This window comes from Lytechinus variegatus, chromosome 4 (assembly GCF_018143015.1).
Source record: "Lytechinus variegatus isolate NC3 chromosome 4, Lvar_3.0, whole genome shotgun sequence".
Taxonomy (NCBI): Eukaryota; Metazoa; Echinodermata; class Echinoidea; order Temnopleuroida; family Toxopneustidae; genus Lytechinus; species Lytechinus variegatus.
In genome coordinates this window covers 43,712,709-43,835,355 of record NC_054743.1, presented here as the reverse complement: position 1 = coordinate 43,835,355, position 122,647 = coordinate 43,712,709, and the positions used below count along the sequence as shown (strand labels likewise).

The 122,647-nt window shown below is 36.7% G+C and overlaps 3 protein-coding genes across 4 annotated transcripts; 1 reads left to right on the top strand and 2 right to left on the bottom strand.

Annotated features, from left to right (window-relative positions):
* Nucleotides 1-6,483: 6,483 nt before the first annotated feature.
* LOC121414137 (polycomb protein Scm-like) lies at nt 6,484-47,777 on the bottom strand. Of its 2 annotated transcripts, none has more exons than XM_041607204.1 (12): nt 47,741-47,777; nt 34,277-34,408; nt 30,531-30,601; nt 27,287-27,521; nt 24,928-25,016; nt 24,078-24,321; nt 18,877-19,017; nt 13,018-13,221; nt 12,229-12,390; nt 10,849-11,001; nt 9,977-10,146; nt 6,484-8,719 (listed from the first exon to the last, which is right to left on the bottom strand). In XM_041607204.1, exons 2-12 carry the CDS (start codon nt 34,299-34,301, stop codon nt 8,603-8,605), a joined length of 1,611 nt encoding a protein of 536 aa, XP_041463138.1. In that variant the 5' UTR covers nt 34,302-34,408; nt 47,741-47,777; the 3' UTR covers nt 6,484-8,602. The 2 variants fall into 2 exon arrangements, with proteins under 2 accessions (XP_041463138.1, XP_041463139.1); XM_041607205.1 differs by having other exon boundaries at nt 24,087-24,321.
* Nucleotides 47,778-48,102: 325 nt separating this feature from the next.
* On the top strand, nt 48,103-80,109 carry LOC121414134 (ATP-dependent RNA helicase DDX18-like). Its single transcript, XM_041607203.1, has 15 exons — nt 48,103-48,254; nt 62,795-62,872; nt 63,448-63,561; nt 63,911-64,015; nt 66,983-67,102; nt 67,386-67,536; nt 68,090-68,190; nt 69,040-69,239; nt 69,645-69,759; nt 70,231-70,370; nt 71,542-71,703; nt 73,218-73,370; nt 74,245-74,415; nt 75,683-75,860; nt 78,578-80,109. The coding sequence occupies exons 1-15, from the start codon at nt 48,251-48,253 to the stop codon at nt 78,718-78,720; spliced, it is 1,935 nt and encodes a 644-aa protein (XP_041463137.1). The 5' UTR covers nt 48,103-48,250; the 3' UTR covers nt 78,721-80,109.
* A 4,764-nt stretch (nt 80,110-84,873) lies between these two features.
* Nucleotides 84,874-119,759, bottom strand: LOC121414133 (tubulin alpha-3 chain-like). Its single transcript, XM_041607201.1, has 4 exons — nt 119,563-119,759; nt 93,350-93,584; nt 88,199-88,347; nt 84,874-87,569 (listed from the first exon to the last, which is right to left on the bottom strand). The coding sequence occupies exons 1-4, from the start codon at nt 119,563-119,565 to the stop codon at nt 86,583-86,585; spliced, it is 1,374 nt and encodes a 457-aa protein (XP_041463135.1). The 5' UTR covers nt 119,566-119,759; the 3' UTR covers nt 84,874-86,582.
* Between the last annotated feature and the right edge of the window lie 2,888 nt (nt 119,760-122,647).

Genomic DNA, 122,647 nt, shown 5'->3' with positions numbered 1-122,647 from the left:
CATAACAATCACCACACTAGTATCTCTTCTTCTTTTCTTCCTTTTTTTGCTCCAATGACTAAAATATCTTTTCACCTAGTGCGACCCATAGACATAATTATGCTATCCTTTTTAAGGTCTATATAAAACCAACTGAAACAGTTCCTACATAATTATAGCCATATTCATATCCAGTGCAAAATGCATTTACTATCATACAGTAACCGTTGGAGACAGGTTCCATTATGCATAGTCATGACCAACATCAAATAGGGCAAGTTATTCTCACCGAGTGAATGTAGACGGGGTCTCCAAAATAGACTACCAACTAAAGCGGACACGTGAAAAGTAGGTCATGAAGCATGAAGCCTTGGAACAATGTAAATACCATGGAAATATTGATCGTGATTGGATGCCGAGCATTGTTGCCAAGGTAATTGCCAGATTTGCAACTATTTTATGAAACGGCCCCCTGGTGTACTGAATTTTGTCATCTTATCCAGTCTTTAATGAAATAACGTACTATTCAGGCGCGGGGGTTCTTGAAAACCAAACACATTGATTCCATAGGGGAAGTTCTTCTTGGTGATAAGCAGCAGACAATTAACAAATATAATTCAATGAATGTTTATTGACAGTCCTTCAGGAAAAATTCATACACTCTTAAAATCAATGGAATTAAAATGAATAAACAACGGTTGTGCGAATGACAAACCGAACATGGAAGAATGAAAACAAAAATCAATTAAAAGCTTACATTCACTTTCAGAGCTAAGAAATAATAAAACCAATGCCTAGGGGCCAAATCGGGGGAGGGGTGTAACTTCCATCAAGAGTGGGCCCCCAAGCCCCACGTATGCCAGTGAGGGGTGGGGTGGTAGTACTTAAAACTGGAGTTGTAAGTATATGCTAAATCTATTTCTACTGCCATACAAACTTGATTTTGATTGGCTGCTGAGCCCTGTTGCCATGGTAGTTACCACAGAGGCAATCATAACGGAAGTGATTAATTGATAAAATGAATTTTAGATCACTACAATAAACACATAGAAACAGCATTGTTTAATGAGTTCATCAATGTATAACTCTCATTGGCAAAACATTCTCTTAATAAACATGTATTTTTAAAAACAGTCCATCACAAAAACAAAACAAAACAAAATAAAACAAGAATACATTACCAATGTTCATTTTAAATGTCAAAAGTTGTAATGAATTCAAATATACAGTGATCAAATCTAAACGGCAATCAATGAAAATGGAAATATCTCAATGAAATTGAAAATTGTCAGAATGAAACATTATTGCCTAGAATACTAAAATACATTGAATGACTTGATATCAAATATTTCAATTGACAATAATAATACAATAAGAAAATACAACATTGCAATTCATAATACAGAAAATTACATCAAGGAGCAACAAAGCAGATAATTTTTCAAATTATTGGAGGGGTTGAAATATTTCCACTCTATTTCTCTGTTCTCCCAAAATATACCATCTATTCTTTTTAAAGAAACAATCCACATTGCTGCCAAAACAATTAAAATACGTTATTCCCCTCCACAAAAAATGGCAAATACTGTGAACAGAGTTACATTCTTGCATATTAAGTAGTACTATCTGAAAATTTGTATAAATAAAATAAGAAAATAAAATGTGAACATAGAAGCACAAGGAATTTTTTTTCAAATTCGAAGGTGGTACCATTGAAAAATATACAATATATTTATACTGTGATCTAAAATTGTCACTTACTACTAAAAAAAGGAAAATTTGACATAAAAGTTTTAGACATCTCCAAAATAGCTACCAATATCCAAGAACAATTCATATCCGAAGCAAAATTTAAATAAGGTTCATTTAATTAGTAACTATATTCATTAACAGGAAATATAAGAACATTATTGTTTACAAAAATTGGAAACAGAGAAAAAAATTGGGATTTCTTAAGTGAAGCAAAGTCAGAAGCAATTGTAACAGTGTCTACTCAAAGACACAAATATTCTTGTTTCTCCCACCTTTCATCAAAACCAGGGGAGGGGTTCCAAAGATTTAAGTAAAGTGCGCCTCTAAGTCACATTCAAATCTTTGTGAAACATCCCCCAGTTTAATGTCAGGCCTCCGGGTAGATGTACGCTTTAAACTATGACAGAATATTCCTAAATCTTTGATGATATGACAAGAATCCACATTCATTTTTAAGACACTTCTCTCAAAATAATTGCTAACTGTGATGACTAAAACCTTTCTTGAAGTCATGTTTCTGTGATCACTTTGAATTTTCATCATTTTACCAGCTATACTACCATTAGTATACTGTCCTAAAGAAACAGATTGATCATGATCAAGTGCTCTCTATATTAAAAGAATGGTACATTTCATCAGGTGATAGATTTTAAAAAAAAAGACAGTCACAAAATATACTGTACTGTAATAGATAAAATTTTCTGAGTACATAAAATAAGCGATTCATGAAATTAACAAAATATGAAGGTAATACTCAGGCAAAGTCATCAAAACGAGTTCCATGTTACATCCGATTAGGCATCTTTAATATAAAAAGTTCTTGTAAGGTCAGCTTTGCCTCATTTACGCTTTGGTATCCAAGCATATAAACAATGAAATATATGTTCTACATGTATATGGAGTGAAAAATTAACAAAGGCATTTCAAACTCATGTTATGTGTTTAGCAGTTTAACTGAGCCACAGCACATGAAGTCAAAAAATTTGATATCAATCACCAATTGATAAAAACAATCCAGTTAAAATTTGAGGATTTGAATTAATACTGAAAATCTCAAGCCTAAAATTGGGAATTCAAAGCCTGAAACAAGTTTTGGTAAATCTACAATTCAAATCATCGTCATATCAAATGAAAAATTATATCACAAAACACTAATTGTTAGAAGGATGCAATCTAAAATCTGATATATAATATGGCTGGGTAAAATTGATTACATGTATTAGAGTGTTGAAAGTAAACAATTCTGGTTTTGATATTTCGCTATACTTCTTGTTCTTTATTTTTTCGTAAATACTTTCCAAGCATAAAATGAGACAACACTTGAAGGGCTTTTTACAGTACAGAATAAAATGGCATTGGTAATAAAAAGTTACTAAATCTGATTAAGCAGTAAGATTCACATTAAAAAAAAAAAAGATCGACCAACAAAAAATGATATGACAGTCAATGTATGTTTGTTAGTTTTGCTTGTTCACATAAAAGTCAATTCAAATTCCAATCATTTAATCTTTTACCACCCCCCAAAAAAAGTACTAGTATTACAACAGGCTATAATAAACCACTGGGCATTCCATCATGTTTTCCATAACAATCATTAATTGCATGTTCAACCAACATTGAAATACGTCTGCAGATCAAAGGTTCAGGAATATAAATATTGCTCTACTTTATATAACTTCGCGGGAGTGGTTTACGGTACACTATGTGTAAAGTTCTGGGAGGACTAAGATTAAAAATTCAACTTATTAAACTTTTCCAAAAAGAATACTCTACTTCCCAACCTTCTCTTTCTCTCTTTTTTTCCATTTCACTTCAATTTTTCCATTTCACTTCAATTTTTATTTACTATTCATCTCAATCTTTCCAGGACTTTACACATGGTGTACCATAAACCACTTCTGCACACCATGCAAACCTTCACACATCTTTATATAACTTACACAGATATTGATTAACATTTCAAACAATGACAGTGAAACAAGGCAAGTTGAAACAATTCTAATCCAATCGACCAGTCACAAGCTTCATGTACGAGATGTCTGAATACAAGTTTATTTGGAAGTGAAGTTTGGTAAAACATCATACATAAGGAATGTTTTGATTGAAAGAGTACATTTATTACACAAAAAAGATGTATCCCTCCCGATGAATATGTTGGTACAGTCCTAAATTGCATGCAATAATAACCTTTGACCTAAGAGAGAGTATTCTCTGTAATCTTGAACCCATTGCATATCACTTCTGATAGGCGCTTTCATACCCATTCATTTACAAAACCGCCAGTAAAACAGAGAACTTATTCAATCCTAGAACAGATCGGACCTTGATGTATGGAAAGCTTTCTTTCAAAGGGGGCATGACTTCCAATCCCTAACCGAGTTCCAATCCACTCATCTGCGAACCACATCAAGGCCACTGAGTATAAGGGTTTGGGAGTCAGGTGCTGTCTATGTAACCTTTGGGAAAGAGAGCTTCCATATACTTCCAAGGTCCAGTCTGGACTAATTAAATCCTCAAAAAGGTATACCTGATAACTTGTTTTGTGTGTTCGCATCCACCTGAACCAAATAAGTATTAAGAGCCATGAACCTCATGAATTATGATATCTTCTTTCCCCACATCGAAAGTTCTTGCAGTTTGCCTTCATACAGCAAAACCCCGAAGATCTCTGGGGAAATTCCTGCAAAAGTCTCATAAATCTGAAAGCTCTCCAAACCAAGCCATTTTTACATTACAAAGTCATAGTAATTCAACCCTTGTTAACAGTAACAATGATAATGAAAAAGGATCTCCTAAATAGTTGACTAACCTATATATGTATTCTTTTAATTTGTCTCCTGTGAGTGGCATGACAAATGTATGATTTTAACCCTTTTTGAAAATATATGACAACAGATTTTGAACTCCAAGCAGTCCAGTTGTAAGAAGTATATTGTCAACATTTCTATAAAAGTAAGTACCTGAGAAAATTTTGATCTCCTATAGGTTCTAATATACATTAACAAATGTCAAAAATTAAGAAACAATGCCCGCAACACCAGAGAATCTGGTTTATCTTGCACAGGATTATCTACAAATTTATTCATACATTGTTAATAAAAAAAGGAACAAAGGATTTGGGATCTTGAGTGTTAAAATCAACTCCATTTCAGCAAAATAATACAAAAAAGAAAGAATATTTGGACCTTGAAAAAGATGACATGAACAAAAAAAAAATCATGCTTCTGAATTCTTCTTAGAGCAGCACAACGCAGAACTGCCTAAGTCTGTAAGTTCATCATCTTGTAGAAATATGCCATTCGATTTAATTTTTCCATGAAATCACTTTCATGAGTTCTAATAGGGCATGTATGTTAAACATGTTCTATTAAAAAGACCTTATCATATTCAAACAACATTATTAATGAATATGTTGGCTGCAAAAGATAATAAGTATAAATAACTCAATTTAAATAAAATCATGTACCTAATATGGTAGGTGTGAATTGTATTACGTAATGCTTAACACTTAATTTAAAGACTTGAAGTCTGGCAAATTTCATTTCACCTTTTAAAGGTGAACAGTTCATACATATATACAATAACTCAATGATTACATTCACATAATACTGTACAGAATAAAACATACATGTATACACAATGATACATTATCAGCTGCCTTTTATATTCCAAATTTACAGATATTCACTTTCACATTGTGTTATTTTTGTGTTCTCAAAGTTTGGAAATACATGGTATATTCGCTCCCCCTGGTTTGTTTTTTTTTTTAAATAACAGTTTTCTTAAATAAACATCTGAGAAAATACAATTTGCTTTCAATAATACTTCAACACAGACCTACCCACAATCTCGAAAAAATATGACTATACAGTTTCAGCTAGGAGTCTAGTCTGGTGGTTTGATTCAGTCATTCAAGTACAGAGATAATCTTTGACCAAAAAGAAAATGTGGTCAAATAACATTCTTACACTTACATGTATCAGATCTTTTTGGTCAGGTGTTTTGTGCCCAAAAACAAAACCTCTTAACAAAAATTTATGGATACAATAAAAAATAATTAATAAAAAATAAAAAAGAGTTTGCTTTAAAACATACATTTTTTTTAACTTCAAAATTGTGTATTGTCTATAGACATTGGCCTTTCAAATTCAAATTGATTATGTTATAATTGAACACAATTATCATTTTTTTATCAGAATTATATGCTGTTCAACCAATTAAAAAGATTTGGGTTGTATGACTGGTCATCAAGAGAGTTCAATTAATCTGAACATAATCAAATGGAGTTTTCAACTTTTAGTATACATACAGTATTCCTTGCTATGTCAGGAAAGCCTCTGGCAAGTCATAAGGTTATCAAGAATAGTGTAAGTTTAGAGAAATTACCCCTATGCTATGACTATTATAGAATGCACCTATTTGCATTCTCAGTACTGAAATACAATTATTTATCATCAAGAATATATACATGCATCTGACCCTCCACCACAAAACAAACAATACATTGCAATTTAGTCTATTTTAGTCTAAGGTTTTCATAGTGTAAAGAGCTGAGTTGAGAAAAAAATGTTTTCTTTACATTAAAGTGTGTTTATCCCATTTAATATATGGGATTTATAAATGAAAAAATGTATCTTTGGTTAAAAGGTAGCAAAACAAAGGTTGTATCTTTTGCTAGTGACCAGGGCCCCGTCTTACAAAGAGTTGCGATTGATCCGATCAATTGCAACTATGGACGGCCAGCAACGTCAACATCTATTATATATGTTCGTTCAAAATATTTTCTAGCTATGATGTATATTCATGCATTCTTTTTCTTGACAATTCACTGTGTTTCTCTTTGGTTACGAAGGACATTGTGCAAATTTCCTGTAGAAAAAATGATGACACTGATGGATTTCCATAGTTATGACTGATTGGATCAATCATAACTCTTTTTAAGACAGGGCCTAGCTTTCCCTCAGATAACATTTCATTTAGGCTTTGAACATGTGGAAAATTGAAAGGGTATAACATGCTGAGCAGGGTGGCATTTCATAATAATAAGTACGCACAACTGTACACAAGCTGATGACCCTTTCTTTGTGTAAGATTTAAATTCTTTTGATACAAATTTTATTGTCAAAATTGATTAGAATTAAAGAAAGTTTGCTCTCATTATAAGCAGGAAAAATTTGAACAATTCATATTTAATTTAGCAATAGAAAACGCCAATGTCGTCTTAACATAAAAACTTTGCGAATTGGCTCCTAGGAATTCCTATGAAATATGCAGCCAAAGCTGGTTCAGACTTCTGTATATTGTCACTCAATCTGTCATGAAGCAATAGAACAAAAAACTTAAACATTACATAAAATCTACAAGGGAATGATAATTAGGCTGTTCATGTACTCTTAGACATATACACATACACTTTTTGGCTGTACACAAACTGCCATTGGCACATCAGGAAAAAAAAACAAAAACATGTGCATGAAGCTTTAATCTACATCTCTGAATCATCCTTGAAATATTGTCTACATCTATAAATGGCTTTCTATTTCAGTTATCTTTACCAGGGTCCAGTAATTGTGAAATTTTGCATCAATAATAATCAAAATTTGTCATAAGCTAGTGCAATTTCTCAATCTGATTGGCAGAAAGTAAATTTGTTGTATAAATATCAAGATGATAATGATTCAGATAGTGATATGTATCGAGATTTTTCTTGAAAGTGTCCTCATCCACTCTGTATAAAGCATTTCCATAATTAAAAAAAAACAGGTACATGTATACAACATCAATATTATCAGCGGTTCGAGAAATTTGGTTCTTTACTTTAATTCGGCATCTGAATTCGAAATGTTGCTCAGAAGCCATAAAAATGTTGGTTTGAAGCCTCACTGTCTAATCCTCTCATTTGTTGCATATCATTATCATTCAACTTCTTTTTTTACTACTTCTTGAGGTATTCCTTTTCTCCAAATTTACCCTCACAAGGAAAAAATGTTTCCTTTCGGAGATAAAAACATAATGTAGCACCGATTGAGAGAGAGGACACTTTTCTAGAGTGACCCTTGTTCTCAAAATCCCTTGGATGGCCATTTTAGACAGTTGTAGCTGTATACCTCCGACCTCATTCTCCCTTTAATACACAAGGATACATCTTACCGCCTAGTTTATTTCTTCAGATTGTACATTATGTACCACCTCCTTGAGGAAGGACCTGTATATTCTGTCACATGTCTTTCATTATCATATCGTCGCACGCACCACGAACCGTCCTCTCTGCGCACTTCGATGCGGAAGTTAGTTTTGCAGAAAACGCATTTAAAGAAAGCTTTTTTAAAACCAGCAAATAAGTGCTCCTACATGGAGAGCCAATTATTTACCGGTGTCTTCGTTCAAAAGTTCAGGTTCTAAGGTTTCATCCTGTATCTTTATATTTTCTTGAAATTAATTATTTACGCCACAGTGGGCATCGTAACAGAGAGGGCGGTTCATGGAATAGATACAGTGCACTATCGCGCATCAAAGTGCGCAAAGAGGATGGTTCGTGGTGCGTGCGACGATATCCCTACTCAGTCCAGATATTTGGTAGCAAAACTCTTTCTCCTCAGCTTGACAGTGACAATGCATACAGACAAAGTCAATATCATGAAGGAGGTTGTGAAAAAGCTCTTTGGAAGGTTTGTGCCTTTGAAAGTTTACGAAGAGACATACATGTATGGCAATATACAGAGTTACAGACCTTGCGAATCAATCACAAATACCATCATAAAAAGTGCCTTCATCTCCGTCCATCTCTCTCTTTAATCATTTCATCGACCCATCACTTTGTGTGCCTCTTTCATAAATAGCACTCCCACAAGGGTGTATCTTACCACCATTTCTATTTCTTGAGTTTGTCTATGATATTACACAGCTTGAGAGCAGGACCCAGCTTCATTCCCATGTATTTCATCATCATGTCACTATTCAGTAGAAGGAATGCATTGCCATCGATTTCCTGCGATAGAAAAAAAATGATTTGTAAATATTCACAGGTGAGACCTCTGTACAAGAAGTGGATGAAATGTTCTCAAATATCCCATAATGAAATACACAAAATAAACTACTTATCAATATATACATTTTTAAAGACAATATTTGGTACAAAACTTACATAATTATATGCATAAATGCAGATACATATCAGATAAAGAGGAAAGGAGTATATGAAATATAGTTGTTGTCAATAACTAATGTTAATTATTTCAGAAAATTTAGCCTCTGCTAATCGAATTACAAGTAGAATAGGTACAGTTTAGGGAAGTTCTATCATATTAACAGGGCAATAACCCTCACAATTTAATCATCAAATGATGTTTCAGACATCAATGCCCAGCTTAGTTTTGAGGTCATGCATAGGCTATACCTTGTAGGTCAACATCCAAGGTAGGTTCAAAGAGTTCATTGCACCTGTCACAGGACATTAAAGCAATACAATGCCTGATATTATCAGGAATTGTCTTTATCATAAGGACAGATAATTCTGGATTTAAAGGGTTATTTTGAAGAGATGAGATTATAGCTTTCATATCATGAATTTCTCACAATTGTATGCATTATTGTACATTGTATGGTTTAATGTGCGCATCCACTGCAATGTATGCAGCTGAGTAAACTATATGTTGTATGTATTTACGTTCAAAATCATATTTATGTCAAACATTATAATCAATTTATTTTTTTAGGTCAATCATTGAACGTGGACAAAAAATTAGCCAAAATCTATTGATTTTTAATCCGAAATCATTAAATTTTCAATAACCAGAAGAGTCGTCCCTGGATCAGTCGTAAAATGACTTTAACAATAAAACCAACAGAAAAATACCAAATAAAACTAAATTTTGATTTGATAGTAAGATGAATGAATAAAAATAACAATTTTATATACTGCAAATTCGCAAATTGCCTCTAAGCGGTTAAGAGAAAGGAAAATGAAGTATAAAGGAAATAGAAATAGAAATACTTTGCACAACAAAATGTATCAAAACTAATATAACAATTTACAACTTTTCTCACCAGATCATGAATAAAGAAATACCATCAAATGGGCCAATAAACATATGATATGATCAATTTAGGATTTTAAAAGATGAATTTTAAGCATAACTTTAAATGTATTAACACAGTTAGCATTGAAAATTTGTAGTGGGAGAATGTTCCAAAGAAATGAAGAGCATAAGAGAAAGAACGCTGACCATATTGTTTGAATACTTACGTGTTGTCTAAACAACCCTGCATGTACGCCCATACTTGGGTCCATACTGACTACACATGCTATGACCTCCTCTATCGTCCAGTCATTAGGGTCACTGCCAGCAGAAGGTGCTATCCTTGTCGGTGGTATTCTTGTCTGTTCTAATCTGCTTTCAGTCGTCGAACTTGCAGCTGTTGTCAAGAAAATACAGACAAAATAAAATCAGACTTCAGTTGTGTAATGATACATATAAGTATTTAAAATAATCTTGTGTTTCCAGTAAACTGAAGACAACCAAGTGTCTGAAATACATGAAGAATTGACTTGGGTTCCTTCCTTCTAATCATTTGTCATAAAACCACTCTCAACTACATGTGAATGGGGGTGGGGTACAGACAATATAATAGGCTGTGAATAAAATTTGTCAGTAAACCTTTTCAAATTATTTTATAAAATGTCTACTTTGTTAAAGGGGAAGTTCACCCTGACAAAAAGTTCAATGTAAAAATAGCAGAAGAAATAATAACAAAATATTGGCAAAGGTTAGAGATAATTCCATCAAAGAATTAGAATTTAAATTATTTGATTGTGACGTCATATGCGAGCAGCATTCCCACATAGCGAATGGTAAAAAATCAACGAAATGTAATTTTCTCTGAAAATTGAAAACAGTTTTTTATTCTACCTTTTGTATATCAATAGACAAATCATTTCACACCCAATCATGAAAAGAAAAATATTAAAGTCATCAGGAACAATTAAAAAAGTAAAAGTCATGCATTTTATATTACATGACATGTGGGACACCTGCTCGTTTATGATGTCACAAATCCAAAACTTAAAATTCTTATAACTTAGTTGTTATTTAACTTAGTTTTTATTCTAGACCTTACCCTCTGTCGTTATTCTCCTCTGTATCTTATGACTAGATGGTTTTGTTTCTCTTTCTGAATTTGTTGATGCATCTGATATACTCCTCTTCAGACCCCCTCCCCCTGGTCTCATATTACTAGCTCCACTATTCACAGATCCTCTGTCATCAGAAGCTGGATGATATAAGATAAAGATAGCAAATACAATGAAATATGCTGCAAACATTCCTTATACTGTATCATAAACTACGAGTCTATGCATAAAGAGAAGTTTGTGGCATATATTGGAACATAAAGGCCCGAAATCACACAGGTGGTTTTTGAAACCCATGGTTGAGTCCATGGTTTATGCAGATTTTCTGTATGAATTACGCTTAATTTAGCGCATATCGGGCGCGTGTATGAAAAATGTCCAATGCTGATGCCCGCTTTTGTCACATTGCGCCAAATTGATGCCTGTTACCATGGTTAGATACGCTATTTTATTCATGAGTCCACTGTTTTGAAGAGTGGACTCATGAATAAAAACAATGGACTCATGAATAAAATAGCGTGGATACCACGGCAACAGGCGTCAATTTGGCGCAATGTGACAAAAGCGCACATCAGCATTGGACATTTTTGATACACGCGCCCGATGCGCGCTAATATAAGCGTAATTTATATAGGAAATCTGAATAAACCATGGACTCAAGTGTGGGTTTTCAGAACCACCTTTGTGAATTCGGGCCAATGTGAATTATGGATGCAGAGAGGGAGAGTTATTTGACCCCTTTCCCCTTCTCCAAGCCTGGCACATCTTTGGATAACAAGCTAATAAAATAAGAATGGGATCAGCATATTGCATCTCTGCTGAAATGACATTTTTCAGGAAATTTGAAAAAAATTAGTTTTCATATATTGTTACACTGTATAAAACACTGATAAGTTGACAAATAAGATAATATTTTCTAAACTACAATTTAATTAATTTAAATCCTAGTAGGTGTTTCATAGAGCTGTTTGTAATTTTCGAGCGACTTTACGAACGATTGGTGACCCTTACTTGTGAATTAAATCAACAACAATGAAAATCTGGTAGATGATGTGGAAGAGGTTCATTATGGTGAAGGATTGAGTAGAAGAAATAACCAGTTGTCACACGATGTTTCAAACATAGTAGGAAAATCTGGTGTTTATCACTTCGGGATCACCAGTCATTCATATACTCGCTCGTAAATTATGATCAGCTTTATGAAACACCCAACTGGAAAACAGACAGTCATGAAAATATATCAGTACTACTAATAATACAATGCATAATAAATTTGTAGAATAACAAAAGAATACATTCAACTTTGAAAACATATAACTATAAATCAATAATGAGGGGTTAACCTGGAAATCTGCCAGGATATTTACCTTGCTTTGCACACTTAGGGCAGGGACCTTGTAATGATTTATCACTGAAGAAGTTCTCACAGCACAGAAGGTTCTCACATAACCTGTGTAACATGGCCCAGAACTCTGGGGTGTCATCTGGGGCCTGGATAGTTGCTGAATGGCTCTCTCCACCATATGTACCTGGAACAGAATAATGGGTTTGTTTTGGATAGTAGGGTTAAAGCACAAATGTAATTTGAGTTGGGAGGGAATATTACACAGAATCTACTTCCTTCGAGAACAGTTCATAGTTTTACTTCACTAGTTAAACTATAACAAAAAATAAAAAAGAAAATGAAAAAATACCAGCAGCCTTGAAGGCGTGGTAGGTACGACCTGATGTCTTCTTTCATCAAAGGGTTGTACACTGCAGGTAGTGGAGAGTAGGAATGTTGGGTTGAGGGAGGAGGGTGCACAGAGTAAAGTGGAAGAAGGGAGCGTGGGTGACTTCTGAAAGGGCGCGGTGAATCAGGCCACTCCCGTTGTCAGGGACTAAACCAGATTTAAAACCTGGATCACTAATACATCACCTCGACCATCGCTTTCTAAATGCCTCTTTCAGTCCATCACTAATATAATTTACAGCTACATTGCCGCCATCCGCCTTCTCCAGAAAGGTGAGAACAAGCCTTTGCTGTATGGCACGGTCGAAACACAGTTCGAAGATCTACCTGAGAGCAGAACTTATACTGGTAGTTCCGACCTGACCACACATCAACATCATTATTACCATGATAATCATCATCCATATCTGAGTCAATAACTTACCATTAACCGTGACATTGCCGTCATCGGCCTCCTCCAGGAAGGTAAGAACAAGCCTTTGCTGTACAGCACAGTCCACACATAGCTGCAGGATCTCCCTGAGAGCAGAACTGATACTGGTAGGTCCGACCTGACACGGCATCTGCCAGAGCTTATGGGGGCTCAGGTAGGGACCGCTCACGCAGGAACTATTCAGGTGTACCAGCACTGGGAAACAGAGATGAATTGTTCATTAATACTAAAGTTTTGCAGTGAATGAATGAATGAATTTATTATCCAATGCAATAATACAAATTTTACAAGTTTACAGACAATAATTTATGAATACATAGAAAAGCAAGGATAATAGGAACCAGAAAATAGCATGGATGCTAGTCAAGTCTGGCCCCTTCTAGTCTAGATAGATAGAAACATGTTTTTAAGAATGAAAATCGTGAGTCTACTAGTACACGCTAGCAATGACTGCATAACAAATTAACAAAATTAGTTAACAGTATTTACATATATGAAAGATATCTAGATGATGAAAAATATAGATGGTATCAAAATTCATTTTTCCAACAGATGTTCGACAATAGCTTTACGAAAACTTGATCTTGATGGTTTCTTTCTAATTTTGGTTGGTAGCTCATTCCAAGAAGTTGTGCCTACATAGGATAAACACTCTTTTCCCAAGCTTGTCCTAACCTTTGGTACATACAGGTTATCGTCTTCCTTTTGCCTTGTATTATATCTATGTTTAATCAGTGAACAATATTGCAGCAGTGAATGTGGCAAATTTGTATTAATTAGATCGTACATAAAACTACAGATAGATAATCTATACAGTTGGTAAATGTCAAGTATCTTAAGAACCCTGAATAATGGTGCTGATCTTGTCATATATGTACTGAATGTTATCGCACGCACTGTCATTTTTTGAATTAATAATATAGAATCTAGAAAACGTTTTCTAGCTCCACCCCAGACTTCAATACCATATGTGATGTGGGGCTGTATGAATGTCTTGTACAGCAGAATCAAAATACTTCGTGGTACGAAGTGTCTCAGTCGATATAGAATACCAACCTTCTTGCGTATGCATAATTTAATTTTTGCAATATGATTTTTCCATGTCAAATGTTTATCAATGTCTACTCCAATAAATGTTGTAACATCTACTTCATGCACCTCTGTGTCCATGAGATGAATTTTCTCTCTTACCTTAATTGCCTGTCTCTTCCCTCTAATTAGCATATAATTTGTCTTTGACAAATTTATAGTAACTCTATTGACATTACACCAATTCAGAACTTTCTTTAATTCTAGGGTCACTTCTCCCAGATCTATCTCAAATTTTCCAGCTTGAAATGTATGAAACAAATTGGAATCATCAGCAAACAGTCTAAAAGTGAAATAGTTACTTGACCTTGGTAAATCATTAATATACAAAAGAAACCGAGTTGGTCCAAGAACAGACCCCTGAGGTACGCCGCAAGTTATTGGACTGTACTCAGAGAGTGCCCCATTATAAGTTATAAACTGAAATCTATCAGATAAGTAATCCATAAACCATTGAAGGGGCATACCTTCCAACCCATAGTGTTCTAATTTCTTGAACAAAATAGTATGATCTATCGTATCAAAAGCCTTTTTAAAATCAATGAAAATTCCAATTGTAACCATTCTATTGTCTATCGACTTGATAACATCATTAATCAGGTTAATTAAGGAAAGTTTTGTACTAAACTTTTTCCTAAAACCATACTGATGCTTATACAATGTTTCATTCATTTCCAAGAAGACAAGTAATCTATCATTTACCATTCTTTCTAAAATCTTTGCAAATAATGGAAGGACAGATATTGGACGATAATTACCAGGGTTATCCCTTTCACCCTTTTTGTAGATAGGTGTGACTTTGGCCACTTTCATTGAATTTGGAACTCTTCCTGTATGAAGTGAGTGATTAAAAATATGAGACAATGGTCTAGCAATAAAATCTGCTGCATCCCTTATTAACCTAGCTGGGATATTGTCATGACCACATGCTTTATTTACATTCAGAGACAATAATTGACATTGGACCTCATATTCTGTAACTGGTTTAAAAGCCATTTTACCTTTACTTTTATCACAAAGATAATCCCTAAAGCTACGACCAGCAGTGTCTTTCTGTATGTTACTTGCTAATTTCGGACCCACATTTACAAAAAAGTTATTAAAAACCTGTCCGATTTCCTCTGATGAAGAAACGTGAGTCCTCTCTCCATTGGTATCTGATTCTGAGCACAACTTTTCAACCTGTGTGACCTTTGATCTACTGTTACCACTATGGAGGAGGTCATTTATCACTTTCCAGGTCTGACCTGTGTCATTTTTATGAGTCATGAATAGGCAGCTGTAATATTCCCTTTTCACTTTTCTTAAAACATTTGTCAAGATGTTCCAAAACTTCTTATATTTTTCAACATGCTGTGGCTGGTGGTTAGATGTAATCATTTTAGAATAAAGCTTATGTTTTGTTTTGATTGATTTCAATATAGCTTTTGTTATCCATGGGTCCCTTGCCCTTTTCTTTACAACAGAACACTTCAAAATTGGGGCGTGTTTATTACAAATGGCTCCAAAAGTTTGTAAGAATACATCATAAGCATCATTTACATTTGTCTTATTTTCAATATCACTCCAGTCTTGAGCAGAGAGATCTTCACAAAAACTGACCTTATTATAATACCTAAAATTTCTCTTAAATATCTTCTGTTTGACCTTTTGCATCTTTAATTCATTTTCAAATATAACATAAATGGGAAAATGATCAGAAATATCGGTATTTATTGTACCTGAATAAACACATTTTGAAATGAAGTTTGAATACACATGATCAATCAAAGAACTTGACAAATTATTCACCCTTGTCGGAACCTTAATAAGTTGTTGAAATTGCATACATTGTAAAGCTGAAATAAAATCCTCTTCTGTATTTCCAGGGTTATTCATATTGATGTTAAAATCACCCATTAAAATGCACTTTGCTTTATCCACTTTTAAGGTTTCAAGTGCATCAAGTAAACTTTCCTGAAATTCTAATACATCTGTGTTTGGTTTTCTATAAAGTATGCCAATAAGATATGTCTGCTTTTCAAATGATGCTTCAATCCAAATGGATTCAGTATGTTTTACTTCAAAGCTGTGACTTAGTACTTTGTATGGTACAGATGAATGAATATATGCGCCAACACCTTGTTACACCCACAAATGTAATAATCGCCCACAAATGTAATAACGCCCACAAATGTAATAACACTTTACCCACAAATGTAATAACGCCCACAAATGTAATAACACTTTACCCACAAATGTAATAATTTTTGATCGCCCACAAATGTAATAACACTTTACCCACAAATGTAATAACGCCCACAAATGTAATAACACTACCCACAAATGTAATAATGACTTTACCTACAAATGTAATAAATTTGAAGTGATTTTTGGCGAATTCGTTCTAAACTAATATCCTATAGTAATGCGTTCATATAGCACAAAAGTTCAAAGTCTTTTTTCCAGACCCAGTTAATGAAATATTACAGTACAAGTCCAAGTCTTTTTTCAGACCCGGTTTTTCAAAATTATAATATACGTCCAAAGTCTTTTTACCAGACCCGGTTGTTTCAAAATTATAATATACGTCCAAAGTCTTTTTTCCAGACCCGGTTAATTTAAAAATTATAATGCAAGTCCAAAGTCTTTTTTTCAGACCCGGTCGTTTCAAAAGTTATAATATACGTCGGTGAGGGGTAAAGACAACACTCTTAGCCCAAGCATTTTAAGTGGGTTTAATTTTGAAGATTGGTCTCAGCTGTCATTTTTTTTTCAATATTTCTTTATCTTTTAAATAACCGGGTCCAGACGAAAGACTAAGCATAATACTCGTGTTATTCCACAAGAATAAGAATATGAGTCTTTTGTTTTTAAGATTGTTTAAATCATTTTTTAATCACCGGGTCTGGAATAAAGACAACGCTCTAAACGTGTGCTTTTCTACAAGCATGGTTTTTAGATTCGTTGTTGGGGGTTGAGTTTTATTGATTTTTTATTCCTGAAATAATTGTGTCTGGAGGAAAGTCGATATTCGACAATCGGTCTTCATGTTGTTCCACAGTAATTAGATTATTGGGTATTCGTTTTAGAATATTTGTAAAAACTATTTTATGTTTCAAATAGTAACCAAGTCTGGAGAAAGGATGTCTGCTTTACCCACGCGTTATTACAATGTTTTGTAGGGGTAGTAGTGGTATTTTAAAAAGACATATTTTTACTGGGTGAAACTTTGGAAATTAGGTCTTAGATTCGAACTTTTTCAGTAACTTTTTTTAATAGCCGGGTCTGGAGGAAAGAGTACGTTTAAAAACTCGTGTTATTCCACGAGAATAAGAATATAAGGTCTTATGTTAGAAGATTTTTTTTCGTAACTGTTTTAGGTCTGGAATAAAGACAACACTCTAAACCTCTTTTAAAACAGGTTCCTAGGTTGAAGGTTTGTTTGATCTTAAACTTTGATTTTTTAATTCTTACTATTAGCGTTTTTTTAAAGAAAAAAATGGTCGGGCTGAAAGACTACGCTATATATCCAGCATTAATAAGATTATGGGGTCTTTATACTGTTTTTAAACTGTTATTCATAATGTTTAAATAACAGGTAACCGGGTCTGGAGAAAAGACTACGCTTGATTCTCAATTTACCCTTAGTGCATATATTCACAATATACACCGTATAAGTTGAAACAACAACAAAGACATTAATTCCACCAGTTTTAATTAACTGGGTCTGGAGAAAAGACTAAGCTTGATTCCCATTTTTTCCACAGGAATATCATTATCGTATCTTAGTTTGGACTTATATTATAAATTTTGAAATAACTGGGTCAGGAAAAAGACTTTGGATTTATATTATAATTTTTGAAACAACCGGGTCTGGAAAAAAAGACTTTGGATTTATATTATAATTTTTGAAACAACCGGGTCTGGAAAAAAGACTTTGGATTTATATTATAATTTTTGAAACAACCGGGTCTGGAAAAAAAGACTTTGGACTTATATCACAATTTTTTTAAACAACCGGGTCTGGAAAAAAAGACTTTGGACTTTTATTATATTTTTTAAACAACCGGGTCTGGAAAAAAGACTTTGGATCTATATTATAATTTTTGAAACAACCGGGTCTGGAAGAAAGACTTTGGACTTGTACTTTGATGTTTTATTAACCCGGTCTGAAAAAAGACTTTGCACTTTTGTGCTATATGGACGCATTACTATAGGATTTTAGTTTAGAACGGATTCGCCAAAAATCCCTTCAAATTTATTACATTTGTGGGTAAAGTCATTATTACATTTGTGGGCGATCAAAAATTATTACATTTGTGGGTAAAGTGTTATTACATTTGTGGGCGTTATTACATTTGTGGGTAAAGTGTTATTACATTTGTGGGCGTTATTACATTTGTGGGTGCAACACACCCCCCCCTCTTTGGGGCGCTTTTCGACACTGAACTTGTGGTGCTGTATGGATATAAGGGGACATTGCTGGACATTTGCAATCAATCATTGATCAAAGATAGGCCACATAACTATTGACAACATCTATCTTAAAATTCACTGTAATAGACAACTGTGACTTATTTGTTTCTCATGACAGAGTACAGAATCAGTCTACAACATGCAAAAGATAGGAGATATCAAAGCTCAAGTAATATTATTCTCATGTTGTCTTGGAGACACGCCCACAAGAGGAAGGAGCTAATACTTATTCATGTACTTGGCTCCCCCATCTTGTACAATGGCCTGTACCTGTAACATGCAAGGTTAATGACCAGTCATTACCTGAAGGCTCTTCCGCTGGTTCAGCCGATGGCAAGCAACTTGTGTCAGGCTCCACTTTCGTTGACAGGGCACCCCCTCCAGGGGACATTTGAGATGATGATGTTGATGAGCTGCTCACTCTTCTGACTTTGGTACTGGCTCCTAGTGACATACGAGCAAGATAGATTGAATATATACGTAATAGCCAACATCACCACCACCACAAATGAAACAGCTATTACTATCACCCCTCCCCATCTCCCACCTTCCTCACGAATACTATCACACCCAAAACTGACATATCACAACAATCAATCCAAGATACCACAATCAATGATCAAACAAGCAACTGAAGGACACCACCATCAATTATTGCCATGGCCATCATCAGGCACCTATCCATGGAGGATTAGTCTATTGTTACTGGGGGTGCTGAGCACTGTCACAGCACCCCCAGTAACAATAGATAATCCTCTGTGGCCAGGTCCATGGCCATCATCGCCAATACACCCCCCAAAACACATCCCTAGAGTATTATTCGCATAAGAAATCAACCTCTCAAATATCATCACCATACCTACACCTCAACCATCCCCCCACCACCATCATCATTACATTATCGAGATCCCCACCCCCATTTCACCTGGCAGTAGAGGTTAGTGTCATGTGGCTTTACAGGGGCCTCCTTAAAATATATCTTTTCAGTTTTATCCAAACAAGTCTTACTCCAAAGTGACTTGCTAAGAGGGTGCGCGCGCGCGTGAGAGAGAGGTCGTATTTTTTGGTCCTCCGAGGAGCAAAAATCTCCTCTAAATTTCTTTATTTTTTGGTTTACTATTATTTCCAAATTTTGGCTTAGTATTATTTATTTTCTTTCTACTCACTTTTGGATTGATTTTCATTACCATATTGTCGAGGATTGACAAGATTTAAACCGATTTAATTTTGATTTCACATTGGCTTTTACAACATGACTGTGCAAGCCATCACTATGCAGGACTAGACATCTCCAGGCGGCCGGACGCGGGGTGGATGCCAGCACCGACGCGGCGTGGTGGCCCATCAAACTTTATTGCCCATTGCGTGCTGTACGATTGACATTCCAACATGGTTAAGCTTGCAATTACTGTAAGTAGTTTTTCCATTATTATCTTTGTCTTCACAACATTTGGACCCAGATTAAAGGGTAGGATAATAAGATATGCCGATCACCTGAAAATATTGGAAGCCAACAAAGACAAAGTCAAACATGGTATTTGTAATGATAGTGGTGGGTTGCAAGTACCGGTAGATCTGCTTGTACAAAGGCATATCCACAATCTTGCAGGTACGAATATTGGTTCTGTAGATTTGTGGAGACCCATTAGTAAACTTAAATGTAAACCACAAAGGATAACGATGTTGTATATTTGCTTCTTAGTCATGTTACAAGCAGGTGACTGTCAACCAAACCCAGGTCCCACTAGTCCAGTAGGGTCTGGGGTAAAGTTCCCTTGCATGATCTGTAATGTAGCTTGTCTTTGGGGTGAAAGAGCAATATGCTGTGATAGTTGCAATGAATGGTATCATGTCGATTGTATGAATATGGGGACCGAGTGCTATGAAACATTAGCACAACATAGTAATCTTTCATGGATATGTTGTAACTGTGGATTACCAAATTTTGCATCTAGCCTTTTTTCCTTTGAAACGAGAACGGTGGATACTTTTAATAGTTTCTCAAGTTTAAACCTAAATGATGATGATGATCGCAATATGAAGTCGCCATTAGCAACTTCATCACCTCAACATGCCGAACAAGGAAGGTTAAACTTTAAAGGGGTATCTAATGACATACCCAATACTAGATCTACTATTGATGATACTTCATCTACCAATAGTATAAGTACTAGTACTAGTGATGGCAAGCAAGAAAGCCCGCATGCAAGTTTCAATCCAAGCACTAAGGTTCATAAACAGAACCAGCAAAACAAAAGTTCAATGAAAGTGCTTGTAGTAAACTTCCAAAGCATACGAGGTAAAACTGCAGAACTCCATACATGTTTACAGCTTGAAAGTCCAGATTTGATCATCGGCACAGAAACATGGCTGAACGATTCAATTGGTAGTTATGAAATTTTTCCAAACACTTATAGTGTGTTTAGGAAGGACAGGCAACCAAATGCCAAAGGCACTTCGCATGGAGGAGTGCTGATAGCCGTTAAATCAAACATCATTTGTATCCCAAGGTTAGATCTAGAAACTTCAAACGAAAGTGTCTGGATTGAAATCAAAATTCAAGGATCCAAACCTATCCTTGTTGGTTCGTATTATCGCCCACCCAACACAAATAGAGATTACTTGAAGGGTCTGAGTGATTCCTTAAATATGATTAATCCTGACTTGTTCAGCAACATATGGTTAGGAGGTGATTTCAATCTTGGAGATGTAGATTGGGAAAATCAAACAGTACATACTGGTGGGCAAGTAACAATGGGCAAGGATCTCATTGACATAGCAAATGATAATGGGCTAGAACAGGTAGTGAGGGAACCCACTAGAGGTGAAAATATATTAGATCTATTCTTCACCAAAAACCCAACTCTAGTTGCTAAATCTTGTACAATCCCAGGCATTAGCGACCATGACGGAATACCAATGATACTTGTTGATACCTGCCCTTCTGTTACATCTCAGAAACCAAGAAAGGTATACTTGTATGGTAAAGCTAATATAACTGGTCTGAAAGAAGAAGTAGCAGAGATAGGGATGGATTTTCAAGGCAGTTCTAGTGACACTAGTGATGTAAATGCTTTGTGGATTGATTTGAAGGATAGATTACATAAGGCAGTTAACAACAATGTCCCCTCAAAAGTAATCGGGAAACAAAGAATTGCTCCTTGGATTAATTCATCCATTAAACGATTTCTTAGACGTAAACAAAGGGCATACAATAAAGCTAAGAAAAGCAAGAAGCCCGAAGATTGGGACAGATTTAAAGAGATAAGAAAACAGAGTAAGAAGGAAACCCGGAAAGCGCATCGGAGATATGTAATCGAAAAATGCACAGACTCTGCTAAAAAGTTTTGGAACTTCATAAAAACTCTTAGAAATGATGCATCAGGGTTTCCAGCCCTGAGGAACATTGAAACTGGTATGCTTGTAACAGATAACAAGCAAAAGGCCGAACTCTTGAATAAACAATACAAGCAACAATTCACCAAAGAGAGACTGATAGATTTCCCCACAGAAGGTGAAAGAAATATCCCAACCATGCCAGATATTAGAATAACTGTGGAAGGGGTTATCAAGCAACTCAAGAACCTCAATCCACATAAGGCAGCAGGACCAGATGATATATCCCCCTGGGTCCTCCAGACTGTAGCTCACGAAATAAGCCCAGCTCTTGCCATTGTCTTTCAACGATCATTTGAAACAGGAATAGTTCCCGAAGACTGGTTGTGTTCTAATATAACACCTATCTTTAAGAAAGGTGATAAGTCTCTTCCAGCAAATTACCGATCAATAAATCTTACATCAGTATGTAGTAAGGTATTCGAACATATCCTGTATTCTCAGATTATGTCTCACCTAGATACCCACAATATCCTGTTTGATCATCAGCATGGGTTTCGCAAGAATTACTCTTGTGAAACTCAACTGATATCAACAGTGCAGGATATTGCAAGTGAGTTAGATCAAAGACGCCAAGTGGATGTCATTATAATGGATTTCCAGAAAGCTTTTGACAAAGTCCCACATAGACGATTATTGCTTAAACTCTGGCGTTATGGTATAAGAGGTAAGACTCACAAATGGATTGAAGAATTTCTCACCAAACGTAAACAACGTGTAGTAGTAGAGGGTGAACATTCTGAATGGGTCAGGGTAGATTCTAGTGTGCCACAGGGTACAGTATCAGGCCCGTTAGACTTTCTGCTTTATATCAACGACCTCCCTGAAGGCTTAGAATCTCGCTGTCGTCTGTTTGCAGATGATTGCATATTATACAAAACAGTAACCTGCCCTAAAGATTCCGAGAGGTTACAGAGTGACCTTGATAAACTAACATCTTGGCAGAACAAATGGCAGATGGACTTTAATGCTCAAAAATGCTATGTCATGCGAATCTCTCATGCTAGAACCCCCCTGAAGTATAATTACACCTTGAATAACACCGTACTGGAAGAAACCAAAACCCATAAATACCTGGGTGTAGATATAAGTAATGATCTTTCATGGAATTTTCATGTAGACAGAGTCTGCTCCAAGGCAAACAGAATACTTGGTTTCCTGAGAAGGAACTTGCATTCTTGTCCATCACATGTCAAGGAAATGTCGTACAAGACAATGGTCAGACCAATACTTGACTATTGTTCATCAGTATGGGATCCGCATACTCAAACACTCATCAATAAATTAGAGCAAATCCAGAATAGGGCAGTTCGTTTTATCACCGGAAAGTATGAAAGAAAATGTAGTGTAACTGATATGAAGAAGACACTCAAAATAGAGTCTCTCCAACAGAGACGGAAAGCAAACCGAATGTCAATCTTCCAGCAGGCATTGTCGGGCCAGCTCGCCGTGCCGCTGCGATCCACCCTGCGCCCGGCCCAAAGGAACCTGCGTAATACCTCAACCACAAATAGCTTTATTCCGATTGCAACTAACAAAAACTGCTATAAGTTTTCTTTTATACCACGTTCTGTTGTTGACTGGAACAACTTGCCAAACTCAATCAAATCAATTCTCGACAAAGACAAATTCAAAGTAACAATCCAGAAGTACCTTAACCAAAATTAATACTAAGCATCGCCTCTCACCTCCGCGTAACGACCATCAGCGCACCCTAACCCTGCCCGTTTGACCCCTTTTAGGGGAGTTGGGCAGTATCCTGGAAGTAAGTAAGTAAGTAAGTAACTACACCACAGGTTTACTAACGGTGCTATCCAGAGGCTTTGCACCCTCCTAAAGGAAGGACATCCATTTGAGTTTTATTCACACCACGGGAGCATTTAATCAACATCGTCATTGATTTTTACTATTGTTATAAGCTAGTGTAAATCCATGCATCTGATTGGCTACGAGCAATTTATCCATGGAAATCACTGGCCAAACTTTTCATGAAACTCTCCTCGGCAATCCCCGTTTTCTAATATCACCATCACCACTAACCCTCCGCCATGACCATCCCCGCCACCACAGTCTCTTCTACCAAATCTGTTTCATCATGGCTGTCGCACCTGTTTTACCTGGCGGCTGCAGGTAGTGTCCCGTAGCTTTACACCATCCTACAGGAAAGATGTCCCTTGAGTTGATTTCACACCAGTAATCGAAGGCGCCCCTCCAACCATCAAACTGGACAAAGATGGTATTGTCCTTGACCTGCCCCACCGTGGCGGGGCAGATGAGGTGGGGATTCTTACGGTCTACGGCCTCCAGCTTCATGCCCACTTTGAACTCGTTGCCCTTGGGATCGGGTGGTTCCTGAGAGATGGGAAGAAAATTACATTGAAAGATCTCAAGGATCACTTCTGCTTCCCAATATTTTCCCCACCACATATATGTTTTGCCATCTAAATGCAAGATAAATAACATTAAAACTATCTATTACAGTATTTTTTTATTATCATCATTATATCACAAAACCAAAAGGGTCATTATCAATCATTGGTGAATAAATGACCTCTAAACTGCAAAGTACATTAATAATAACTTCTCATCCTTTACAAATAAAATATAATTGTTTAAAGGGAGGTGGGATGGAAATGTTCTTGCTTTATGTTTAAACAGAAAAATCCCTATATAAAAATTTGATTGGAAAGTTTCAATTTGTGGGAATAGTGAACCTACACATATTTTCAAGGACGCCACTTAGGCTGGATTTAAAAAAGTCTGAAAATCACCAAGAATAACCCGTTTCCTACTTAAAAAATGTTTTCTACGGTCAGAATAAGGTTAGAAACGTCTGAATTCAGACTTTATATCAAAAAGTGCCATCTCTGTATATTCACTGTTCAGTATAAATTTGTCAAAAAGCTCAAATAGCAGATACAAAATATTGATGTATGTTTGTAGAGTCAGAGTACTTACTGGTTTAAATGCTTGCGTTGGTGCAATGCTGGCATTGTTGAGTGTTCTTAATAGAAACATTGGCCAAGAAGAGGCATTCATTCTGAAACCTGCAAATGGATCATAAAAACTATATATTTACCAAGGGCATTTGAAACTATCATTATAGAGCAAAATGACTACATAGTACCGTAGATTAAATGTACAAACTATAATTATACTTTCCCCTTTCTCAATTTGCTCTGATCTTCTCATCCCTCTTCCTGATCAAGCCGACATAATTATTTCTAAAAAGTTTTTGCTTAATTCATAATAAAGAATGTTCACCCTATCCTCGTCCTGTACCTACTCATTTGTTACGAATCTAGCTCGCCTCTACATACATTGTACTCCTTAATATCCATATTAATTAATATTCATACATGTATTTTTAAGATTATCAAGACATTAACATTCAGGCATAGTGTAAATTCCTGGGACACAACAGAGCCTAAAATTCAAGACAAGACTCTTTATATATATATAAAAAAATGATAATAATTTTTGAAGGGGTACAAGCAGAAGTGTTAGATCGTTTGATGAAAGGAATTATTGGAAGTTTAATTGAACAAATTATGTTTCTAAATCCAAACAGTTACAATGGTAACATCACTTTTCTGTAAATCAACATCAAGGAAAGTTGTCAGATCTGAGAAATTGTCTAAAAAAACGTTGATGGAACACTCCCCTGAGCTGACTAAGGCTTAGAAGCGCAGCCATTGTCAACACACAATTGCTTTCACTTTCATTCTTTTGTCTCCTCAGAACTGGGTACAAATATTGCACTTTGGAAACGAAAATGCATTTTAAAGCCACATAAAGCTTGGTCAATGATAATGTAGCTGATCTACAAGATTGATCGTACACAACAAAGAATTAATCAATCAGATAAATAGTCCCAACATCATTCCTTACGCTTTATACTACTGGGCCCGGACCCTCTGAGACAAGTGTCAGTGACAGGCCTAAATTACTTTACATATGTGCAATAGAGTTTGATATGGTGGTGGAAAAAAGAAAAAGCTAAGCAAACAAGTGGAATGCCTCTGGCCGTCTCACCTGCATCACGCGGTTAAATATAGCAGCAGTGCTGACTTTGCATACTACTCTGACTCGCACAAGATGTTCAGTGATACATGGTTACTCTTATGTCCTCTTTTTATGAACTAGACCAATAAACTTACAGAGATATGATGGTTATTCAACAAAAAACCCCAACATGGCCAAAGTTCATTGACCTTACATGACCTTTGACCTTGATCATGTGACCTGAAACTCGAACAGGATGTTCAGTGATACTTGATTACTCTTATGTACAAGTTTCATGAATCAGATCCATAAACTTTCAAAGTTATGATGGTAATTCAACAGATACACCCAATTCGGCTAAAGTTCATTGACCTTTGACCTTGGACATGTGACCTGAAACACGCACAGGATGTTCAGTGATACTTGATTACTCTAATGTCCAAGTTTAACGAACTAGACCAATAAACTTTCAAAGTTATGATGGTAATTCAACAGATATCCCCGATTCGGCCAAAGTTCATTGACCCTAAATGACCTTTGACCTTAATCATGAGACCTGAAACTTGCACAAAATGTTCAGTGATGCTTGATTACTATTATGTCCAAGTTTCATGAATCAGATCCATAAACTTTCAAAGTTATGATGGGAATTCAACAGATATCCCCAATTCGGCCAAAGTTCATTGACCCTAAATGACCTTTGACCTTGATCATGTGACCTGAAACTTGCACAAAATGTTCAGTGATGCTTGATTACTATTATGTCCAAGTTTCATGAATCAGATCCATAAACTTTCAAAGTTATGATGGGAATTCAACAGATATCCCCAATTCGTCCAAAGTTCATTGACCCTAAATGACCTTTGACCTTGGTCATGTGACGTGAAACTCATGCAGGATGTTCATTGATACTTGATTAACCTTATGTCCAAGTTTCATGAACTAGGTCCATATATTTTCTAAGTTATGATGACATTTCAAAAACTTAACCTCAGGTTAAGATTGCGATGTTGATTCCTCCAACATGGTCTAAGTTCATTGACCCTAAATGACCTTTGACCTTGGTCATGTGACATGAAACTCTAATAGGATGTTCAGTAATACTTGATTAACCTTATGGCCAAGTTTTATTAACTAGGTCCATATACTTTCTAAGTTATGATGTCATTTCAAAAACTTAACCTCAGGTTAAGATTTGATGTTGACGCCGCCGCCGCCGCCGCCGTCGCCGCCGTCGCCGTCGGAAAAGCGGCGCCTATAGTCTCACTTGCTTCGCAGGTGAGACAAAAACCAAAAAAAACTATCCACATACCAAGAGGAGGTTGGAGCATGCCACCATTTTTCTCACAATGCCCGATCGGTCTGATGTCAGATGAGTCCACCAACCTCCAAAAGTCATTCTTGTTGTCGCTTCCATCCAGTCGGAGTCTCAACCGTGGCCCGATGAGACCGACTATGGTTGCAATGCAGGTCGAGGTCACATTGCGAGGATCGAGGGCTTCAAGTTTCATCCATAGGCCAAACTCGTTTGGTGGTGGTATTGGAGCCTGTTGTAATACCAATAATTACATGATGACAAACATGACCTGGGAGCAATTTCATAAAGCTATACCTGGAGTACCCCTTTAAAGATTGATTGTATTGTGTATTTAGCAGGCCTCTACAAAAATTTTTTTCGTCACTTGCCCTGTTGGGCAAGTGATGAAAAAATTTGCTTGCCCAATAGAAAAAACTGCTTGCCCAATTTTTCAAATAATTTTTTCATTATGACGGCACTACTCTTATTTTTATTAAGGTATACAAAATAACAATTGAGAATCATGTCCAGTATAAAAGAACACACATTGAAAAGGATATTTTCAGCAACGTAGGCCTGAGTCTTTACGTTTATTTTGGAGAAAAAAAATTCGATATTTGGGTATTTAAGGTTTTAAAAAACCCTTCAACAAAAGTTGCTAAAGTTTCATATTTTGCATCTTTAAATCCATGAAATGGCTACCTGCGTAACATATTTCCTTAGAATTGCTTTCATTTACCGTAGTTGGAAACTATAAAGAAAGCCAGTGAAAAATGTTCAGCTCTTTATTGACTCGGAAAAAATTATTTTATCATCAAAAGTGGAGTGGCTAAAATTTCACATTTTGCATCTTTAAATCCATGAAATGGTCATTTATTTTCCATATTTCCTTGATTTAAAAAAAAAAATTAGTTGGAAACCATCAAGTCTTTTCTTCATCATTTTATGATGTTCCATTCGGTCAATAATTTTTATCTACATGTTTTCACATGCTTCTTTTTTTTCTATTTTGAGGAATACCTGTTCACTTATTAATGAATTATTTAGTAACATTGTTTAATATTGTATGATTTTTAAGTAATTTTTTTCACTATGCTTAGAATCTTGGGTGTGTGTGTGTGCGTGTGTGAGGGTGTGTTTGTGCGGGTGTGAGTGTGAGTTGAACTTTGATATAAATGAATTCAATATCTAATTTCTACTTCGCCTATTCCAGTACAATAACCTGTACTCGGCCATGTAATAAAGGCCCACATACCCTAACTTTTCCTGAAGTTCTTTGAAAACGCAGACTTCTACGAAAATTGCATTTCTCTATGGGGGAGTCTAAATTTGGTGAGAATGTATTCATTAATAACTTAAATATACATGACAATGAAGAAATCATCAAACTTTATTGGAAGTTTTGAATAATATACCCGAAATGTAAACTCTGTCTGAAACAGAAAATCACCATCATTGAGGCCTTTACTGAGCGAATTGTCCCCCAGAGCTCTGGCAGAGAGACAGAGCTCAGACTGGCTAGCTAGTATGCGCACGTGTGTGAGCCTCCCGCCGGCCTTGTAAAATAGATGGAGCTTTGTTTGATGATTTATTGTCTGATATTTACCTCATCCCCTCAAAAAGGGAAACAAATGAATTTTAAGTCATAATCAACAAATACGGCAAGTTATTTTGGATGTTAATAGGCCGTTTTGAAAAGCAAAGCCGAATGACATGACAACTCACCAATGCGAGACTCTGTGATTTATTTCCTGTGTAATTCTAATTATTTTATCACAGAATTGTGATATCGGAAGGGGGGAAATGTGCATTAGAAATTGCACATGGTGGTAGTCATAATGGACCCCTATACTACATTCAACTGTTTCCCGGCCATTGCGTTGATTTTTTTCATACCTGGTACCATGTATGGAAATACGTGGTACAGAAAAAATAACGCAATTTCGGAATTTGAAACTGCGCTACTCGCTATTTTTTAAGGTTTATTAATGATTTTGAGTGTGGATTTTGGATGATTTATGGGAAAAACAAGGTACGGTACAGAAAAAAATCGCAACAACCACTTGCCCGATCGGGCAATTGACTTTGCGAGGTGCTTGCCCGCACGTCATTTTCACTTGCCCCGGGCAAGCGGGCAAGCGGGTTTGTCGCGCCCTGGTATTTAGTATGATCAATCGCAGATATCAGCCCTACAATCAATTGCTAAGCTTTATGTAATGAGCCCCAGTAATTTAATTGGCCAAACATGTAGATTTTTTTATTCATGAGCAGTATGTAAATGGTCATGATTTTGAGAAGAGGAAGAGGTTATCTTTAACCTATATTAAAAACGCCCCCCAGCTCTATGTATGCCTCAAGCATTTCAAAGGTACATTGTGTGTGTAATTCTTACTAATCAATGTCACTATAATCTTAATATATGATATTGCTCTTTAAGGCATTCTGACAGCAAGCCCTACATACATAGTATTCCATATTTTTCAGTTTTGAATGTAGAAATTAATTTCAATGAAATGTTCATTAAAATCATGTTGCGCTTGTCCAAGCAACAAATTTACATGAAAACTCTAACAATTCCTGCACACAAACAAAATATGAAACAGAATTGATGACATGGGAGAATACCCCAGGATTGGGGGTGACAAAACTAATTATCTATGTTGAGACATATCAATCAAATAAACACATTCAATAAAATTAAAGTTTACCAACATCTTTTTTAATTTCCAAGGTCAAAGATTCCTTTCAAAATTATACAATAATAAGATTGAATATAGATATGAGAAAAACAATATAAACAGAATTTAAACAATAGAACAATAAAAATGCCGCGATGAGTCGATGACAGATCTGCCTTTATGCTGAGTTTACAAATACTATTTTCTTTCATAGATGTATGCATATCATGATATTTACTAAATTTTCGTGGGTGTCTTCTTAGTTCCCAAGAAAGGATCATTATTTGTTCCTAAAGTCATTCATAAATTTTTAATACCTTTTTCTAAGACCCACCAGTGGGTCTTAGAAAAAGCTATCAAAACTTTAGTGGGTCTTAGAAAAAGCTATCAAAAATTTATGAACAAATAATGATCCTTCCTTGGGAACTATTAAAAAGGACACCCATGAAAATCTAGGAAATGTCAATTTAGATACAAGGGTCACAATTTTTTATTTGTAAAGTCACTTGTACATGTAAGTTACAAACAGCTTGAAACAACCACCAGGTAATAAATCTGATATAAATATAATTTCTTCATACCTGTTTGAAACATTCTGCTGGAGCACACGTTGCACCTGATTCTTTCAAATAGACATCCCAATCATAGGTCACTGTTAAAATGAATGAATGAATTAATTAATGAATCTTTATTTTGTTTCAAATCCGATAACAAACAACAACAACAGTAAATCAATGTGATACAAGCAAATAGCAAAGAACAAAAAGTAAATATTACAGGATACATGTACATAATACATGTACAGTGTACAGTGTACATGCAGTACTTTTTATATAATATACATGTACATGTAAGTAACACCCATGAGGATAGATGAATAGACAGAGATATTAACCATTAATTTGTATTAAGAATAATATGGTTAAAAATGTATCTGTGGTCTTGTGATGATGATGCTTCAACATTTTTTAAAATTATTTTTTAAGGAAATATCGAGAAAAAAAGCTGAGGTACAGTAATTTCACAAATATCAATGAAATCAAATATTCAATCTTTCAAGTGTGATTTCATTGAAAAAGCAATCAAAATTATTTTTTGCAAGATGCACAGATACTTTAATGAGAGTATGGATAAAGAATACACATGTACAAAAAGTAGGTTCTGCACAAATGTATTTTATGAATACTTTTCACTCATGTAGAGTAATTCTACTCAATACAGTTCACTGGCCTTGGTTTAAAGATGCATACTACAGTGTATATCCCTGTTTATTCTCAGAATGAAATCAGACCACAATATTACAATAGAGGTATGACCACATAATTTGATGAATTATATTCAATGCTGGCTAGCAATATGTACTGTATACATGTAATACACAGGCAAACAGCATGTGTATGTACATGGCTTTAATACAAGGGATATTTTTTAAGTAAACACTACATGTACATATGTATAATCATTCTAACTTCCTTCATGAATTCTTGGGACAGCAAATCATGTGTAATGTATTCTAACTGTTGAGTGTTGACCTCAATGTGGCACTTGCATACCATATTTTCCCTTTATAGGAAAAAAATCATAATGGTATGAATTTAAACCTGGAGGGGAAAAGGCAAGGATATGTTCAAAATAGAATATACAGTGCATATCAAAAAAAGGTTTACACTTTGAAAAAGCCCTGGGAATTAAAAAATATACAATATGTGGGTAATTTTTTACACACAGCTCAGTGTTAAGCAAATATCGTCTTGATAGCCTCGGTTTGTGGGGGAGTGGGTGGGGCGCAATGCACTCTTCGAAGTGTTTTGGGCAAGGAAAAAAGTTTAAAAAGGTAAGATATCTTCAAATCAATTTTACTAGCTAAATTCCACGTGTTCTACATGATTAAGGTCTACTTTTATTCGCATAGCTATTTCAAAGTTCTGTGCAAATCATTTTTCAGTAACTTTTCAACTAACTTTTCAAAAGTAAGTGGTGCTCACTCAAGCGGAAATATTTTTCGATAGTTATATCGTCATTTGCTTACATGGATCTGTACCAATGTTAAAATGTGGAAAAATCTTCAGGATATCAAAAATGTATAATTTTACAGGATTTTTTCAAAGTGTAAACTTTTTTTTGATACGCACTGTAGTTTATTTAGCTGGGGAGGTTGCATTTTTGATGTGCATGCATAAAAATGATGGTACATGTATGCATGTTTCCAGAGTACAGGAATTTTAAACCTTGAATTTATTGAAAGAACTTTACTGCCCAGTACAGTAGTGAACATAATTTATAAAGGACATGAAATACTACATTACATACTGTAGGCCTATAACATGTTCTGTTGGATAGATTTGGAACTTTTTTTTACATGAAAATCAATTTTGATCCAGTGCACAATCAAAATAAATATCTTGGGAATTTATTCTTTCTGATACCGGTATTCAAAACCATTTCTCAAGTAACTGCTGGTAACTTCAGCATGATCTTTGTTGATTTGTGAGATTTAAAATGTAAGAGCTCAAAGAGTCATTTCAGAGAAAATTAAAACATAGTCACAAAATGGCACTTCATATACATGTATGCATTTTAGATACAAAATCTCAACTCAGCCAGTTGGGAAAAAACTCCAATGGCCACTAAAATTTTGTAATATTCAAATATCTAGGTGAAAATCTATATTATTGACCCTAAACCAATAGTTCACATTTGATTTGCACATTGTAGTTTTTCAGCAAACCTCCATGAAAATAAGAAAATGCATGACAGCTATGTACATGTACACACTTTTGACATATCGGTAAAAAGAATTTGAGATAAGAGTGAAAAGATAGAAAATGATTTCCTGTTTGGGGATATATCAGTGCTCAGTGCAGACTTAAACCATCCAGGTGAATCGTAACATGACTCAACTATGAGTCATATTCATGTCATATAAAAGCATGCATGTCTAAGATAAATTACAAGCATTTTGGGAGAAATACAGTATTTTCATCAGAATGAAAAAGGGTCCTATTACTCCTTGTAATCTTTCCCATTAGTTAAGTTAAAAATAAAATATCCTACATGTAGGCCTATGTGAGACTGTGTAATTAGTTAGGAACTTAGGATGCAAAGAAATGGCACAAGGAAAATTTGGGTCCATTTTCAATGACAGTTGTTCCATTAAAGTGATCAGTCACAAATTTAAAAAAATCATTCAAGTGAGGTTCAATGTTGTACTTCAGGGAATAATTTTCCTTTTTCTGGTATCGCATTGCAATTTGCTCCACATTTTTGAAAGTCTGCTATGCATTTTGTATAGCATATTTTACATAGGACTGTACATTTCTTAGTTGAGAGCTTTTCTCCATAACCAAAAATGCTATTCAAATTTAAAAGCAAAATTATTACCTGTACGTCATGCATGTATAAGTTATCTTTATCAAATGCAAGTGAAGAAAATCATTTAAATCTGATTATATTTTAAACTTACTCTTTATTTCTACACTAGATAAATTAATAATGGCTACATGTATGTGACATCCACTGTACAAACATGTACCAGTACAGTGAAATTAATAAATTTTCAATTGCATTGAAAACAAGATGGTCAGAAAAGTCTACCCTACATGTATCTCCAAACAAGACAAAATTTTAGGCAAAAGAATGGTTATTCTTTCTGAGGACATTCTATCCCTTCTACCTCTAGGGACACCTGAACAAATGGAATAAGATTCGGTATAAGTACCACTGAATTATTAATGCAAGCACATGACTGTGTGATCCCCCAGTGGATATCAAATATTCAACGGCTGTGTGGTGACCAGCACTTCGCTTTGCATAACACAGGGAAGATGCTGTTTCAGTGGACAATTTATTATGCATTACATTATGTAAAGAAACTAAGTAAAGTGAATTTACATGTATTCATCATGCAATGTATAATTTCCACAGAAAATTCTAGACATGTATCTCATATAGATTTATGTGAAATTTCATATTGTCAACAAAACAAAATTATGGTTTATGTTCGCACACTTTGTTTATCTATGAATGATCAGAAATGTAAGCTACATACTGTATACTGTATGTAATGATTCTGTATTTATTTTTGGTAGGAAATCAATAAAAAAAGTTGTATTTGTATTAGAGTTATATATAATTCTAATCCTATATGTACATGCAAATTATTTTAAATGCGATAACCTTTATTTATCATCTCATTTTCCCAATGTTTACATACATGTAGCAGTTACATGATCTTTATTTTGCGTTTTTAATGAACAAATATTTGTGGCTAATATTTATGTAAAAAAAGGTTACATCAAACGTTAGAAATATATATGTTAATAATTACCTGGAATTTTACTTGCTTTTGCCATGGCGGATCGATGTGGTGAGAGTGTACTGTTTACTCAGTGGTTCTCTGCTATTTATAACATCTTCTAAAAACCCTTGCCCTCGATCAATTTCAAGTTACGTCAAAGCTCTGCAGACAAAATCAATGGGAGAGTGGTATTAGTGAACAACATGAAAAATAAAAAAGAAAAAATTATATGAAAGAATAACATGTATGTCAAAATTTACAAAATTAAATATGATAATGAATAAATCTATAGGTGGGGGAAGGGGTGGGGTAACATGGATTGTTCTCACTGTGACAGGGTTATAAATATTTTATGTTTATGCTACATGTATATTACTTTTTAAATTTAAAAAGTAATATAGCATAAACATAAAGTCTTCTACAGTACAGCTGTAGTGCCCCGCTAAATCAAGGGTTTGTGATGCTCGCTCCAAAAGAAAAAAACTGCTGATAATTTATCTTTTTTTAATCACATTTCAAAGTGCTATCAATTATGTCACATCACTTATATGGCTGTTTTTCAATCTAGAGAAATGTTGAGTGGGCGCTTCCTTCAAAGTCCATGTTAAGACATGAGGATCCGATGGTATGTTTGTACAATTACCCCAAGAATTGTAATTATTGTCCCCAACTCCCCCCCCCCCCCTCATCAGTAGAGCTTGGTGATACCATAGCTACAGTACATATACAATTTTCATTATTCATCTAGAAAATAAGTATCAGTATCAATGGTGCAATTTGCAAAATTCAAAGAAAACATCACAGGAAAAATAGTTATTATTATCCCGTCGCTTCAGAATCAATTCGACAAGAGTTCAAAACACATCAAATGATAAATCATTGACGCTAATAATCAAAATGAAGAGTAGCAGCTAGGGAATGAATAATATCTAGTGAGCTTCCATCAACATTCTCCATGTAAGCAATAGAAATTTGAGACAATGATATTTTATATACAACCATCACTGTTGAGACTGTATGGAGGTAGAGTCCCAGTGTGATTATGAGTCAAATCTCATGTTTTAAAGATCACTCATCGCCAGGCAATCATGAGTCATCCTGCAATATCCAGCAAGGATGGGGTATGCTACATGACTACATGTAATCAACACTCTCTTTGTAAAGTGATTTTAAAATGACCTGCGTGACCATGTACTAGGTCCCCTGCATGGAAAGCTGCCGAGTTGTACTGTGCTATAATATAGTCAGGTCCAGATTTGAGAAAAGTAGACTGCCTTAGGCAAATCGTGTTAATGCTGAATTGAGAAGTGTTTTAACATAATTTGAGGGCGCTGAGCCCAAATTTGCTGTTTGCCAACCTTGATTTTGATGTTAAAATCCTCAAATTGGCAAAAACAAAATGGCCGCCATTCTACACCCATTTTACTCTATTCTGACCCCCAAAACTTGTAGCAAAAATGCTTGTCAACGGTTTTTGGTACTATTTGATCTAAAAAATAACATACTAAAAATCCACCAAAATCCGTATCCGGGAAAGTGGTTATTTTCAAGATGGCGTCTAAGATGGCCGCCATTAACTGAAAATTAAAATAACCGGCACTTTATCTACCCTAGACACCTTTTCCGGTGCATACATGTATTCAATGGTGGAAGGCGAAAAAGGAAAGAGTAACATAAACATACAAGGGTACCTGAAAATCCAAGTTTGCGCAAAAATGGCTGCTATATGGCCTAAAAATTCATAATTCATCTTTTACGTATTTTAGTGTCTTTTATTTGGGTTGTATTCATTGGTGATTTTAAGGGTCACGAAGTAAACCAGGAAAAGTTACAAGGACAGTCAACAGTCCACTATATCCAAAAATCCAAGATGGCTTTCAAAATTGGAGTCTAAAATAGCTGTTGTTATCTAAAAACCCCCAAACCTGACAAAGTTTGTTTAATACCAGCCTTGGGCATATGATGTTGGTGTCTAACCCATGGTTTAATGGGTCAAGAAATACGTTGGGACAAGTAAAAAATCCAGGATGGTTTGCAAAAATGGAGTATAAAATGTCTGTCGTTAATTACAAACCGACAGTTTGTTTAATAACCGCCTGGAGAATATGATTTTTTAGTACATCGCATGGTTTAAAAGGTCAAGTATTAGATTGGGACAAGTTACAAGGACAGTTAGTGGTTCCATTATATCAAATTCAAAAGTAAAAAAATAAATAAATATGCTTACATGTATACTATATTTTACAAAACGTTTTTTTAAAAACTGGCTTGTAGTTTATGTGGTAAAGAACGTGTGTGCCAAATTTTGGCGCAAACGGCGCCCGAGATCAGAAGAGGGGCCATCTTACCCCCCCACTCCTTAATACATCTCAAATAGCCAAGTCCTTTTAGGGTTAACCCACTGATCTCTCCCCTACCTGGATGGGAACAATAACGCTGATTGGCCTATTCCGTGTTGAAGCACCGGAAGTTGGTACCTCCGCACGCCGAGTTCCCCCAAAAAAGCTAAAATCGGAGTAGAGTCTGGTACACGGCAATAGTGTCAATTCTTAATTATACTTACCAAATCACCTCTTATAACAGCACTTTTCAATGTGAATTTATACCTGATACAAAGTTTAAGATGTCGTCCTGTGCCACGTATAATTGCACTTATTGTGACGACCGTGGAAACAGAGAAAATGGGATTACTTTTCACAGATAAGACAAGCTGGTGAACTGCATAGTTGTAGACTTTATGTAGTCCCATGTGCTCAAATACATGTGTGGTAATTCTAAATTACCAGAGCAAGTTTCCAAAAGTTTAAAACTCCGGGGGGGGGGGGGGTTATCGATTGTTGTGATTTCTCTGGAAGCGTGATGAATTCAAACCATGATTCAAATAAATATTCAGTTTATTAATATTCACAAATGTCACCAAGTTTTATGAGTTTATCAATCATGTTTGGACAGAAGAATATCACGACTGAGACACGAAAATACTGACCGTGTATAGCATGTATTGTGAAACTTAAGTTAAGAATGAAAATCTGCCGTTTCGGAGGAGTTGAAAAAAAATATTTTTTGCAAAGCATAGATCCTGACTGAAATAGACTGATTTTGGGGACAAGGACTGGATCTACAAGGTACAGGTATTCTGAATATTATTTATCTTTTATTTGTGAAAGGACAATAAAATTTACAAGCTATAGGTACATGTACGGTATAGGACTAGGACTTTAGGGGGCTATGATGTAACTTGTGGCATGTGAATTTGTGATATTTCTCTGTGCCACTAGATCCAACAATAGATCAAATTATTTTTTCCAAGAACTCTTTTTTTTAAGTACGTAAAAAAGACATTAAGCTACAGAGACGGATTTACAGACTTCAGAAATTTCACAGAACTTATTTTGAGATGCCGAATGTCTTCAAAGAAAAAATGTCTTGGTGGAGCAAAAAATTTCTGGTTATCAACCAGAAATTTAGGGGGTGACGCAATAAAAATAATCTGACAAGCAAAAAAAGGTTATCAACCCAAAATTTAGGAAGGGATGCAAAACAAAAGAAATAATCTGACAAGCATCAAAAAAGGGTTATCAACCAGAATTTCAGGGCGGACCACAACGATTTTAGGGGGGATGCAGGAAAAAAATTGACAAGCAAAAAGAACCAAAAAAAAAGTTGTCAACATAAATTTTGGGGGGTCTGTCTCCCACCTAAAATTTAGGGGTACAGGACCCCCCCCCCCCCCGCTGCCTACAAGGTATATGAACAAACTGGGTAGAGGATAATTGAAGAGGGTCGATCGATGTGACAGAAGGAAAGAGAGAGAGAAGGTCAAGTCCACCTCAGAAAAATGTTGATTTGAATCAATAGAGAAAAATCAGACAAGCACAATGCTGAAAATTTCATTAAAATCGGATGTAAAATAAAAAGCTATGACATTTCAAAGTTTCGCTTATTAAAAAAAAAATAATAGTGATATGAACGAGCCAGTTACATCCAAATGAGAGAGTCAATGATTTTACTCACTATTTCTTTTGTGAAGTTATAGTTTGAATTATACAATATTTCAATTTTTACGAATTTGACGTTTAGGACCTCCTTGCCGGAAGCACAAAATGTTAAAATAATGGAATACCAACCGAGATGTGCATATAACTGTTTTGTGAAATGAAGCGAAACTTTAAAATGCCATAACTTTCATATTACATCCGATTTTGATGAAATTTTCAGGGTTATGCTTGTTGAATTTTTTTCTTTTTATTCAAATCAAGTTTTTGTTGGGTGGACTTGTTCTTTAAAGGGCGAGTCCACCTCATGAAAATGATTATTTGAATAGAGAGAAAAACACACAATAATCAGAAATAAAATATGAAAGTTATATTTTTAAAGTTTCACTTAAGCGATGAATTTTTCGCTGTTACACTTGTTTGATTTTTTTTTTTTGGGGGGGTGGGGTAGACTTAAATTAAAGGGGGTGGGGGTTCAAGCCCAGTGTTATAAGCCTTCATAACCTAGAAAGTCCTCGCCATATCGATCCTAAGATGGTTATTTGGAAAACCTCCAAAATACCCCTAGACAAGTCAAGGATTTCATCCATTCTTCCGTAGGTGAGAAAAACACCAACCCTTCAAAATTATGTTTCCGAATTGTATACTGGGAAAGTACCATGGTTTCAAGAAAATTGCGAATTCTGGCACCTTAAATATATGAAGTTTTGTATGAAAAGCAATGAGTGCTTCAGTGTGCAGACAGCTAGCGTATCGCTCGCAATGCACATGCTAATGGAGCGATCGCGTTCCTTTTGGGGGAACTGGTATGGCGGACAATAGAACTCGCTGGCTTCAAACAAAGGACCCTCCCCGCATATCCAGGTAGGGGAGAGATCAGTGGGTTAACCATGTACTAATTTTTTTTCCTTTTTAACACAAGTCAAAATTTTCTGCCTAGTCTTGCAATGGAAATGCTAGCTTAGTCCGGGCCTAGTGGTAGCCATTCATGAGTGCTTATCTCTGATTGGACAACAGCGCTGGCTCCGTTGCCAGTAGGGCATACATCGAGCAATGTCCTTGGCTTGGCCGGATTTCTTTTTCCACTCTTAACCCCGGACTTTCACTCTTAGCACCGCAATTGTTCGGTTTTTCTGCTATTTTGTACCATAGGTTGGGTTGACCCACTTTGCAAAATTCCTGTGTAAAAAGGAAATGAGCTAAGCTTAAACCCAATAGGTGGGGCTAAATTGCCGTTAAGCCCAAATACATGTATGGTGTAAATTTTTTTTGCTAACTAGTGGATAGCAAGGCGGTTCAGCTGATCTCTCCTGATATTGCGATCAATAAAATGCAATATGATCTTATGACCACTTGATGACCTTTGACTTTATAATCCTCATGAACACATGTATGGTAGTACCCACTTGTTATTTTGTACCCAGTGTAAACACAACTGATGCAGAAATAAAGAAATGAGAGCAATTTGAACAAACAAGTGGAATGCCTCTGGCCGTCTCACCTGCATCACGCGGTTCAATATACATGTAGCAGCAGTGCTGACTTTGAATACTACTCTAACTCGCACAAGATGTTCAGTGATACATGGTTACTCTTATGTCCACTTTTTATGAACTAGACCAATAAACTTACAGAGATATGATGGTTATTCAACAAAAAAACCCAACATGGCCAAAGTTCATTGACCTTACATGACCTTTGACCTTGATCATGTGACCTGAAACTCGAACAGGATGTTCAGTGATACTTCATTACTCTTATGTACAAGTTTCATGAATCAGATCCATAAACTTTCAAAGTTATGATGGTAATTTAACAGATACACCCAATTCGGCCAAAGTTCATTGACCTTTGACCTTGGCCATGTGACCTGAAACGCGCACAGGATGTTCAATGATTCTTGATTACTCTAATGTCCAAGTTTAATGAACTAGACCAATAAACTTTCAAAGTTATGATGGTAATTCAACAGATACCCCCGATTCGGCCAAAGTTCATTGACCCTAAATGACCTTTGACCTTAATCATGAGACCTCAAACTTGCACAAAATTTTCAGTGATGCTTGATTACTATTATGTCCAAGTTTCATGAATCAGATCCATAAACTTTCAAAGTTATGAGGGGAAATCAACAGATATCCCCAATTTGGCCAAAGTTCATTGACCCTAAATGACCTTTGACCTTGGTCATGTGACATGAACCTCATGTAGGATGTTCAGTGATACTTGATTAACCTTATGTCCAAGTTTCATGAACTAGGTCCATATATTTTCTAAGTTATGATGACATTTCAAAAACTTAACCTCGGGTTAAGATTTCGATGTTGATTCCTCCAACATGGTCTAAGTTTATTGACCCTAAATGACCTTTGACCTTGGTCATGTGACATGAAACTCTAATAGGATGTTCAGTAATACTTGATTAACCTTATGGCCAAGTTTTATTAACCAGGTCCATATACTTTCTAAGTTATGACGTCATTTCAAAACTTTAAACTCAGGTTAAGATTTGATGTTGACGCCGCCGCCGCCGTCGGAAAAGCGGCGCCTATAGTCTCACTTTGCTTCGCAGGTGAGACAAAAATTGACCTTTTGACCCCTAGATGGCATTTGGCCCCTTCATCTTCAACACACTTGTGGTAATACACAAGGATCATCTACATGTACCTCATGTAAGCACGATTGATGCAAAACTAAACGAATCGGAGCAATTTGAACAAAAACTTGACCTTTTGGGCCTATCTGACCATTGACCCCATCATCCTCAACTAATCAAGGATCATTTGAACCAAGTGTGACCAAATTGATGCAGAAATAATGGAGTGAGAGCAAGGTGAACAAAAACTTCAAACAAGGATGGACATGACCTCATATCATTTGACCTTTTGACCCTTAGATGACCTTTGCCCCTATCCATCAACCACATGGACATACATGTGTTACTACATATACATTGTACTTTAGGAATACATGTATACCAAATGTTCATGTAATTTATGCAGAAATAAAAACAAGTTGAACGCCTCTGGCTGTCTTGCCTGCATTACACCATTCAATATACATGTAGCAACAGTGCAGACTTTGAAAACAGCTATTGAATAATTATTCACAAAAGAAAACCGTATGATAATGAAATACTACATGTTTATGTCCATTGACCCAACATGACCTTTGATCATAATCATGTGACCTAAGACATGTGCAAAACATACTTGATATGTCTATGTTTCATGAACTACAGACATGTACATGTGCAGATCCATAAACTTTCAGTTATGATGCCAATGCAACAAATACCCCCAATACAGCCAAAGTTTATTGACCTTAAATGACATCTTGGTCAGGGATACATGGTTTCTATTATGTCCAAGTTTCATGAACTAGATCCATAAATGTTTAGAAAAATGACAATTCTACAAAAAACCCAGTTCATTATCAAAGTTCATTGATCCTAAATGACCTTTGACCTTGGTCATATGACCTGAAACTCGCACAGGATGTTCAGCGATACTTAATTGTTCTTATGTCCTAAGTTTCATGAACTAGAACCATACAATTTCAAAGTTATGATGACAATTTCACAAATACCCAAAACATGGTCAAATTGACCTTTGACCTTGGTAATGTTACCTGGAACTCAGGTAGGATCTTCAGTAATACACAATTACCCTTATGTATAAGTTTCATGAACAAGCTCCAAATACTTTAAGTTATGATGACATTTCAAAAACTAATAACCTTTGTTAAGATTTCAATACTGATTCCCCAAACATGGTCTAAGTTCATTGACCCTAAATGACCTTTGTCATGTGACCTGAAACTCAGGCAGGATGTTCAGTAATATGAAATACTTGACAAACCTCATGTCCAAGTTTCATGAACTAGGTCCATATACTTTCTAAGTAATGAGATTTCAAAAACTTAACCTTGGTTAAGATTTCAATATTGACACCGCCGCTGTCGGAAAAGTGGTGCCTAGTCTCGCTCTGCTATGCAGGCGAGACAAAAACAAGAGCAAGTTCAACAAAAACTAGACCTTTTGACACCTAGATGATCTTTGACCCCATCATTCTCAAGGACAGAAATGCAGTATTATTCAAGGATCATTCAAACAATGTGTGATGAAAGAATTCATGCAGTCTGTTATAGACCTTCATCCATAGAATTGAGGTGGGTGCATGATTTCTTTTTTTTCTTTGATTTTGAGTATTTTTGGTACCCCAACCTCGAAGGTTCCCATGTTTAATTTGTTATAACTGTGGCAGCAGCCTATAGCTACCTTCTGGGGCCCGTTTCATGACGAGATGAGCGATATGTAGGAATGTCCTAGGACCATTCTTCCAAGATAGGAAGATTGGCGACAAATCAGCGCTTTCCGTTTCACAAGGCAATTCTGTCTACCAAGCCATGACATCGTTTGATATCGATAGTTTTGTAAAAGTAATAGTCTTCATCGTCACCTGAACCTTTTATTTCGGAATGACGACTTTTCATAAAATCATGTTTTTCAATAAATGGACATCAAATAATATTTTATTTATTACTGATTGCAGAATTGATGTATGTAGCTTACTTTATGAGGTAACAAGTGTGTCACTAAGTCGAGCACATATTAAGCCCGCCTGTAACACGGAAAATAGAGTTATTGGTTAAGCAAGAAAAGTGGAAGGTGGCGACTTCAGCTTTAAAATTCTGACCTCAAAATCAATAAAATTGCTGGGATCTATGCTAGAATCATATACACCAAATTATATGAGCCTAAGTTCAACTAAGTTATCGCGTTAACAAGGACTTCAGAATGGTAAGATGAAAACATGTCAGTGTGACCTTGACCTTTTGACCTCAAAATAGATGGGCCTCCTGGGATCCATGCTACACACCAATACCGTGTTTACACATTGACTCGGCTCGGGTGTTGAATCCGCGAGCCGGGTTGAACACTGCGAAGAAGGGATCAGAGATCGCGTTTATACGTACATATAAAAAGGAGAGTTCAACACGGCTCGCGGATCTCGAACGGAAGAAGAATTATGACGTCGCAAATTAAACGCGGGAAATTCACCGCCGGAATCGAATCTTGTCCGTGCGTACAACAACAATGCCAAAAGTGAAAGCGCGCGCAGTGACCTGGTCAAGAGAGTTCGATACGGCTTTCTGTTTACACACGAAAAAATTGCCGAGTCTGACTCGGCTCGCGGGTTGAAACCTACGATTTTGGAGGATCGAAAAAGCCGTGTTCGACACGGCTCGCGGATCACACTGATCGCGTTTACACAGCATAAAATTGCCGTGTTGAGCACGGCTCGCGTGTCGAACCCCCGAGCCGTGTCACTGTGTAAACACGGTATAAATTATGAGCCTAGGTTAAGTTAACAGAAGTTATCGTGAACACAATGGCTGCAGAAGGGTAAGATGAAAATGTCACTGTGACCTTGAATGAAGAGGCACATTTTAAATCGTAGGGTAGGCCCCTTTCGGCCCCTATGTCATGTTAAAGCAATAATTTCGTTGAAATATCCAGGAAAGGTGTCTCTAAAGGACACTGTGTTCTAAACTAAATAAGGGAAATAATGAAAATTTCAATTTTATTTTTAGTAAGTTATGTTTATCAAATTTTTTCTCGTTTTACCTCATAAAGTAAGCTCCATACATCAATTCTACAATCAGTAATACTAATAAATAAAACTTTATTTGATCTCCATTTATTGAAATATTATGAAAAGTCATCATTCCAAAATAAGGTTCAGGTGACGATGAATTGAAGACTAAACATTTTTCCGATACTATCGATATCAAACAATGTCGTGGACTTGGAGGAAACAATTGCCTTCGTGAAACAGAAAGCGCTGATTTGACGCCAATCTTCCTATCTCAGACTCGGAAGAATGGTCCCAGCCTTTCTTACAGCTACGTATCGCTCATCTCGTCATGCATTGATGCAACAGGCCACCTAACCCAGGGAGCGCCGGACCGCGAAGTTCGCGGTCCGGTGCCCAGGAGCTTACCGTGTATTTACCCATACTAACGGGACAAGGGTAGATTATGGTCAAAATATCTAGCAAGATAAATTGTGAAAAGAGAAATTATACACTTACCACGATTATATGGATGAAGGTCTAACGAGTGGTAGAATTCTGACGTCGAAGCACAGACTGGAACCTCAAAAAACGAAAAGTTCTCTCCTTCTGCCCTAGTCTCGATCGGCCATTTTTTATGATTCATAACAAAAATGGCCGATCGAGACTGGGGAGGAGAGAACTTTTCGATTTTTTGAGGTTCCAGTCTGTACTTCGACGTCAGACTCAGAATTCTACCACTTGTTAGACCTTCATCCATATAATAGTGGTAAGTGCATAATTTCTCTTTAAACAATTTATCTTGCTAGATATTTTGACCATAATCTACCCTTGTCTCGTTAGTATGGGTAAATACACGGTAAGCTCCTGGGCGTCGGCCCGCATAGTGGGCCGGCGCACAGTGGGCCGGGGTGAAACAAAAGTGCGCCAAAAGTCATTTTGGGCAATTTCAGATTTTTAATTTTTGTCATGCCCAGCTGAAAGACAACACTTTGAAGAATGCTTCAGCAAAATATTTCATTCCGGAATTTGCATAAAGGTTGTTAATTTCCTACCTCAAATCGTAAAATGTGACATTTTGCGAAATGTCGCGTATATGACAACCTAGTTGAAACACAGGCCATTTCACAGGAAATTTTTCATGTAGGAATCTGAATTGGCTCCCACATAATCCTGATATATATTCTATTTTTGTGTGGAAAGGTTCAAAGTAGATAAAAGACACCTTTCAGGAGGTTTATAGGATGATTATTCCTCAAAATAGGCTGAAAATCCTTTTTTTTTTCATTTACATTAGAAACGTTTAGATTTCCGTGGATTTCCGTCTCAATTCTATAAGCATCATTTTTCCTGATGTCTAAGCTTTAAGTCGATACCAAATTTAGCTGCCCGTTTTTGCCCGTTTTCATGATAGAGCCGATTTTACTTGAGACAACACCCCAAAAACCTGTTCAAAAACGGTCATTTTTATACCGCACAGTCATCGTAGCGCCACGTATGGGTGAACATTGCCGTTCGCTTTTGCACGGCGAGGACGATTCCCGTTCCATTCCATGAAAATGAAATGAATTCCGGGCATACTGTAAACAAAATAAAGGTTGCTGATGCAAATAAGGGCTAAACCCACAACTCTTCCAGAGATAAAACTTACTTGTAGAATAATTTCAGCCAAAACACTCCTCATCGTGATACATTCGTGGTGTTATATACATGTACTCTGCGTTTTACAGAAGTCAACACAGCTTGATAAAGCACGGTTTATATTTTTTTTTATGAATCTAATTAATGATCATTTTGATGCCATCAAACTATTTTCGGCAACTTTTTAGGCATGTGAGAAGCATAAACCAACATTTAATCTGGTTAATCTTAAAGTAGCACACAACACAAAGTTTGTATACTACACATTGTTTAGAGTAATTTGTCTTTTCACAGCTAGGTTTTAAGTAGACCAAAAGCTTCAGTCTCTGTATTTTGGTTGTTCCGCTGAACTACGTTAGCTCTACTCACCAATACATAGACTGAAGAGCTTGGAGGCCCGTACGTACAGACAACGTATAGTGAACTAACGTTTTATAGGTCGCGATTTAAAACTGTTTTTTTAAGCGAAATTTGCAGTTTCGTGGTTTTCATTATCAGGTAAATATAAGTACATTGCATACCTTGGACCGGAGTTATTGATAAAAATCCTCCGGATGATCCAGACACCTTTCATCTAAGACATTTTCACCGGAGCTGACGGTTTTTCTCGCAAGTTGCCATCTTGAATGACGTCAGTATCGTTAATATCTCGATATATCGAATGTTGTCTGCTACCTGTGATCGTAGCAGTTTAGCTCGCATGTGGAGCAGATCGCATTATAATTAATATCGAAAGCAATATCGATATCACATTCAAAATTGTCGATGCACTCTCCGTTCGTTTGTTATTTTGGCTGCTATTTTGGAAGTGATTCTGGCGTCCAAGTCGCAAGAAAACATCGGTAAAGTACCATTTTCATACTTTTTGATATATATTTTGTCATTTTTACATTTATTAGATATTATAAATTGATATCTTGTAGGCCTAGTTGATAAATCCTCAGAGTCTAACTTCGATGTGTAATATAGCCCCAAAGTTTGGACTCTGGATTGACAAAAGTGCTGGTGTTATACATGTTATAACAAATGGGAGCCCACACGGACACTTTACCGTCTGTGAATGGGGATGATAGTAAAATGTCAGAAATTGTTGAATAAATCCCCAGAAACGACGGTTATTCCTGTCTAGGTTTTAAGTACTAGTAGCCAATCAAAATTTGGTATCAAGGTGACGTCATATCGGATTTAAATTATGTTCAGTCGATTCTACACCCAAAATTGGCGCTAATGCAGTTTCGCACCGGCCGGTTACCATCATACCTCATCACCAATATTTGTTCCCAAATGTCATGACAAGTCTCTCAGTCACATTTCGATGTCAATATATCCATCACTTTTCAAAATATCGTGATCGGGAATGGCTGTATTTCGGCTTCGATCTCAACGTCGTTGATCGACACGGCGTAGACATCGCTTCGCAGATCGCTTGGATTCACCTTGCACCGTAATGTTGATATGAACTGAAGTTAGCAACCAAATCATGCGAAAATGTGGCGAACAAACTGCCAGCATGCCGCATGCGAATCTATGTTCGCATGATTTGGTTGCTAACTTCAGTTCATATCAACATTACGGTGCACGGTGAATCCAAGCGATCCACGAGAAGCGATGTCGATCAACGACGTTGAGATCGAAGCCGAAATACAGCCATTCCCGATCACAATATTTTGAAAAGTGGTGGATATATTGACATCGAAATGTGACTGAGAGATTTGTCATGACATTTGGTAACATTACAAGTATTGGTGATTAGGTGTGCTGGTAATCGGCCGGTGCGAAACTGCAGCCATTAGCGCCCCCAAAATTACCCAAAATCAACAAGACAACATGTTAAAGTAAAAATCTAACACAGAATATAATTTTTGCGCACTTTCAACTCATTCTGGCCCACTGTGCGGCGCTCCCTGGGCCTGGGTTACACTTACACTACAGGCCACCATGTCCATGACCATGGTCAACAGGCGCAGGCCCCGGGGCTCCGCGCCGCGGGCTGGAGCTCTCTGGTCTGGCCTGGGTTACATCTCCACCGGGAAGCGCCCGGCTGCCCACGACATACCCGCTCGATCAGTTCAGCCGTAGCTCTCGTCTTACCCTCTCACTCTCACTCAGTCCTGCGCCTGCTTCTACTCAAGTTCCACAATATCGCGCCTCTGTAATCACACCATTAGACAACCACTGAACTTATACATGATCTATATTGCTTTAAGGATTAATAATTCTCAATTGCATATTTACAAAATTACAAAATATAAAGGATTCGCATCAGAAAAACAAATTCTTACCGCTTTTCCGTGATTATCGTGTTGCACTAGAGCAGGTAGCAGCTAAAATTGATAAATTGACACCGCACGGCTGTCTTGGTGACCGGTGATTGGCCATGGAATAATCTATTTTTACAAGAGGGGATAAATATGACATTCAACACCCGCTGGACAAACGAAAATTAATGAAATAGGACTTGTCTGTTTCAGAAAATGCATACAGTAACTGAAATACTCTGAAAATTTTAAATATGAATAACTACAAACCCATTTTTGCATCTAATTTAGTATAATATGGAGGGCTTTTTAACTCAATTTAATAATATTTTTCCAATAGTTGTTTTAAACCCTTTAAAGGTGTTATTCGAACAGTCCAAAAAACAACGCACGGGAATTTGCACGTGTAATTAAACTAAGGACCAAGCTGAGACTGGAATCAACCGAATAAATTAGATATTTTATATATATTATACATATTCAGCTGCTTTGCGACTGGACTGTTCGTGGGGATTGAAGCTTTTGGACTAAGAAATGGGTGAGAATTCATTTTGTTTTGTTATGAAATTGTTTGTTTACCTTGTTGTTTAAACGATCTCTTTTACCATTTTGTCGTGTGTGGTCCCGCGTGTTATAAATGGTGTTTCTGATGTTCTCTTATCCATCAACTTGATGGTGCACAATGCACAAATGGATGGATTACAATTTACATCATACTGCATTTTGTGCTGATTTCAGATAAAAGCTCAGGAAGAAAATGCATGATCGTGATGGATGTAGATCAAGTCTTAGTCTAGGGAGGCAGCGCGGCCGCGGCGTAACTCAGTCGGTTAGACTAGAGCGCATTTTTCGGGTAAGAACGATTATAATAGGCATTTATATAGCACCATCTATCTAGAAATATTCTATTCCGAGGCGCGTTATTATTATTATTACCCCGGCTTTAGCTCGAGCTGCCTCTCAGCGCTCATGCATTCAAGGAATTAATCCTGCCGGGTACCCATTCACCACTCCTAGTACCAATGAGGTCCAAACATTAACATGTATGGACCTCATAGGCGACATTACCCAAAAATATGGGTTAGACAATGCTGTTCTGATTTCCAACCCAAGACTTTGGTAAATGTACGCCTTAATACAAATTGGAGTTACGTGATATGACTTTCATTTGTTGGGGAGACATTAAAAGTATTAATTAAGTAGTTCAAATTAAAATATATTATCATTAAACTTACATTTCAGGCCCTTTTTGTTGATTTTCGGTGAGCGTTCCACACAGCTGCGACGAGTGATCAACTCCGAAGTGATACGCGAACTGGTCAGCTGATCGGTCAGGTGATCGGTAGATTATCTTTTTGTCAGACGTTCATAATTTATGTAAAGCGTATCAATCTTCAGGATCTTGATTCCAAAGTATCAGTATTGCAGATAAATGTCATTATTGATTGGAATCAGTGGCGGATCGGGGGTGGTGGGGGTGGGGGTGAGCATTTCTGCCCGATCCCCCTATTGAGATTTGTAGTAAATATTTTGGAATTAAATACGTTGTTCATACTAGTTATGCGACCCCTCCCTTATAATGATCACAGCATTATTTGTAATGGGGATATTTCGTTCATAATTATTCTTGTCTCTTCTTTCTCCTTTTTAGCCTTTTTTTGCTTGTTAAAACCTTTTTTCCTTTTTTTTTTGGGGGGGGGGGCTCGCCAAATTTTACGTGGGTCAAAATTACCTTCATTTTTTTAGTGACAATCTTTTTTTCATTTGTCCAGTTCTACGCGAGACAAAATTACCTTCGATCATTATTATAGTTAAAAACTTTTTTTTTATTTTTTATTTATTTATTTATTTTTTTTTTTTGGGGGGGAGGTTGCCAAATATCACGCGAAAGTTTGTCAGCTTTTACTGTTTTATTCGACTTATAATCAAATATTAAATGGGGCTTACCACAGTTTTTTTTAAAGTCAATTCATAAGAATATTCCTCCTCGGGATTTGAGCTTTCTTTCATGAAATATCAATTTTTTTCATGATTACCAAAAATACTTAAAATTTTTTATCGGTGTATGCCTATAAAGCTTTAGCTCATGCGTTGCACCTGCCATATTTCAATGCTGATCAACTTTATGCTTTTAATGAATTCCTAAAAACAATAAATTCTCAGATCATCAATTTTGTCGCAATCGAATAATTCGATTGCGTCTCTCTATCAGTTTTGAATATTCATAAAAATATCAGCTCGTGCTTTTTGCTCATAATATTTTGATTAGTAAATTCTTCTCTTATATAATCGAGTCGGATAGATAGATAGATAACTAGAGAGAGAGAGTTGGGGGGGGGCCCTCAGCTACTTGTCCTCGCTTATTTGTTATTATGCTCATGTTGTGAGAGCTTTGTGTTTTCACATTTTTTTCTTTTTCAACCTTTTTATTGTCTCGGAGCTTCCCTCTATTTCTTTACACTATATTATAATGTAGTCCTGTTTCAATCATTGGCGGCGGAAGCCCCAAATTTTAGGAGGGGACAACCTAAAAAATTTTGACAAGCAAAAAAAAGGCTCTCAACCCAAACATTTTAGGGGGGACGTAGGAAAATAAATTGACAAGCAAAAAAAAAAGGTCAACAACAAATTTAGGGGGGAACGTCCCCGCTTCCGCCGCCTATGGTTTCAATTCTTTTTTTGTTCTCATTTCAATGAAAACATCATTATTAAACTGACGTACATGTAGAAGACTTTATTACGAAATTTTGACATTGTTTTGTTTCATTTGTTTGGCTTTCTTTTTTTCTTCTCCTCATCTTCTTTTTCTTCTTACTTTTTCCCTTTCCTTATTTTCTCTTCAGTATTTCATTCAGGTATCCGCCAATTTATACAACACCAAGCATATAGAGGCGGATAATCAGTGAGGGAGCATGACGGTGTGCCGCTCTAAAAAAAAGGAGGAATATTGGAAGAAAAAAAAAGAAGAAGGGATGGGGAAAAAATAAAGAAAAAAAAGATGATGATGGCAATGACGATGATGAAAATTATCTTGGTGATGATGATGGTTGTGGTGACGGTTGTGGTGATGATGATGGTGATGCTAATGATAGTGGTGATGATGATGATGACGCCTGTAATTTTGTTATTTTGTCTTTGAAAAAATTAAGTAGTGCAAAGTTGAATTCATTTAAAGTTTATTATGAAAATAGCAGAAAAAAAATTGGTATGCGTTCGAGGAAAATCCATCCCCCACCAATCTTTTTCAAAGGTAAGATTTTTTTTTTGCCCGGGGGGGGGGGCCACTTCCATTCACGAGTGGATACCATGCGCGACCATGGGGTCTCGAAAAGCACCCTAAACACGTAATTTCCATATTCTGAAAATGCACCCCTTAACAAGTATTGGCGTGTGAAACCCTACCCTTAACAAGTATTGGAAACAAAACGATACTCTTGGCAAATATTCCCTGAAATGAACCCCTAAACAAGTACAGGAATGTTTTATTGTTACGGGTCCTTCCCTTCGGTCGTCGGCTTTACCTTATTTGGTTTAGTACGACCCCACCTTCTACACCTCGCGCAAATCGGACTCTAAACACGAAGTGTTGGAGCAAAAAGGACATCCTTTATAAAACATTTTGATTTTGTTTTATCATCCCCGCAAATTAGACCCTAAACACGACGGTTTTCCTAGCGAATTAATAGATACCCTTTTTTCGTTATTTTTGTGTTTTTGACACCCTTATCACGTTACGTAGGTAACGTGCCCTATCGTGAAAAGGACATCCTTTTTACGTTTTTTTTTGGTCGTGCATGGTATCCACTCGTCAATGTAAGTGCCCCCCCCCCCCCGGCCCCCCGGGTTTTTTTGTGATGGCGTAGGCCTTTGCAAGCAGCTATTATTATGGTAAAAAAGTTAATGAAATGTCAAGAAATACAGGATAATGATTTTTATGGTACATTTTAGTAGGCCTATACTTGTTATCAAAAAGAAAAAAGTGGGTCGTTACGGACCATTAAAAATGGGAAATTTGGGCATTTTATATTTAGGATAGAGCAACTGCTCGTTATAGATGTCACAATAAATCAAGCATTCTAAATTCTATCAACTCCATTTTTTGTCAAATAACACCTTCATCGATATTTTGAAATGATTTTTCTCATATTTTCATCATCTTTTTATCAGGGTGAAATTCCCCTTTAATTTACAAAACAGATTCGCAAACAATATCAAGAGTAGTGGGAGGCAAGGGTGGAAATCTAAGGTAGGGGACCAGGGGCTGGAAAACAGGCAAAAAAAAAACAAAAACAAACTAACATAACAAAAAAAAAGGAAGGTTTATCACCCCCAAAAGAAGGTCGTCTCGTCCAAAATACATGTTTTACTTCGATTTAAATGATGTAGGCCTATTTCTTTCCATCATATATAAAAGAACAAAAATAGTAGGGGGACATTTGATAATGTGCCCCTACTATTTTGGGTTAGGGGGAAGTGTCCCCCTGGGATTTGCGCCCATGTGGGTGGGGGGTGCTGCACCTCCTTTCGGAATCATTATGGAACAGTGTGAATAGTCGCTGTGATTTCGATCTCATACCTATAAAAAAAATAGAACAAAAGAACGCCTTGACCACAGGCCAAAATGCCTAACAATTTTTCCGCGGCATTAACAACTCTCGTAAGGGGCGCTCCATTTATAAATAGAGTTGCATGTGTAGCTGTCTATGGCAACAGAATCCATCGCAGAATTGAAGCCAGAAGCGTGGGAATTTGGCAGAAAATTCAAGAAAAGAACCGGTGAGTACCGATTTAAGAGTAATTATATATTCATTAACATTTATTGAATCATAAGAATAAAGATTTTTTACGGAAAGAAAGCTTAGTTCTAAGCTAGGGCTGCCCAAATGCGCGTGAGTGGAGTCTCAGTTTCTTAACACGGGTAAGTATTGCGGTGTCGCCTAGAGTGCCCATTCACCTCACCTGGGTCGAGTGCAGCACAATGTGGATAAATTTCTTGCTGAAGGAAATTACGCCTTGGCTGGGATTCGAACCCACGACCCTCTGTTTCAAAGTCAGAAGACTTATCCACTGGGCCACAACGCTCCTATAATCTATAAGTATAATTCATTCGTTCATTCGTAGATGACTAGATCTCAACGTGAAGGGTTCGAGTCCCGCTCATGCCCAAACCCGTCTAACAAAAAAATATGCTATAGTAATGTAAATCGGATCAAAAATAAGATCGAAAATCGAATCGGCGATGTTTAAAAACAAAGGAATACATTAAAATTTTGTTCGCGGTCGCGCGCATCTCCCTGACAAAGTCAAAAAGACGAATGCATTGGAATGGAAGTCGCCAACATGCGCGATCGTTTGGAACATGTTTTAAAGGGTTTTGCTTTGTTATTAAAATAAACAGAGTGATTGTTATTAGAAAGATAAACGAAAGACGCATCTTCCGTGCAAAGGCGCAAAGGAAAATATTTCTCATAGATCACAGGTTAATGAACGATCGGCGGTAGGCCTGAGTCATCACGGGTTTTCCTCAAACCGGGTTTGAGTGGGAAAAAACGGGCGGGGACCGGGTACCCGAAAAATTGAAATCATATTTCTTTGAAACTTTGACTGCTGTTATTTTCATGCCATTGAGGCGCATGGCGCTGCCTGTATGAGAACCGATGATACGCGGGGGAAGCAAGCGCCGAGAAAGCGATGATTCGGACAAGATTTAACTTTTAAAAAAAGTTAAGCAAAATTCAACTATTCCTATTTTTTAATATGAAATATTAAATCACACACAAAAAAACATCCCAGCAGCTTACATTTTTCTTGTCATGTTCGATCTTGCCTGGCAATGCCTGCTTCCGACGCGATATCAACGATCTTGGTTATGCATAATCCCAATAAACTCAAACAAGGAGAAAGATCTACGCATGTGCTAGCAAACACACCTCCCTCAAATTAAACTCGCCCAGTCATGATTCTGGATATCGCACAGTGCAATGAGCGGAGTGCAAGAGAGCGGGGAGAGGAAAAGGGAGAGGAGAAAGAGGGGGCGGGCGGGGCGGGATGTGCCAAAAAGGCCCCAAAAACCACATGGACGAAAGAGGGTTTTTTTGCGCACAACATAAACAAACAATGGAATGGGATTATGTCTGCCCTTTGATTTAACAGCCATGCACCTCATGTTCAACTTTTGCCTTCCCGTCATGGAAATGACTGTCTTTGTCCAAACCACATGTAGCTCTTGATTTTATTTTTGCAACATCATCATCCTTCTCATCACAGTCATCACTTTCCACGCATGGCCATCTCCAAAATCACAATTCATGATCATCATCACCAATTTCACCATTCAGGCAGTGACCACCATCATCATTGCAACCATGATTCAGTTGATAACATCACCGCTGCCACCATCATTCATCATCATTATCTTATCATTATTATCATCATCATATTCGTCATTTTCATTAATCATTGCCAATTTGCCATTATTCAAAAGTCAAAACTCATTTATTAACAATATACTAGTTGTCTAGTAAATTTTATTATTTTTTTGAATGCCACTTATGAATACCATCAAAATGATCAAACGAATACGATCGCCATTGGAAAAATAAGTAGTGTCAGAGTTGCACTTCTAGCTAGGGCCTAGGATAGGATCGAAATAGTAGTGAAGGGAAATAAAGAATTTCATGATAAGCCAGGGCAAAACGCTTCTGAATTTGAACGAAACATGATAACAGAGTACATGACCTAACACATTACATAATATTGCCCCAAGAACGAAACCACACTCCAGAAACCGAAAAAGAAAGGTTAGGTCACTGGATTGAACAAGCAGAGCACGTGCGATCATGCAAAGGGGAGACATTAACATGAACGCCTTCCGCTTGTTCTGTCTCGCCAAATATATGGATATGTCTGCCCGCTGCATTATTGAGCACGACCCTAAATTCGTAATCTGAGCTCCCTGGGCGAGGTCTCTCGTCTGGCATCTATCAAACGCTTCTTAAATAAATCCTAGATGTCATTACTTAAGTTAGTATCTGGAATAAGTTGTATGACTATGAACACAACTAAAATTCTAAACAAAAAACAAGTTTGTAAAGTATATTTTTCTTCGACGAGAAGCATGATTACAAAACTTCCCATAGGCCGTCGTAAGTCTATTTTAACTAAAACCAAATTTGTTTAGACGTGGGGCCCTTCAAGTTCAAAAGTCATTGCAATTGATTGTCAAATGGAATGATAAATTCTTCCATTATTCGCATTAGATTTGAAACTACATGTATTTCTAGATAATGTTACTCATTTCGGCCGCACACGCTTGCCGCTTCAGCGCAACTGCGTGCTCAGGCCAGAGATATAGGCGTGGGTACATGTACAGTACAGTATACAAAATGCGCATCCAACGAGCGTCGGCGCTAGCTAGGGCCCTGCACTGATTTTCATTTGCAAGTGGTCTTAAGTTGGTGGGACTTCGGCGCAACCCGATAAATGAAGTTGATATAACTAAGAGGAGTTCATGGAGTGTATTATTTTTTTTCTGAATATTTCCATTTAATTTTTCCACGCATATGTCGCTGAAATTTTACGCATGGTTCCACTTGGTCTCCATTTCCGCACGCATGGTGTTTGAACCATGCGTATTATACACTGGCGAGAACGCTGGGTACGGTAGGCGCGCCAGCGATGTGGCGTAGGCAAGGCTGGCACAGCTGGCCGTAGATCGGCTCTTCCAAATTGATTTGACGTTGACATACTTCTGTCTTCTGGTCATGAAGTTCACAAGTTTCGCTGATTTCGCATGAGCACAAAGGCGGTTAACTGGTCACAAAGTACATGACAGTGATTTGAGAAGGTAGGAGAATGTTTGAAATCAAAACACTGAGGAATGATAAAGGATTTTATGAGCAGTTATTGTATGTGGAAAACCCGAAACCCGAAAAAGTAAAACCGGGTTTTAGGGCGACGGGCGGGGCCCGGTCGGGGAACCGTTTCGACTCAGGCCTAATCGGCGGGACATCTTTTTTAAGTATTTTTAGGTGATAGCGATTTAGAATTATTTGAATGATCTCTTGATCTCGTACGACGCATCATCTTAAAGTCGCAAGTGCAATTAAAATGTAGTAGAAGACGCAAGCACGCACGATGATTTGAAATATGTTATTAAAATGTTTTGATATCTAAGAAGAAATATAAAAGAAAAGTTGCAAAGACAAATATATCATTGAGGTTGAGAAGATGTATATCGTCATAAACGATGTAAGAGAGTAACGCAATGAGCTCCGTCGATGGCGTCGATAGTACGACTTTTAAAAGTTCACGGCGGGGTCCGCTATTACCACGAGGTTGAAAATAGAATGTATATCATCCTAAACGATGTATGAGAGTAACGCAATGAGCTCCGTCGATAGTACGACTTTTAAAAGTTCACAGCGGCGTCCGCTATCACCACGAGGTTGAAAATAGAATGTATATCATCCTAAACGATGTAAGAGAGTAACGCAATGAGCTCCGTCGATAGTACGACTTTTAAAAGTTCACAGCGGCGTCCGCTATCACCACGAGGTTGAAAATAGAATGTATATCATCCTAAACGATGTAAGAGAGTAACGCAATGAGCTCCGTCATTATCACGATCTTTAAAAGTTCACGGCGGGGTCCGCTATCACCACGAGGTTGAAGAGAAGATGTCTAGCATCATAAAGAGGGTAAGAGAGTAGCGCAGTGAGCTCCGTCGGTAATACGACCTTTCAAAGTTCACGGCGGCGTCCGCTATTACCACGAGGTTGAAGAGAAGATGTCTAGCGTCATAAAGAGGGTAAGAGAGTAGCGCAGTGAGCTCCGTCGGTAATACGACCTTTCAAAGTTCACGGCGGCGTCCGCTATTACCACGAGGTTGAAGAGAAGATGTCTAGCGTCATAAAGAGGGTAAGAGAGTAGTGCAGTGAGCTCCGTCGGTAATACGACCTTTCAAAGTTCACGGCGGCGTCCGCTATTACCACGAGGTTGAAAATAGAATGTATATCATCCTAAACGATGTAAGAGAGTAACGCAATGAGCTCCGTCGATAGTACGACTTTTAAAAGTTCACGGCGGGGTCCGCTATCACCACGAGGTTGAAGAGAAGATTTATATCATCCTAAACGATGTAAGAGAGTAACGCAATGAGCTCCGTAAATAGTACGACTTTTAAAAGTTCACGGCGGGGTCCGCTATCACCATGAGTTGGATCCTCTTAAACATCGTCAGAGATAATACCGCGTCTTTCTCCCTGAATAATGCGACCTCTAAATAGCTAGCACCTCAAAAACAATCTTGAAATATGTTCTGAACAATCGCGCACTGTATCTAGATCTACGCCGATTTTTTATTTTCGATTTTTTCCTTCAAGGGGCATGATCGAAGATCGGCAAGTGATCGCCGATTGTGGTGAAATCGAATGGAATCGGTTGCAGGCTTATGCTATAGCGTTGTGTGTTATCGTGCCTCACCACTGTATTCAGTCAATTTCAATGCAGGTGTAGGCCTAAAGGACTCCATGATGATGTCTTTAAACCGGAGGCGCTGGTCCAAAAATTGGGATTATCCCAGAAAACAAGGATATCCTTATAAACCAAGACAAATTATGTCTTGATAAATTGAGACTGTCCTTGTTTATGGGGACATTTTTTCTTCACTTCTCCCAACGGGACAAAGGCAGCAATTAGGGGAATTGAGAGTGCTAAAAATAGATTCAATGACCTCAATTTCCCCCAGTTCACCAGTTTATTTATTAGGTGGTCTGTCTATGACAGATCACCTATTGATTTCGTCAGAATTTTCTTTCTTTATTTCTTTCTTTCTTTATTCTTGGCACCTATGTTTGTCGCCAACTTTTCTCGGAATCGGCTGAATCAATTTTGCTGATTTTTTTGTCATACATAGAATCTATCATAGAGACGGCATACTTTTCAAGGTCGTATGGTCATGATGACGTCATCTACGCGCCATTTTGTAAAATTCTTCATTTGATCATATCTTCATTATCAATTATCAAAAATTAACAATATTTACATGACATTAACTTCAGGTCAAAGGTCAACTGTCAATGTCATCAAAGGTCATGTAAAGGTCATAAGGTAAAAAAATTCTCCAAATGGCCTAAAAAAAAATTTGGGTACGTTTCAGTTCATTTTAAGCATTTCGAAAATTTGCGCGCGCGCACGTTTTCGCGCGTAACGCCCTTACGCAACACAGTAACACCGTTTTTTTTTTCATCATTGAATTGATAATGAAATTATGAGCAATTTGATACCATGATTAACCTTCTACGACCATTAATAACGAAATTAACACCAGTTAAACTTTGCAGCACGTGTGCGCGCGAGCTCTCACTATAGGCCATATATGGGCAAAAACATGCCTATTGCAAATTCACTGTAGCTCTTTAAATAGTCCATTGACCCCCAATTTTTTTTTCATATATCGATAGAGTATGAGTTGTAGATTTGATTTCATGTCATCAATGTCCCTAAATTATATCATGACGTCATCAAAATGGCGCCTTAACTAAAAATTTCATTTTTTCAAAAATGACGTCATCAAATTTATGCAAATTTGGTTGTAACTTCTCGAATATAGATCGTTTTTCGCCCAGATTTCGATATAATGTAGATAAAAATGTACTCTTTCTCCTCAGTTAACATGAATTTTCGTTTTGAGAAATGCATCATTCCATAAAACAGCGATGAAAAGAGGCATGTCATTTTTCCTCATTTTGCGTGTAATCTCTATGGGACATGACTTTTTCCCAAAACTAGATTTGACATTCCTCTATTTCGTGAGCCATATCTCCATTTTTTCTTTTCAGTTTTCCCTGAGCTTTTTATGTTGTAGCTGAGATTCTAAGCTTTCGTAAGTGTGCCCTCCATTTTTTGATCAGATGCCGGGATCATGCCCGTTTTTCACTTGCAAAATTGGAATTGTAATTCTCAAAATTGCTTACGTGTAATCTCTATGGGGAATATCGTGGCTCAATGGATAATGCACTTGACTTGTGTTCTCAGGGGCGCAGGTTCGAGTCCTGGGGTGAACAAGATGATTTTTTTTCATTTTTTTTCTTTTTGCCACCTCTTACATTATCTTTTATGATAATTAAAAGGCATAAAAGTTTAAATTTAGCAAGATAAAACAGATTATAATTGCTTTTTTCATATCACATGTATTTTGCGTGTAATCTCTATGGGAAATGACTTTTTCTCAAAACTAGATTCGACATTCCTCTATTTCGTGAGCCATATCTCCATTTCTTCTTGTCAGTTTTCCCTGAGCTTTTAATATGTTGTAGCTGAGATTCTGGGCTTTCGGTAATGTGCCCTCCATTTTTTTTATCAGATGCCGGGATCATGCCCATATTTCGCTTGCAAAGTTGGACTTGTATTTCTCAAAATTGCTTACGTGTATTCTCTATGGGGAATATCGTGGCTCAATGGATAACGCATTTGACTTGCTTTCTAAAGGGCGCAGGTTCGAGTCCTGGGGTAAAAAAAAAAAATTTCCATTTTTTTTCTTATTACCACCTCGTACATGATCCTTCATGATAATTTAATGGTATAAAAGTTAAAATTTAGCAAGATAAAACAGATTTTAATTACTTCTTTTCATATCACATGTATTGTCATACATCAAAGAGACCCTTTTCACAGTGCTTTATCATCTCCCGTCTTTCACAAGTATTCCATCCATAATGAGCATTCCGTTGTCTTCATGAATATCATATTGATCTGCATGAACATGGTAATAGTGATCATGATGGCGAGAATAAAGACAGACCACCTAATTCGTCCGCATGACGAATTAAATTCTAGTTATGACTTGCCCTCTTCCAATAATCTTGTTATGAAACCCGATATGTTTACATTGACTAGCACTCTTGATTGGTGTCGGCACTCAACAGGTGAATGAACTTTCCTAGATTTCTTGTGTGAAGAAACCCTTATAAACTGAGACAGTCCCTGTAAACTGGGACGATCCCAATTTTCTGACCAGCGCCTCTACTGTTAAAAAAAAATTGACATACTTCTTCATCACGGAGTCTTGAATCCCTGCCCGTATACCCTTAAGAGAACCAAATAAATAGAGATGGATTCCCCTTAGAAATTCATCTTTTTTTATTAAAAATCACGTAATTGGTCGTGATTTTGATTTAACTCTACACCTAATGCGTAGGAAGGTTTAAAAACAGAGGGGGAAAAAAAGGTGAAAAATAAAGGATTCTTACCAGACCGATGTCGTGTAGACCCCTCAATCCACATGTAATACCGATGTAAACAAACGCAAATACAATGGCGTCGACCCTTGAACCGCTTATGTATTACGTACTTCCGATAAGCGATGCCGTTCTGAAGATTAATTTCTAAATAGATAAAAATTATTATTATACAAATAATAAAGTATATTTTGTGATTATAAATAATTGATATGATACTATTAAGAACAATAGGAAACAAGATGGCGGCGTCAACCCCCGGGCGGCCACTTACATTGACGAGTGGATACCGTGCGCGACCCAAAAAACACGTAAAAAGGATGTCCTATTCACGATAGGGCACGTTACGTACGTAATGTGATAACGGTGTCAAAAACACAAAAATAATGAAAAAAGGGTATCTATTTTACTAGGAAAATTACGTGTTTAGGGTCGAATTGGCGGGGATAATGAAACAAAATTGAATTTTTTTGTAAAGGATGTCCTTTTTGCCCAACACTACGTGTTCAGAGTCCTATTTGCGCGACCTGTAGAAGGTGGGGTCGTACTAAACCAAGTAAGGTAAAGCCGACGACCGAAGTACCCGTAACAATAAAACATTCCTGTACTTGTTTCGGGGTTCATTTCAGGGAATATTTGCCAAGAGTATCGTTTTGTTTCCAATACTTGTTAAGGGTAGGGTTTCACACGCCAATACTTGTTAAGGGGTGCATTTTCAGAATATAGAAATTACGTGTTTAGGGTGCTTTTCGAGACCCCATGGTCGCGCATGGTATCCACTCGTGAATGGAAGTGGCCCGACCCCCCGGGCGTCAACATCGGGCAAGTTTCTTCTGTCTTGTCATGATATTTTTCTCATTTTTTTGATGAATTCTTTAAAAATAAAATTGATGGCCCAGAAATGTCGAAAATGAAGTTGCATCCCATGTACATGATTTAGGGCTAGATCTTTTAGAAGGAAAGTAGAAATCTCTGGGGCGAAAGTTTCAGGTTTTGGCTGCCTACACGCACGTGAATGGATAAGGATTCCTGGCTTCATTGAGAGTAACCTTACAGTAGTAAATGATTTTTGTCTCACCTGCATAGCAGAGTGAGACTATAGGCGCCGCTTTTCCGACGGCGGCGGCGGTGGTGGCGTCAACATCAAATCTAAACCTAAGGTTAAGTTTTTGAAATGACATCATAACTTAGAAAATATGTGGACCTAGTTCATGGAACTTGGCCATAAGGTTAATCAAGTATTACTGAACATCCTATTAGAGTTTCATGTCACATGATGAAGGTCAAAGGTCATTAAGGTCAATGAACTTAGACCATGTTGGAGGAATCAACATCAAAATCTTAACCTGAGGTTAAGTTTTTGAAATGTCATCATAACTTAGAAACAATGTGGACCTAGTTCATGGAACTTGGCCATAAGGTTAATCAAGTATTACTGAACATCCTATTAGAGTTTCATGTCACATGATGAAGGTCAAAGGTCATTAAGGTCAATGAACTTAGACCATGTTGGAGGAATCAACATCAAAATCTTAACCTGAGGTTAAGTTTTTGAAATGTCATCATACCTTAGAAAGTATATGGACCTAGTTCATGAAACTTGGACATAATATTAATCAAGCATCACTGAACATCCTGTGCGCATTTTAGGTCACATGACCAAGGTAAAAGGTCATGTAAGGTAAATGAACTTTGGCCACGTAGGGCGTATTTGTTGAATTACCTTCATATCTCTGTAAGTGTATTGGTCTAGTTCATAAAACGTGGAAATACGAGTAACCAAGTATCACTGAACATCTTGTGCGAGTTATAGTAGTTATGAAAGTCAGCACTGCTGCTATATTGAATCGTGTGATGCAGGTGAGACCGCCAGAGCCATTCCACTTGTTTTACTTGGCCTTATTTAGTTTGATCAAAATTGGATAGATATATATCAAATTAAACACTTGTGTTTCCTGATATTTCCTTTCTTGTATCTTTCTTTTTTCTTTTGTATTTCCTTCCCTCGTTTCTTCCTTTCCATCTTTTTTTGTCTTTCTTTCCATTTATTTGACCTTTTCAATCTTCTTAAAAATCCTTGACTTTTTATGTCCTTCCTGCTTTCTTTCTCTATCTCCCTCCTTAATTGTTTTTTTTTTTCTTTTCCTTTATTATCTCTTTTCATTTATTTTCTCTTTTCATACATATGGGACAGCTGCTCGCTTTTGACGTCAGAAATCCAAAACTCTAATAACGTTTTTTTAACCTTCAATGGATTTTCATCAAACATTTCTCAGATTTAAATTTTTTTATGCAGTTTTTACAACAAAATTTTCTTCAGGGTGAACTTCCCCTTTAATGACATCAAAGCTTGGAATGATATCCATGGGTTACTTGATATTTATGTGGTCAGATTTTGATGTGGTGTGCGTAGTATGCATAAGAATTTCTCTATAGAGTTACTATCCTGCACCAGTTTTCTTTTCTTATTCCCTTCTTGTTTATAAAAATAGCAGTAAGATTCACATGAACCTCATTAGAGTGAGGTGAGTGTGAATACAAAAACAATAAGTTTGATAGAAGAAAAGACATTTATGCATTAGTTACAGTATTTCCAGACTTATGGACTGCTTGTAGCAAAACCCTGATGTCCTGACTGTCTAATCCAATAATATTGAGCTGGCTATCCCCCCCCCACCAGTTGTACCTATAGCTGCATCTGTTTTCAGGGTTTTTTGTGTGTTGTTGTGTTTGTATCTGCCATAGATATTTTACAAAGAAAATGAGTTTTGTTCTTGATTTTACAATTTTTTTTTATTTACAAAATTAATTTCATTTTCTTCCTTCCCATTATTGTACAGATTCCCAGCAATCTCACGCAGTGACTTTGACCAATAGTGCAAGGAAGAAGAAGAAGATCAAGAAGAAATCACTTTCAGGTGATCACTTAGCATCTAATAAAAACACTATAATTGAACTCCATCAACATACCAATGTTGACAGCCATATTGTTCTAGGATGCTTGCTTTCATCAACCCATATAGGACATTTGCCACTTTTTCCATCCATTTTTTTTTCACCACATACAAAGTACAAACATATTTAACCAAAGCCAGTGGAGTAATAAACCTCATATATTTGATAGGTTGGAGTTTTTGAATGGCACATTTTTCTGTGAAATTGCTAAAGAGCCAAAAGTATTGGCATTGTTTATTATACACTGTATGTTGTATATTTGATGTTGTAACAGAGCCGACTAGCAGGAAATAGCATAAAACAGGTCAATTCAGATAGTTATCCAAAGAAATCTGATACATGCCGTAAGTAGATGTTGAAAAAAATTACCCCTTTCCCATATGCACTATTGTAGTTAATAATTGGGGGTGTTTAGAATGTATTATATGTGTTGCTTGGTATGTGAAAATGTATTCAGGCAGTGGCAAAAGGGCTTTTTTTTCTGAATGTGCCATAACTAATTTTATCATTTTTTATCATGTTTCAATTCTTTTATTAGCTGAAGAGGAAACACTTTCAATTTCAATGGATGCTAAGACCAATGTAATATCTACACCTGGAAACAAGAAGAAGAAAAAGAAGCAGAAGCAGCAACAGGTAGCAGACATTTCAGGTAATTATGAGTAGAATTTACTTCATTAGCAACGGTCATGATGATGATGAGGACTGTATTGGTACTGATAGTGATGATGATCATGATCACGATGATGGTGATGATGATGGTGATGATGGTGATGATGATGATGATGCTGATGATGATGATAATGCTGCTGCTGCTGATGATGGTGATAAAAATAATGAACGTGATGATACTTCCTATTATAATGATACCTTGTTTTTATGTTGCATCTTTATAAAAGGTCTTTTTAGAAATAACTTCCGGAATATCATTTTATGAAGAGAAAATCTCAATTTACTTTAGAATTGACAAATTTTGTCCCTTTGTTGCATTCTTTTCCTAGATAATGATCCTTTACCTGTCGAAGAAGTTGCTCCTTCCCAAGAAAGCAAGAAATCTAAGGAGAAGAAAATGAAAAGGAAAGCTGAGAATGATGATCAGTCTCCGGGTGAGTTGATTTAAACATTTTGTTTTTTAGTATGATTTATGGCACAGTCAAACAGGGATTCGATTTTAAGGCGCGCGAGAGCCTTAATCCATTTTTGGTAGCGCGATTAATAGCGCGCCTCGCGATCGTTGACCTGTGCGGAAATGCCTAAAGTCGCCCTCGAAATCACCCAAAAATCATGCTTATTGCCGAGTAGCGCAGTTTCAAATTCCGACGTTGCGTTATTTTTTCTGTACCACGTATTTCCATACACATGGTACCAAGTACGGAAAAAAAAATCAATGCAACGGTCGGGAAACAGTTGCATGTATAGGGGTCCATTATGACTACCACCATGTGCAATTTCGAATGCACATGTTTCCCCTACAGATATCACGATTCTGTGATTAAATAATTCGAATTACACAGGAAATAAATCCCTGAGACTTGTAACCTAGCATTGGTGAGTTGTCATTCGGCTTTGCTTTTCAAAACGGCTTATTAATTCCAAAATAAGTTACCTTATTTATTAATTATAACAAAAAAATCATTCATTTTCTTTTTCTAGGGGATGAGGTATAATATCAGACAATAAATCATCAAACAAGCAAGCTCACTATACAAGGCTGGCGGCAGGCTCACGCATTGGCGCTTTTACTAGCTAGCCAGTTAGAGCTCTGTCTCTGCCAGAGCTCTGGGGGACAATTCACTCAGTAAAGGCCTCAATGATGGTGATTTTCTGTTTCAGACAGTTTACATTTCATGAATATTATTCAAAACTGCCAATAAAGTTTGATGATTTCTTCATTGTCATGTATATTTAAGTTCTTAATGAATACATTCTCACCGAATTTAGACTCCCCAATAGAGAAATGAAATTTTCATGGAGATCTGCGTTTTCAAAGAACTTCAGGAAAAGTTAGGGGATGTGGGCCTTTATTACATGTACATGGCTGAGTACAGGGTATTGTACTGGAATAGATGGAGTAGAAATTAGATATTGAATTCATTTATATCCAAGTCCAACTCACAGTCACACACACGCACTCACCCACATCCACCCACACACACATCCAAGATTCTAAGCATGAAAAATAACTTTAAAAATCATACAATATTGAACAAAAAGTAATAATTCATTAATAAGTGAACAGGTATATCCAAGTCCAACTCACAGTCACACACACACGCACTCACCCACACACACCCACATCCACCCACACATCCAAGATTCTAAGCATGAAAAATAACTTTAAAAATCATACAATATTAAACAAAAAGTACTAATTCATTAATAAGTGAACAGGTATTCCTCAAAATACACAAAAGTAGCATTTAAATAGAGCCCCCGAAATGCAAAAAGTAGCCCCCGAAATTTGCCAAAAAAATTTAAAATGGAGCCCCTGAAAAAAAAAATTGTTAGTGACTTAACTTTAAGCCAAAGTCAAAAACCTAACTCAAACAGGTTTTGATAACACACAATCTAATTACAAAACATTGTAAAACAATTACAAATACTTCCTTTGGTTGTTGATTGTAACTTTATACATACATTTCCTCCATCTGTTTTGTTAATTGGACAAAAAGCTCCCCTTGTATGTTGAAGAGCTTTTTGCAGTGCTCCTCTACCACTCTCCTTAAAAGATCTAGGAGAACTATTTATTGCTCCCCTCATAATTATAAAACTGAGTCCCCGAGTCAAAATTTTCCTACGATAAGTCTAAAACAGCTGTTTTAACATTTTTTTTAGTTATTATTATTATTATATACATATAGGTGGTTTGAATAAGAATGAATAAAATGGCTGTTGTCAAATTGCCCTCTAGGTGCCGTAGGGGAAATATGACTGCGCCATTACTATTTTATTGAAGGCCAACTACAATTTTGCTACATTAAGGCCTCAAAATCAAGTGAATTCGGTATCTCGTTATAAGCCAGTTAGTAGTTCCTTTCTGCGCATGATCAAAGAATTCTCGCATGATCAGAAGAAGGTCATTTGTACTAAAGTGACGTGGTGCTTTAAAATCTAATGAGATAAGCACCAACTTTCATGTCTTGATTATTCATATATTCTTTTGAATTGTCGTTTTCATTAACATCCACAAAAAACAACAATGCTTCCACGAACGACGGGTATTTCAGTTTGTTAAGTACATTGTGCAACATGCTAAGATATGCATTAAAGTAGGAATGCAACAAATACCTTCATCAAGTGTTCATTGGTGTGCTATTCTAGTCACCTGGTCTATTCAATTTCTTCATCCTACTATGTAAGGCACGCTTACGTAATATCTTGCTTTGAAATCTGCCTATCATGATGAAAAAAATGAAAGGTCATTTGACCAAAATTGCCCATGGAGTAACTACGAACTGGTCTATTAGCTAGTTGGTAGGAAGAAATGGGCAAACCTTAGATACTTTGAAGTTCTTTTTTTTCGTATTCGTTGCTTGCAAGCACATCCTATGGAAGTCTTTGCCTAGTTAGATGATTTTCATATTAACTTCAAAAGGTTCAGGAATTGTTGATTGTCTACTTTTCAAAAAGTTATAAATAAATGCCAGTTGTGGTTGCGACTTCAAAATAAATTCATACAGAATCCAATAAAATGGCCATCCAAGTGTCTGTATGTATGAATAAAAAAAAATTGTGCCAAAGAATTCTGGAAGAAATCGTGTAATTGCTGGGATATAAACAAAATAAACATGACATTTCACCAAATTGTTGGGTCTCTTACAAAGCGATGATAATACACTATCTCACATGTTTTCATCTTTCTTGGTAATCTACAGTGTGATTGTTTTTCAGCATGGATTTCATGATTTCATAAAGTTCAGTTTATGTGATTCTACCAGATCTAGATCTAGGATTATATGGTGACAGGTTGTTTTTACAGACTTAATCATGAGATCAGTGTTTACTGCAACTGCTTACATTTATTTTTGTTTAACTCATCCCTTAAAAAACAACAATGTTCTCTGTTGACCCAGATACAAAGATACCTCGAACTGAAGAACCAGAGGATGAAGACGCAGGGAACGAGAAAGAGAACGAAGAACAAGGTGAAGGTGAAGATAAAGAAGAAGCCAGTCAAGAGGAAGAAGCTGACAGTGAGTGTATCATTAAAACAGAACTGATTCTAGATAAGGAGGAACTTATGAGCTACTTAAAAGTTGAATGTATTCCTCACATAGATTGAAACGTCCTGTTCATAGATGAGCTGTAATCATTTTCATACTTGCTAACATAGCGTATATATCACCTGATATTATAAGCATATTAAGAAGCATACATGTTGATATAATGGTATGTTTTATTTAACCTTTAGCATGTATAACCTTATATAATAACTTTATGCATGCATAATAATAACAACCTTCATATCTCTCTCAGTGACAGGTACGGAAGAGATCTTATCAGACACCAGCTTTTCCTCGCTGACGGATAAAGTATCTGATCTGACGTTGAAGGGCGTGGCCGATATGGGATTTACTCATATGACGGAAATCCAACACAAAGCTATACCACACATGCTGGAGGGCAAGTGAGTTTGAGTCAAATTTGATTTTGAGATGATGATGATAACAGTTACACTGTCTTAGGATTGTGGAATTCATTTTGATTTTTTTTTTAAACTGAATTGTCTACAGACCATTTGTTTCAAGGAGATAGAAGGTAAATTGATAAGTTACGTATGGAATACATGATGGTGGTGATGATAATGATGATGACGATGGTCCTGATCATCATGCCTACTGATGATGATGGTGGTAATGATGACGATGATGATAATGGAGATGGTTATGATGACGATGCTGATGATGATGATGATGATGATAGTGGTGGTGGTGGTGGTTGTGATGATGATGACAACGACGGCGATGATGATGATGATTGTATTGGTACTGATAGTGATGATGATCATGATCATGATGGTAATTATGATCATAATGATGACCATAATGATGACTACGATGCCAATGATGTTGATCTTGATGACAGTAGTCATGACTGTGATGATAGTGGTGGTAATGTTGCAATGATACCTACTAATTATACTTTTTCCTGATTTCACCAATTCCTCCACATATCATCAGAGACATTCTGGCTGCTGCGAAGACGGGAAGCGGAAAGACGTTGGCCTTCCTCATCCCTGCGGTAGAACTAATGTACAAACTCAAGTTCATGCCAAGAAATGGTGAGTTAGTTATATAATTGGGTTTCTTTTCCTATTTAAATTTCTTATTTCAGTTAAAGCATGTAAAATCCTCATTTTGATTTTCCTTTCAAATGGTAATAGTTGATCAAAACAGCTAGATGCAACCATTTTTGTAACGCATGGGAATTTTTATATCTATGTATGTTTTGTTAGTTTGAGAAATGCATAAAAAATATTTTGAACTGTTCCAAAGTATAGTATAAGAATTATCTGAGGCAGGATTTGTTATCAGGGTTCCCACAGTCATGGAAAATCCTGGGTTCCCATAGTTGTAAAAAATCCTGGAAAAATTGTGGTCATGGAAAGTCAGGGAAAAGTCGAGAGAATTTGGAAAATTTTGTGAAAAGTCATGGAATTGCATTTACCTCTTGGCTATGACAGCTTTCCTGTTTGCCGTGTCTCGCAACTCTCCTACTCTGTGATCATACTCTGCTATTATTATTGGTGTTCATGATTTCCAACTTTCCCAGTTATGTGACATCCCAAATTCTACATAACTCCTGGGACGTCATGGGGTGTCTTGGAAAGCAGCAATTTAGTCATGGAATTCTGTTTTCAAATTTCGGTGGAAACCCTGGTTATGCATATCCTTTTATAAAAAGTAGCTTAATCATTACTCCTACTGCCAGCTAATCTTTAACCAGTGCTTGAACTACACCAAATTTAAACACACAAAAAAAATTTCAGTGATATTTGGGGAAATATTTTTATGTTGACAATGCTAACACAGATGCCTTTATGGATACTGTTCTCAAAGACATCTCCTTTCTGTTGAGTATTGACCATCATACACATTTCCTCCCTTACCCTTGCGGTGATCTGATACAGGTACTGGAGTACTGATCATCTCACCAACCCGCGAGCTCTCTATGCAGACCTATGGTGTCCTCAAAGAGCTGTTGGAGCACCACTACCACACGTTTGGACTGATCATGGGTGGGACTGACCGTACCACGGAGGCCAAGAAATTGGCCAAAGGAATCAACATCATGGTGGCCACACCGGGCAGACTGCTTGACCATATGCAGGTAAGGCTCAAGTATTTGGACAACCATTTGAACCAAAGTGGGATATTTCCAATATATTTCAAATACATGTATATGGTGCCTACTATATCAGATATATTGTCTTTTCCACCAATTGTTGGCTTTCATATCAAATTTATCAATATAAAGTATTTACCTATATTGTATGTATACTTTGTTTCTTACATTGTAAACAAATTTTTAGCACTTTATCTGTTTCTTTCATAGCATTGATAGATCATAATTCCTGCAAACATGTTTTTGAGGGTGAACCCCTTTCTTTACATTTGCTAAATAAATATAGAGATTTCATACTAGCATTTTCTGATGTCAATATTATACCTTTTTTCTGTTTACAAGATTGACATCCATAATCATCATGTATACTTTCACACTGTCTACTTTCAGAACACACCACAGTTCATGTACAAGAATCTCCAGTGCCTGATCATTGACGAAGCTGATAGGATCCTAGAGGTTGGCTTTGAAGAAGAAATGAAACAGATCATCAGACTGCTCCCCAGTAAGTCCTCTCTCCTACATGCTTTAGTTATAGATATACAGAGATGCCAGTCATTTGGTTTTTGTCTGACTTTAGGCCTTGACATCTTCATATGTGTTAAAGGAGGAAACTGATGGCGCCAATGGCACATTTTGAGCTTTCTCAGACTTCATACTGTACAGCATATATTGTTGTCTGTTTGTTTTTGCATGCCAACTTCTTTACAGGTTAAGTGAATGAAATTGAAGGGCATCCCTAGGGCAGGGAGACATTGTTTGCAAAGGGATATTTGTGTCTTTGAACTATTTCTCTATTTCTGGGAATAACTTTTTGTTGCATGTTTAAATAATGATATAATGCTTGTGTGTTAACGCAAAAGATACCAACAGTTATTTTTGTTGCCAATGCCATTATCACTCTCCTTTTTTTTGGGGGGGGGGTACTTAGAATGGCTGCATTTGACATTTTATTCTAAATATTGTACTCCTCCAGAGAGAAGACAAACAGCGCTCTTCTCAGCCACCCAGACCCGCAAGACCGAGGATCTAGCGAGGATATCACTCAAAAAGGAGCCAGTGTATGTAGGAGTGGATGATCACAAGGAATCAGCTACAGTCGATGGCTTAGAACAGGTAGGGGAAGGTCAAAGGTCAGAGATGAAAGTGTTAGGCATTGCTGTTGCGTCAGGCCCTTGTATGTCGGTGATATTTGTTTTGACTGACCAGGGACCTATTGCATAAAAGTTACCATGCTATGGTAACTTGCATGGAATCCTTGATATTGATTGGCTGTTGATCAGCATTACCATGGTCATTCAACTTAGTTCAAGTTCAACTTTATTTAATTCCAAATTTTAAAATCATTTTACAACACATATGGATAAATATGCAATTCAAAATGAAATAAAGCAATTCAATTATATGAAAATACATCTTGGTATAGATAGTGTATTGAAATTAGGTATAGCTGTAAAAAAATCATAGAGGTCTTGTAAGACAGCTACCTTAATACTATAAAATTTGAAAGCGGAGAACATATGCCATGAATATTCATTAAATGAAAATAAATTGCGTCTTGCACCAAGACAAACCGCAGATCATGGTAGTTACAATTGGATGGCAAAGTCATCATAATAGTGCATTTTATGCAACGGGCCCTGTCTCACAAATAACTGTGATAGATTTTAATCAAATTCGCATTGCAATCGATCAAAAATTAATATCTCTTTACTACATAAATTTTGAGTAATTGCAATTTGAGTTTGATCTGAATCTAGTGCAAGACAGCCATGTAAGCTACATGTATCAAGTAATATCCAGTGTGGGCACATCGTGGTCTAGTGGTTCTGACTCTCGTCTTTCAAACAGGGTCGTTAGTTCGAATCCTTGCCATGGCTTGTTTTTCCTTCAATAAGAAATTTATCCACACTGTGCTGTACTCGACCCAGGTGAGGTGATTGAGTACCCGGCAGGATTAATTCCTTGCATGTACTGAGCTTTGGTGATGGTAGCTCTAGCTAAAGCCGGGGTAATAAAAGCAAGTGCTTTGTAACCTCGGGCAAAAAGCACTGTATGAATCCAGCTAATGTTATTATTATCCAAAATTGTTTGGGTGCAATACCCAGCTTTGAATATGCACAATCTTGAATTCACAGCTATTCAGTTTAATCGAGGACGATAGTTTGCTTCATGTACAATTTGATGGCCAGTAAAAACAAGGTTTCACTACAGAAAGAAGGCCACTAAGACAGGTTTAACTATATAATTGATGTACGGTTCTTTGTATGTTGATACCGACTACTAGGGCTACGTGGTATGTCCGTCAGAGAAGCGCTTCCTCCTGCTCTTCACATTCCTGAAGAAGAATCGAAACAAGAAGGTGATGGTGTTCTTCTCTTCCTGTATGTCTGTCAAATACCACAGTGAGCTACTCAACTACATTGATCTACCGGTCAACTCTATACATGTAAGTCTTGCTGTGACCAGGCCCCTGTCTTACAATGAGTTGCGATTGATCTGATTAACCACAACTATGGAAAGCCAGCAATGTCAACATCTAAAACGCATGTTTATTCAAATTATTTTCTAGATGATGTATATTCGTGCATTCATTGTTTCCTTGACAATTCAGTGTGCTTATCTTTGTTCACAAAGTAAATTGTGCACATTTCCTATCACAAAGTAAATTGTGCACATTTTGACATTGATGGATTTCCATGAAGTCGAGATTGATCGGATCAATTGTAACTCTTTGCTCTTTGTAAGGCGGCCCCTACAGTGTAGATTGCACTGGCTCCCTCCTGATCTTTTTTATGTTCTATCCATAAGCTACAGGCTGGTGACTGTTACGATGAGAGGAAAAAAAAGCAAGAGTGGGTTTGAAGAAGACCAGAGATTGAAGATGATAGGTTTATTAGAAGTAAGGCTATCTTTGGTATGTGTTGACATACATGTAAGTGTAATTCCATTGAAGATTCAGCATTTTTGTACCTCCAACCCTTGCCCATTTTCCTCCATTCTTCTTATACTTCATATACTGCTCAAGCCATTATGATTTCAGGACATTGCAACTTTTCATTTGAACAAGAAAACAGATTTCGTAAAGATCCCACATATAGGGGGTCTGATCCCCACATGTTATGGAATTTCCTATTTGATATAATCATCATCATTTCTTTGTAGTGCTGTGCGATATTTTGAGAAGCACAAAATTATGCAGTATTGAAAAAATATTGAATCTTCGATAATGATTATATAATTATGTTGAGGTATAGTGATAACACAAAATGACCTAAATATTGTGGACTATGAAAAGTTAAACACTATTTATTGCCCACAAATGCTTCTCTGTATTGCTTTAAACCAACTCAGAACATCATAAGTCGGTACCCAAATGCCCACTTCTCTTGGACACCCACTGATGAAAGCCTTGCTTCCATTACCCCCTTCCCTGCCATCATGTAATGCAGCTCAGAATGAATGTATAAAGAATTTTCAGACTCGGCAATATTTTGCTGGCAATAATCACACCTTTTATATATATAAAATGTAAACTCAAGATGTAGGCCTACTTATGTGAATTTACACTTTATCTGTTCATATAGTTAAAAATGCATAATTTATATATTTTTGTAATACCATATGTTGGTACAATGAACTTATTTTAAAATCAGAACAACTTACGTTCAACCAAGGGATAGCATATCCCCTCCTTCCCCTTCTCATCACTCTAAGTATGAATTTTGTTATGAATCGAAATGACGCGTTCGATATGTAAATAATTATTATCTCTTGTTTTATGTTTGTTTATGTATACCTATACTGAATTCAATTTATGTTGCCCTGTATTACGTTCGTTTAGAACTGATAACCTGGGCCCATAATTGTAATTAATTCCCTTTTTTTATGAATAAAAGGTGATTTATATTAAAAAAAAACATTTGACACCGACCAGCTGTATTTCTTTGTTGATTGACCCAGGGTAAACAGAAGCAGAGTAAACGCACCCAGACCTTCTTTAGGTTCTGTAATGCCCAGACAGGAATCCTCCTGTGCACGGACGTCGCCGCCAGAGGTCTGGACATCCCGGCCGTTGATTGGATCGTTCAGTATGACCCCTCAGATGACCCAAAGGTCAGTGTTGTGACGTCTTTTGTTGAAGTGCAATCAGGGGCCGGTGACACATAGTTTAAAGGGGAAGCAAACTGACCAAGACTATGTGTTGTCTCTCATTGACTTGTGTTATAAAAAGCTAGTCATAGAATATGTACTGTAGATAACTATAAACAACTAATACAGTGGATAGATTAGCCCACGTTTAGTGTATAGAAACTAAAATGTGTTTGAGAGGAAAGGTATCTGTTATGCTATTCTATAACGTTTTATAACATAAATATTGCTATATGAATGCATAGAGTTGTGAATTAGTGTGTCATCATTCAAGTGGGTCTGTATTACAAGACTACACTGCTCAAAATGTTGCATGATTGGTAATGTATCTGGCCAGATACAAGTAGTAGAGGACTTCAAGAAGGGATGTTAAGGCTGCTTGTTCTTATGGCCTTTAATAGTAACTGATTGTAAAGTGATAAGGCCTGAAAATTCAAAGCTTTGTGTTAGATGGGCCAAACTGTAAAATGAATGTAGTAAAATCAGCCTCCTCCATTTCCAACCTGATATGTAATAATCTTGAATATAATTTTTGTACAGGGATACTTGAAATATGTTTTGTTATTTGTATGTCAAAATGTACAAAAAGTGTCATTGTTGAAAATGGAAATAACAAAATTAAATGAAATCAAGTCGATAATCTGATAGCCTGCCCTTGATCTGGTACAGTATGTAAGCTGATTTGTCATAGAAATGAGTTGTTATTTGGACATTGTAACAGATATGTAATGATGTGCTGTTACAGTTGACAAAGACACTAATGCTATTTTGATAAAAAGGTTAAAAAGAAATTATTACTTTTTTTGTAAATGTACTTTCTTGACTTATTTTTCTGCAGGAGTACATCCACAGAGTTGGACGTACAGCTCGAGGGTTAAAGGGCAAAGGTCATGCCCTCCTTATCCTTAGGCCAGAGGAGCTCGGTTTTGTACGTTACTTGAAGCATGCCAAGGTACCCCTGAATGAGTTTGAGTTCAGTTGGAGCAAGGTCTCTGATATTCAATCTCAGGTGAGATATTTTCAGCTTTTTTAGTTTTGTATATAGACTGATACACTAAAAATAATGGGTAAATTTTTACCAGCACGCGAGGGTAATTATGTGTCCAACCAATTTTGGGCAGTATTGCACGCAATCGGGGCAGCATATTGTCCCGTAAGGTTAAAAAATATAGGCAGCAATTACTTTAGAATGGGCAAAATTTTCATCACAATGGATACATAAAAATGCCTAATGTTGGTTGGACACATAATTACCCTCATGAAGCACTTTAACCTCATATTTTTAGAGTGTATATGATATAAAAAATACCCAATCAATAATCGCAAATCATTGTGATTAATTGTACAGGGGCCCGTTGCAGAAAGAGTTGCAATCAAACGCAACTCTAAAAATCATGCGCAACCTGATTTTCAACCAATCAACAGGACGCACTTTGGACTTGCAATTGATTTTTTGACTTGCGTTTAAACGCAACTCTTTCTGCAACAGACCCCAGTTGATTTGTTTGATCGACTGCACATGCGATGAGTCGTCAATCGTAAATATCAGCCCTGGCTTCAGTTGCCAGAAAATGTGAAATTCTGCTCCCTGTTGTATATTCCACCAAACTCATACAGCAAATAGTAAAAGTTTCATTGCAGTTTTACACGGTCTTTACCATTGATCTGCCCCCTCCTGCCAAAGCCATGCACTGCTGAAGATCTAGGTCTATTTTCATATTAAAGACTTGATTAACAAATGCTCAGTAGTTTCTGATAACAAGTTCACAGTTCACTATCGGATAGTCAGATCAAATGATTTCAGGAGCTTATAATAGCGAGTTGTAAATTTGTGATTATCACAAGTCTTAATAAGAGTGTTGGCTCAGTTGGTAGATCATCCGTCTCACAACCTGGAGGTCAAGAGTTCAAACCCCCGGCCGCATGAGACCAAAAGATGTTAAAAAATAGGAGTTGCTGTTACCCTGTTTGGGGTTCAACAATATAATGGATAGAGCTACATCAATCTGGCGTTGTTCAGTGGTTGCTGGGCTCACTATTAATGGAGTAAGCAAATTTTCTGAGGATTTCCATTTCTGATTACCCTACTTTGAACATTAAAATATGGATTTTTATTTAAAAATTTCATAAAATTGGCCCCTGGAGTCTTTCAGCACCAAAGAAAGATATACTCTTCATTGGACAGGACTTGCTTGGTGACCCAAGAAGATATAGATCTAATTTCTTTGTATTTAAATTCCCTGTGGCAATAACTTATCCCACCTCATTCCTTTCAGCTGGAAAAGTTGATAGAGAAGAACTACTTCCTTCACCGGTCAGCCCAGGAAGCATACAAGGGATACGTCCGAGCATACGACGCCCACAGTCTCAAGAAGATCTATGATGTCAATACCTTGGATCTACAGAAGGTTGCCAGATCCTTTGGTTTCAAGGTTCCACCCAGTGTTGACCTCAGTATCCTTTTCTTTGACGGCACTCCATCGATTCTATTTGCAAAAGTAAGAGGTTGGAATTTAACTGAGTGAAGTTTTGATATGTCGCATTTGATATTTGGTGTTCATACTAACTGCACTCCATCAATAGTTGGTTTGTTACAACTTGATGGATCAGAAAACAAATAGGCCCTCAAATGGTTACAGATCAAGTGTTCTCAGGAGAAACATCCCTATTAAACAAATTTTAATATTAAGAATAAATCTTGCAGATATTATAAATGAATAATTGTGAAAAATTGTCACAATTTGTCTATATTTCCATGGCAAATTATCAACAATTTCTATGAAGTATGTAAACACAACAAATACCAGCAAGCTCACAAGCCCTAGATACATGTGTCTGATTGGCTCAAAATCAAATTGTGATTATTTTTGGAATGGTGTTTGATTTCAGTTCTTATTGCAACAGATTATAGCTCATGGACAAATGGCTGATAAGGTTAAAAATCCCCTTTTTGTTTGCCTGCCGTGAACAAAGTTTGGCAGAGAACTTGTAATCACTTTTCCTCTTGGTCTGTTAGTCCGTTCATCCAGTGGTCTTTAACAAAAATGTTATTGTTCAACTTGCTCACATTTCTGCATCAGTTTTATTATTATTTGTTTGGCGTCACCTGTGCCTGGGAGGCGAAAAGCGAACTGAATCACTATTGCCCGCAGGTCTCTCTTCCCGATATAACTGATTGGGGGGTTGCAGGTGGACCACTACACCGGGGTTTCCCCCTACTCTTATACGAATAGTGCAGTGGGTTCTTAACCTGCAAAGGTGGTGAATCTCCTCTACACGGGGCCTCCATTTAACGTCCTATCCGAGGGATGGAGTGTTTTCCATTTTAACATAGCCTGCATCTATGAAACATAGGAGAGACGTTTACACACAACGCACTGGCTTCAGTCATCCGCCCAGGGTGGAATCGAACCCATGATCTTTGGTTCGACGGGCAGACGCGTTACCGACTGAGCCAACACCGCTCTTGACCGCTTTTGATCCCACTTGGTACAAATGATACTTTGGTAATACCACCTGTGTGTTCATGAGGATGATAACAAAGGTCATCTGGGGGTCAAAAGATCATTTTGCAAATCGATCGCGGAATCAGGCAAGAGTCTTGGGTCTCGAACAACCTTATTTAAAATCATGAATGAAGCCAGGGGTCGGTGACACATAACTAAGCAATTGATCATACTGTTGATTTGCACATTTGATTGCACGGCAGTCCCATGATCATGCACTTAGCTTTGTGTGACCGGGCCCATATAGATTTGGTGTGGCAAGATTTTGTTTCATTTCCTTGTGCTGTTCTGGGAATCCAGGCACCTTGAATGTAACTACTATGTAGTTGTCCTGGGAAAATATATGTGTGTTCATGGAAATTACATTTAGCCTATAGATTATTTATAGCTGACAGAAAGCGAAACAAAGGTGCATAAAACTCTCAGTCAATGACTATTTCTTTGTATCTTTATATAATGCTTTTAAAGGCTCTTCTTTTTAATATTCTCTTTAGTTTCAGTTCTGTTTACGGTAATTGTGTATGGGTTTTATAAAGAAGGTGAATCTGTAGGAAATCGTGTGGGTAAAGGGATTTAACTTTGATACAGACAACTACACAGTAGATACATGTAGATTTTTAATATTTCTATCTTATGACATATTTCTTTTTTATGTGATCTGATAGCCTTTTTTTCTCTTTTTTCTTTTTTTTTTGCTTGTAAAATTTTCTCTGGAACAAAATGATGGCCGGCAATTTTTTAGTGAAAACTTAGGCTTCTTTTTTTGCTTGTCAAATTTTTGACGTAAATCACCAAAATGCCCCCCTTTTTGAAAAATCCTGGATCTGCCCATTGGTCCATAGGTACTTTTATAATAATGCAGCATAATTACCTCAAATATCACATTAAAGCCGAGTACACGTTCTGCATTTCCGTGATTAAAGTAATTTCAGATCCACATATACGGTACTTAACCTTGGTCAAGTGTAGTGGATTAGGGTTGATGAATGGAGAGGGATTAGTACTCTTGACCATCTAATAAAAATGAGGTAGTCAGAACCACTACACCATTACACTTCCATACTCTTATGTATATATTTGTGATATGAGATTGAGAACTGTGATAAAAGCTTTGTAGAATAGATATTTGTTAATACCAGTGAATATGTTGCAACAACAGAAATGTCATCAACTAAGAAAAATGTAACCCATAAGAAATGAATATGTGCTTAAAAATCTTACTTTAATTAGGCAATGTTTTATGGGGGAGTGAGCTGTGTGTGGTCTCTCATTGACTGCGTGTTATAAATATATAGTCGTAAAATATACGTTTTCAGATATCTACTAATACTATAGAGAATAAATTGACCTATAATTGTATTTGCATAGAGAAACTAAAATGTTTTGAGAGAAAACGTATCTGTTCTGCTACTTGGTGACATAATTATTGCAGTATAAATGTATTGAGTAGTTAATTAGCATGTTATCATTCAAGTGGGTCTTTATTACTAGACTACATTAGCATTGTGGGTCAGGAAACTGGCCAGGTATGAGTAGTTGAGGATTCAAGATGGCACTATTTGTTCCTATCTGCTTTAACTAATTGAAAGATTGAGCTATGTAGACTTAATTGAATTTCAAGTCAAAGGGAGTTGTTTTTTATCCTTAACCATCTTTCTCCCTCAGTGGTTTATGGCAGTAAGAAGCAGCAGCGTGAAGCCAGGAAGAAGTTCAGCTATGTAGAACTCAACCAGAAGATGGCCCACAAGACTAAGATCTACAAACACATACCAGGGAAGAACAAGGACAGGAGACAGTTCTCAAGATAACAGCTGGAAGATATCAGACCAAAATCTTCTATTGTATCACAGGTCTGAGTCTGAGATAAGGATTGTGAACAGTTCTTAGAATCCAGATGAGGCAAGAATAAGATCTTAACATATACTAGGAAAGAAGGAGAGGAGACAGTTTTCAAGATTACAGCAGGAAGATATCAGATCAAGATCTGATCAAGACCACTGGTCTTGAGTCTCAGATGAGGATTGTGACACAGTTATTAGATTCCAGATGAGACAAGTTCTACAAACACATACCATGAAAGGACATAAGACAGAAGACAGTTTTGAAGATTACAGGTAGAAGATACTAGACCAAGAACTAAATTTACATCTAGGCCTAAAGGTGAAGGTTATAGACAGTTTTAAAGTTCCTAAGACAGGACCAAGATCTATAAACATGTACAAGGAAAGAACAAAGACGAGACCATTCTCAAGGTAACATCTAGAAGATATTAGACCAAGATCTACTGTATCATCCTAGACCCAAGATGATTATAGACAATAAAAAATTACAGACAAGACAAAGTCAGAATTTCTGAATGCTTTCTTTCAAACAGCGAAGAAAGCAGGCATCCTCTCAAGATGTAAGTTACGACTTCAAGTGTGACTGGTTACATTGGCTTGCACTTAATGGCCCCAGCTTTTTCTGTCTGAATATGAGAGTGAACTGTTTCATAATTTTCATCAATTATTAATCCTGATTAACGTTATCTTATTACTCCACATAAAATGGCTTTGAATTGATGTGTGAACTCAATTGATGTACAGAAATTAAGTGGAAGTTCGCTTTGAGAAATACTTTTTATTTTCTTTTTAAAAAAAATGCTTGTCTCCATTCCTCCAGTTCACTGTCTCTCTTTCTCATATTTACATGTTGTTATTTATTTGTGTTGATTTTCTCCTCTTTTTTTTGGGGGGGGGGGCAGCAGGGGGCATTGATGAATTAAAAGTTAAAGTAATTCCACCCCAGAAAAAATATTTGAAAAACAATAAAGCAAAATCAACCAAGCACAACATTGGAATTTTATCAGAATCAGTTGTGAAATAAGAAAGTTGTAACATTTAAATATTTCGCTGATTTTTCACGAAGCAGTTATATGCACAACTCAGTGATATGCAAATGAGAGTTGATGATGTCCCTAATTCACTATTTCTTTTGTTTTGTATTGTGTCACAATTTATTTACTTTAAACAGATTTGACAAAAACGACCCTCTTGATTGAACCACAAAAGGTACAATTCAATGTTCAAGGAGAAATAAAAGTTGTTTTACATTACCATCAGGAAAATATTGAACAATTGCATATTTCACAAATTAAGACAACATAAATTATTGAGTGGGTGATGTCATACTTTCCCTTATTTTCATATCTACCAAGATGCGTACCGGTATATTATTGTTTTGTGAAATTAAGCAACGTTTCTGAATATCCTGACTTTCTTTAATATTATACATCTGATTTTGATGATATTTTCAGTATTTAGCTTGTTTGATTTTCTCTATTTATTAATAAAATTCTACTTTTTGTTGTGGTGAAATTGCCCCCTTGATATTCAGTAATTATAATACTTTTGTGAAAATTAGTTATCGAACAAAAAATTGATAAAATATGCTTTTGAAATATAAATGATACACATATTGGCAAATCCATTAATTATGCATGTCTGATCCATTATGTATGTGGACCCTTCCTGAAACCAATTTTCTCTGTTTTCTTCTTCATCTGAGAAGTTGAAATGATCTCATGGCCTGAGCAGTTCATAAAGTAAATGTAAGAATGGAGAAAAATTGGGGTCGGGCCAAACCAGAAAATTATGATTTTATGGCATTTCTCAAATAATATTTTCTTAGTTCTGTGAAAAATGCTCTACTCATGCACAATTATGTGATATATAATTCAATAAATTCACACGTTATTAAAAAAGTCATTTGAATTTATCTTGTATTTACTTTGTAGTATTTACAATTCGCATGCAATATATTTCTGAATAAAATATTGTTCCTTTTTTTTCCTATCTTTTCATAGATTTTTGGGGTTGGTTAGAAAAGTTTTGATTTGCATGGTGATGTCACAGACAAGCAGCTCCTCTGTTAGGTGTGTTATATACCTTCACCAAAATGGAATTTTTCTCAACAAAATTGAAAGTGATTTTAATTGTGCAGGGGATATATCATCAGACACATACCCCCTTCTGTAGAAAAATATTTTATGCTGTTCCATGAAAAAAAGATGGAATTTATGGATGTGTATTAGGCCTGCATGACATATTGTGGAGCTGCTGGCATATGACATCACAAATCCAAAATTAGATCTCTAATATTTTTTTTGATCTGCCATGGATTTTTCTGAAACCTTCAATGCTTGTTATTATTTTAATTTGTATGCATTTGTACTAAAGGACAAGTCCACCCCTACAAAAACTTGATTTGAATAAAAAAGGAAAAATTCAACAAGCATAACACTGAAAATTTAATCAAAATAGGATGTAAAATAAGAAAGTAATGGCATTTTAAAGTTTCACTTATTTTCAACAAAATAGTTATATGAATGAGCCAGTTACATCCAAATGATGGAGTTGATGACATCACTCACTATTTCTTTTGTATTTTATTATATAAAATATTGTATTCTATAAAATATGAAATATTTTTTATTTCTCGTCATTGTCATGTGAAATGAAGTTTCATTCTCCCTGAACATGTGGAATTCCATTATTTTAACATTTTGTGCTTAAGGCAATGAGGTCCTTATCATGAAATTCGTAAAAATTGAAATATTGTATAATTCAAACAGTAAAAAAACAAAAGAAATAGTGAGTGGGTGACGTCATCGACTCTCTCAATTGGATGTAACTGGCTCGTTTATATAACTATTTTGTTGAAAATAAGTGAATCTTTGAAATGTCATAACTTTCTTATTTTACATCCGATTTTGATGAAATTTTCAGCACTGTGCTTTTCTGATTTGTCTCTATTGATTTAAATCAACATTTTTCTGAGGTGGACTTGACCTTTAAGCACTATATAAAAAAGATTGCATATTATTATTATTTTCCTTCTATTTTTACAATAATTTTTTTTGTCGGGGTATACTTGCCCTATTAGACCAACGAGTGGTGGGAGTAAAAATTCCCTTAAATCTGACAGGCGTGGATTCCTGGCCCTTACGCACCTTTATATCTTGTTCATTGCTGCACAATTGTAATGAAAATCAGTATTCTAAGGGCGTGGGGGGTGCACCCTCACACGGAGGCAGAGGAGTTCTGACACTGGCAAGCAAAACAAAATTTGTACCCCTTCTGCTTTTCAACAGCTGATTTTCCAAACTTAATTTGGTTCCACCTCCCATACCACTTTAGTTCCACCCCCATACCACTTTAGTTCCACCTCCCCAAGATGTTCACCCCCATACCACTTTAGTTCCACCTCCCCATGCTCAAACCAGGCTAATGAGGCTATGCCCTATTCCCAAACCCCATTGTTAAATTGCAAAAAATAATTATATATGTTTAGTTAAACTTCTTTGCTAGAGAATGTTCCAAGTTTTGTTCTTCACGAAACAAGTGTTAATGAACCCCATTTACCAATTTCTATAGGAATTTTATCTAAAATATTAATCTAGACTTGAAATAGAGCCAAGACTGGAAAATGTTCCCTTTTGTTTGGAATTCCCCCAATATGACAAAAAGACAAGTACCATCATACTGTATAGACCAATTTCACAGCCGGTTTATGTATTTGGCCCTCTATCGGCGACGCCATTGCTGCGGTGGGCAAGTGCGCTGACCGCGATTGGCTCTGTGTACAAATTCAATGAAAGATTACAGATAAGCTCTGATATTGTGTCATTAACTTCATCATAAAACAATAAAATAAAGCATGGACACCTGGGTAGACGATGTAAGACAATGGCCATATCTGACCGATGAAGGTATGATGAATTTTTGCACTTTGGCTACTTTTTCCCCTTAGTTTTGTCAGTAAAAGTGAGTTGATGATGACCAAGAATCGCTGTTGGTTTTCATCAGGGAGCTCACTTCTTGTTGCTAGTAAACTGTGTTAGAGCTAGTAGCGGGAGAGTGAACGAGACATGTAGAGTGAGAGGATGAGAGAGGGGAAAGGGGGGAGAGTATGTGTGAGAGGAGCGGGATAGTGAGAGGGGAATAGTCAGAAGGGGGGTAGGGACAGAGAGAGAGAGAGGGGGGGGGGCTAGCGACAGAGTGTGTGAGAGAGGGAGAGAGAGGGATAGTGTAGTACAGAGAAGGGGATAGTGAGAGAGAGAGAGGGATAGTGTGAGATAGAGAGAGAGAGAGGGACTGATATTTCCATCTAAGTCCTTTCTGTTGATGTTTTTTATCCACTGGCGACGCATTCCTTCATCACGGCCTGGAAACCTATGCAGGGAGTACGGCTTCACACACAAACAGGCTTCATGAGTCCAAGGCGAGTGAATTTCACATTCACTTTGCTTCCAATCCTGAAGCTTTCTCCAATTGTTGTGGCAATTGAACACAGCACAGCTGCGACCTGAACTTCTCCGATTAATGTTCATTGTGAATCTTACAAGAAATCTGCTCAATTGGTCCAAAATAAAAAAAAAATCGAACGAATGTACCAAATACCCTATTGACTTGTGTACTATAAAAGTTGATTCGCCCACCGCAGCATGGCGACCAGTCTGCTGCCCTCTCACGTTGTGAAATTGGTCTATACAGATATTTAGTGGTAGTCTTGCCAGTGCTTGAATTGTCGGCCAACGATTAGTAAACCTTATTAATTACATGTACACAGTATTCAGGTGGCAATCTGGACACAAGTGCTTGATACAAACAATTTATTTTTATCACAATTTATTATTCAACTACCAGCATACATATAGCATTTACTTTAGGCACATAAACATCTTATCTTTATAACCACCAACTTTGCATTTCATCAATGTTACTTTTTACAAGACTCGGGACAAAAAGCCAATGAAAACATGGGTCAATCTGGCCTTGTCAGGCACCAACAAAAAATGGGGAAAATCTATATTAATTAATGACTCAACATCGGGAGTCCGGAAGCATTTTCTTCAAACACAAGGGCCCGAATTCACAAAGGTGGTTTCTGCAGAAACCATGGTTTCAACCGTGGGATTTGCTGATTTTGGTATTGACAAAGGTGGTTTCTAAAAACCATGGTTTCAAACGAAACCACCTTTGTGAATTCGGGCCCAATAGTCCTCGTCCGAAATGAGCTGGCATATCTGACAACTATTATTTTTAATTGACTGAGAATCAAATGTCTCTGAATGCCACTCACTCAACTGTCAGAGAACGATCTGTGCTTCCTCGTCTTTTAGCAGGAATCTCGATATAAAAAATGCACCATGCGTCTTTTCCTATATAGCGGCTTTTCTGCCTTCCCTATTGTTTTGTCTTTGTCAAATAATGACATGTGAGAATTAGTGAAAGACCGCTTGCAAGATTCCTGCCCAAAAAACGCAACTCACTCCGCCTTTTACCCAACTTATCGACTTTAATGAAATGGTTCCCAGTTTGCAAGCATTATTTTTTGCAATGAATGTTCTGCAAACTCCTTGTCGAGAACATCAGTTTGATGCATAGAGTAGAAGCATATTGCGTAAAACGTGCCCTTGTTGTGTAGTATGTAAAAAACGACCTTAATTGCTATAATCTTTGTACTCGCATACAAGCATTTTTACTCCCTTTTTTTAGTTCGGCCTCGAAATTATGGGACATTTTATTCCACCTCTTCAATTAACTTGGTTTGCATAACCGTTCATCAATGTTGAAGATTTCCTTGTTCCTTTTTTCAAAGAAACAATTCTAGAACATTTCATGTCAATATTTTCAAGCCAAAACAATTACATCTTCACAAAAAATACAAATTTACATTTGTTTTAATTAATGATGACATCACATTATTGCATTTGATAATTTTCGATCGGCAAAAAAAGTATCACCGCACATGCACCGAAACTGAAAAATTGTGCCGAGCCTCTCAAATCTAAACTTTAGTAAAGTGATCATTTGTAAACATACATCAAAACCACATCCATCAGTTTTCACTTCATTGGCACAAATTAATTGTCTAACTAATGAGCAATAAGAAATAAAGGAATGCCATTTATGCGACAATAATAATCGTCGATTTTGTTTCTGTTCTTCTTAACTTCGCTTACAATATTATACTACCAGTAAGGCCCGTAAGACAAAGGTTAGCGATCAATCGCTATATGGATTGGCCTATCAAGATCATCATTGCATGCGCATTTTGCTCAGTAGAATGACAAGGAACCAATCGGAATTGCTCTTTAAAATTATCGGTCTAATCTTTATGTTACGGGGCTAAGTCGAAGTAGCGACACCGACTCCACCAATTGGCTCCGTAACACAAAGATGAGCTATCAATCGCTAAATGAACTGACCAATCAAGATCAAGTTCACACGCGCAATTGGCGAAAAATACTGACCAGGAACCAATCAGAAGTGTTCTTTCATAATTGCTATTCATCGCTAAACTTTGTGTTACGGTGCCCAGATCAATTCAGAACTATTGCGGGTTTTTTTCAATGACATCAGACACACCATTGGTCTGTTTGGGAAGGTGTGACCGGACCGATGGAGTGTACACGGCAACAGTTTAGAAAGTGCTTTCCATCGTAAAACAAAATAAATAATAACAAAAACTAGCTACTATAAATAATCAATTTACAAAAAGCAGCATTTCTCTCTAGCACAACCAAAGGTGATTAAACTGGTGTATTAAAGGAATGCCTTAATTTTCAAATCATAACTTGCGAAATGTCCTTTCAAATAGCAACACAACATTGTATCACTTATCTAATTCCAAACAGTTCATTATCAAAAACAAAATCATTTCAGATCCTCATTTATAAAAGATGATTCATATTCCATTCAAATAGATTTTTTGTTTCCAATTATATTTTCATGTTCATTTCTAGTGATTTGATTAATTTTCGTAAGTTTAGAAATGCAAAGAAATTTTTGAAGCAACGGAAGAAACTTCACTTTGAGCTCAACTCACCATGGTCATGGTAATTATCCTTTTTTACATTTGGGTCATGTTTCCCAACTGAATTTCCCGTGAAACTATATCAGAAACTGAAAACCGGTTCAATATTATATCCATTGTAGTAATGTTTTTACTCTGTAAAAATATTTCCTTCATCAAAACATTTCATTGTGTACTGATTGTATTAGTACTGTTTGCCGAAGTACTTTTGAATAGCTTCCTTCCCTGTTAATATTATCACACTTTCTGGCCGAACATCGACACCCATTCCTTGTACGTTACATTTAAACAAAAATGAGGAAGGATTTAAGGAGCGGAAAATTCATGTAGCGGGAAGTGAGTTGTTGGTTGTATTTCCGTCAAGGGCTTTAATTGTTTCAATCATTCCTGTTCTATGTTTTTAAGATCATGAATATGTTAATGTATAGTTATTTCCTGGTGGAATATTATCGATATACCAGTGTACATTTATTCATTAACAAAATTAAGAGCTGAGGTGATATTTCCGATTCGAGAAGAAAAAAATGCTTAGCAATTCCGTAAAAATAATCTACGTACAATAGTTAATTGCAAGATGGTTGAAGTTTACAGAACTGCTTTTCCCTTCTTTTCAATTCCCTGCAAAAAAAGCGATCCTAGAAAAAAGGGCTAAGGTCAGTATGTTGCAATATGGGGGCTCATAAAAACAAAGTTTACTCCAAAAGCCCGAAACAAAGTCTCAGTGAATGTTTTCAGGTACAAGATGAAATTATTATTCTTAGCTCATATTAGAGTTTCAGTTCTTCTTTAAATTAAAGTTCGTCAAGTGAAGTTAGTACTCGTCTTGTTCATCTTCGTCGGCTGCGTCATCGTCGGCAGAGTCAACACCAACTTCTTCGTAGTCCTTCTCGAGAGCAGCCAAATCCTCACGAGCCTCAGAGAACTCCCCTTCCTCCATACCCTCTCCGACGTACCAATGGACGAAGGCACGCTTGGCGTACATCAGATCGAACTTGTGGTCGAGACGGGCCCAGGCTTCAGCAATGGCTGTGGTGTTGCTCAACATGCAGACAGCACGTTGGACCTTTGCCAAGTCGCCACCGGGTACGACTGTAGGTGGTTGGTAGTTGATACCGACCTTGAAGCCAGTGGGGCACCAATCGACGAACTGGATAGTACGTTTGGTCTTAATGGTAGCGATGGCAGCATTGACATCCTTGGGGACGACATCACCACGGTACAGGAGACAGCAGGCCATGTACTTGCCATGACGCGGGTCACATTTCACCATCTGGTTGACGGGTTCGAACAGAGAGTTAGTGATCTCGGCAACGCTCAGTTGCTCGTGGTAGGCCTTCTCAGCAGAGATTACAGGGGCATACGTAGCCAGTGGGAAATGAATCCTTGGGTAGGGAACCAAGTTGGTCTGGAACTCTGTTAGGTCAACGTTGAGGGCGCCGTCAAATCGAAGTGATGCGGTTATGGATGAAACAATCTGGCCGATCAGACGATTCAGGTTAGTGTAGGTGGGACGTTCAATGTCGAGGTTTCGACGGCAGATATCGTAGATGGCCTCGTTGTCGACCATGAAGGCACAATCAGAGTGCTCAAGGGTGGTGTGGGTGGTGAGAACAGAATTATAGGGCTCCACCACGGCAGTAGATACCTGGGGCGCGGGGTAAATGGCGAATTCCAACTTGGATTTCTTTCCGTAATCGACGGAGAGACGCTCCATTAGAAGAGAGGAGAATCCTGAGCCGGTGCCACCACCGAAGCTGTGGAAGATAAGGAATCCCTGGAGACCTGTACATTGGTCAGCCTGGAAAAAAAAGAACGATGTCTTCAGTCATCCCTGTTACTAAATTTCATTCCCTAACATATCAAGTTCTGAAGACCTGTACATTGGTCAGCCTGGAAAAAAAAGAACGATGTCTTCAGTCATCCCTGTTACTAAATTTCATTAGCCTGGAAAAAAAAGAACGATGTCTTCAGTCATCCCTGTTACTAAATTTCATTCCCTAACATATCAAGTTCTGAAGACCTGTACATTGGTCAGCCTGGAAAAAAAAGAACGATGTCTTCAGTCATCCCTGTTACTAAATTTCATTCCCTAACATATCAAGTTCTACGGATGTACTCTTTCGCAGTTTCATTCCGACTGTGATGTGACTTTCCATCCCCTTCCACAACACTTTTTAATTTCCTTAACAAGAGTCATAAACAAAAAAAAATAAATAACTATCATATTCTGAAAGTTAAGTTGCTCCCCACTACAGATTTACTTGAGAGACAAACGTCTAAGGCCAAAGGACCCAGAAGCTCTCCTCAAGGACATCTGGAAGCAATTTCTTCATGTTTGTATTGTGATTTAAAAAGAAAACATACCATTGAAATCGATTTGAAAAGCACATCGTTATAAAAGAGACTGAATTTCTGAACATTTCTCACCAATTTCCTGATCTTATCCAAGACCTGGTCGACGATCTCCTTGCCGACAGTGTAGTGACCACGGGCGTAGTTGTTGGCAGCATCCTCCTTGCCGGTGATCAGCTGCTCGGGGTGGAAGAGCTGACGGTAGGTACCGGTACGAACCTCATCTAGAAGATGGAGAGTAAATGTAAAGATGGACGCGTGGTTAGGGTGGGTGGTTAGGATGGTATTTGACTCATGAATAACGTGTGCTAATACCTATCGTAACGTACCATTCCTTTTTGTCACTATAGACAAGCTTTGTTACCAGCATGCTTTTTGTCACTCATTAGTAAACTTTTTAGGATATGGCTCCTTCTTTTGTTATTTTATTATACCCCTTCATTTTCTCAATTCATGCCTTAGACTTATGATGGCTTTCATTTTTTACATGAAAGATGTTCACCTCTCCTTGACATTCTCATTCTAGGCGTATGGAGGAACAATCAACGTCACCATTCTTCTTCTATCTTCAACTTTCCTTCTTCTTTCTCTCCTCCCCATCTCTCTCTCTCTCTCTCTCTCTTCTTCCCTCCATGTTCCTATATCATTCTCGTTCACATCATTCTCTATCTATCCATCTCTCTCAGTAAACATATCATCCAACAGAGTCATCACTTATCGGTCATTAAACACTTCATCGCGTGAGACGTGTTTATGGCACAACGCACGGCGCTATCAATTGACAATCATGTCATTCATGAAGTCGACAAATCATTGACGTTTTTATTTCAAGGAGAACATGAGTCAGCTGGTATAGCACGTGACGACGATTGTGAGTAACATGGTCGTCAACGTTGGTTTGGTTGACGTGGAGGAGGGTTAGATTTCTATGGAGAGCCCCTCAAACGAATGTAATCCATCACGACATTTGTGCAAATAATAAACTTTGGGAGGGTGAAGATTTGAGACGGGGGAGTACGAAAGAGATGAAATGAGGCGAAAAAGTTGAGAGCACGAGTGCTTGTCGGATGGAGACACATCAGAAAAGACAGACCAGACAGAGGGCCCTTATACAAGTTTGAGTTCAAATTTATTCAAAGCAATCAATCAAGCGATATATTACAAAGTTTGATAAACAGAAATATAACGTTTGGGAACGCAAAAATGCAGAGCTTAACATGTGAAAAGGGTCCCCAAAAGTATGTTCTGAGCAGAGTGGAGTGTGGAAAGAGAATGAGAGAGGTAACAGATGTATACAGAGTCTGACGGGAATGTGAAGATGGTTGTAGAGTTACATTCGAGAGACAAATAAGGAATCGACCCGGTAAAAGAAAATGATTTTGAGGGAGACGCGGGGAGGGTGTATTGTAAAATGTGAACCCCCCACCCGCCTACCCTCTAGTTTTCATTTCTGAACATGTTATCTATTTCTATTTTACCATATGTATTTCCATTCTCTTATAGTCAGCGCGCTATCATGGTTAACTTCAATTAATAATGTTGGCGTCCGCAAACACTATGTAGACGAAACGAAAATTGCCTTTATCACTTTGACCATGATGACGACGTGTTATCAACTTTCTGTAAGCAGAATTCCAAATTGGCAAAAAAATAATTAGCTTTGCCGTACTGGGGGTAGATTCTTACTAAACTATGGAATTAAAAACAAAATGAGAGGGAAAGGCAACTGCATGTAAGAAATCAAGGGGCAGAAGAAAAGATAAGACAGCAAGAGAACATTAGGGGAAGTATTGAAATGGTCACAACAAGATGAGGCAAGGGCGTAATACTATTATAGATGTGAGCAGGGGCGATATAGGGACATGGAATGTCTGCAGCGTGGCTCAATTGTACCACTATTTACGTGCAACAGTAAATAGAGAAACTTTTATGTTACAGCCAAAGAAAACGCTATTAAGATAAGTTTGTAATGACGTGGCGCCCCGTTTGCCTGGTTGCTTAAAAGCTTATTTAGAGGATTGGAGAGGGGGCCGAGAAATTACGCCATGATGGACAAAACAGAACAAAGGATAGGTGAAAACAAGGAAAATAGAGTTGATACTGAAAGATGATGTATATAATTGATAAATGATTCGAATATGTTCTTGAGACAGAATGAATAATGAAGAATGTGATAGGCCTAGACACTAATAGCCTCTCTCCGAAACCATGGAATCCTCTCCTTGAAAAAGGAGGCTTTGCTAGCTCACTTTTCAAGACCGACGCCCCTATAATGGCTGACGCCGAATATTATATGGAATAAGAGCTCTGGAATATCTTTCAACCCCTCATGTTGCATTATCGCGGGAATTCGGTCGCAATATATTAGATTGCATGGTAAGATTCGTTATGAATTAGGATCTCGATAAATGCCTTCTTCAATTACGAGGATGTAAACAGAAGTTACCCTCTGAAACCCATCCCGATTGCACTTGTCACCGCGATATCATTCATCAATGGTTTTGACCTGATGGGTGGTGCAGGATGGCGTCTTGGGTTTTCGAAAGAGTTTATTCGTTATCTTTCTGTTATGAATGACTAGGAGCTATTTTTTGACAGTTTAAGATATGGTGGTAACCGAGGTATAGGATAGAGTGGATGAGTAAAAATAGGAAACGTTTCACTACAACTCAACTGGGAAATATTGTACCTCATTCACCCTGCGCCGTCACCAGCATTCTACCCCCCCCCCTCTCTGCCTTTACCCCAACTCATAAAAATATTTCTTCAAAACAAATTCACTTCAAGTTTCCTATATATATGAGACTTCATTATTTTCCTGATAAACAAAGGATACAAAGCTCTAGAACAGATCGAGACAGACGAGGAAGGAAAAAGTAATGAAATGCTGTCTGAAGAAAAATGAAATGGGACAAAGAAATGGCAAGAACAAAGAAACCATAAACAAAATGAAAGAGAACTGAGAAGTAAACATAACCAAACAGTCGCGAGTTGAGAGCCCTGTTTTCACGCTGTTTTCTCCCCAAGCCCCCAAAGTATTACTCGTACAAAGTATGATAAATCCTTGTGGAATGATTGGAATGTTGCCGGTCGAGATGAAGGATCGACGCGACCCGACGAGACGCACTATTGCCCGCAGACGACATCCCAGTTTTATTTTGTTACGAACGATTATCCCCGTGGCACGCGCCGAGCATCAATTATCAATTTGCATTTCCGATGTAATGCGGAGCTGTCAAGTGCCATAAATTCGAATTGGTTGTCGGGCCCTGCCTTGATGAATGAAGCTTCGGTAGCCCCCTCAACATGTCAAAGAAAGTTCGTGATGGAACCTGGTGTATATTACATCACATCTGGAGTCGCAGTTAACATGGTCAATAGTGTCTGAATTCGCAATGAGGACTTTGTACCAGACCAGCAGTCCCGCAATAAATACTAGTAGTCCGCACCGTATATTACATCACATCTGGAGTCGCAGTTAACATGGTCAATAGTGTCTGAATTTGCAATGAGGACTTTGCACCAGACCCGCAGTCCCGCAATAAATAATAGTAGTCCGCACCGCAAGCGTAGCAGAGCGGCGCTTCTTTTACGATCAGGGATGGCGCTGGTCTGGTTCTTACCAGCGTCAAAATAACACCGGTCTGGCGCTGGCTATTTTAACACGCGACATTCATAAGCTCAACATTTTACGACTTAGCCCGGACCAGCGAGCTGCTAAAAGTGGTATGAGATGCAAGGTATGGATCATGATACCGAACAAGTAACGACATGACGATACTCGAGATAAAAAACAAAATGCAATACTATTTCAAAAATACCAGTCAGAGTTTTTCTGGAGTTTCGAGTCACATGAAGTCACATCTTTTTGTGATTCAGTTCTAGTCAATTTTGATCAGATTCGGGTCATTAGCCAAATTCTATATCTATTTCCAACAAGTTTGACAAATGTTTAGACCATATCGTTTGCGATCTGACTGTAGTTCCCGTTCAAAGCAACTCCCTTTATCACCACTGTCATCGGCGGTGGTTATAGGAGCGTTGTGGCCCAGTGGATTAGTCTTCGGACTTTGAAACAGAGGGTCGTGGGTTCGAATCCCAGCCATGGCGTAATTTCCTTCAGCAAGAAACTGATCCACGATGTGCTGCACTCGACCCAGGTGAGGTAAATGGGTACCGGTAGGAAGTAATTCCTTAAGAAGCTGTGTGCGCTATGAACGCCTAGCTTAGCCGGGTAATATAGGAGCGCCTCGAGCACCTAACAAGGTGGAAATGTGCGCAATATAAATATCCTATATTATTATTATAGGACGGTCGCTATATGAGAACGGTACAGAAATGACGTTCTCATCTGTCCTTATAACTATCCTTATAACTACCATCAGCATTTCGAAAACACCCTAACATCTATATTGACGTCCTTTTCGTAACGTTCTCATACCGATTGTCCGTATAACTACCGTCCTCTTTTCGAAAACTCCCCACTTTCACCATTGTTCTCATCTATATCGACGTCTTTTTCTTATCGTTCTATTACCGTCCGCCCTTATATAACTACCGCCAACGAAATCTCCCCCATTATTTCCACTGTTCTCATTTATATTGACGTCATTTTCTCATCGTTCTCTTACCATCCTCTCTTTATACCGATTTCGTAAAAAAAAACTAACTATTATTACCACTGTTCGTACTGTTCTCTTACATAACTACCGGTTTCGTTTCGTATTCACTATTATCGCTGATGCTATCATCGACATTGACTTCCTATTCTGAACGTTCTCACACCGACCGTCCTTATTACTAACGTCCTCACTTCGAGAACTCGTTATCACCACCTTTTTTACCGTGTTCATACTGACCGTCCTCAAAACTGTACAACCACCGTCCTTGTTTTTTTTTAAACCCTCACAATTCTCATCACTATAACTACCATTACTGCACAAGTATAGCACCACCATCTTCACCACCAACAACTTCGTCGTCATGACCTCCATTCTTCCTCAATGTGCCAACCAACATCCCGAATGCCACAATGGTATATGATAGGTGCAACTTCACCCCTTTGTAGGTGCATGTCTGCACCCTTCGTTCCAGAAAGGAGCAAAATTGCACCTTTAACGTTTTATTCAGTTGATTTCAGTGGCAATGGCCATTGCCTAAGATGCAAAGCTGTACCATTTTTTTTCTCTTAAAATGTTGAGTCATTATCAAAATAGGTGGCCTTACCGATGACGGTCGGCTCGAGATCGACGAAGATGGCACGAGGAACATGCTTTCCTGATCCCGTCTCGCTGAAGAAGGTATTGAAGGCCTCATCGGTCGACTTTGAGGTGGAGGAGGAGTTATTCCCATTTGGAAGATATCCATCGGGCTGGATGCCGTGCTCAAGACAGTACAGCTCCCAGCAGGCATTGCCGATCTGACATCCGGCTTGGCCAACGTGGACAGAGATACATTCACGCTATTTGAAAGAAAGAGGGGGGGGGGGGGTATAAGAAAAATATGAGATGTTAGATAATTGGAATCTAAAAAGTTATTTCCAGAATTTGAAGAAATAGGGCAAAAATAGGAACCATGGTAATTTTTGTTTCATTCAGTGATTGATCTTCTCGATAATTTGTTACTTTATGTGATTATTCATTTTTATAATCGATGTTTCGGTATAGGCCTACATCATTACAGGTCATAAATGTAGTCTCAAAATTCGATACAATGGGCGGGGGGTATCACTTTGTATACACGCTTTTTATTCTACAATGGTAAGCATTTTTTTCACAAAATGATACTATGACATTAGAATATCTCGTAATAAATATCATATTACGAGATATTTCAATGTCATAGTATCCTTTTGTGAAATAAAATACTTATCATTGTAGAATAAAAAGCCTGCATACAAATTGATAAAAGCAAAACTGCTAATTGTATCGACTTTTGTGACTTCGTTTTTTCGAAGTCGAATTTGACGGAGATATTCTTTACATGACTACGGGGGGGGGGGGGGGAGTCAGACAGCAAAAAAACAATACGAAGTGATGCAGTGCTGACCTGTCACTGTGAGTGTCGGATAGCAAAAAAATCTTACCGGATTTCCAACTTTCATAGCTGAAAACAAAGTGGTATATATCACCGGAAAATGATATGAAAATAAGACGAGCAATCCTCAACTTTTGCTTGAAGGTATTGACTCTATCACCCTCAACTATAATCAGCGACATTCAATCGCGACCGGATGCTAACATAATCGTTTATACTTCCTCAATAATTTCAAGAGTAATAATTAATCAAGGAGCGGTTGCTTCAGCATCTCTATAAATATGTCAATCAACCATGAAATGTGAACTCAAACATAGGTCGGTGATTATCCTCAGTAAATATATATAATGGCAGCCAAACAGCTTTCCAACACACCTCGAATCGCAGCATGAAAATAAATGAAGAGAACTTGGAAAGTTTCATATCTATACAAGGGTTGTTTTCGAGCGCAATGTTTCATATTTTCTCTTCCCACACGTGCTATTACGTAACATTCATTCTCGTTGCACAGAATGACTTCGTAAGTGGTATGCGTTTTGTTGTGCATTTGTTTATTTTGATTAGTTTAATTCTTTGTAGGTGTCTGTTACGTTTGTGAATATCCCTTTATTATGGCATGCTCATATACACAGATTCGCTAGGCATGTGGAACACTTAATACAATTTATTCTCATGTAGGTACGGTTCTTCTTAAATTGATGGCTAGGCAAAGGAGTCTGGCTGCACTTCTTGATTTCTTACGATTAAAACTATTTTGTTTGGCTCTTCGGCTCGTCGTATTTTATTTTTATTCTCATGAGTGTTCCGGAATGGTTGGCATCTCCGGTGCAAACGATCAGGGAGACAAAATTGAATACCTTACTGATTTACCAAGGCAATGACCGTTACCTTACCTTTTGATAATTCATGTTCTATCACAGCTCTAATGACAAGCTTCATAAATGTTGGCAAGTATTCATTATATCGTCACGCCTACTTAATGAAGTATAATTATTGATGTATTTACTCCTATACTCTGAAAGCTGTATATGAACCTCCCTATATGCATCTATGTATTTTTATTTTTTTATTTGTTCGCTTATTTATTTCCATCTGTTTTCATTTCTTCGTGGCATGCTAAATGCATCTGTTGTATGGCAGATTTGTTGGCCATTACGGAATACTTAATTAGATTTTCATCTAGGTAGCACAAATTAAATGTATTCGTCCTTTATGGATGGCGTAATTGTTTAATAAATTTAGCGGGTTGCGTTCTCTTAAGACACTCAGTTTTACTTTTTACTGTTTGAAATTATCTTAACTATCCTTATCCTTTTTTTTCTGTTGATTTCTTTTATAAACAAATCTCGTTTTCAATAAAAAAAAATAGAAGAAAACTATCTTTAACAGATCAAATCATTCTTAGATTTTTTTTCGACAGTTCTTAGTTGTCGTGATCATTTTTCCAATAATTGTTGCATGTTATAAAAAATTAACTTTGTTCTTGTTCTGTTCTTATGTTCGTAAGAGGCAGTTGATATGAGTATATTGATAGTGTATATATTGTAGTTAGTGCAAAGTTGTCATATATTTGTTTCACTATGACGTTGAAGAAGATTCAATTTTGTTTCTCCCCTTTCACTTGCAATCTCCTCTCTCTCTCCCCTTCCTTTGTTTCCTACATTAAGTATTAATTCATAATGTGTTTCCTTTACATCTACAAAAATCTCTTTTTTTTCTATCTGCTTTATTGAAAATCTATTTCTTAAACTTCGTTTACTACCAGGGAGCTCAAATTTCGTGTTTTTTGTAATGATGTATTACGATTTCTCATACCTGAGTCATGTATTTTTTAATCCTGCGAAGATCTTTTTTAATTCATATGTTTTTGTAAATGTTATGTGTTTGTATTCCGTTTGTATCTGTTCACATTTACATGTTTTGTTTTGTCTTACCTTTTTCTTTCATACCCTCGCCGGAATAGTAGGTCTATACTCTGAATCACCTCTCCAAGATACTGTGCTTTATCATATTTGTTGTATTTTCTACCCGTCACAAAACGCTCGTATTATCAATGGTTTAAATGGATACATTACATAATCATTTAGCGTTTAATTCTCTTCCAGATGATCAATACGACGATGCTATAGCCAATTCCTTAACTGAGTATATTTCTAACGAGCAATTTAAAAACATTTTGTGCAATAATAACGATAAAAATATATTTTCTTTATTTCATTTGAATATTAGAAGCATTAATAGACACTTTGATGATTTTCAATTGCTCTTAGATAATTCATCTCAATGTCTTCCCTCTGTAATTGGGCTCACTGAGACTTGGTTGTCCACGAATCCTAACCCACCTTTTGCCTTATATGAACACGATTTTATTTTCAATAGTCGGATAGAAAAGTCTGGGGGCGGTGTTGGCCTATACGTTTCAAAAAAATATTCTTTCAACATTTGCAAGGATGTTACTATAATGAATGATATCTTAGAATCCCTTTTTATTGAAATCCAATTGCCAGGCCGGAGAAATATGATAATTGGTGTAATTTACCGCCCTCCAAATAGCAATAACATTGACTTCCTGTCATCCCTCAGGAATATTTTGCATAATCCAGTAATGAATAATAAAGATTGTTGTATAATGGGCGACTTCAATATCAACTTACTAAAATATAATAATGAAAGTTCATGTCATGATTTTTTAGAAACATTTTTATCAAATGCATTCTTTCCTCTTGTTACTAAGCCAACTCGTGTCACTAATGTATCGGCAACATTGATTGATAATATCTTCAGTAACATTATTCCGCATCCCAATTCATATGTCATACTGTCTGATATATCTGATCATTACCCAATTTTCTCTCAGTTTACTCTTTCTAATTTAAGTAGTGGTGGACAGCCTCCCAAATTAAGACGTCAAGCTTCCCCTGAAAACATAGCTAGACTCGGAGCGAGTTTAGAACACGTAGACTGGTCAAATGTCTACAACACTGATAATGTTAATAGTTCGTACAACATATTTTTAGATATTCTGAATAAAGAACTAGATGCGTGTATTCCCCTTCAAAAATGTCAAACAAATTATAAAATTACTCCTAGACTTCCCTGGATATCGAAATCTCTTTTAAAGTGTATAAATAAAAAGAATAAATTGTACTACAAATACAAATCCGAATTTACAGATAGAACAAAACAAAAATATACTTCATATAAGAATGCTTTAACCAGAATTTTGCGTTTTGAAAAGAAGAAATATTTTACAAGTCGCTTAGAGTTGTATAAACGCGACATGCAGAATACCTGGAAAGTCCTCAAACAAGCTATGAATTTAACCAAAAACAAAAATGAAATTACTAAGATAAAAAGAGATAATGATGTAATCGATAATCCCAACCTAATTGCTAACCTGTTTAATACACATTTTTCCTTAATTGGTGAGAAGTTAGCACAAAAAATACCTACATCAAATAAATCTTTTAGAGATTTTTTAAATCCTCCAAATTCAAGCTCTATTTTCTTTGTTCCAACTCACAGGAATGAGGTAATGGATATTGTTTCTCATTTGAATAACAGAAAGAGTTCTGGTTTTGATAGTATCAACAATGTTATATTAAAGGGGATAATACCTTTTATTGTTGATCCACTCGTACATATATTTAATTTGTCTTTTTTAGATGGGATAGTGCCAAATACGATGAAGATAGCAAAGGTCATTCCATTGTTTAAAAAAGGCGACAATCAAGATGTGAACAATTATCGCCCTATATCTTTATTGTCATCCCTCTCAAAAGTTTTAGAAAAATTGATATATAAAAGAACAATTGCTTTTTTAAATGATCATGATATTTTTTGTGAAAATCAATATGGGTTTAGAGCAAAACATAGTACAAATCATGCGTTATTATCACTTGTTGAAAAGGTAGCCCATGCTCTCGATTCATCTTCTCATATGGTTGGAATACTCCTGGACTTCTCCAAGGCCTTCGACACTATCAACCACAACATTTTACTTCATAAACTTTCACATTATGGTATACGTGGGAAGGCTTTGGAGTGGTTCAGGAGTTATCTTTCCAATAGAAAACAATATATTTTTCTGAATGGCTGTTCCTCTGAATTGCGGGATATTACTTGTGGTGTCCCTCAAGGGAGTTTGCTAGGCCCTCTATTGTTTATTATCTATATCAACGATTTTTATAGATCATCAGATATGGCATCTTTTATATTATTTGCTGACGATACAAACTTGTTTTTCTCTCATTCAAATCCAAACACCCTTGTTGAAATTGTGAATACTGAACTAAAAAACATTACTCAGTGGATTCGAGCAAATAGATTATCTCTAAATTTAGAAAAGACCAAATATATCCTTTTTAGTAATTCAATTGATGCCTTACCAGCTGATATAGTTTTTGATGACACTCCCTTAGAAAAGGTATTATATTCTAAGTTTCTTGGTGTAATAATTGACAATAAGCTTTCATGGAAGATTCATATCGATAATATTTCTAAAAAGATTTCACGCAACATAGGTATACTAAATAGACTAAAGATCCAACTTCCACCTTCTGCCTTACTAACATTATATTTTTCTCTAACATTACCGTATTTGAATTACGGCTTACTTGCTTGGGGCAACGCTCACCAAACTATCTTAGACAAACTTTTAATGTTGCAAAAAAGAGCGGTTAGAATTATTAATCAAGTAGATTTTCGTGCTCATACTGATCCACTTTTCTATGATAGTAGTATTCTGAAAGTAAAAGATTTATATCTGCTTCAATTAGGTCAATTTATGTTTAAGTATACTAACGATTTGTTGCCAAATTCTTTCGAGAATATGTTTTTAAGAAATCGCGCAATTCATTATTACCCAACGAGACGATCAGAAGAGTTTCATTTGCCTTTGCTTAGAACTCTCTTCGCTAAAAATACGTTTATATATGAAGGTCCAAACCTCTGGAATTCCTTTTCTGATTACTTAAAAAATTCTCCTTCTTTACATGTATTTAAAAAAAGATTGAAATTATCGTTACTCTTAAAATACAAAGATTAAGTTATTGTTCCTGCTACGCGCGCACCCATACATTATCTGTCCTGATCATCTGAATGATTTTGCATTATCACTCTTGCTTTCTTTTATTATTTATTCCATACGCGCAGTGTTACCTTATTTAAATATTTAAATTTTAAAATGTTTTATCTGATGCTATGACAATTTTGTTTCGACAGTAATTCTTCAGGGTATGAAATATTTAATTTTCGTTTAATTTTTGTGCTATAATTTTTTGTTCTTGTTATATGTTTGTGTTTTGTAATTTTGTCTGTCCTATATTCTATTTTACATGTCCGTCTTCGCAGGATTATAGTTACTATAGCATAATAATTGCTATTATAAATATTGTCACCGTTATCATTATTTATTTTTTTTTCTCTTTTCTTACAAAATCAAGTATTTTTCAACCAACAAATTTGTTTTTATTTTTTTGTTAATGTTGTATAAATAAAAAATGTTATTTCACTGGGTCCTAAGCAATACAAGCTTTGCTTTTAATTTAGGTTCCCCCACTTTTGTTATCTTTTTTTGACAAATTATTGTTAATTTTTCGATTTTGTGTAACTATTTCTTGATTGATATGTATTGTCATATTTGATTTGTTATTGTAAACGAAAGTGGAAAAATAAATTCAAATCAAATCAAATCAAATATTGACGATATCCGTCTCCTCCAGTAAGCTACCAATCTGGGTCGTGCATGAGACCCCCCCCCCCCCCATCCTCTCGTTTCCGTGAAGGGTGTTGGGGTGAGAGCAGGTGTAAGGCTTCAGCGAGCAGAGATTTAGGTGGGAGAGGGTACATAGTAGATAATATAAACATATATGGGTATATGATTATATAATAATATATATCCTATATATTATATAATTATATCTTCTTTAGATATGAACTGACCCTTTTGATTCCATTGGAAGATTTCCAATTTCAGAATTTGCATAGCAGTCTATATGGGAGAGGGTCGTCTACCCCGCCCCAACAGACCGAAATCCCATGAAATCGCCGCATCATCGAGGGGGGTGGGGTGGGAGGAGGTAGCGGTGGTTCATTAACATTCGACAAGACAAGTTGTCTGATTTGACAACTTAATTTTAAGGAAAAAGATCCGAGTGTTGCTGTCATATTAAACACACAAATTGAAAAGGAAAATGGCAAAATTCAGCCTTCACTTTTCATTTGGTAGGACACGAAATCAAAGCGAGGACATTATTTTTTTGTGGATTTCGATGACAATTCTGTTTTGTCAACGTGTAGGAGCTTCGTAGCTAATAACATGCCCAAATTCGCCCAACCCCTTCGGCTCTCACTGAAATTCAACGATAGGAATAAAGGGCATAGTTCACCGACCATAACGCCCAATTACTCGGAGAAAGGCCCCAGGTGGGCCCTTGATCTCGCCTCACACCCCATGGTGTCGAAACCATTTGCACTTCCGAAACACGAAAAATAAATGTAGGGCAACCGTGGGATTAGAAGAAAATTTGATTGAAGTCGTCACCTCTTGTGGAATGATGTCCATCAAATTTTGACAGGCTTTACAATTTTCTTTTTCTTTTTTTCTTTTTCAAGATTTGTTTATTTCTCAACTCATTCCATACATAAGTATCACATGCACAGATACATCATAATTGAAAAATAGCATACATTTCAAACAAATTCAAATAAATGGTTCATGTTTTATACAAAATATTCCAATTTTTCGATGCACATTCATCAAATTACGTTTAAAAGCAATAATTCTCTGGGTTGTTTCGATTTTTTTCCAAACCAAGCATAAAATGAGTAAAATTGGTTTGATATTCCTGTATTTACATGAATAAATGAAATATTTTGCAAACAACACGATAATAGTGGTAAGATGAAAATTATTGAGGGTTATATCTCCAAAACAAATTTCAATGTCACTGAATTGTGTACTTGATATACTTGGCCTTCAACCACTCGTGAACTTCGTTCCAAAATGAAATTACATATTCACATCTCAGAAATAGATGAGCAATTGTTTGAACGTGACTTTCACAGAAATTACATAAAGGAAAATCTTTGACTCCAATTTCAAATAAACAATCTTGTGTTAAAATTCTTCTGTAAATAAATTTGAATTGGAAGTTTCGAAGTGTATTAGCAATTGATGATTATGTAAGAGGGAAGCGAGAGTTCCAAATAGGAGAGTCTGACAAATTATCACTCAAATTCTTATTTTGTTTCTTATAAATTTGACATGTTTTTTATAGTACTTTTCCCGCCATAAACATTCGAGGCCGATCTAAGAAATATTAAACTTGAAACATTGAATGTTGATATATTAATTTCTCTTCTAACATTTCGTCATGCGCCCAATTTTATAGGTGATGACTTTTTTTCTTCCATTTGTTCTTCTTCGCTTGTAAAATTTATCGTTAAACGAAATGCCCTTTATTTTCAATTGATTTTTTTTTCCGGAATGTTTAATGAATTAATTTATTTCTTCATTAATTTATTAATTGATTTATCTATTCGTTTATTTGTTTATTAATCTTCCACTTGCCATATTTTTCGGACAAAATCGCACCCAGTAAAAGTCAGACTCTGGATCTGCGCCTGATATCAAATGTTATTTCATCAAAAATGTTAAACGAGCCTTGTTATCTCCAGTGGCATACTGACGTTTTTTTTTTTTTTTTGTTTGTTTTACTTGTACTCATGAGAGTAGAACTCAAGAATGAACATGATGAATAAAAGGCAAAACAAAATTTAAAAAACCCAAGAAACAAACGGTGTGCAAATTGTGTACAAACTTATGGCGATATTAGCCGGTGCTATATGTTATTAAAATGGGATATAGCATCATCGTTATCATCATCATCAATGATAATAATGGAAGTCAGATGAAACGTTACTAAGATATTATGAACATGGTCTGGAGAATCCCATGTTGACATCAATATAGGTCACTTGCTTCAAATTTTTTCTTGTTCTATAGAATGCCCAATTAAAACCATAGAGCTATTACAGTTTTTATATAGCTCCATGCCTGATTAAAACTGTTTCTTGGTTGTACACGCAGGGGGTCATCAGCTGGAATCGAACAGCCTTATAATCATGATAATTGGCGTAGCGCGTCACGGTGTGACCAGGTGTAGCAGAAATAGGGTCTACAACAGCGAACAGTTGTGCCACTTTTGACACATTATTGTGACAAACAACAAATTACACGTGTGGGGCTGAGCTGGTGGAAGAAACTGGCGGGATGTATATAATGTCTCTAAAGCTAGATTTATCTTCATGGTACTTTTCTCACTCCTATATTCAAGGAGCTTTGTAATTAAAGGGGTTTTCAGGTATTTAAAATGAAGGTTCCTGTTTTTTTTTTTTCTGGTCATATTAATACTTTTATACGATGGGGTGTATATATACAAATTGATAATAAAAAAAAATACGCAGGGTGAAAGCCCTAATGATAATCGAATGATAATTTGTTCAGCTTTATGTCATTTATGATCATCAAGAGCCATTTTTTAGGGATGTGATATAACAAATACTCATTGTTCTCTCTTTCCTTGATATATTTTCCACACGTTTTCATGCCCTCCCCGCTAACCCTTCCCTTCTAAAAAAATAAGAAAAAAAGAACTTCCATTTGTCTAAACATTTTTTTTCATTAAAACCCAGACATGATCATGATGATGAAGCAACTGAGGAGTGCATGTGCAAGGCGCATTTTGAGTAGCAATAATTATGGGGGAGTCATGTGTTGAACTTGAATTAAACTAATTATGTCGAGATATCTGACCTCATACTTCCTCAATTTGATTATTTCTTTGTATTTGACCTATTTAATTGCAATAATATTACAATACATTAACGATTGATCATATCTCATCCCTATAACATAAGTTATTGTGATATGTGGTCACCTTGATTAGTGTGAAGTTCTGTGAACTGGTATAGTGTGAATTTCGTCTGCAAAACTCGGTAAAATAATCATAGTAATGTAGAGCAAAGGGTAGTGTAACGCTACTGCTTTCGTTAAATAGATATGATTTATCTCAATACCCTCGCCTGTATATTCTTTGACAATTTTGATTTGATTTGATTTATTTATTTCCACATTCTAATTAAAGCATATACAAGTGAAATCATTTTTTCTTAGTATAACATAATAAGTAAATGATATAATTAATAACATATACATATATACAATCTAATAATCTAATTAGAATATATTTATACCTGATAAATTTCTGTTTATTTAATTGTTACAAAAAATAGCAAAAAATCATATATATATATATATATATATACATATATCAATATACTTCATTTTGAAATGTGGGAGACCTTCATCTTAACTTCAACTTCATTTTAACTTCAAGAATAGGATACCAGCCGTAATTTTGCTCGTTGCAATTCGTAATTAATATTTTCTTTAAAATAACAACAACATTCTATCAATCGTGATTCATTCGATTATACATCAAACCCAGTCTGAAAATTAATTTGTATATGACAGACGTAAATATATCAATAATTTATTATCATCATTATTTTGTATGATGGAATATGATAATTGTATATTGAATAGTGAAATCAAAGAAAACTACAAGCAATTAGTGAGGATATAAATAAGGTTACAAATACAAGAATTTAAATTATACCTAATGGTTTTGCCTTAAAATGAGTGATTGTAAACGTGGTCAAGTACATCATATACTTCCATTGCTTATGTTGTTTTTGTATGATGTATAGGCCTATTTTCTTGAGAAATGTAAATGGGTTCGTGTTTCTGGTTAGAGATTTATTAACGGGTGAAAAGACAAAGACAGCACCGTCGAGCAAAAATGAATTTCATCGGAAAATGCCGCAGCAGATTTTCATCATACACGCTACATTTCATCACATATCGCTATTATTTCTTGTGTATGAAAGTTTTGGATATACAATATTTTGGGATCCATATTTCGACATATAGTCCAGTGTATAGTGTGCGTTTGTTTAATCAGCGCTTGCCTGTAATATAATATTATGTACATTCTCTGCCCCCCCCCCCCCCCGAGAATATTCAAGCAATGAGATATTTCACAGATGCCATTAGCTATTTCAAAATGTTGACGATGGAAACATATTAAACATGGTCGATAGAAAATGCCCGATATACATTCCAATGCAAAAGTTATCATTTTAGTCAGTCTATATTACCTGTTAAAACATTACCGTGCACACAAATGAATACACATTTTGTATGTGTAAAAATAACATGGGCATTATCATGATAATACTCAATGTACAAGGAGGTATAGTAGATTACTATAATGTAAATACGTTATAAAAGTGGTATGGAAAACTGCCAATTGGAAATGATTTGATTTCCTGATCATTAAGTTAAACAAAAGAATACTCTATGCTTCAAGTTACACGACTGCTGAATTACATGAACACTTATTTTCACAGATATACATCGCAAAGGCGGCGGCGGGTTGTTTTTCGAAAGGGGTGGCAGCTTTTCCCTAGCTATCAAAAATGCATTATAAAGATATACGACTCATTATTGTGGTATCGCACTTATGATTATGATTTTATTTGAAAACCAATTAAAGAGGAAAAATAGGTAAATGGAAAAGAAGTGGGCAAAATAGAGAAATTTCTCTGCCCCCTCCCCCTCCCCGGCCAGCACCACCTACACCTTTACCACCATACCCGGATAATAATCTATCTGCTTGAAATTATTTCCTGATATGATATAAAAAAAATCATGACTTTACCAGATGTGAGATTCAGCGACTGCAATATGAATTAACTTGCTCTCCTCATTATCAAATTGCTAATCCTGCATTTGTATGTTGTAAATGATTGTATAATAGAACAATTATATTTTGTGAAAAAATGAAGAAAACAATTGTTTATTTGAAATGAATTTGAGGACTGTCGATAGATTAGTCTCGAACATTTCTTAAATGATTTCTTACTGAGTCAACATCTCAAAACTTGTTTTAATATCGCAAATTATCAAAAATAGTTATTTAAGTTTCAGGCAAAATGAGCGCAACACTGCGTTGTTCTTTTTATCCACAGCCCGGGGGGCCACTTCCATTCACGAGTGGATACCATGCGCGACCATGGGGTCTCGAAAAGCACCCTAAACACGTAATTTCCATTTTCTGAAAATGCACCCCTTAACAAGTATTGGCGTGTGAAACCCTACCCTTAACAAGTATGGGAAACAAAACGATACTCTTAGCAAATATTCCCTGAAATGAACCCCTAAACAAGTACAGGAATGTTTTATTGTTATGGGTCCTTCGGTCGTCGCGGCTTTACCTTATTTGGTTTAGTACGACCCCACCTTCTACACCTCGCGCAAATCGGACTCTAAACACGAAGTTTTGGGGCAAAAGGACATCCTTTATAAAACATTTTAATTTTGTTTTATCATCCCCGCATATTCGACCCTAAACACGTAATTTTCCTAGCGAAATAGATACCCTTTTTTCATTATTTTTGTGTTTTTGACACCCTTATCACGTTACGTACGTAACGTGCCCTGTCGTGAAAAAGACATCCTTTTTACGTGTTTTTTGGTCGCGCATGGTATCCACTCGCCAATGTAAGTGCCCCCCCCCCCCCGGGATCCACAGGCTCCCCTGTTCTTTATTATTACATCAAGGTAAATGTATTCATCAGCATGATCAGGGGAATCGTAAGTTTGAAGAGGTGAAAGTGTTTAGTGACGTGTTGAAGCAGTAAGGTGAAGAGTTCTTATATCAGACAGCCTCACCCATGTGGCGTATAAATATAGCGCAAAGGGGCAAGTAACCATCCCGTATAAGGCGCAAAAGGTGGTATAGAAATAGTCACACTCATTCCCATTTCCCAAACATTTTTAACTGCAGCGTAAATCTGAAACCATCAACTCCAAACAATGTCACAACCGTTTTCCGAAAAAGGAACAAACCCTGCAAATCTGGGACAAAAAGACAAAGAAAGCGAGAAAATTAGTTATACATCGGCCCCCTTTTCATTTAAACATTTTTTTTTCATTTATTCTATTTTTTCGATTCGTCATTGATAATTGTTTTCCTTTTCTATTCTTTATTCATTATGTTTATTTGAGAATATTACATTCCAAAGCCTATTTTAAGTAACACCACCACCATGGTGCACTGTGCCCCTCGATTGCAGATTACACATTTATGAAGAAATGACCTCACCCCGAATAGCTCCCCCTCTAGATAACAGTACCCCCTAAATTGCTGATCACCTGACATTGACTAATGAAGATCGCATATGTGGAATGATTTCATTCCCTGAGTCAGGTGAAGAGTCACCGTGAATGAACATGATGATGTGTTAGCGGTGATGACATACCATTGGTATCTGAATAACATGAACAGATTAAGTGATGACCGTGTTTACAAATATGATTAAAATGTTGTGGTTGATGATGACGATGACGATAATGATGACGAAGGAGGTCAAGATTATGTTTGTAATGGTGATGACGATGTTATTACGAAGCAGAGAGATCTTTATAAAAAAAAATCATGATGAGTGTGCCCTCTGCAAATGCATTAGGAAACACCAAACCAAGAAGAAAACGCCAAAAAAAATTAAATAGGTTATGTCATTCTCAGTGATTTCATTTTTTTGTTTGTTCCCTGGGGGCAACCTAGCTCACTCCCATAGGCCCTTTGCATAGGCCTCTACACAAAATTAAAATTACCGATTACCACCAATGGTATTATCATTTAGGACAAATCCTCCCCAACAAAAAGTTGATTTGAATAAAAAGAGAAAATCCAACAAGCACAACACTGAAAATCTCATTAAAAACGGATGTAAAATAAGAAAGTTATGACATTTTTAAGTTTCGCTTAATTTCACAAAATAGGTAAATGTCCATCCCGGTCGATATGCAGACGAGGGAACTGATGGCATCACTCACTCACTATTTCTTTTGTATTTTATTATATAAAATATGAAAGATTCTAATTTTCTCCTCATTGTCCTGTGAAACAAAGTTTTATCTTGCCCTGAACATGTGGAATTACCATTGTCTAACATTTTATGGTTCAGTCCAGTTGGTCCTTTTTGTCAAATCTGTGAAAATTGAAATATTGTATAATTCAAACAATAAAAAACAAAAGAAAGAGTGAGTGAGGGACATCATCAATTCTCTCATTTGGATGTGACTGAATTGTGCAATAACTATTTTGTGAAAAATAAGCGAGACTTTAAAATGTCATAACTTTCTTATTTTTCATCCGATTTTGATGAAATTTTCAGCATTACGCTTTTCTGATTTTTCTCTATTGATTCAAATCAAAATTTTTCTAAAGTGGACTTGACCTTTAAGAAATTAAATTAGGTTAAACGCTGAGCTATTAAAAGGTATGTTGTTAGGCAAATTTTGTAGAACATTATTTGGAAACAGTGGTGTGTCTCAATGTTATCAAGCCCACATGCCCTTTATTTTTCATAACAAGTGGAATGCCTCTGGCCGTCTCACCTGCATCACGCGGTTCAAAATAGCAGCAGTGCTGACTTTGAAAACTACTCTAACTCGCACAAGATGTTCAGTGATACATGGTTACTCTTATGTCCACTTTTTATGAACTAGACCAATAAACTTACAGAGATATGATGGTTATTCAACAAAAAAACCCAACATGGCCAAAGTTCATTGACCTTACATGACCTTTGACCTTGATCATGTGACCTGAAACTCGCACAGGATGTTCAGTGATACTTGATTACTCTTATGTCCAAGTTTCATGAATCAGATCCATAAACTTTCAAAGTTATGATGGTAATTCAACAGATACACCCCATTCGGCCAAAGTTCATTGACCTTTGACCTTGGTCATGTGACCTGAAATGCGCACAGGATGTTCAGTGATACTTGATTACTCTATTGTCCAAGTTTAACGAACTAGACCAATAAACTTTCAAAGTTATGATGGTAATTCAACAGATACCCCCATTCGGCCAAAGTTCATTGACCCTAAATGACCTTTGACCTTAATCATGAGACCTGAAACTTGCACAAAATGTTCAGTGATGCTTGATTACTATCATGTCCAAGTTTCATGAATCAGATCCATAAACTTTCAAAGTTATGATGGGAATTCAACAGATACCCCCAATTCGGCCAAAGTTCATTGACCCTAAATGACCTTTGACCTTAGTCATGTGACATAAAATCCATGAGGGATGTTCAGTGATACTTGATTAACCTTATGGCCAAGTTTCATGAACTAGGTCCATATACTTTCTAAGTTATGATGTCATTTCAAAAACTTAACCTCAGGTTAAGATTTGATGTTGACGCCGCCGCCGCCGCCGTCGGAAAAGCGGCGCCTATAGTCTCACTCTGCTATGCAGGTGAGACAAAAAAACGAAATGTTAAGATAAAATATGAATGTTAATGATGTTGCTACTCTTATTCTCCTGGTAAAGGAAACAGAGATCTCATAATAGAGCCCGTATTTCGTACAAATTGTACTGAAAGTGAAATAAGGTTATATAGAGACAGAGGCAATTAATAAACCACTATCTTACGTGTCATTAATCAAAACATTATCATGCTGGTAGTAAGGCTTTTAACTTTACTATTGAGGAAACTTCATCATCCAATGTAACTTCCATGGAATCCTTGATTCCAATTGACTATAAAAAAATTATTTAGTAAAAGTGCTCCATGAGGGCAATATGTGTCCAACCAACATTGGGCATTTTTATTTATCCAGTGTAATGAAAATTTTGCCCATTCTCAATTGCTGCTTATTTTTTAAACCTTACTGGACAATATGCTTCCCGCATTTGGTAAAAAATTGGGTGGACACATAATTACCCTCGTGGTGCAAAAATTTTACCCAATATTTTTTACTGTATAGACTTCAAAACCATGCTAATTTCTCTTAAACATGTTAAATGGTAGATTTACTATATATATCATGACAATAGTGACTTTGATATAACCACAACCATGACAATAATGACCCTGCATGGTTTAGATTGAAATATTCTCGAAATAAAATGTATAGGCCTCGACGGATAGTACGTATAGAAGGATCACGATTGATGGTGTTACACTCAGTGTCTATAGTCTTCTCTTAATCATATATTGGGAGTTATCAGGGCAATTATTAATACTTTCGGTGCACTGGCTTGGGGCACCCCCCAAAAAAAAAATCAATGTTCTTCGACCAAGAAAAAGAAGGAAAAAAGAAAGTAAAAATTGTAACATGTGATGTTATTTTCTGGATATTATGTCAAAATCTATCAAAACGATGACATTTTAAAACGGTCAAAATTATCGGGAATGAAAGAGGTTGAGGAAGAAGAAGATAATTAGCAAAAAGAAAGAAAGAAAGAAAGAAAGAAGGAAAAAGTGAAAGTTAAAATTATATAGAAGAAAAGAATTACTAGTTAAAAATAAGACGTAAATATGGAATTGGCCAGGTTGTGATTCACGCCAATCAAGCACAAACCTGGTGAACAGGCGCTGCATCCCTACGGAGAAAAGTACAAACCGCATCTCAGCATCTCACAGCGGGAGAGACAAAACTAAATGTATTTGTGCGGAGGATGTATCAGACACAATCATTTGGGTTTTCATTAAATCTTCACCGATATCTTCTAACTTGTTCTGTTTTTAATAAAACCATCTTTTATCGTCAGTGTGAATTCCCCCTTTAAGTAACTTGTGTCTTGTGGTTACAATGGCCAGACGTTTATTTCTTCTGCGGTTATGCAGCAAATACGGCAAACCACAAATAATTAATGTATTATATCAGTATATTACACAGTATAATGTTAATGAATGTAATTTGCGACATAAAGAGTGTGATGTATATAAAAAACAATTAAAAAATCGCATTTGTATAGATAGGTAGATAGATATATATCTTTTTGGGGGGTGATTTTTTTGCAAGGAAGGTGAGAATCTGAAAATATTCAGCCACAACAAATAAAGATACTTCACGACAAATGAAAACCCACCATTATGTGCATTGACTTTCATGTATTTTTTTCATTTTTACTCTGGGGTGTTTTTTAAGGAAAATCAAATCATATTCTTGATGCATGTGTAATCAAATTCATGACGATTTAATAGGGCTTTAATCATGTTAATGAAAAATGGTGATAACAAGTCTAGACAAAGGCGCGTGCGCTGTCATAATAGGGATCAAGAAATAAAAGATTTTAAGATTTCCTTTTTTGGATTCAATTTACATTGTGGATGACGTTTTTCTCTTTGTATTTGAACCGATACTTGAAGAGAGGCATGCACGTGTAAATAACATACCTCGGATACCGCACCAATATAATCTTGTGAATTCTGGGTAGTTTCCAAATGGGATTGAAACATCTTAAGTGAATGGAATAAGAGGATGATTTTCTCCCCCCTCTTTCTCCTTTTTTTTCTCTCTTTCGCACTCCATCATCACCATCATCCTCTTTCCTCAGTGTTGATTGATGATGCGATTTCGCTGAGCCAAGTGCAGCGGTACACCCTGCCCATATTTGGAAGCAACGAAGAGTTATTACAACTAAGATATAAAAATAGTTCATGTGAGACCACATAAACAGCGTCAAGCGGCTTGAATTCCTGTTTATTCTCGCATCACTTTGTCTTTGTATCGTTCATTAAGTCAGATGGAAAATTCTTTATTCAAGCCCCGAGCCCCCCCTCCTTCTATCTCTTTCCTGCGCATTATTCTTATAACATGCAAGAAAACAGACAATCTTAAGCTGCCAAGATTATTTTAGACCAAAGATACTCGTGTATTTTCATTCATTTAGGATTTTATTCTCGCATGGTCAATCTTATGACGTCAAAGACTTTTACCTAGCCCTAAGCCCCAATTCTAAATGTACGCATGCTTTCATGTGTGTGTATTTACTATTACCAAACCTTCCAGACATTTCTCCTCGCTCCTCTCTCCCGCTCCCTGTTCATCCCCCTCCCCTCCCCTCTTTCTCTTGATCTCTCACTGAAACAAAACTATAGAGGCTTTTATTTATCGATGATTTCCCCTTTCCCATTCATGAAATTTGTTCTCCTTTCATTATCCATAATTCACATTGCATTTTCACATACACGTTCCACTTATTGTTCAGAGGATGTAATTTTATATCTTATGCATTTCGTTATCTCAATTTAACAATGGACCTAGTATAGGTCCACGATTTAACACATGAAATTCCGTCTTCTTTTCAACAAAGTCCACGTTCCCGCCATCCCTTTCCCTTGAAGATTTTTCTCTATCTCATTATCATCACGTCGATCGTTCATGAGCACCAAATATCATTTTCGCGTTATTCTCACCACATAATCTCCCTTAAAACACCTTTCTCGTGTTGGAAATCTCTTTCATATTTTCACCCTTGGTTGCCCGATTTCAAGATCACTTTCCCGTGAAAGTTACCCATGCATCTGTTCATCTGGGCCCGGTAACACAAATCTTAGTAATTGATCGTGGGGCTGATTTCTACGATTGATGGCATTGACTGTTGTGTATGATCAATTGTAAATACTAGCTCTACGATTAATCGCTCAGCTTTGTGTAACGGGGGCCCTGATCATTACGGTATAACATTCATGACATTGAATCCTATACTATACCGTCTGGGGATGGATCAATGATAAAACCGTATGTTCGGGTAAACAACGCCTCCTTCTAACATGACCAAACTTTAATGATTCATGATAATATTCTCTTGAATTAAGGACATAAAACCCCGTATACAATACAAGAGATACAGTACAATGATATACACAAAAGATTCATATAACAAAAATAACGAGTAGGCCTATAACAATTTATTTATCTTTCTTTTTGTCTATTCTCAATGTTCTCTGGAGTAAAACTTTAAATACCATAACTCTTTTAGAATTGATCTGCGTGGAGTGTAGCACCTCTCAAATTTCTGGTGCAATGGCAGGCAAGGTCACGGGCGTCGGCGCAGAAGATTATCCTTTGTTCAAAGGGTTACCATCTATGTTGCGCCCCCCCCCCAAAAAAAAAAAAAGATAGATAGATAGATACATACATGAATAGATAAATAAATGAATAAATAAATAGATATTAAATAATTAAGTGAATAAAAATAAAAATGATTCTCCGCTCTGCCGCCCATAAGCAATGCACTGTGGGTAACTCACTGATATCGTTATTCCTTCATCGTGGATATATGAATGAAAATATAAAGTTATAAATAAACTCACTATAGTTGTTTAAACATGTATGAGAGCTATGCATGTATAGTTAGAGAAATCTTTGTGAATGGTTTGCAATAAGTGACTCATCAGGTATGAATGATCGTGTTCAAACAAAGATAAGACATTAGGAATACTCGTATTGGGTAGACGTAATGGGGCGACTAGGCGGCATAACTCTACAAGGGGGCATTAATTGGCGTGGGACAGGGGTCAGAGTGCCCCCCCCCCCCGCAGAATTTTGTTGACCTCTCTAATCAATTTTCGGAAATTTTTGCAAAACCGTGTACCAAAATGTAAATGTCCATCTGACTGTGATTGTTTCCGGATTATTTGCATGGTCACCCCCCCCCCCCCCCCATTTTCAAAACCGTTCGGCGGTCCCTGATAAAACTGATAATGGTGATTTATAAAACATAATACATCAAACATATAATTTAAGTATAATCATATTCCACATTCATTCTTCTGTTGGGTCATATAGGCCTATCCTCTTCCTCGAACAATTTTAGTGTTTGATGAAATGAAATTGTTGTGTGGTTTGGTGGTTTAGACAATTAAGGGGAAACCGGTATGTTTATGGAATAATTAATTACCAAGCGAAACTAACACTCGATGCTCACTTGTCTTGTTTGTTATTTCTCTTTCGCGTTAATTTGTGTTGTCTCGAATTCACAGTAAATGGATCAATCTTTAGATGGCTAATACAATGTTTCCTCCTCTTTGATTCTTTTACTTTACCTTTTTTTTTACTACACATGTCCCTCTGAGAAGACCTTAATCCGTCGGCCCTCTGGTTGCGTGCTTACAAACATTCAAGCTTTCTTAGCAATCAGGTAAAAAATCACCAACACCATCACACGGTTGGAATATTATGGAAATACTGTATCATGTTTTAATTCATTGATGTTTTGAAATAAAGTTAGGAGGATCAGACATCCCCCCCCCCTCAAAAAAGAAAATACATTAAATATACGAGAGAAATATTACGAGATGAAAATTCAACATTTGGCTTGTTGGGGTTCATTTTGGGGTTATTAATTTTCATCATGACTTGTCACTGAGTCCATCGATTATATAACGATTTGAGCTACGTTCATTACTTACATGTTTTTTTTTCTTTAAGGAATTCAAGTTCAAAGCATATTCTGTCCTTTTGATTTCGTGAGTGTTTCGTATTGTCATATAGGCCGAGTATGAAGTGAGCCTATATCATGCTCATAGGCCTATATCCAATGTCAATGGGTCTATAGTGTACCTGCACTTTTATGTCAAGACAGAGGCGAATCCAGAGGGGCCGAGGCAGGGAAGAATTTGCCCCTATTATTTCCCTTTTTTTTAAGTATATAGAAAAGGGATGGGAAGGGGAGTGTGAAATGAGGAAGAATGGTATAAAAAGATGTATAAAATGGGTATTTAAAATGTCTGGGCCATCTAACCTACTCTATAATACCCGATAATTCGATTAAGGAAAAAGTCACCGTATATCAGTGTCAACATCATATTCTTCTCTTTCACATCCACTTCTGTGCGTATAATTTGTATTGTTTTGTTGTTGTTGTTTTTTTCTTCCGATTATAAAGAGAGGTCCCCTTCCCGTGCACATATATATATATACCTCTATACCATACCTCTATATACTGGGGTGTTAACCCGGCGGTGTTAAATCTTACACCATTTGGTGTACTAGAAGACCACACCCTGAGGTGTTAAAATTACACCAGAGAAATTGAACATAATCTCACCAAGCTAAATAGTGTTAAATAGTAACGACCAATTAAATGTGATCACTCTAAAACTGCACACGGTAAATTTTTACCCAATTTTGGGTGAAAGGGAAATGCGCATGTTTGCTGGGTATTTTTTGTACCTCATATTGGACAAAATGCATGTTTTAAGGGTACCTTTCAACGCAACATTGCGTAAAATATTTACAAAATATTTGGTATCTATTTTTACCCAACCAACATGCATGTTCCCAGTTTTACCCAGTATTGGGTAAACCTTTTTAGAGGTGTTGTAATAGCACCCATTGGTGTTGAAGCAACATTGTAAATTTAAAAGCGATACACCGGTTGGCATCAAAGTTTTTTTGCTGTGTACTAATCAGATGGATGGTGATCAGGGTCCTGTCTTACAAAGAGTTACGATCGATCCAATCTATCGTAACTCTATGGAAATCCATCAGTGTCATAACTTCTTCTACAGGAAATTTGCGAAATGTCCTTTGTAAACAAACAAGAAAACACTAAATTTTCAAGAAATCAATTAATTCATGGATATACATCCATACCAGGAACAAATTTTGAAGAAAAAAAAACATGCATTTTATATGTTGACTTTGCTGGCTTTCCATAGTTACAGTTGATCCGATCAATCACTACTCTTTGTAAGACGGGCCCCAGATCTGTCTGCTGCATGATTGTGATTATCATGCTATATAACGATCTGGAACAGCAACACGCGTTAATTGTTTATCATGTCTGACAGTGATAACATCTTGAAACCACGTCGACTCTAATCTCACAGACATGTTGACCTTAGGTGAGGTGAAACTGAATGGAAATCATCCTTTATCAATTATTGGGATTTATAAATTACATTACAATTACCCTGGACCTAGACCTACATGCTCTATGGTTTCATTCGTTGTCTTGAATTATAAAAATACCCTGAGAACATCAAGTTCATATTCACTCTTAAAACATCATTTCTAACGCAGTTTGGTAGAAGTGATGAAAGATAAACTGTATAGAGTCTAAAACGAATAACACTTTAAATTTATAGAGCGATTCATATTATGTTTGACAGTCTGGAATCGATGGGATAAAGGTAGCTTTTAATGAAGGTTGATACAGAATTCGGTATATAATTCCACTGGAATTATGGAATTATATACCGAATTCTGTATCAACCTTCATTAAAAGCTACCTTTATCCCATCGTCTATATGCCATATAAGACCTTACATTGGAATAAAACATGACTGTCAATTAAAGGGGCAAATGAAAACTGTCAATGCATGGAATCATTCCACGTGTAAAATCAATTGGGTGAGACGATACTCTGACTCACTCGACCTGCCGCGACCCATCGCTAACTTTATCAGATTTTGTTGCATTGTGTATAATGGGTATATTCAAAATAGGAGATGGACTTAAATGATAGAGTATCCCCCCTCCCCACACTCACATATTTTTTTTTCTTCATATTTCTAATTGGGGCTTGATCAGGAACAGATCAAATGATGACCATTAGGCATGTTATATAGGAGCTATAGGATTAGGTTATACATTTTATATTTGTGGGTTAACCATCTCCTTCCCTCCTCCTCCTCCTCCTTCTCCTCTTCCTCCCCACCTCCTTCTATTTTCCTTTATTTCTAAAATCTCGTTTATCTTCTCTCTCCCTTTCTACCTCTCCCTCCCTCTCTAGCCGCCACTCTCTATTTCCCTCTTCTTTTCTCTTCTATCATCCAACCTCCTCATCTGCAGTTTTACACCATTCGCATAAATATTCTCTTGGGAGAACCCGAAGGAATACAATGATCCTCCCAACCAGAGGTACCGTATACGTATTCAGACAAGAGGTAATATCGAGAAGTGTGTACATTCATGATGCGGTGGGCCGAAATTTGCATAGAAGTTGGAGAAAGCATAGACTTCGCGATTTCGACATCAGTTTATAACCAGTACATAATAGAGTGACTCACTGCATTACGTCTCTGTGTGATGAGATTGGAATGTTGAAAGCATTCGTGAATTGCCGTCAGTGCGTTCTAGAATATGAGGGTGAATCTGTCAACCCCCCCCCCCCCGAAAAAGGAGCAAAAATATGCAAGAGAGAGAAGGGAGTGTTGCAGAAAGTACTGCCCTTTGAAGAAAAAAGGAGAACGAAATGATAAAAAAAGATTTAAAAAACCCACCGCCCCTTCCAATTAATGGATGAATTTGCACTTTTTAAAGGGCTGTGACTCTCTATCCCTTTAAAAACAAATCACAGTCCTTTATATTTCTTTATTACATCATTACCTTAATAGTTTCCGTTTATAATAAAGCATTAACATCCGTTCATTTCTTTATTTTCATTTAATTGATTACTCAAGATGTTTTATGTGTTGATTTTTGGGGGGAGATGTGCTTTTTAGAACGACCGTAAAGTAACCAGTTAGATGGGATGGAAAGTCTATATGCAGGCTTTTAATTTCTTTTTAATTTTAATCATCTTAAACTTTTTTAACTTTAACTAGGCATATAGGTATTCAACTTTTCTCTTTATACCTTCCATTTTCGCTCACCCATCCACAACCTCCCCCCTCCACCCCACAGCCCTGTGAGAAAACATTACAGTTATGTTAGTCATTTCGTGTCCAACTCATACATCATTCAAAAGCAACACGTTTTCATCGCATTCGAATCAAACCAAAGACCACATTCATTCATTATTCCAATCGCAGACTCTCACATTCATGCGCCCAAGGCTTTAATCAATAGATACTCTAGACGCCGGATTTGGAGAAGCAGAAGGACGTTAATAACACACACACAAGTGAATCTTAACTCCCTTTTGGCGTTTATGAGATGGCACATGAGTTGAATCCTCGATGACTCAAATATGATAATGGGAATAAATTTTGTTCATGATGAATCTGTAAATTCACTAAACTGCTGTTGTTTCTAAAAGGGGGATGGGGCAGTTTGTGACAATAAGTGTTTTAATTTCACTCATTCTTTCAAATAAACATTTATTTGCTTCCATTTTTCATCAAATATATTTTTCCAATATGAATTATACAAAATCATTTCATAAAAGCTCCCTTCATTAATAACCTATTTGCTATAAGTATTACGCTAATCAATGATTTAGGGAGAGGTGAAAATGAGGAAATATATTAACATTCTGCAGATATTGAGATGCTATACTGATTACGGGCGAAGCCAAGAGCACGTCTATCTTTGAAAATAAATTTTGATACTGCAGTTTTACAATCGTCAGCAGAGTATAACATTAAATTTAAATTGACATCTCATGCTTAATAATATTTATTTAAAAAAAAGCGTATTGAAAACAAACCAGAGGGGCAGATTTTTTTTCTCTCTCGTGCCAAAAACTGAACATACCACCAATATATTTGTAATAGAATAATTATAATCCGGTTAATGATAAACAGATTAGGGTATTTTGACCAACGCAACACTTGATCCAATTGTGTATATATCATGTATATGGAGAGTGGCATGCCCCCCCCCCCCCATGGTATAGCCTATCCGCTGAGGAAAATCGAACCCCTTTCAGTTAAGTCCCCATGATATCTTTAAAAAAAAATACGCAAAATATCATAAAATAAGATCATACTATGAACCATTTTCCGGAAAATGTCCCTCCAACATTTTTTGGGGAAGCCCCCCTCCCCCCCCCTCAATTTTACCGAACCCTTTATTCGCCCCGAAATCGAATTGTGTATATACTGAGGTCTGTATCAAACCATACTTAAGGGGAAAAGCGTCAATATTTGGATATTTATAATCCTGTTATATATAAACAGATCACATAACAAGCCAATAAGGCAGGGTAGCTGTCCCAGTGCACTATTCAGGATTATATTTCTCATCCCATTCAGAGGTTGGTCGACGAAACTGAATACGAGTTTTCCTTGAGCGTGCATGTTCGTTTTTATTTCCGCATCTCTTGAAGTTTACGACTTCACGGCCTGCAGGGGCAAGGGGGCATGTTCCCTACTCAACCCCAGTAAAAATAGTGTTACTTTTTTATATCCTGTCTGTGTGTCCATCTCTCTCTTTACCTCCGCCCCCCCCCCCCCTCTCCCTCTCTCCTTTCATTGATTCTGTTCACATACATGATATTCCACATAGACATATGATCTATCTTTCTTTTCATCTCTCTCTCTCTCTCTCTCTCTCCTTCGATTTCTCTCTCACACGCTGCATACCCTGACATTCCCCCCCCCCCGGTCCATCATCTTAAATCTTTCTATTTTACACACTCACGCAAACACGTTGTCGATTATGAACTATTCACAAGGTAATACAGTACTAGATGCTGTTATAAAACAATTTTGCTGGTATAAGAAAAGTTATATTTTTCAATAAAAAAATACGACTCATATAAAGTCGGGGCCCCGCCCCCAACAATGTGAGTGTCTCTATTGCTGGATCAACGCTACTTAACTCGTTGCTACTTCCTCCTAGTGCAAATTGCAAGCATAGAACGTCTATTATAAGTGGCCGTTAGATTTAGGCCTTTAAACGCACACCTATCGGACCGGGTGCTCAACTCCATTTCAAGAGGGGTCGTGGAAAGGCCCTCGACGATCCTCATACCTTTTTTCAACAAAATGTGTACAAAAAAGCAAAAATAATTACTTTTGATGTGAGTGTGCTTTGCGTGCCCCCCCCCCCACACACACATAGCCTACACCTTCAAAATAATTATTACCGCGGTCCCTATTAAAATGGTGAAATTGATAACACTGAAATTTGATTGAATGTATATTTTTCATAATATTTTGCAAGCATTCAGCAAGTTAACACGCTGTTGCCATGAGCATCTTCTCTTGAGCTACATTTCAGGTCTACTGAATATTTCTTTTTATTACCCTTGCGAAGAAATCAGTGAATACGTCCAATTTGGAAACTGAAGACCAGCTACCAGATGAGCTACTAAATCAGCCATGTTAGCAACTCCTCTATTCTACCTCCCCTTTTCCCCCTCTGTCTCCAACTCTCCCCTCTCCGCCGCATTCATCCCTTACTCTCACCCATTACATATATATTTCTCCTTATCACAAATAATTTTCCAGTCTTATGCAGTCAGTGGCCCGTTGCAGAAAGAGTTGCAATTAATCGCAACTCTAAAAATCTTTCGCAAATTGATTTTCAACCAATCAACAGCGCGCATTTGGGACTTGCGATTGATTTTTTGACTTGCGTTTAAGCGCAACTCTTTCTGTAGTCTCATCGCCCTCCTTCTTATACCATAAATAATTTTCATTACTTTTTTACAATTTCGTTTTGGTATAGAAAGACATATTGGTCATCAAAAGTTTGCAAAAAAATCACATATGATTGAAGGCACACTAATTGCCATTGATCATGAAAATCAGAAGATAGATTCAACAAAATTAATAAAGCACTTACCATTATTGCAGATATTCAAGGCAAAGTTGTTTGACAAAAAATTAAAAAAGGTCGTTATTAATCGAGTGCACCCGGATCGCTTCGCTAGATGGAGTCCCACTTAAACAAGTCTTTGATAAATATTATCGAAACTTTTGCTGAGATTGATTTGCTCTCTAGCTTCTTTTCCGTGGCTGTTTCAAAGTACTGCGACGGAAGGCGAAGGAATGAAACATTTCCAACTCGGATAATCGTTTTTATACCATCAGACCGCTCCTTGCTTCAAATGAACAGCAAGAAACTCAATGCACTATAGCGCCATCATGCGCCGACTAGTCAAATGTTTTAAAGGGAAAGAACGTTCACGAGGGGAAGATGCTATAATGTTTTACCAGTATAAATTGTAACTCCAAAGAGAACTTAAAATTTGAAAACAAATTCGATTTTAGAAGTGAGCAAATCTAAAAGAAAAGAGAACATTTACGGACTGCATTGCACTGACTTAAACTATTAAGTACTTTCTTCTCTCTAATTTATTTTCCCTCATTTTTTCCATTTTAGTTATCAAAAAATATATCAATCTTTAATTACTTTGTTTCCTGTTCTTTAATTATTGAATCATGTATCTATACATGCTTTGAATTTCCTAGATTATCAAGTACATGTATAGTGGATGTCTGCATATTAACATAATTTATAACTTTTAATAGTTTTCGACAAAACTTTATCAATTAGAGTTTGACTGATTCTTCTGCTTTATATTTATGCTTAACAACTTTATGTGCATGATCAGCTATAGGGTGCACAGAAAAAAAATGTGGTAGATGACTGCACCAGTAATTTCAATCCGGCGTTAATTTGTTGGTCTTCGTTCAACACCCATGTGTGTTATTACAACACCTTTGGTCGTTACTTAGGTGTTATGTTCAATCTTCAGTGTGTAATTTCAACACCCCTGGATGTAGTCCACTAGGGATACCAACTGATGTCAGTTTTTAAGAACACTCCTCTGATGACACCTTCAACTCTGAAGTAATCACACCCATATTTTCCAGCAACTTTGTGAATTTATGTGTGTCAAATTGGGGTGCCGGCGACATTGAATGTTTGTTTGTTTGTTTTTGTTTTGTTTTACAGAGAAATGCCGTTATGCAAAATAATGCTATTCATCATCATCCAATTTTATATTGTGGATTTCCCTTTAACATGTTTAAACGGTAATGAGTAGGCCAAGTATAATTATGATGCATGCCCAGCAAGAGAACGGCATTCATCACCAGTTAGGCATGTAATATACCATGATGAATATTACGACAACGATGCTGTCTTCGTAAGATGTCGACTGTACACTTTCGCTTTTCAAAGATCTGTGTCTCTGTCCCTCTCCTCCCTCCACCCCCCTCTATAGCTCTCTCTCTCTCTCCCTCTCTCCCCCTCTCGGCCCCCCCCCGTGTTTCACTGTGTGTGTGTGTGTGTCTCTCTCTCTCTATGTATCTGTCTCTGTCTCGTTTATCTTTATAGAGAATCACCCCAGACACATACACCCCACCCACACGCAACCTTCGCTTGCGCCCTCCCTCTCTCGTATTTCGTTTGAATAAATTTACTAAACAGAAAATAATCATTTTTTAATTCTTTTTTCCCTGTTACATAATATTCATCTCCAAATGAATCAATGAAATTAGTTATACATAGTATACAATATTACAATCCCCTCTCTAAGGAAATAAATGCAACTACTAAAAAAAAACAGCAACAGCCAAATAAAAAGGTAACCATTCACACACACACACTCCACACGCTCTGCCATCCTCATTTTTTTTTCTTCACTTAACTTCCATTAAGTACTATGTGCTACAATGATATTAGCTTGTCTTGAAACATACCTTTCATCGGATAATAAATCGTTTCATAATTTTATTTGTATAAAGAAACTGAAATGTTTTGGGGAGGAAGGCACTTGTTTTGCTATAGTCATGATAATTGCATAGTTATCGCGTATACAGAGTGGTGAATTAACATGCTATGCTATCATTCTAAAGGGCCTATATTATAAAACTACACTGATCAGACTGCATTATGGGTAGTGATCCTGGCCAGATAGGAGTATAGTTAAAGACTTCTGATTTAAGCTCTGGTGACCCCACCCCCATGCGTTTATTGCTAATACAATTCATTATAGATAATGATGAATGTGTTCAGAGGCGCCAATTTCGTGAGATATTTTGTCCATCACGGGAGGGAGGGGGTGAGGGGTGAAGAGACCACCCTCTCGATAGGTTCCTGCATACTAAATTTCTTAAATCGAGGGGGCCGGGCACGTCCACACCTCCACCGGGATCGCCGCCAATAATGGAATAAATTTGATATGTTCTGGTTAAATCCTGCGATTTGTGGTTACATTTTCAGAGCTAACTATTGAGAAATTTCTAATCAATATTATATTGAGGATTGATTAACTCAGATTAATTTGTCACATTTGAGGCTTTACTAGTAGTAGAAATAATTAACCACGTTTGAATCAGTTCCGGTAATGAAACGGCCGGGGTGTCGTTCCTATTGATCGAGGATCAAAAGATTTACTAATTGTGCGAAGTTATTCTATGTAATTTCAGGCACTGTGGCATGTGGGGCCTATTCGTGGGGCCTCCCCCGGCCCCTATATGAAAAAAGTAGGGATTTTAATAGGGCACATCGTTCTAAGCAGTCATGTGATAGTATTTGTCATGATATTAGATTTTCATTATTTTATTTAGTACGCCTCCGTCATGTTTCGCCTTCCCCCCCCCCCTTGTTTCCCTCAATACGTACATGTACGCCAGCTCAGTGATTTCGGCAGAAAATCTCGAAATTAACCTTGAACCCAAGTTTTGTTCAATGTTTATGAAATTTATGAAGCATGGCGAGCAGCTGTTCTGACTTGGATGAATGGTCTCAGTGGCGTAGGCTATATACCGGGGGGGCAAGGGTGCCCCCTCTTTGGCGCGCCAGAGAGAAAAAAAATAGAAAGGGAAGAAAATGGAAGAAGATAATCACCGCGACATGAAAATGGAAAGGAAACGACGTTGCTGTCTAGGGTGGAATGGGTCGAAAAATTTAGCACTTT

What these genes read in the sequence shown, in the direction of transcription:
- LOC121414137 (XM_041607204.1), bottom strand. Translation starts at nt 34,301, where the DNA reads ATGGCAAAAGCAAGTAAAATTCCAG. An exon ending in ACCAGCGGAAGAGCCTTCAG is followed by an intron (nt 13,222 to 18,876) that starts GTAATGACTGGT and finishes TCTGTTTCCCAG; the next exon opens with TGCTGGTACACCTGAATAGT. An exon ending in CAGGGTTGTTTAGACAACAC is followed by an intron (nt 8,720 to 9,976) that starts GTAAGTATTCAA and finishes TTTCTATCGCAG; the next exon opens with GAAATCGATGGCAATGCATT.
- LOC121414134 (XM_041607203.1), top strand. An exon ending in GACTGCTTGACCATATGCAG is followed by an intron (nt 69,240 to 69,644) that starts GTAAGGCTCAAG and finishes GTCTACTTTCAG; the next exon opens with AACACACCACAGTTCATGTA. An exon ending in TACCGGTCAACTCTATACAT is followed by an intron (nt 71,704 to 73,217) that starts GTAAGTCTTGCT and finishes TGATTGACCCAG; the next exon opens with GGTAAACAGAAGCAGAGTAA.
- LOC121414133 (XM_041607201.1), bottom strand. An exon ending in TCTCGAGCCGACCGTCATCG is followed by an intron (nt 88,348 to 93,349) that starts GTAAGGCCACCT and finishes TCCATCTTCTAG; the next exon opens with ATGAGGTTCGTACCGGTACC. An exon ending in TGGATAAGATCAGGAAATTG is followed by an intron (nt 87,570 to 88,198) that starts GTGAGAAATGTT and finishes TTTTTTTTCCAG; the next exon opens with GCTGACCAATGTACAGGTCT.